Source organism: Magnolia sinica, chromosome 2, assembly GCF_029962835.1.
Source record: "Magnolia sinica isolate HGM2019 chromosome 2, MsV1, whole genome shotgun sequence".
Lineage (NCBI taxonomy): Eukaryota > Viridiplantae > Streptophyta > Magnoliopsida > Magnoliales > Magnoliaceae > Magnolia > Magnolia sinica.
In genome coordinates this window covers 55,402,299-55,546,477 of record NC_080574.1, presented here as the reverse complement: position 1 = coordinate 55,546,477, position 144,179 = coordinate 55,402,299, and the positions used below count along the sequence as shown (strand labels likewise).

Genomic DNA, 144,179 nt, shown 5'->3' with positions numbered 1-144,179 from the left:
TGTAAAAATCGCACAATAGAGTTCAGTTGCGTGATCGCGCAGCAACATACCCTTGTCGCACGGTCACATAACAAAATCCTCAACTGTAATTGGCAAGTTTCTCCCAAAACCGTATCCTGACAGTGTTCTTTGTTGATAGATCTACGTTATTCACACTTCATCATTTTCCATAATTTTATGCTCCAACATATGGTAGTCCAGTGACGTGTACCAATCAAATGTGTCACTTTTCAAGGATTTCTGAAACAAATGAATCAGTGCTCTATCATTGCCTTCCACGACATTAAGCTCTCCATAGAATGCTCTCAGGTGGTCATAGGATGCTCCATACCATCATATCTTTTAATTTTTGGTATCTCAAATCATGGAGGTACCTTTGCGTCAGGAAATAGATAGAGGTCCCTGAACTTGGTGGATGGAAGATCCACCCCCTGTTACTTCTGCAACTTGCCTTTCATCTATTGCATTTTCTCTTGAATTTGTTCAATTTCAGATGGACCAAATGGGAGGGATTTTGCCCCTTGCCAGGCTAGAATTAACCCCCTCTCATAATAATTGACATTGTGGATGCTCCTATGACTCTTGCTTGGAGGAGGTTGGACTCGATATTTACTCCCATTGTAGGAAGTTTATTAGACTGAAACTGTGAAGGAAGACTATGACTGGAAAGAAATTTTGGTCGCATGATAATGTTGACATTGACTGGGATGCTTGAAATGTGAAGGGAAGGGAGGTATTTATAGCCCCTAGCCTAATTTTCTGATAATTCTAGCAAAGCTTGAGGTTAAAAAGAGCTTAAATGGTTAGGATTTGAGATTGCCATGTGACAAAATCTCATGTGTTGGTTTGGATGGCATAAGGCATAATTTAGGCTCAAGATTAGGGGTATCAGCGTAATTTCAGAGTTTTGCACATGCATGGAATAGGCAGGGAGGACAACTGGACATGAGTAAATCCAAACCCTAAACCCTGATCCAGACATTAATCCACATCCAACCCTATGAACCAACCAAACCAAATTAACCCCTGTCACATTAACCCAACAAAACATAAACATGTTCCCGAACCCAAACTTTAACAAAAATCTAACTTATAGAGTTAACCCTTGAGTCAACCCACTTAATCAACTCACCCAGTCAACTCACCTTGTTAAGCCAATTTCATAAACCCATTTTCGCCCAAGCCCATTCCAGAGTCCAAATTAGAGAGAAGGGAAGACAGTAAAGCAGCTTCAGATGATCAAGGTTGTCTACGTGCATGGGAGAAGCCTCCCTCCGAAGTGTTGAGTGTCAAATATTGTATATTTTTCCTTGTTTATACATTGGTTTTATGATCATGATAACACTTAATCGATATATTTATGCATGTTTGTCTTGTAAGGTAATTTTGAGAGCTTAAAGTGGACAAGGATGTTAAAAGTATGAATTTGATACTCAAGAATTGCCAAAGCAAGGATTGGATATTTGGAGGGCAAGATTGAAGATTTCAAGTGTCCAAGATCCAAGAAAACCAAGTGAAGAAAGAAGAAAATTGAATTTGCAAAGTGCAGAATCCAGTGTTGTTGAACTTGACTTGTCGATGACATCGAACACACTTCAATTCCATCGAAGTAACTATTCGATGCCATCGAGATTTTAGTGAAAAATCATGTTTGTTGTTGGACAATTAGGTGTAAAGTTTGATTCCATTGAAGACTCTTCGATTCCATCAAAAGCAAGGCTCTCAATTGACTCGGAAGATTCACATATATTTAGTCCCTATGGTACGACCTCGGTCTCACTAAGATATTTACTACATCGCAACCCTGCACTTGGGTTACAAGCGAACATGTTTTTAGCGCCATTGTCCAGATTGCAATGTGTTGCATTTTTATGAATAAATTAAGTTTTAGAAGTACTTAGGTTTATGATTAGCTTTTTGTCTGTTTTTCTTAGATTTGTTGATTTTTCTTTTTGTACTAACTCAATTTTTCTATTTTGTAGCATCTAACTTAGCGGTTCTTCTTTAGTAATATCCTTCTAACTTTTTTCTCCTTTTAGAATTTCTAGTTTTTAAATTTCTGTTGGTAGTAGTTTTAAAACCTTGAGGTTGTGAGGGTTTCATGCCAATGTGGGTTCGTGACAACACTAAACATCTCTTGAGCGAAGGAGGATTAGTTGAAGGGTTTCCTATCCATTATTAGATTAAACACCACTTAAGATCCTCTGAGTTAATTAAAGTGATGTGTAACGCCCCGTGTTTTTAGGACCCGAGTATATAACCCGTTTTCCAAAAACCCAAGTGTTAGCTTATAAAATCCAATGAAATTTTGAACCGTTTATCATTAATCAGAGTTAACAGCAACGAAGCTAGATTTAACCATGCATTGTATAAAAACACTCTGATCATTACAAAATTCCAAATGTAATGCCCATATAGGACTTATACAATTCCAAATACAAAGTTCATTAGACAAGAACAAAAATGTATCATTTAATGATGGAGGTCTCTATATGGGCCGCATGGACCCCGCCTAGCTCCCTAACTACTCGATCTGCTCTAGCAACCTAGTGAACAGCATCGGCTCACCCTATACATGCATCAACTATTATGGTTTGATAGCGTCAATGGCTATCGCAGTGAGGAGCACCCTCTAAGATTTGCACACTCATCATTCAAAATCAATATAGAACGCCAGGCATAAATTTAGTTATATTAAACAGGGCAATTTATAATCATGAGCATGCCTACAAAAATTTAGTCAATCAACACAATCTCATCATAAGCGAGATATAATAGCAGTCGCAATGCAAGGAAACTTGTCCAGATACCCAACTAATCCACCATACGACTTTCTATTGCACTAGAAAGTTACATTGTACGTGAACTCCGTAAGATGACTAGAAAATCAATCAGCGAACTTCAGCTCCACCCGAAAATCATGGTACAAGTGAAATCCATGAGGTGAATAGAAAATCAACCTTCAAAACTCTTCTTCATCCATAAATCATGTCGTACGTGAACTCCGCAAGATGGCCAGAAAATCGATAAGCGAACTTCAGCTCCACTCAGAAATCATGGTACGGCTGACACTACAAGATGAAGAAGACATACAAACCCTAGACCACCCAGAAATCATGTCGTACGTGAGAACGTACGATGGCTAGAAAATCGATAAGCGAACTTCAGCTCCACCCAGAAATCATGGTATGACTATACACCGCAAGATGGCTAGGAAAACAACATACAAACATCTACTTCACCCGAAAATCATATCATACATGAACACCGCAAGATGGCTAGGAAATCGCTAAGCGAACACCCACTCTACCAGGAAATCAAGGTACGAATGAACACCGCAAGATGAAGAGACAAACAACGCATAAACTCTAGACCACTCGGAAATCATATCGTACGTGAATACCACAAGATGGCTAGGAAATCGCTAAGCGAACACCCGCTCCACCCGGAAATCAAGGTACGACTAAACACCACAAGATGGCTAGGAAACCAACAAGATATGCGGATATAACCATCAAGCCACAAAAGGGCACCAACGACCCATCAAAGCCACGAAGGGTAAATAACAATCCAAGCCACGTAGGGTGAGTATGCGGTCCAAGCCATGTAAGTCAAAGTGTGATATATGGACCACAAGTTGGTGAGTTCGGGATAAGTTCATTCATTACATCACTCAATCGCAACCGACCAACATATAGTTAATTAACAATGTACAACTAAAGATAGCATATTATCATAAAATTGTTTATGCATGTTATAATTAGAGAGATATGTTCATTATCTACCATAGGAAGCAAGTGCGCATCACATTATCATATTAACATGATAAGTTAAGTAGCAAAATCAAGTAACCTAGGAGATACCGAATGGAAAGGATTAAGACATCATGTATTGGTTAATGAATTTAACTGGGAAGCTCAAAGGGTGAATCCTCACCTTATGTTTGAACCGCCTACACCATCGCTAAGAAATGCGTGCTTCCTTAGAATCAATTCCTACCATTAATTGCAAGATTGTACAATTAGACCCAAGCTTACACACTATTTAAGGTTAGAGTCTTAACCTAGGGTTTGGATTACCTAGGTATAGGATTTTGAACCCTAGTTGGTGTGCCATTAATTATGATGTAATTTAATAATTACGAAGTAACTATTAGTATTATTGTTATTATTTATATTGGCTAACGTAGTAATAATAATCATTATAATGATAACTAATGTCATGACCTACTATTAATAATAACATTTGAGAGTGACAAAACAAGGCACTAAGATTTAATAATGACATCATTATTATTATTATTATTATTATTATTATTATTATATGTCCATAATAACTATTATTAGTATAGATAATTGCTAATGGCCATGCACTTTATTATGAATGCTTGAGATTATAAGAGCCCGTAGACATGGAAATCGGGCCCACATCAAGGTGGTCAGGCCCATCAATTGTGGCCCAACAGGGTGGCCTGGATCAGGCATGAAATTGACCATTACTTAGGCCTGAACTGGGCCTGGTTCGGCCCAGCCTGGTGGTCACAAGGGTGGCCCAAAGTTCGACCAGGCCCACCAGATTTATGGTGAGGCCCATAACACTTTTAAATGAGGTGTGGCCCACATGTTTTGAGTGTGGTGCGGCCCACCCATTTTTGGACGTGCGGCCAACCAGATTTACATACGTTGTGGCCCATTTTTGGGGCTGATTCCCAGCCCAAAACACCATCCAATGCAGGGCTTGTTTGAGGCCTGACCCTAGCCAACATCAAGGCCCATTATTGGCTGATTCAGGGCCCATTCCAGAGGCCATTTTTCTGGGCCGTTTTCGGCCCTGTTTCAGCCTGTTGCAGGGGACGGCCGAAGGATATTTTCAGCTGAGAACATGGCCCGTTTTCCACCTCGTTTCAAGGCCTGTTTCAGGGCTGATTTCAGCTTGGATTTATGGGCGTTTTCAGCTTGATATTGACCCAACCAGAGGCCTGGTTTCAGCCTAGTTTGGAGGCCCAGCTGAAGGCCATTTTCAGCTTAAATCACGACTCTTTTTGGAGGCCATTTTCTGTCCAAACAAAGGCCTTGCTGAGGGATGGTTTCAGCTTTGTTTGGGACCCAAGGAGATGGAGGCAAGGGATTGCCTGACTCGGCCGGGCCTGACTCAAGCTCGGTCGAGCGGAGTCGCGCTGGTGCGGCAACAACTCGACCCCATCCACTCGTCATCTCTTCTTCTCTTTTTCTTTTCTCTCTTTCTATCCTTTTTCCTTCCTTCTTCCTTTGCCAGAGACATCCGGAAGCGAGCCGAGTGCAACCAAGGTCGAAACACGTCGACCCGGTGCAGCAGAACAATGGGGAAGATGACACCCATTAATGGCATTTTTGAAAACACCACTTCTTCCGTCAATCTGCTTCCTTCAGACAGACCATATCGGTCCTAGAAAGCTTATGGATGGGCTATTTTGAAGCTCTAAGAGGGCTTGGGTGGTGGGTTCGGATGGAGGGAGAAAATGGCGGTTTTCGAGCGTGGCCGCCAAAGATGGTGGGTGAGCCTTTGTTGCTCGATTTCGTCACGCTCCTTATACTTACCCTAACTCCCCAGAGCCATTGGATCAAGATTGAATGGGCTAGATTCAATCCGTAGCAGGGAGGAAAGTGAAAACGGCGGGCGCAGCAAAACCGCCCACTGTTTGGCATTTGGCAGGGCTGAAATCCTAAAACGAAAGGTTGAGATGGATTGGAACGGAGGGCTGGGATACTGCAGAGGCAACCCACGCGAATTGCCAGCAAGGAAAGAGTGAAGAACGGATTTTTCCAATTTTGGAAAGTGCCGCTGCACGCAGCTGTTTTGTACTTGATATTGTGTGCACATCTGTGCGATCCAATAGGTAAAATAGGGCATATGGGACGTATTTGGGTCCTGTATAAGATGGACGGTTTGGATCATGCTTCTAGCCATGATGGTGGGCCACAGACGCCATGAACGAGGACGGTCCGTTTGAAACTGCGTCGGGCGGGAGTAGGGAGAGTACTCTCCTCTTTTGGCGGAACACGAGTCAGCTCGCGCTGACCGTGTTGACAAGTCTAGTGCACTTCGAGTGCACGACCTCTGTGCACACGCGCTGCCTTAAATTGGGGCCCACGAGACTGTTTTGATGATATCCATACCGACCATTCAATCCATTGACCTATGTAAGACCATCTGACTATGGGTGGCGCAAGATCAAAACTCAAGTGGTCCATGCTAATGGGGTACACCCTAAATCTAAAATACAGATCGTTACACAGGGTTTTCACGGCCATTGCTATAGTGTGTGAGAGAGTATGGAGTGGTGAGATCTGTTGATGCTAATTCTAGTTGGGACGTGCTTGTTTTAGGAGGAAGAAATGGAGGTAGTTCCTTTTGGATTTGAATACAGACTTATTACGGAAGGGTTGCTAGCTTGGAAAGTCGTGACTTACTGTAGCATTATGTGGGGTCCACTTGTGATGAGATATTGGGAAATCCATTCCCTCCATTAGTTTTGTAGAGTCACGTTAGGGCATAGTTGTGAATATGGAGATGATCGAAAGCTCATCTTGAAAGTTCTCCTAACGGACACCGATATGGACTTGATCTTAATTGATGGTCCATGTTCAATGATCAAGGCCCAATTTTGAGAAAAATGTGTAGTCAAGATAGGGGAATGGTTGGATGAAACTTGGTAGTTGATCGATGGTGGGAAAAGGCTAGATCTGAAATATCACATTTTGCATCAAAAGGAAGGAACTGGCTTCAGCGTTCAATGGTATGGGATCATAGATCGGGGTCCAATGTTTGTATGATGTAGTAGTCATGTGAGGCGAAGGTGTGGTCAAATTTTGAGGTTCGATGGATGGCAGGAAATGGCTAGATCTGAAGATTTAGATTTATAGGGAGTTGATAAGCTCGAAAGGATAACTTCTCACCTAAGAAAAGGCCTACCAAGGTGGAGTCCTCATACTTCACCATTGGTCCATGTGATGGGCAATCCAAGTCATTCTTACGAATGGAAATATCCAACTACAACTGCCCATGAGGTTCCGTCACTCAATGGACACCAAAATCAACGGTTAAGGGGTTGATCTGTCGATTAGGTCACTTTTACAATGATGTAAAGGTTGAAATTCGACGTGTATGGTTAATTTATGATATATAAGCATGGTACAAATTTTCACATTAAATGGATAATGGGAACCATCTGATATAGGATTCATAGGTCTAGGTTAGTGGCATTTTCGTAATTATTGCTGATCTAAGAGTTTCATGAAATCTAATGGTTCTACATGGTCTTATGCTCATTTATAAACAATTCTTACAAAATGACTTACATCTAACTCATTATGGATAAGTACGTATGCCAGACAACATGATCAACGGTCGGATGACTTGATATATGGATGGAGATCATTCTTAATTGGTCTAATTCATATTGGAGGATGGATTTAGGGTTAGGTTGGCTACACAGGTACCGTATATGTGTACATAATAGGTTAAATTCATGGTAACACTCGAGTAATAAAGTGTGGGGTGTTACATGATGGCTACAAATCAATCTCAACACCCAGTTGAGGAGGTTCAAGATAAGAATAAGGTGCGGCATACTCCCCTGCCTAGAACTTTACAAGAGTAGTTATAACCGATGAGGGCGAATACACCTTCCTACATAGTGTTTCCACTTAATGCAGGAAACGTGGATTTCAGACCGAGAGTGATACAACTCCTTCGCAAATTTTATGGGCGAGACTCTAAAAGTCCATACTTTCACTTAAAAGAATTTGATGAGATAGTCACCACATTGTATTTTCTAAACGTAATGGATGACACTATAAGACTGAAATTATTTCCTTTATCATTGAAGGAGAAGGTTAAGTCATGGCTGCACTCCTTAAAGTCATGACATATTAGTACATGGGTAGAGATGACTCGGGAGTTCCTTAAAAAGTTGTTCCTGGTTCATAAAACAAACACTTTAAGGAGGGCGATCTTGAATTTCACCCAAAAAGAGGAAGAGACCTTCTTCCAAAGCTGGAAGAGATTCAAGGATCTCATAAATTTATGTCCACACCATGGCTACAAAATGTAGCAGGTTATAAGCTTTTTCTATAACGAATTGACTTCGCCCATGCACCAGTTTATAGAGATGAAGTGTAATGGTGAATTCATGAACAAGGAGGCCGATGAAGCATGGGATTATTTTAACCAACTCGCAGAAAACACACAATCATGGGACACCTCCCTAAGACCCACCACCTCTAAGTCTACTCAGTCAAGAGAAAATGGAGGAATTTATGTCTTAAAGGAAGAAGACAATATGAGTACAAGGGTGGCTAATCTCATGAGGAAAGTCAGGTCATGGAACTTAAGAAGGTGGAAACAGTCAAACCCAATGAGGATGTGGAAGTTGTCTACGGTATTTATGCTAGTAACATATACTTAACACAGGATTGTCCTACAATTCATGTCTTATAAGAGTTGTTAAATGAGCAATCAAATGCCATAAACAACTACCAACACTCATTCAGCGGACCCACCTCAAATACATACAATTCTAGCTGGAGGAACCATCCGAATCTCAGTTGGAGGAACGAACAAACGGCTACCCCTCTAGAGGCCCTTACCCAACTTCTTTATCAAAGGAAACCTCGAGAGGATCCGGTTTAAAAATTTATGTAAAACTAAGATCTATTCAACCAAAATACGGCACAAGCATTCTAAGATTTCAAAACTACTATGATAATGTTTGCATCTATTCAAAGGATTGAGTCCCACTTAGAGATTAGGGAGAAAGGAGCCTTTCCAGCTTAACCTCTATCCAATCCAAAATCACAATGTGAAATAAGTGACCCAAGCTCTTCAAATCAAATGGATCAAGCCAAGTCTATCACCACTCTTAAAAGTGGAAAGACAATTGACAAAACTATTCCAATGAGAGCTGAAAAGCCTAAGGACTCAGAAGAAGTTAAGGGTGATAGAACTAGTATTGCTCTAAAAGACCAAGTACCGAAAAAAGCGTACAAGTTGGTTGCGTCATTTCCCCAGTGTTGATTGCTCCAAAACCTTTATCTAATTCTCAAGACATTCTAGAGGTGATAAAACAAGTGCAGATCAGCATTCCTCTCTTGGATGTCATTAAATAAATAACATCGTATGCCAAGTTCCTGAAAGATCTATGCACTACCAAAAGATGGCAAGGCATACAAAAGAAAATTTTGTTAACAAAAAACATGAGTGCCATCCTAAAACAAGAAGTACCACAAAAGCACAAAGATCCGGGTAGCCCAACTGTCTTTTGTGTAATCGAGAACCACCGAATTGAGCATGCACTTCTTGATTTAGGAACGAGCGTAAACCTGATTCCCTACTCGGTCTACGAACAGCTTAGACTTGGTGAATTAAAACCTACCAAGACCACACTTCAATTAGTTAATCGATTGGTTCATATACCGAGATGAATGATAGAGGATGTGCTTGTCCAAGTCCACAAATTCTACTACCCAGTAGATTTTATTGTTTTGGATACAACCTATTATAAATGCGAGCACTCAGATTCCAGTCATCTTAGGCCACCCATTCCTCGCCACATCAAATGCAATCATCAATTGCCGAAATGGGGTGATGAAATTAACCACCGAGAACATGACATTAGAGTTGAATATCTTCAATATGTGCAAACAACCTAAGGAAATTGATGATGTCCACGAAATCAACCTAAATGACTCATTCGTGGAAGATAGAGCTATCCTAACTCTATACTCTGATGCTTTAGAGACATGCTTGGCCCACTCCCCCGATTTAGATGATGACATGATTAGGGAGATGAATGCCCTACTTGATGCGACGTTGATACTTGAGATTGATTGGTAGAGACCACAATTTGAGAAAATGCCCCTTAATGAGACAAAGCCTCTACCGTCAAGCATCAAGGCACCGAAGCTTGACCTAAAACCTTTGCTAGTTTATCTTAAATATGCTTACTTAGGTCAAGATGAGACATATCCGATAATGATTTTTTCCCATTTGGATGAAGAACAAAAGAGTATGCTCATGTCTACTCTAAGAGAATACAAAGGAGCCCTTGGATGGACCATCGCGAACCTTAAGGGAATAAATCCTTTGATTTACACTCACCACATTCACCTTGAGAATGATGTGAAAACGTCTAGACAACCACAATGAAGATTAAATCCAAACATGAGAGAGGTGGTTAAAGCCAATGTACTTAAGCTATTCGATGTGGGTATCATATACCCAATGGGTGAGTCACAACTGGTTAGAGAATGTGCATTGACTACCGAAAACTGAATACCATTACTAGAAAAGACCACTTTCCTTTACCTTTCGTTGACCAAATTCTAGCAAGGGTAGCTGGTCATCCCTACTATTGTTTTCTGGATGGTCATTCAGGCTACAACCAAATAGAGATAGCCCCTGAAGACTAAGAGAAGACTATGTTTATATGTCCCTTTGGCACTTTCATATACCAAAGGATGCCATTTGGACTATGTAACGCCCCCACCACATTCCAGCGATGCATGTTAAGTATCTTCTCAGACATGATGAGGTAATATTTAGAGGTCTTCATGGATGACTTCTCTGTATTTGGTTCATCTTTTAGCGATTGCATTGAAAATCTGCAACAAGTGCTGAAAAGATGCGAGGAAAAGAACCTTGTGCTTAACTAGGAGAAATGTCACTTCATGGTTCGCAAGGGAATTGTGCTTAGACATATTATATCATCTAATGGAATCAAGGTGGATGAAGCAAAAATCGATCTTATCTCTAACCTACCTCCTCCCAAAAGCATTCACGACGTACATTCCTTTTTAAGACATGCTGCCTTCTATGGAAGATTCATAAGGGACTTCAGCCACATATGTTGTCCCTTATGCAATCTACTTTAAAAGGAGACCCCATTTGAGTGGTCTGAAGAATGCCAAAAAGCTTCTCCAAGCTAAAGGACATATTGACTAGCACTCCAATCATGCAGCCACCCGACTGGAGCCCTCCTTTTGAGATCATGTGCGACAAGAGCGATTATAGAATTGGGGCGGTTTTAGGCCAGAGAAAAGATAAAAATCCTTATGTGATCTACTATGTAAGTAGAACTCTAAACTCTGCCGAGGTGAATTACTCTACTATGGAGAAAGAACTCTTAGTTGTAGTCTTTGCACTAGAGAAGTTTAGGTCCTACTTGATCGGATCCATGATCATAGTATTCACGGACCACTCAGAGCTTAAGTACCTTCTTTTCAAGAAGGTTGTTAAGCCCCGATTGTTGAGATGGATCCTCCTACTCTAGGAATTTGACTTAGAAATCAGAGATAAGAAGGGAGTAGAAAACATAGTGGTCATCACCTGTTTAGGCTAGTTATCTCTGATTACATTGAGATGACGCATATTAATGACATGTTTCCTGATGAACAACTTTTTGTCATCTCTTAATTACCCTGGTTCTCTGATATTGCCAATTATCTTGGTATAGCTATCACGTCGACATATTGAATATAAATGACATATTTTTCTCTAAAGTGTGTAAGTATATCTGGGATGATTTGTACTTGTTTAAATATTTCCCATATCAATTCATTAGGAGATGTGTTCCTGACAATGAACATCAAAGTGTCATCTCCTTCTGTCACTCTTATGCCTGTGGTGACCACTTTTTAGCTAAGAAAATCATACCAAAAATTCCTTAGTGTGGCTTTTATTGGCCCACTTTGTTCAAGGACACCAATGAATTTTGCAAATCTTGCAAGCACTGTAAAAAATTGGGAGGATTGTCTCGTTGAAGCATGATGCCATTGAACCCCATTCTAACTACTGAGGCATTTGATTGCTCGGGCATCAATTTCATGGGACCGTTCCCCTAATATTTTGAAAATCTTTATATTGAAGCAATACCGTGCCGAAATAATAATCATCAAATGGTCATTAAATTTCTAAAAGAAAACATCATTTCTTGGTTTAGTACGCCTCGAGTCATTGTCGGTGATGGCGGATCACATGTTTGTAATAGGCCGTTCAGAAGCTTAATGAAGAAATACGGCATTACATATAAGGAAAGCAGCCCCTATTACCCACAAACAAGCGGCCAAGTTGAGATCTCTAACAGGGACATTAAACATATTTTAGAGAAAGCAGTTAACCCTAACTGTAAAGATTAGTCAATTCAATTGACCGATGCTTTATGTGCATACCGTACTGCTTATAAGACACTTATTGGAAAGTCTCCCTTTAGAATCGTCTATGGGAAGGCTTGTCACTTGCCTGTGGAGATAGAACATAAAGCCTACTGGGTGATCAAAAATACGAACTTTAATCTGGATAGCATTGGCTTGATGCGTAAACTGCATATCAATGAACTCGAAGAGATCTGGAATGATGCTTACGAGAATTCTATAATTTATAAGGACAAGATGAAGAAGTTCCATGACCAGAACATTCTTTAAAAAACATTCACGATAAACCAAAAAGTTTTATTATATAATTCTAGGCACTATTAATTTCTGGGGAAATTGAGATCTCGTTAGATAGGCTCCTTCATTATTAAAATGGTTTATCCTCACGGGGCTGTAGAGATTGAGAATCCAATAAATGGTCATGCTTTTAAGGTAAATGGTTATCGATTAAAACCATTCATTAAGAAATTTGATTCAAAGGATACATCCATCCCTTTAATTTATCTTGTGTACGAGGACTGACCTTCTAGTTTGATGAAGGTATAGTTAGATTTATTACTTTCCTACGATTTTGTATTAGGATGGTTTGTTTTTATTTGTTTAGTTTTCGTGCTAACTCCTTTTACATGATGAGAACTTTGGAAAGGCTTCAATGTCTTCTTCTTCAGGTATTATCTTCCCATTACCTCCTTTTATTTTTGTTGTCTCATGTGCATTAATTGTTTATTTCTTTTACATTGAGGACAATGTAGAATTTAGGTTGGGGGTGAGATTAGGTAGACTAATCTGTGTTGTCCCAGCTTTTGAGCAAAAATTCTTTCAAAATTTCCAAAATTCTCAATTTTAAAATTTGTTTGGAAAGTAAAAAATCTGTGTAATTATTCATGTTTGAGTATTATAATAAGATAGAGAGTTGAATTTTTGAAAATTTTGGAGTTTGATTAAGTGAGTAAACTATTGGGTAAGTTCTCCCAATTAAATGATTAAAAGAAAGTTAAATATCAATTGAATCTGATTCACAATTCACACTTGACTCGTTTTCTGTTAATAATACTAGAATTCTTTATTTTAGCATGTTTATCATTGAAAATTGTTTAGGAACCAAGTCTGGAGATCTTCATCCACCTTAAAAGATGAAAAGAATTAGCTAGAAAACAGTTAAATCGACGAAAAGGCCATGTGCTTCAATGAAATTTCAATTAAAAAGAAGAAAAAGAGTGAAAGTAATGTAAAAAAGGGTCATCAATATGAAATCTGAAGTTGGAGAAAGAAGAGAGAAGGAGATAGGTTTGGAATCAGTGCTTGAGTTAATCTATTCACTTGGAAGTGATGAGCATAGCTAACATTATAAAACAATAGTTATCTTTTATGGAAAGAAAGTTAAGATTCACTGACCATATTGAAAACTTGATATTTGAACACATTTTATTAGTTCATTGATATAGGAAGACTTAATTCAATTGTTTACCCATGAGATTCAGCTCTACATTACAATTTATCACTATTTCATCTTAGAATCTTACTCATTCATAATCGACTGCACAAAATGATGTTTTCTAAAAAGAGGTTTAAATTTTTAGAATTTGAAAGATTGTTTCACGCATGTTTTGCTTGGGACTAAAAAAATGCTGGTTGGGGGGTGTGTTGAGTGCCAAATATTGCATATTTTCCCCTATTTATACCTTGTTTTTATGAACATGATAACGCTTAATCGATATATTTATGTGTGTTTATGTTGCGAGGTGATTTTGAAAGCTTAAAGTAGAAAATGGTGTTAAAAGTATGGATTTGATGCTCAAGAATTGCCAAAGCAAGGATTGGATATTTGGAGGCTAAGATTGAAGATTTTAAGAGTCCAAGCTCCAACAAAACCAAGTGAAGAAAGAAGAAAATCGAATTTGCAAAGTGTAAAATTTAGAGTTGCTGAACTTGACCTGTTGATGACATCGAACAAAAAAAAAGTGTTCGATGTCATCGAAGGAAGATCAATCACATCGAGATTTTAGTGAAAAATCAAGTTTGTCGCTCGGCAATTGGGTGCAAAATTTGATTCCATCAATGGCAAGGTTCGATGTCATCGAAGCCAGTTCGATGACATGGAGAATTCCTGAATTTCAAGCTCAACTCGTTGGACAATTCTGAACCATTTTTTATTGCATCGAAAGTTGTTCGATGACAATGAAGACTGTTCCATGACATCGAAGGTCGAGCGATGACATTGACAACTTACATAGTGCGAGAAAGTGAGAGTTTTCGAATTTGAATCCAATTGGTTCCTAGACCTTCGATGACATCGAAGGTACATACATGCGTAAAATTGAGGCAATTTTCAAAGTCGGCTGAATAAAGCCTATATATTTAGATTCTCCAAAGGATTCTAAACACAAATTATACTATAAGAAATCCCACTTTTAGCGACGAAAATTTTCGTCGCTAAAAGGTTTTAGTGATGAAAATTTTCATCGCAAAATTCATAGCTAAAAGACCGACGCAAAAGGTTTTCATCAACAAAAAATTTTAATCGTTGGCAAAGGTAAGTTTTTTAGCAATGAATTTTTTCGTCGCTGAAAAAACTTTTAGTGACGATTTATTTCGTCACTAAAAAACTTATACAAAACTTTTAGCGACGAATATTTTCGTCGCCAAAAAATAAATGTTAAAATTTTAGTGACGATAGTTTTCGCCACTAAAAATAATACAAAACTTTTAGCAACGAATATTTTCGTCACTAAAAAATAAATGTTAAACTTTTAGCGATGATAGTTTTCGTAGCTAAAAGTAAACCTTTTGATTTTTTTTGAAAATTTGTTTACATCCTTTAGCGACGAAAAGTTTCGTAACTAAAAGTCTCATCTACGTTTTTTAGCTACGAAAATGTTCATAGCTAAAAGCAAACCTTTTGATTTATATGAAAAATTGTTTACAGCCTTTAGCGACGAAAATGTTCGTAGCTAAAAGTTTCATCTACGTTTTTTAGCTACGAAATTTTCGTAGCTAAAAGTAAACCTTTCGATTTTTACAGCCTTTAGCGACGAAAATTTTTGTAGCTAAAAGTAAACCTTTCGATTTTATTGAAAAAAAAATTTATAGCCTTTAGCGACGAAAATGTTCGTAGCTAAAAGTCTCATCCACATTTTTTTTGTTACGAAAATTTTCGTAGCTAAAAGTAAACCTTTCAATTTTTTGAAAAAATTGCTTACAGCCTTTAGCGATGAAAAGTTTCATAGCTAAAAGTCTCATCTACGTTTTTTAGCTATGAAAATTGTCGTAGCTAAAAGTAAACCTTTCGATTTTTTTTTTTAAAAAAAAGTTGTCTACGGCCTTTAGCGACGAAAATTTTCGTAGCTAAAAGTCTCATCCACGTTTTTAGCAAAGAAAATTTTTGTAGCTAAAAGTAACTTTTCGTAAAAATTGAAAACAACCTTTACTGACGAAAATTTTTGTTGGTAAAAGCTACTTTTAGCTACGAATTTACAATTTCGTCGCTAAAAGTGACTTTTAGCGATGAAAAAAAGTTTCATCACTAAAAACCCTCTTTCTTGTAGTGTTAGGGTTAGAGGAAGGGGGTGTAGCAGCTTCTAAGGAGTTCTTTCTTCTTCCTTAGTTTTTTCATTTTTTTCTTTAAGAGTTTTAGTTCAATCATGTCTGAGATTGGCTAATCTCTTAGTTAGAGCTAAGAGGTGAAGCTTGTAGTTTTTTTTAATGCTTTTCTTACTTTGATTCACGTTCATAAAGTTTATATTAAATATTTCATAGTTATGGATTGAATTCAAGAAGTGTTTTTTATTATTACTTTGATTTATCGTCGATTCCGGGCACAGTGGATGCTTAGGAACTTCACAAATGTTTTCTTTTCTATTTATGGTTGCTTGATTTGTAGGATTCTTTGATCTACCATTGACTATGAACATGGTAGACACTTAGAACTCTCTATAATCAATTCAACAATATTGTTGTACATGGATCATTATAATGAATGTTCAGAATCTGTTTTGGAACAGTTTATGATGATTTAACCACTCTATCACCCAACTGGATAGATTAGCACTTCGATTCTAGTAGAAGTATTGATTAAATCAAGTAAGGAAGCATTAAAATATCTACGAGTGGATCCTTGGTGCTCTAGTTTCCCATAATCTGATAGTTTTAAATTCACAATAATCTCTTTGAATTACAATTTTCATTCTAGTTTCTAGTTCTAATTCTGAATTGATTCAGAAGATTCACATATATTCAGTCCCTATGGGTACAACCTCGGTCTCACCGAGATTATTATTACATCGCAACCCTATACTTGGAGTACAAGTGAACACGAAGCTAGAGAAAAACTAAAGGATGAGCAGCACCCAGGGTGTCTCTCACCATGTCGCACTGTTTGTACCTTAGCCAGAGTTTGGCTTAAGGTTAAGGCCTAAGGGTATGGATTAGGGTTTAGGTTTTAGGGTTTGGATTCTGGGTTAAGGGTATAGATTAAAGTTTTTGTTCAATCTTCATCAAGCTTATCAGCCTGAGGTGGGGTATTTACACTAGTCAATCGAAGCTTTTAATGGGTATGATCTAAAATACTGGCAAGCCACAAAGCATACACTCTGACAAACTATTGTGGTGGGTGCTAGATATGTATGGAATAGAAGGGTGATGTAATCATAACATCTTGTTCCCATCCAATCCAAGCTTTTAATGGGAAAGATCCATAATTCCTACAAGCCACATAGCATATAGCTTGGTAAACTAGGGGAGCAGGGAGGTTGGAGATGAAATGATAGTGCACAATACTAGATGAATGAAGTTGATTTGAGCTGGCATGTGAGTGAATGGGTTGTCGCAAGGATTGACTGGAGTGGTCTAGATTGACCTTTTAAATGACTCTGGTGTAGACTTGGCTAGGCTAACTTAAAGCTTAAATGGCTTACTCTCTTTTTACTCTTTCTCTCCTTGGTGGATGGATGGGTTAGACCCTCTCTCTCTCTCTCTCTCTCTCTCTCTCTCTCTCTCTCTCTCTCTTCTTCTTCTTCTTCTTCTTCTTCTTCTTCTCTCTCCTAAGCAACAGTGATAGTGAGTGATGGAAGATGAGAGATGGTTTTAAAATGAGGAGAAGAGGGATATTTATCATGTGAAGGATGACATTTTTATGATTTTGAGGAAGTTTAGGGGTTAAAGAAGGCTTGGGAGGTGGTGATTGGCCATGGATGTGTCATGTTGCAACACTTTATTGGCTAAGGGGATTGGTATTGGGAGTAATTCGATGGGAAATCAGTGACAAAATGGTCATTTCATCCCAAACTAGACTTCTGAGGTAGAGTTTCATTTCTCTTGCGTGTACCGATCGTATAATAAAATATCGCAATAATCCACGTGGCCAGTGCCCAACATGTGGATCGAGCCCGGCTTTCATCAGGGCTCCTAGTAAGGTCTGGGCATCCCATTTCTCTAGTTCCGTTTGCTTTTATGGTGGTCATTATCACGCCCCAAATCTGGTAACTAAGCTCACAGAATTCCTAAGCTCCAAATCCTATGCCAATAGCCTCTGTAATACCCCGACTTCGGTACCCAATGCCCATACACCAAGGTCCGAAAGCGACATCTTACAAAGAGGATTTTAGGGTGAATTTTTGAAACTGAGCATAACAATAAGAACTCCACAAGCAACATCATATCTCCACTAAACAATGATTTAATACAATGTTGCTAATAAAGGGAAATACATATGATAGTAAAAGAACAAAAGCAATGAGCGTGCTCCAACATCACCTACAGTTGCGCTTTATCATAACCTAAAACATAAACAAGCATGTATAAACTTCATACGAAGCTCAGTAGAGTGCGTGTGTGAGGGCATAATGCTAATACATATGATAAATATATCAACATTAATATCTGAGTAAGCAGTAAAGGATGGAGGGCCAGGATGCCAAGTCCATGTATGTAACCAACCATACCGAGGCTATTTATATATGCTATGCAAAGGCTTACAATGTCAAATGTCATATACAGCAATGTGATGCAAGCATTTCAATCCTAATGTCTAATACACATCTCAGAACAGTTCCCATCCGGAATCATCTGAGCCAATATCCCCAATAGAGCTTGAAGCTCATGGAATAAGGGCCTTGCATACCCGCATCGATAGTAGTATGCCAAAGCCCACTCGTCACGCCAATAACGAACCCATTTCCAAGCTGGTCAGACTTAACCTCAATCGCCAACAACTCTTCAGATAGGTGAGGTCGAACCCCCTTCCAACCGACTCAAACACAGTGGGAGACATATCCTGCTATTATTCGGCACTTGGGTGCTCATGTATCAACTTAGTCTACTCATCGGACCATCCTGTGATTCCACATGGTTTAGGGACTTTCAACCATGGACATTCTACGTGATTTATAAATTAAATCTAATTTCCAGTGTCCAAACCCGCCAGCTACGACAAAACGGTAGTGGCTACAACCCTGATGTCACTAGAGTGTCCATCCATAATGTAGGAATGCATGAGTCATATCATCCAAGTCATGCATCATATCATCCAATCCGTGCATATATGCAAGGCAACCTTATCTCATATGAGTCCCCTAAAATACCTTAAAGTCGTAGGGTTATCAATGCAAGTTTGTCGGGCATTAGGCAAAATAATATCATGTCATATGTACTAACCATGGTCTTAGAGCCTGTCACACCCTAACTCGAAAATCGGGCTCACAAAATTCTCGATTACTGAATCTGTTGCCAACAGCCTCCGTAGTACCCCATTCTCGGCTTCCAGTGCCTATACGCCATATTCCGATCCTGGGATCCTACAAGGATGATTTTTCCAACGTACATTTGTCTCATAAGAAGTATAACCACAAGTTTACCTAAATCACAAAGGCAACATCATCATCACATATCCACTAATATAAACATTTGAATACAATGTTAGAAAGGAAATACATATGTAGAAAAATCAAAGTTCCAAAAGATGGCTGCACATCCAAGCTCAACACTGTTGCAACCTAACACCACCTGCATGCATCTATCGTGCATAAGCTTATAAAAAGCTTAGAGGGTGGTGAAAGTGTGTGTAAGGTAAGTGCCAAGAATGCAATACAATGCCATAAATCATCCAACATAGGTAATATTGGCAAGATCATGAATCATACGATATCAGAATAATCAGAGTAAGCGAAAATACTGAGAAGCCCATAAATGCCATCAGCCTTATCCAGGCTATGCGATGCAAAAATATAATAAACCAATATCATATACTAAGGAAGCAATGCAATATGTGTGCGAATGAAATCACCAAGTTAGAGTGTGAAGTTGGGATGATAGTACGTAGTATCATAGGCTATGGGGTCCTTCACAAGAGGCTTCTATCCAAACCAGTCTCATACCTAAATTTGGATAGTCAGACTCAACGTGGTAAACTCCTGATCTCAGGTAAGTCGTGCACCCCAACTGAAATTTTAACCATTGTGAAGGTACACATAACAAATAGTTGCACACCACCAGCCCGAGTGGATAGAGAATGAATGAATGAATGAGTATGCAACTCCTGCTCAATAAGTCCATATATCAGTACGGTTCCTCTTTGAGAAATCACTGGGGTCTATTACACTTTAAACCAGATTGCTACCCTATCGCACGTAACAAGGTGAGTAGAAGAGACCTCACTATCCACCTGGGTCCGGCTCGTCGATAACGAACCCATTCCACGAGCTAGTCAAACTCAGCCTAACTTTGATCCCTCCTCTCGGGTAGGTAAGGTTGCACCCCCTTCCAACCAACCACGATACAGTGGGAGACGCGGCCTAACGGTATACGGCCCTCATGCACTCATGCATCCACTCGATCTAGACGTTGGAGCAACCTCTGGAACTAAACGGGTTTAGGAAATTTCACCTAGGGATATCTATGGCACTCCATGTAAAATATATTTCTAGTGTCCTATCGGGCCATCCACAATATGCATATAGAGGCTACGGCCCTGATGTCACTAGGGTGTACGGTGGTCATATCTCACAAATGCGAGATGTATGAGTCATACCATCCAGTCATGTGTTAAACTTACACGTACCGCGCGCTCATGTGGGGCAACTCCACCTATCAGGGAGTCCCATAAATACCTTAGCCCTATGGCATATGCAATGATCAACCATATCTCATAACAAAGATACAGATGATGCGTATGGGCATGTATTATGATGTTATACTGTCACATACTCATAAACGGCATCAATAATCGACCTCAACAGTTGCCCTCGATATTCAGAATCGGCCTTGACAATCGAAATTAGCTTCAACAATCGGAATCGGCCTCGACAATCGGAATCAGCCTCGACAATCGGAATCAACCTCGACAATCAGAATCGGCCTCGATAATCAGAATCGGTGAGAATTTGCCTAACAAGGCCTAATGGAAGGTCACAATGTGGACATTCAACCATCATTACCCATCAACGTGGACATTTAACTAACATTGCTCTCAAGGAGTGGCCCACATAAATATTATTACATACATCATGAAAAAATCATACATCACATCGGGCCTTAAATACATAACAGGTGGGCCTGCACCTGGGCCTCAAATACATCACATGGGCCTCATCACACGGGCTTCAAATACACAATAGGTGGGCCCTGCACTTGGGCCTCAAATACATCATATGGGCCTCTCATATATATCACGTCGAGCCTCGCCAAAGGTCACGAACACATCACAATGGGCCTCCTCACGTGGGCCATATATACATCAATGTGGGCCTCGCCAAATGGGCCACAAATACATCATAATGGGCCTCATATCTGTGTCGCATATACATCACTATGGGCCTCATAACTAGGCCTCAAATACATCACGATGGGCCACAACTCATGGGCCTCAGATATATCACAATGGGCCTACTCATGGGCTTCATGTACATCAAAGTGGGCCGCATGACATGGATAGCTTGGATCAAACACGTACATCACGTGGGGGCCACATGAATGGACGGTGTGAATATATAACATATATATCACAGTCGGTCCTACGTCCTGATGGACGGTGGGAGCTTGGATTACATTTAAAATCATTTCAATGGTGGCAGGTGTAACATGTGTATCACTGTACACTATCATAGGGGTACATGGCTCACTAATGTGATCAACATTGTCCATGTACATCAGCACTATCCAAACATTGTCCAGCACCATCCAACACATCTGGATGGTGTGGATGAAATAAATACATCACGGTGTGGCCCACATGGCAAAACATGTGGATGGCTTGGGTCTAAAACGCATCAAAGGTGGGTCCACGATGGATGGATGGTTTGGATCTAACACATACATCGTGATGGGCCCACAGAACTGCTGACGTCAGTACACAGCTATATAGCTAGTGTGCAGTACCTCGACCAATCCAACCAGCAAGTAGGTCCCACATGGGGCCCACCACATACATACATACATGCATGCATATATATATATATATATATAGGGAAAAGGTACTATGCGCTTAACCTCACGAGTCCGTCCCGTGAGGTCGAGCTGTGTGGGCCCCACCGTGATGCGTTTCAAAAATCTACCCCATCATTCAGATGCAACATTCCATCGTGGGCCTCAAAAATCAAGTCAATCTGTGACTTGTGTGGGCCACACTACATACAGAAGTGGGGAGGGGCCGTGCACCATTAAAACATTCATAATCAGTTTTTTGGGCCCACCGAGATGTGGTTTGCAAATCCAACCCATCCATTATGTGTGTCCCACTTGGATGAGGGTTCAGACCAAGTTTCAGCAGCATTAAAAACTCAGGTGGGCCCCACCAAGTGCTTTTATATGTTTTAATGGTGTCTTTACATGATTTTAGATGGTATGGCCCACCTGAGTTCCGTATATGGTTGATTTTTGGGATATCCCATAATTTAGAGGGGACCCATCAAATGCACAGTGTTGATGGTTGACACGCATCACGGTGGGGTCCACACAGCTCGACCTCATGGGAGCTTATCGTGAGATCGAGCGCATTATATATATACACATAACATATATTATATATAATATAATATTATATATATATATATATATATATATATATATAATATTATATTATATATATATATATATATATATTTTTTTTATTGAAAGAGGTACAGCGTCTAGGTCTGGATGCTGGACGGTGTGTATAAAACACATACCCCTTGTGTGTCCCACATTCTGGACCATCTAACCATCCAGACTATGGACGGTATGAATACAACATATACAACATGGGTGGGTCCACGCACGTGGCCCACCAGAGATTTAAATTTGCTTCATTCCCTGGCCCATGGTGAGGGAATTAGATGGATGGCGTTGATGAAAAACATACATCAGGGCCCCACGGTTTGGATAACACACATGCGTCAGGTGGGGCAACATCTAGACAGCTGTACTGTCTGGATACATAATAAACAGGGGCCCCATGTCCATGCAATGGACAACATGGATTTCAACATATACATCACGGGCCCCACTATCCAAACAGACACTGTGAAATACAACACATATATCACGGTGGATCCCACCATCCAGCAGCTGGACGGTGGAGATACAATGCATGCATCAAAGGGGGGAACGGTATGTATGAAAGAAGTACACCAAGTGGGGTCCACACGTGTGGCCCACCATCTACAAAGAATCAAGCAGATATATGTGTTTCCCTTCCATCCAGCATCCAGCGTCTGGACAACATGGATGGAACAAGCAGATTAAGTGGGTGGGTCCCACCGTCCCAGCTGGACGGTGAGGATACAACATATACATCATGTGTGGGGTCCACGGTACCGTCCATCACGGTGGACCATCACACAAGGAAAATAAAATAAAATAAATAAATAAATAAAGAGAGAGAGAGAGAGAGATGTGAGAAGGGGAGGGACCCCGCCACTATGGGCCCTCCCTATATAATGAATACATTAAAATGGGTCCCACCATGTAACGCCCTGAAATTCGAGGGTCGAGCATAACTCAGCTCCCGAGTTTCAAAACATCACTTATGCAACATATTGAATGATGGATGTATGTTGTCTGTATGAGTGCATAAAACATGGAATAGATTAAGCCAAATTGTAAATATAATTTAGGGAATAGTGAAGAAAGCAAGCGGAAGACTTAAAGAAATATATGTGTACATGTGCAAATCCCTGAAATACATATACATACCAGGTCGTATTACAAGTGTTGCTATCAAAATTACAAGTATCAAATTAAACCATTTAAACCCAAAAGTAATCCCAGAATCCTGCGCATCAGAACAAGGCTCACTAGAACCCGCCTGAAAACTGCATGAAAGAAAATGCAGCCTCATCATCCTCGATCTCCTGCTCTGCCTCAGAGGTCTCATCAACATCTGCAACTAAGCCAGAGTCTGGTGGGTGTTTAATACCGCCCTAGAACGTGGGAGTGAGTGATCAACTCAGTGGAACAATATAGCAAAGGTTAACATGTTATCAGTTCAATCAAGCAGTAATGATAAAGCAGAACAATCGAACATGTCCTAAGTACTCTTGTTAATGCAAGGATGTATGAAGAATGATATGTGCCCTCGCACGTACACCCTCAGCGTCTTCATCTTACGTTACGCATGACATCGCCTCAAAGTGCTCCATCTCTTCTAGGCACATGCAAATGCGGTGCATGAACATGATTACCAAGTTGTTATTAGTCCTTTTCATACAGCAAGATTGGGAAGCTAAGGTACCTTCCTCATATCACCATCCAAACAGTGATCCATTCTAGGGTCGTCAGTCCTAGACATCTCATACGATCATATGGTCTTAGGTCGTTGTAAAGGGCTCGTCACCAATCAATGCATGCCTATCATACCTTCGTTACCACAATAAGGCTTGTCACCTCAATGCGGTATCCAGGCATGCTCGAGGTCACTACAAAGGGCTCGTCACCAATCAATGTAGGCCGACAGCACGAATATAGTGTCCCATATCACCATAATCGGCTCACAAGTTTGGTTACTCACTGGTCACTACGGGGAGGCTCGTCACCCCAGCGTAGGCTGACAGCTCGACCACGGTGTCCCATACCACCATGTCCGGCTCATGAGTCTTAGCGGATCAAGGTACAATGGTTAATAAGATTTCATCGGTAAGTTTGGTACCCTAGATTCAAACAATAACGTCCATACATGGTGAACATACATCGGACAATCGGGTTACTTGACGAACTCGACTAGCATGAGCGCACGTTGGGTTGAACGACATAGAGTGCGCAAACACTCTGTGTGGCCAAACCACTGCCGACAACTCTAATACGACTCGGGTTCGTCTAATCACTTCCTTCGTGGCGAAAGCAACCTCAGCCACGATCTCAAGGCTGATTACCGATTTTCTAGACTATTTATAGTCCCAAACACATTCCACTACAACAGGTATGCATATACAATTTAGAATAGTAATGGAACAACAACTCAATTCATATAGTATGTAAGCATTTGAATAATATCAACTTAACATAGATTTTCACATAAGTAATACTTGAACTTAAACAACAAGGAATATGACTAGCATGTGGTAAAACATACACATCAATTAGGAGTGTTGAGAATCGTTTCTCAATGCCCGCAATTAGGTTAATATATCACCCTATAGATCATTCAGACATTTCTATAAACACTTAGAATACATAATACAACATACATGACGTATGTTGAAATACACGCATTTGGACAATTCCTTTTGCCAAGGAGTTAACACACATACATCTAGCATAAATACACGACAAATAATCATGGCAATCACATGTTCATATTTTATACGCATACGGTACTTTATACATACACATAGAATATACAAATCTCAATGTAACACATGCATATCAGGAACGCAAAATAAACATAACATTTGGCATGTGAAATCTCATCCATAGGAAGAATAAACTATTCACTGGCATTGAAAGTCTTAAAAACCATAACCTATACGATTAAAGTCTGCACCTTAAACTAGAAATAGAACACCGAATTGATTCAGATGATATGTCTTCGTCAACGGCGACTAGATAACCTAAGACAAGAATAGAAATGAGCTACAACAACACAAAAACTATTCTAAGCTCTAAAACAGATTAGGGTTAGGTTAGCTTACCCAAAGAAGGAACTTAGAATCGCCGGAATAACGATTCAAAAGTGAAGGTTTAAGGATGAAGAAGAACAGGAAAGAATCTAAGATGATTCACCAACTTCTCTCTCACTTTCTCCCTCTTTTCCCCTCTCTTTCTTAGCTAAGGTTAGGAAATTCGTATGGAAAAGAGAGTTAGGGTTTTAAGGTCTATATATAGGCCTAACATTGATGAAAATAATCCCAGGGCTAAGGTATACTTAGGTTATAACCAAAACAGGCTTCTCTCGATCCAACGGAGCACTTCCGGTGGGCCTTTTTCCACAAGAGGTCGGACTTAAGCTCACTGACCATGGATCTAGGTTAAGCTGAGTTTTCGTACCGATCGGATCTTCAGATTAGCCGTGGCGGACCATACTCAATTCAACGGTCACTGAAACTCGATCAGGTCCACAAGCATAAGGACATGCTTAGGCCATCTTTCCTGATCAGGGGTGAAATTGGGTCAGATTGCTTAAAATCGTCGCGCAAGCGACACGACTCAGATTTCATAAAATCTTATTTAATATCTCACCGTTCTCACATTCTTCACTCCGGACTCAATCAAATCGACCTAGAACATCATCCGGACTTGATTTTTAAGGTGATGGCCAAGTCAAACATGGTGACCAATACAGCCTAAGATCATCTCTATCAGACTTACGACGCGCGGTCCAGGTCCGATCCAAAGTTTCTAAAAATTTCCAAGAGCAACTGGATTTAGCGATGAATCCCAGATTTCAGAGTAACCTAGCGCTAACTATTCTACAGATTTTGAGTCATGTAGATCCAATTTAAAGTGATTGATGCAAATTTCACAAGCAATCGAGTTTTAGTGCTAATTACCCCAATAAGCTTCTAAGGAAAAATAGAGGTAGTACTCGGGTCTTGGCACAAAATTTTTTTGGGTCATTACACACCATGTGGGCCTTAAATAAAAAAAATTGAGATCGAATGGTATGAACACCCACCATTCGATCTTCTTGGTCCGATGGAATCCCTAGCTCCTCAGCTTCGACTTTGATAGAGGATGATGAAGTTTGGAGGGTTCAGATGAAAGATGTGGGGGTAGGAAGATGGGCCACACCAAACTCTTCTCATGGAGAGCTTGGATGGTTGGGTTGTTTGGAGAATGAGAGAGAGAGAGAGGGAGAGATGAGAGAGAGAGGCTGTAAGATAGAGAGAGATGGGTGAGTGATGGGGTGTGATATGTACTTGACATGTAAGGGATGGGTTGCTTTGACTTTGGGGTTGCTTTGGTAAGAGAGTGATGGGATATGTACTTGACCTTTGATGTGTACTTGATTGATGTGATTGATTGATTGATTTGACATGTTCTCTTGGGTTTTGCAAAGTGCGACGTTTTCCTCGAACTGAACGCAGGCCCACATCTCTTGGCCTGGGTATCGTCTCGGCGCACGGGATGCGGCGTCGGAACTACGACGACGGCGCAGTCGCTAGGGTACAAGTCTCAAGTCGAGCTGACTCTGGAATACGGGATACGACCTAGGGTGCACACAAATGCTATCTACGCATCACGAGTCACCAAAATTCGACCAGGAGGACCACGGAAGCCTATGGAATAGTACGGGCTAGGATACAGGCCTCACAGAGCCAGGTGTACTCTATCATTATCAATGTTACATCCACAAGTCAAGCACTCATTATGTGGATGATATATGAATGATGTACAACATCCAATCAACTAAACATGTGGTATAAGTGCAGTGCCACATCGAGTCATCAAATGGAAGTTAAGTAAACTACTTTACATAGAGGTTGATTTATAAGCAAAGCACAAGTCCGAATCATAAAAGAAGGGCTCAAGCCCAATAAAGAGGGGGTGAGGCCCACTTGGCGTGGGTGGACTTTTAAGTCAATGCATGCACACCAAATCAAGCTATGTAGACGCATAGTGTCGTTTGTAAGAATATCATCTAGACGAACACATGAGTGGTCCTAATCATGCCGCTAATGGCATCCAAAAGATGGAAAATAGTGGGGTCCACAAGCAACCACAGTACCCAAGAAGGACAAGGTGGACCCTACAATTGTGTCAAGCAAGGCCTAAACGGAATGGCCACAACCATATAAGGATGGGCCTAGGTGGCCTCAAACACAAGCGGCGTGGGACACGAATGGTGGACCCCACTCACTGCCCAATGATGGATCGCAAATGGCCCCTTACCCTGGACGGTAATAAACATGACAATGGGCCTTAGGAGTTCAAATGGTGGGCGTCACTATCCCCACTGCTTACTGCAAGGTGGTCCACTTACACTTTAGACCTGCTCTTCTTTAGGGTCATGCTTTAAAATGAGTTGTTGAAATAGATGGATGGCATAGATATACAATACATCATTAAGGTGGTCCTCACGGATGGTTTTAACAATGAGCATCATCACAGCAGTGGGGCCCACTAGGTTGGGCAGTGCAAATATAACACATACATCATGAAGGGCTTGGGGGGGGTTCAATGGTGAGTCCCACCCCTGGATGGACGACAACAACATATCATAGTGGAGTTCACAGTGGGCCCCATGTGGTGGTCATATGGCCAATAATTAATACAGTGAGCCTTAGGAAGTTTCCATGGTGATCGTTCAATCTCACTATTTTTTTTTTTAGCATGGCCTACCTGAGATTTGAATTTGCCTCACATTTAGGCCCATCTCTTAACATAGTCCAGTGAAAATGGATGGACGGCTAGGATATAAAGCACATGTATCAGAGTGGGGTCCACAACCTCCAGGGGCCCACTAGTCCAAGGGCATTCAAGGTCCACCACTTGGACAATCCAGTGCTGGATTGTGCTGGGGCCTGCACGGCTGGATAAAACATACATCCCAATGTGGGCAGCTCCACCAGCGGTGGGCCTCATGCCATTGGGAAAAGCAAACTTGGCCCGAATGGCAATAATCGGATGAAAGGAATAGACATATTGGCTTGACCCCAAAGACTGAAATGTTGGAAGTCAAGAAATTCTTCGAATAACTATAAAGTCCTATTTTTTTAGTCAGACCTTCGCTAGTGGCTAACGAACTCCAATGAAGTCACCATTTTGTGAGCGTCCTCCCATGCGCGAAGACACAAAATTATGACATCACTTTCTTGACTTTCTCTTCGTTTGTCAATTTTGGTTATGGTTTGATTTGAATGCATGGTTAACTCAAATATAAAAATTCATTTAACTTAGAGTTGCCACTAACCTGGATATAACTTCATAATCTATGGTTGGCTAGAACTTTTAGAATTACTTAGAGATAAGAAATCGCTACATTCTTGACTCGACTGACTCCCATGTTGGTATACTTTATGAGATTGTACGGTTTTTAGAATAATTCGGGAGAACTTTCAACATCATTGAATTAAGCCATACTACTCTAGGCTTTAGGGATCCAGATAGACGGAATAAAAAGCAATAACAAAATAGAGAGCTAAGCCATGCTGCACTAGGTTCTAGGGCCATGGGTAGGCAAAAATAAAGAAAAGTAAAAGCAACAACAAATTAGAGAGCTAAGCCATACTACTTGGGTTCCAGGTCCCTACGTAGGTGGAACAAAGAAAAGTAAAGAAAAGTAGTACGGATATGTGTAGAAGTTGTTGATCTTTAAGGTATGTGCAGAGCAAAATACGGCTTGATTCAAGATGTGAGAAGGAAAATGCGAAATAAGACACCATTTTCGGTCAAAAGTGATGATCAGATGTCCTAAATTCTGACCATACTTGTTGACTTTAGTATTATTCTAGCTTTGACTTTGAGTGGACAGAATGGCCTGGTAAGAAGAATGCTTCATAGATGGCAGAGGATTAGACAAACTTAAACACATGCAACTTTAAGATAGGGGAGTGTTGTAATAGATGTCTTAAATAGAGTTTGTTACTGGGTCTGTTGATGCAATAAAAAATTTGTTTGTTGTTACCTTCGATGACATCGAATAGTGCTTGATCTCATCGAGATTTTTCGAATTTTTTTTCCAGTTGGTCACTAACCTATTTGGGTATTTTTTTCGATGCTGTCGAAGGGTGTTCGATTTCACCTTCGATGAAATCGAACATGGCTCCATGCAATCGAGATATTTCGAAAAATCGGGTTTTGTCTCTGGACAGTTTGGGTGTTAGTTCGATGCCATCAACCCAGCTTTGATGCCATCGAAGGATAAGTTTCGATGACATCGAAGGGCGTTCGATGCCATTGAACTAATCGGCACAGAGTTGCGTATTTGCAGGATTTTATTTCCTATTTCGATTGTACTTCCTCCAAAGGCCATATATTGGAGTGCAATTGGATTGGGATGACATTGAAGTATTCTAAGGATTTCTAAATCGTCTTAGGGTTTCAAAGGGTGTAGCAATGGTGAAATTCGAGGTTGTTTGAATCGGGTAAGTTCTTTTCTCTTTATAATTTCTACTTTCATAGTGATCATCTGTCACTTTGTGCCATGATTTTTTCCTGAAAGGGTTTTTTTCACGTTAAACTGCTGCATTTTCTTTGTGTTTGCTTGGTGCTATTGGATTGCTATCCTTGATCCATCTCTGTGTGCTTCCGTAGTCCCCCCAACAGGGAGATAATGCCATGATTGGAATTGGCTTCAAGGTTTGGCCAGGCTGTTCTTTCATGACACTTCCTCTGTCTCCCGTCTCTGTCTTCAAAAGGTGTTCCTTAAATAGACGCCAAGAACCCTGCTAGCCGCGGATCTCAGCAAATCAAAACACATCGTACAGAAAGATGGAGCCCTGCCAGTCACGAATCTCAGCAAATCAAAATAGAGAGTACATAAAGACAGAGTCTCTGATTGGATTAACCTAACCTATACTCAAAAATGGTCGTTCAAGGACTGGTTTTGCATAGAACTAGTCATTCCTAAGCCAGTTCCACGTAAAACCAAAGGTCCCATCTCTGTCTTCAAAAGGTGTTCCTTAAATAGACGCCAAGAGCCCTGCTAGCCGCGGATCTCAGCAAATCAAAACACATCGTACAGAAAGATGGAGCCCTGCCAGTCACGAATCTCAGCAAATCAAAATAGAGAGTACATAAAGACGGAGTCTCTGATTGGATTAACCTAACCTATACTCAAAAATGGTCGTTCAAGGACTGGTTTTGCATAGAACCAGTCATTCCTAAGCCAGTTCCACGTAAAACCAAAGGTCTTGTTACAAGTATGTCACCTTTTTGAAATAGGGTTGGCACTCTGTAGGTGATCCGAAGATCATGCTCCCTTGTTTAGTCCGTCACTTGTTTGCTTTGGCAACCATCGATCTAAACTGATGGTTATCTTTAAGGCATGTCTTATGCTATATATGTGCTTTGATTAGGGCCGACTAAAGTCAATGAGCAAAATTTAATGTCACTCAATGTAAAGTGTCTACAGATAAACATAGAAAATGGACATCATTAAATAAGTACATACATCCTATCCAAATGTGTCACGTAACAGCAAGGAGTAGGATTCTTGTTGGAGAGCATTATTGTAATGGGCATTCTTCCATGGATCCTCCATCCGTTTTAAAAATTGGTTTTACAACATGATCCAAAAAAGAAGCAGATCCAAATCTCACGTGGACCAGGATATAGAAAATAATGGTAATTAGCCATTAAAAACATATCATGGGCCATAAAAATTTTATATCAAATTGATTTGTGTGGTTTTTTTTATCCTAGTCTTTGTGACCTTATCAACAAGTGAGATGGCAAATAAATCTTCCAGTAGCTTCCGTGAAGATTTTAATGGCGGAGATTCAATCACGACTATTTTATGTGGTATGGTCCACCTAAGATTTGGATCTGCTTCATTTTTGGTATGTCCTATAATGAAGTAGGCATGATCCTTAAGTATGGGGCCCATTGTGATATATGTATTGTTGTAAATTATACATAATAAAATATTTCTGTAAAATATGGAAACCGAAAAATCACGATGATCAAAACTAAGGATAGGCTGAAGCACGTCTGAAACGTTGTCCTTAAAGCATTATTTACCCCTACTCAAGTGAATTGAGTATGCTGATAGGTTACAGGCAAACCGCTTCTAGGATACGATGAGCCTGGTGTGGATCTGCGTTCAGCAAACACGAAGGCCCACCTATTGGAACTCTGTAACACTCAGTCTGGCAGAAATACAATAAAAGAAAAAATCTCAAAAGAAAGAAAGAGAAGAAAATATGTGATTTAGACCACTGCACTGGTCAAGTATTCAGCCACTGGTTCAGTTAAACCGTTCTAGACCACACCGTTGGTCTGCTTTTCAAGCAAAGGTTCAACCCTTGCTGTCTTGCTAGAATTATTGGAGTATAGGAGAGGAGTGGAGGACTGTCTCAGTTCGTATGAGTCTGTTGGAGTGGGTTGAGAGATGGTTTGGAAACCCATTCAGACCCTCCTTTTATAGGCTATGGTGGCTGGGGGTTATGGTCCAGGGAATTAAATCCCATGACCGTTTTCTAGCTGTTGGAGAAAACTAGCCGTTTTATGGCCATTTTCTGACTATTGTGCATGGGCCATTTAGCTGCTGCATGCTGACTGTTGTAAGACAGCAGCTAGCCGTTTTCTAGCTATTAGACTAGTCATGCAATAGTTACTGCTGGACCCTGCACTAATGGCACAGCTGTTACAGATCTGCTGCAATAGCTCTTTTTTTAACTCTCTATATATACTGGAGGACTCTCATTCAATCCTCTAGTCTCTCCTTCATCTAGCCATTCGCCTTAGTCACTTAGTCACACCGCGCCTCGCACATGTCTCGCTCCGGTTCGCTCAAGGTTGTGAAGGAGCGACCCTTTACGATACGATGCGAACATGCAAAGTGCGCCACTAGTGCCTTTATAGCCACATTCCCTCACATGCCCACGCCCTCACACCGAGCCCATGCTCGTGACTAAAACCGAGACCGAGACCGAGCCCGTGCCCATGCCCATGCCTGAGCCAAGCTCGAGCACGCGCGCGGGTGTTTTAGTGCTACGCACTGGAACACGTAAGGTCCATAGTCCTTTGACTAGGTAAACAAATATTATAATACTCCACTGTTTTCATTTAAACCACAAAATATTCTCGTCCCTTTCCCATGTGGGACTATTCTTAAAAACCCCCAAAAAAGCATTTTACAAAACTTTTAATATATTCTATTATATTTTATTTTAAAATATATTTTATAAAATCAATATTTTGCAACAATCCCCAACTTGATTTTTAAAAATACATTTTCTCGGTTAAACATTTCTGCCAGAATAATTAGTTTATATGCATAAAGAAAGATATCTTTTAATTTTAATCTTTCCTTAGTATAAGTATCTCAAAACTCTGTCGAATTGACTAGTAGCCGTAGCATTAAACCAGTTATTCCTAGATGACAGAGTCGGAGAAACCACACACATATTCGCTATGTGTTTGTTAAAGTTCCCAGAATCTTGCTCAGCACAATTAATGGTCATATGCTTATCCTAATTCGTGAACTAGATAACAGAGTCAGAGAAACTACACACATATTCGCTATATGTTTGTTAAAGTTCCCACAATCTTACTCAGCATAATTAATAGCCATGTGCTTGTCCTATAGACTGGATTTTATTAAGAATTTTAAGACTCAACCCTCTTTCATAACGCTCAGTACTTATCTATTATGGATGAGGTTATAAAATTTAGTGCCGAAAACTTTTCACATATCAGTGACTTGTTCTTACCCATTAAACCCAAAATTAGAGATTTTCTGACTTTAGGTTAGGTAACCATCACTAGTGGAACTTTGGTTGAAGAGTTTCAACCCCATCCCCCTAGATGTAGCCTTTACTACCTCTCTCGGTAGAGGTTTAGTGAAAGGATCTGTCAGGTTATTGCTTGATTTCATATAGAAAATAACAATGATTCTATCTCGAATCAATTGTCTGACATAATCATGTCGAAGACTGATATGTCTAGACTTACTATTATAAGTGCTACTATGGCTCTAGCTAATGTGGCTTCACTATCACTATGTAGTGACACAGCTGATATAGGCTTGATTTCTAATAGAAGATCCCTTAGCCACTCAGCCTCTTTACCTATTGCAGCCAGGGCTTTGAATTCAGACTCCATAGTCGGGCGTGTTATGTAAGTTTATTTCTTAGATCCTCAAGATACAGCTGCACCTCCTAGGGAATACCCACCCTGTAGTAGACTTGTTGTCCCCTACACTTGATATCCAGCTCGCATCGATATATCCTTCCAATACGGCAGGAAACTCTGAATAAAATAGTCCTAAGTTTTTGGTTGCTTTTAAGTAACCAATGACTCTACTGATTGCATGCCAGTGTTCAGTACTGAGGTTACTAGTAAACCTTCTAAGTTTACTCACAGCATATGCGATATCAGGTCTAGTGTATTGCATAACATACATAAGACTCCCTATAACACTCGCATATTCTAATTGTGCAACTGTTCTTATGGTATTTTCTTTTAGCTTGATACTTGGATCAAATGGGGTCTTTGCTTCTTTCATATTTACATGGTTAAACTTGTTTAGTATCTTCTCAATATAATAAGATTAACACAAAGCATAACCCCCATAATGTTTTTTAACTTTGATACCTAAAATGGTATCAACTTATCCAAGATCTTTTATTTTGAATACAGAAGATAGAAATCTCTTTGTTTCAGTCAGACCTTCTATTTTAATTACTTATTATTAACATTTCATCAACATACAGACAAATAATAAGGATATAATTACCATCTACTTTATAATATATGCATTTGTCAACTATATTATGCATGAAACTATGAGATAGTATTTTGGAATCAAACTTCTCATGCTATTGTTTTAGTGCTTGTTTTAATCTATACAAAGATTTGACTAATTTACATACTTTGTTTTCATTTTCTAGTAGAACGAAACCTTCAGGTTGTTCCATGTATACCTCCTCATTGAGGTCACCATTCAGGAATACGGTCTTTATATCCATTTGGTAGATGTGAAGATGATGTATGGAAGCTAGCGCAAATAATATCCTAATAGATGTTATCCTAGCTACAGGTGAGTATGTGTCAAAATAATTTATCCTTTCTTTTTGTTTAAAACCCTTAGTTACTAGTCGAGCTTTAAAGGTTTGAATAGTCCCATCAGTGTGATATTTCTTCCTAAATACCCACTTATAACCTATGGGTTTAGAACCTAGAGGTAAGTTTACTAGTTCCCATGTTTGATTTGACAGTATGGATTCCATTTCATCGTTTATAGCTTCTTTCCAGAAAGTTGAGTCTCTAGAGGATACAACCTCTTTATATGTTTTAAGATCATCTTCTATAGTCATCACTATAGGTATTTTTCTTATAACATTTTATCTATCTCCTTCTACAAGATGAAAAATGATGTATTGTGAGTCTATATAGTCATCTCCTAGACTCTTGTCTATTCTTGTCCTTTGACTCCTACGAGGTTCAACAGGAGCTTTCACTATTTGTGGAGCTGTGCTATCTGGTTTTCTATTTGGAGTTTGGATTTCATTATCCTTTGACTCTAAGGATAGTGAGTTCTCAAAGAACTCAACGTCTCTTGATTCTATTATTATATTAGACTCTATGGTTAGAAGTTTATAAGCTTTACTATTTTGTGCATACCCTACGAAGGCGCACTTAATAGCTCTTGGTCCTAACTTAGTTCCTTTTGGATCAGGAGTTCTGCAATATGCAAGACACCCCTACACTTTTAGATATCCTAGGTTAGGATTTTCACCTCTCCATGTTTCATATGAAGATATTTTATATTTTTTAGATGGAATTCTATTTAGTATATGGCACGCTGCAAGCAGTGCCTCACCCCATATATTTAGTGGCAACTTTACTCTTATCAGCATTGAGTTGACCATTTCTACTAATGTTCTATTCTTCCTTTCAGCTATTCCTTTTTGTTGAGGTGTGTATGGCACTGTACATTGATGTATCAGTCTATGTTCTTCACAGAAGTTATCGAATTCATTGGAGAAGTATTCTCCTCCTCTATCGTTACAGAAAATTTTTATCTTCTTATTTAGTTGATTCTCTACTTCTGCTTTATATATTTTAAACATGTTTAATGCTTCATCTTTGCTCTTTAACAGATAAACATATACATATCTAGAGCAATCATCTATAAAGATTATGAAGTACCATTTACCTCCACGAGTAAGAATGCTGTTTAACTCACAGATGTCACTGTGCATAAGATCCAATACTTGAGACGATCTTTCAACACTTGGAAAATGTTTCTTCGTCATTTTGGATCATATGTACACTTCACATTTATCGGTTTCATTATCTGTGTATAAGATTAAACTATTCTTAGCCATGAACTTTAAGGTACTATACCTTATATGGGCTAGTCTATCATGCCACAGTCCAGCGGATTCAACCATATATGTAGAAGTGTTACTTTCATTCAGAGAAAACTTAACCATCCCGTTACAAGCATATCCCTTTTCGACAAAATTCTCATTCTTTTACAAAATCAGTTTACCTGACTCGTACACCACCCTTATACCTGGTTTTTCCAGAAGATCCCCATAAACTAAGTTTCGCCTCATGTCTGGGACGTGCAGTACATTAGTCAAAATCACTTTCTTCTCAGAGGTGAATATCAGTTCAACAGTTCCTTTGCCGACGACCTTTAATTGGACTTCATTATCCATTTGGACTTCTTGACCATCGGTCAATTCCTCATAAGTTTTGAAGACTGATTTGTCGTAGCACACATGTACTGTAGCGGCAGTATCATACCACCAACCTGGAACTTTGCCTTGGATGGTATTCACCTCAGTGATCATAGCCACAATATCACCTTCTTCTACAGCACTTGCCTCTTTTTTAGATTTGCGATATTGGCATACTTGAGCATACTACCTGGTTTTCCCACAGACATGGCATGGGCATTTAAACTTTCCGTTCTTCTTTTGAGCGTTTTTCTTGAATTTCCCTTTATTAGGTTTCAGGGAATCATCCTTCTTGGGATTCTTATTACTTGTATTCTCTACTGCATACACCTTGGACGAGGCATTCCTCTTATCATTCTTTTTGTCGTGGTTAGGAGATTCTTCCTCAATTCTGATGTGTTTCTGGATTTGTTCCAGTGTGTAGTCCTCAGTTTTATGCAGCAACTTCTTTCTATAATCTTTCTACATTGGTGGTAATTTGATGATTATAGCTCCGACTTAGAATGATTCAGGAAGATCGATTTTAATTGCTTTGATTTTGTTTATTATTAGCTACAGTTCTTGGATTTGGGGCAGCAACGATTTATTATCTACCATGTTGAAGTCAAAATACCTGGCAATGATAAATTTGTTGGTTCCTTCTTCTTCAGCCTTGTATTTAAACTCCAAAGCGGCCTAGATCTCCTTTGTTGATGACGTCTGTTGGCACAGATCGTACAGGCGATCGGATATAGCGTTCAGAATGTGTCCTTGACACAAGAGTTCGTCTTCAGCTCGTTTGATGCGGGCAGCCACCTGTTCAGGTGTGTCTGTGTAGGATGCTTCAGGTAATGCTTGTAGATTTAAATCTAATATGTAGTATATCTTTACCGCCGTCAGAAGAAATTTCAGCTTGTCTTGCCATCTTGTAAATTTGGTTCCATCGAACCGATCAAGACGTATCAAGTCCTGATTCATCAACTTGATGGATGAAACACTATCGGCTTCCATCATAAATAACGCTTTAAGATTGTTTTAAATTATATAGAATAAAATATTTCTATAAAATATGGAAACCAAAAAATCACGATGATCAGAACTAAGGACAGGCTGAAGCACGTCTAAAACGCTGTCCTTAAAGCGTTATTTGCCCCTACTCAAGTGAATTGAGTATGCTGATAAGTTACAGGCAAACTGCTTATAGGATACGACGAGCCTGGTGTGGGTCTGCGTTTAACAAACATGAAAGCCCACCTATTGGAACTCTTTTACACTCAGTCTGGCAGAAATATAATAGAAGAAAAAATCCCAGAAGAAAGAAAAAGAAGAAAATATGTGATTTAGACCACTGCACTGGTCAAGTATTCAGCCACTGGTTTAGTTGAACCGTTCTAGACCACACCGTTGGTCTGTTAATCAAGCAAAGGTTCAACCTTTACTGTCTACCTGAAATTACTGGAGTATAGGAGAGGAGTGAAGGACTGTCTCAGTTCGTATTGGTCTACTAGAGTGGGTTGAGAGATGGTTTGGAAACCTATCCAGGCCCTCCTTTTATAGGCTATGGTGGCTGGGGGTTATGGTCCAGGGAATTAAATCCCATGACCGTTTTCTAGCTGTTGGAGAAAACTAGCTGTTTGATGATCGTTTTCTTATTGTTGTGAATGGGCCATTAAGCTGCTGCATGCTGACTGTTGTGAGACACACGTCTCGCTCCGGTTCGCTTAATGTCGCGAAGGAGCGACCCTCCGTGATACAATACGGACATGCGAAGTGCAAAGTGCGCCACTAGCGCTTCTATAGCCACACTGCCTCACATGCCCATGCCCTCGCACCATGATCGAGACGGAGACCGAGCCCGAGCTCGCGCGCGTAAGGTCCATAGTCCTTGGACTAAGTAAGCAAATATTATAATACTCCACTGTTTTCATTTAAACCACAAAATATTCTCTTCCCTTTCCCATGTAGGACTATTCTTAAAAACCCCCAAAAAAGCTTTTTACAAAACTTTTAATATATTCTATTATATTTTAATTTTAAATATATTTTATAAAATCAATATTTTGCAACATGTATCACAGTGTGATATATGTTTCTCTGGGGCGCAGCTTCAATGGATCCCCGATCCACCAAGGTGAGTGGGATCCCTTACTGTGGGGCCCGGGGGCCAACCATGACGTATGTTCTTTACATCCATGCCATCCAACCATACTCATTTTAGGGCATGATCCCAAAACTGAAGCAGATCCAAATCTCAGTTGAACCAAACAATGGTGATTGACCATTAAAAACTTCATGTGGGCCCCCAAAGTTATGGATCAAGAAGATAATTGAGTGGCCCCTTCATCTATGCCATTTTAATCTTACCAAAAGTTTGGATGGCAAATAAACATTTTGGTAGCCTCTAAGAAGTTTTTAATAGTGGGGATTCAATCACCACTGTTTCCTTGTGGTGTAGTCCACTTAAGATTTGAATTTGCTTCTTTTTTTTTTTTTAGTAATGCCCTAATACGAGCTTTAAAAAAGACGGACAGCGTGGGTGTAAGCTACATAAATCACGGTGGGTCCCGGATTCACCCACCTCGGGGGATCCCCCGAAGCCGCCCCGGTTCCTCTGCCAACGGCTAAATGTTTACTCGCGCTGACGGAGGCAGACGGAAGGGGTCGTTTATATTAATTTTCACTGAGTGCTTTTTGTAAGGAAAACGAAGATGGGGTCTTTTCATCCCAACTCTTACAAGCAGAAGCGTTTGGTCATTCGAAATCGAAAAAAAAAAAAGAAAAAAGAAAAAGAAAATAACACCAGGGACTCCCCTGGAGGTTGATCGGACTCGGATTCGATGGTGACCACTGCAGAAATCGGGATGCGTCATGAGTTACTCAGTTTGCTTTTATCCCACCGAGTAAATTCTATTTGGCCCACCCTAAATGTACGTGATTTATACACCCTATTCATCCATTATTCCAGCTCATTCTAAGGGTTGAAATTAAAATTGAAGCATAATGTACGTGATTTACCCACCCTATTTATCCGTTTTTGCAGCTCATTTTAGGGGTTGAAATTAAACTTGAAGCATATCCGAATCTCAGGTGGACCAACAATGGGAATAATTTTCACCGTCGAAACATTTCCAGGGCCCACAGTGATGTTTATTTGTCATCCAAACTAGGGAAAACACAAATATCAGCTTGATCTAAAACTTCCATGCCCCTAGGAATTTTTCACCAGTAAATGTTTAATTCACATTCTTTCCTACGGTGTTTCACCTGAGGTTTAAACATGATTCATTTTTAGGTTTAGAATTAAAATTATCGAATAAAATAGATGAACAAAGCGGATAAAATACATAAATCAGGTAGATCCACTATACTATAATACATGTATTTTGATACATTTTTCCGGCTCATTTTAGGAGATTAGCAATCTTAAGTGGAGCAGTGGTGATTGAAAGCTCACTAATAAAAACTTCCTGGGGCCGAAAAGTTTTGTATCAAGCCCATGTTTGTATTTTCCGTTGTTAAGTCAAACCATCGACTGTCCGTTGATTCCAACAGTGTGGCCCATTTGATAAGTGGTCCGGTCTGATTTTTGTGCCAGGTGATCTTCTCGGTGGGGCCGACGGCCTTAATGGTGCCGATCTCCTACACAGGTGGCGTGTTGCCGGAAAAGATGGTACGGTACCACGAGTTGAGCTACCTTGCCTCAAGTGATCAGTTCTCTATCCGAAGAAGAAAAAACCCCTAAACGACTTCATTCATACTTCTCTCATTTCATCATCATCATCATCATCATCATCGTTCAAACGGCATGGAATCCTCCAACTCCTCCAAGGTCGAGAATTCAATTGGTTACAGCAGCAGCAGCAGCAGCAGCAGCAGCAATGCGTTGAAGAAGGCTAGGTTGCAGTCCATGCTCTCCGCCCTTCTCGAGGATCCCGTGCTCTCCGACATACCGAAGAAACCATCTCTCTCTGATGTCGAAACCTTAATAAACTTGGAAATGGGCAGCGCCATGAAAATCTCCGTCCTCAAGATGGACGACACCTCCTTCGGTGCGTCCTCTTCCTTCCTCCTTTTATGAATTTTCCGTTTCACCGTCTTGTATTTCTCCGTAGATGAGCACGTCGCATGTCGGCCACACCATGTGTTCTTCATTGCCTGGGAATTACGTGGGCCCATTAATGTTAACTAGGATCAAAGAAAGAAAACTAGTTGTGGACGAAAATTCACCAAGGATGAAAATAACACCGACACGCAGGAACGTTATAGCTTGACATTGTCAGTCATCTGCCACCACTTAAAAATAAATTGTAGCTTGATTAGTGCTGATTGTAGAGGGCTTTCGATCAAGGTTGCTGGCATTATCTTCAGCTTCTACCTTTATGTGCTATGTCATGTCTTTTGCGTGAGGAAGTTGAATATAATCGAGATAATAATGATGAAGGGCCATGGGCGCCCTTGGTCCTTGTTGTGTAGTGTTGAGGCTACTGATACCCTTGGTAGGTCTTGTACTCGTATTCATAACTGGCATTTTCTTTAGGATAATCATGAAGAGGGGCCATGTGTGATCTTGGTCCTTGCCATATGTTGTTGAGGTTGCTGATAGGTCTCATACTACCCATTATTGGCATCATCTTGAAGGATTGCTGAAACCCTTGGATCTCATTCTTGTACCCATAATTGGAATCGTCTTTGCATAATTAGGATAATCATGATGAGGAGCCATGGGTGATTTTGGTCCTTGTTGTGGGTGTCAAAGCTGTTGATGCCCTTAGTAGGTCTTGCACTCGTGTCCATAAAATTGGCATTGTCTATGCATAATTAGGATAATCATGAGATGAGGCCATGGGTGACCTTGTATACATAATCCACGTTGTTTCTACATGATTAGGGTAATCATGATGAGGGGCCATGGGCAACCTTGGTCTTTGCTGTGTGTTGAGGCTGTTGATACCCTAAGTAGGTCTCATACACATATCCTTAACTGGGATGATCTCCACCTGGCGTTTGAAGCCTGGAGGTGCCTAGGGCAGCAATTTCCTGACTCCATATATCCCTCTTGCCTTGGTTTGTTCCATGGTTGGAATTAGTTTTCTTATTGTTCTCCTCTGCGGCAAACAATCTAATACTCAATCTCATATTTTACCTTTGAGATCACTTTTTGTCTCCCACATCTATTTCGTTAACTACAATATGGCCATCATAACATCAATTTGATTATGATTGGCCATCCAGAACCATACGAAAATCCACTCCTGGTGGGCATAAACTTGTGGGAGGTGGGTAATAATCGGGTAGATTCAGGTTGGAATTTGGCTATGATGGGGGTTGAGATGAATGACTGGATCAGGGGTTGTAGGTACACAAATTTGGATTGACATAAGGGATTGGTTAAGGGTTGCTACACTAAAACCAGGGCTAAAAGAAGGCTCAAATTTCAAAATAGGCAGTTTTTAAGGTCTTCATCGCTCTCTCTTAGGGCTTGTGCTGCCTTCATCTACATTGTTGTGATGCATGTCTTGGTAACTGTCATTGCTAACGAGAGGGCGGATGGAATAGGGGATATGTGGTATGACAGCTGTTGAAGACGTTTTGCTCAAGGTGACGGGTGTCTAGGTTAGTGCCTTAAGCCTCAATCACGTAGGCGACGGTGTTCGTGTGACGCTGAAGGAATTCTCGTTGCACTTGGATTGGTTATTAATCGAAGACACGTGCAAATCCTCTCCTCTATTTGATAAGGGATTCGTGTTAGGCCTCTTCTTTATCTCCTTGGGCTGGTTCTAGATAGTGGCGTGTAAGAGTCGAGATCTGTTTGGTAGAGGCCATCTTCATTTGTGGCTTTGGGCGACAGTGATGAGGATGTCGCTTTGGCGCTAGTAGAGGCAGAGATCAATCCTTGTGAGGACTGAGGATAGGGCTTTGGTAGTTCTGTAGGTGTTTGGAGTTATGGAAGCTCGGAATTGATGTAGAGTCCGAGGGATATAGGTCGTGCCTGCAACATTTAGTGCTTGGTGTTCAATGCTTCTTTAAGGGGAGGCTGGTTCTAGATAGTGGCGTGTAAGTCATGTGGTTGTTCAATGCTTCTTTAAGGGGATGGAAGTCCAGTTTCAATGGTCAGGGGAATGCAATGGATAAGGGATGCTTTAGGGCACGTTATGAGATTGATCGGAGTCACTTTCGAGGATAGTGAGGATGACTACATTACCCTTTTTCAATTTGTGGAGGGAAGGAAAAATTTAAAAGCCCAAGTATTGGGCTAGGATAAAGGGGGCAGAGTCATCAAAGGAAGGAGAGAGCTGAAGAACTTGGTGTCCACTGTTAATTATAGGGATGGAGATTTGTCTAGGGGGCGGATAGGGGCAGAGGGGTTAGGAAATGTGCTTAATGAAGATCATTAGCTGGAATGTGAGGGGCCTGGGTTGTCATGGAAAAGACTCCAGATCAGGGTTATCTGCAAGAAATTCAAGGTTCAGATTGTTGCCCTTTAGGAAACGAAAATGCAGTCTTTGCGCCAGACAATGGTTAACACGGTTTAGGGAGGTCAGCCTAAAAACTGGTTGGCGTTGGACGCAATAGCGATAGTGAGCAATATTGCTATGATTTGGGATGTTGGCCTCTGGTGTCGCGAGGACTAGTGACTTGGTCAATTCTTGGCTTCTGTTCTATTGAAGGATTCGACTTCAAGATTCTATTGGGTCTTCATAGCAATGTATGGCCCAAATTCTCCCTGTTAGTAGGCTTAGTTTTGGGTAGACTTAAACTCCATTTGCTAGAGGTGAGAACTGCCATGGTGTGTGGGGGGTAATTTGAATATAGTAAGATTTTCTTTTGAGAAGTTGGGAGGGGGTTGCATTAATTGAAGCATGAGCATGAGGGAGTTCTCCATCAGGTTAATTTGAAATGCCATGGTGGATTTGCCTATGGGTGATGTAAAATTCACGTGGTCCAATCCAAGGATCAAGAAAGGGTGATGAAGTTGAAGCTGAATCGGTTCGAGATTTTCCCTAGTTTCTCGAAAGGAGTTTTCATGTCCCATTTGAGATCACTTCCCTATTATGTGTGACGTTAAGGAAGATGATTGGGGGCCAAAGCTGTTTAGATTTGATCTTATTTGGCTTGAGGTGGAGGGGTTCGTTGAGAAAGTGAAAGAGTGGTCATCATCTTTCAAGGTGAAGGGGTGTGTCGGCTTTTCTCTATTTTAGAAACTTAAATTGCTGATAGTAAAAATCATTGTGTAGAGGAAGGTGGTGCTCGGGAGTTGGAAAGCGGGGATGGAAAGAATCCTTTATGATATCCAAGCTCTTGACAATAAGGAAGAGGCACTGGAATTATCGAAAGAGAAGTTACTGAATAGTGAGAGATTCTCTGGCGCTTGATTAGAAAATCAATTGAAGGAGACAAATAAAATAAAATTAATGGAAGCAGTGGTAGAGAGCCACATGCCTAAAAGAGGGCAATACGAACACATTTTTTTATATTATTTTTATTTATTTTTTAATGTTGTAGCAAGTGCAAGGGTGAGGAACAACAAAATCCTTAACATTGTGGTGGATGGGGCAAGATTGGAAGAAAGTCTAGGGTGTGCGAGGTAGTAGCTTTGTTTTACAAGTAACTTGTCACTAGTGAGGAGTTGGTAAGGCTGAAGATAGATGACCTTGCTTTTAAGGTGATCCCAGGAGAGGAGGCTGCTAGTCTTGAAGCTCCATTTTATGAGGAAGAAATTAAGACAAAATTGGATGATTTGGGAAGGGACAGGGCGCTGGGGCCAGATGGTTTTCCAATGGCTTTTTTTTTTGGGGGGGGGGGGGTTCCGAAGTTTGGGGGCAGAGTTATGTGAGTGGTCAACTTGTGTCTGAGTTGGGGGCTTCCTTCATTGTGCTTATTCATAAGAAAGGGCAGAAAGTTTGATGGATTTTAGACCCATCAGTTTGATGGCAGGGCCTTGTAAAATCTTAGCTAAAGTCATGGGTTTTGCTCGGTGTTGGCATTTGTTATTTTGGATGCTTAAAGTGCCTTTGTAGCTGGCAGGCATATTTTTGACAAAGCCTTAGTAGCTTGAATTCATTGATTTGTGTAACTAGAAAGGCAAGAAAGTTATCATATGCAAGCTTGATACTGAAAAAGCTTATGCTCACATGGATTTATATGCTAGGAAGGTTAGGGTGTGGTCAACATTGGAGAGCATGCCAGGCTTGCATTTGGTCAGCTACATTTTTGGTCATGGTGAATGGATCTCCTTAAGGATTCTTCAAAGCTTCTAGAGGGTTGTGGCAAGGTGACCTGTTGTCCCCATTCTCGCTTGTAGTGGTGATGGAGGCTTTGAGCAAGATGCTGGATAGGGGCATGGCAGTGGGTCTCTAATGCAGGGGGAATTTTCACACCGGGCTCGAGTGGGGTAGCCTGTGCAATGCATGGATACACTCGGGGTGGGAGACTCATGTGAAGTAGAACCCATGCGAAGTGGGGCCCATGAGGAGGGTTTGGCCGAGGTCCTAACCCATGGGATGTGGGGCCTGGGCTATGAGATAAAGGGATTGATTCGCCACTCTCTACCAATTCAAGCTTTTAGAGCAAGTGGTTAATTTTCCTGCATCAAATTGATATCTATTGGAGTGCATCTATGCGACTTATCCTTCCCAGGCATCCTCAGACAACATTATATGGAAGCTAGATAAATCCAGTAGATTCTTTGTTAGGTCTCTATACAATCGTCTCCACAACAATCTCACTGAGTCAGACCCTCTTCAGTTCTCCAAATTTTGGAAATATGCTATTCCTCCTAAGATCCTGGTTTTCGGTTGGTTAGCAGGCAAAAGGAAAATTCTGACAGTGGATAACTTACGGAGAAAAGGATGATCCTCCCAAATATTTGTTTATGTTGTATGCTGGAAGAAGAATATGTCGACCACCTTTTGCTACATTGCTCATTCATATCCTCTATTTGGTCAGATTTCTATTGTCGATTCAACATCAACTGGTGCGCCTCGGCTGCGGCTAACCTCTTCTTGCAAGTGTGGCACGGTGTTCATATCGGTAAAGCTAGAACAAAGATCTGGAGAATGACGATTTTCATTGTATGGTGGTTAGTTCGGGAAGAAAGAAACAATAGATGTTTTAGGGACATTTCTAATTCAGCAGGGGCAGTCTCGTCTAGGGCTAAGCAGCGATTGATTGAGTGGGCCATTCATGTAGAATCCCTGAAGGGTTGCGATATGCTGTTTTTAGGCTTGTAGTTTTGTCTACTATCTCAACGGACTTTTCTTCCTTTTTGTCTCCTTTTTTATAATTAATACAATCGTCATCTTTAAAAAATAAAAAAAATGATATCATAGAGGGAGGTCTTGTGTTCGAGACTCCTCACCGGGGGTGATTAATGTAGGGACATTTTCACACCAGCCTTGAGTGGGGTAGCCTGTGGGATGTGGGGACACACTCGGGGTGGGTGACTCTTGTGAAGTGGAACCTATGTAAAGTGGGGCCCCCAAGGAGGGTTCGGCTGAGTACGTTGACAATATTTTGCTCTTTTGTGACATGGAAGAAGCCAAAATTGACAATTTAAGGAAAATCATTTGATATTTCGAAGCTGTATCGGGTCTAAAAGTGAACAACCTCAAAAGCGAAATGCTGGGTGTAGGTTCCTCTAGGGAGGAGGTGATAAAGTTGGTGGAGACATTCAGATGCAGGGATGGGTCTTTCCCTTCGATGTACCTAGGTCTTCCATTATGCATCAACAAGTTGACAAAGCATTTATGGCGTAGGGTATTAGAGAGAGTTGAAAGGAAGATATTAAGGTGGAAGAGCCGACGTCTTTCAACATGAGGAAGGCTAACCTTAATCAAGGCAGCTTTATCAAACTTACTGATATGCCTCATGTCCCTATTCAAGTGCCCAAAGATGGTGCTGGATAGGGAGCTGAAGACAAGCACAAATTTCATTGTCTTAAATGGGAATAGGCGTGCAAGCCAACTAGGAAAGGAGGTGCAGGGATAAAGAAGCTGGAAACCTTGAATGGAGCATTGCTTGGGAAATGGTTATGGAGCTCTAAAGCTGAAGAGGGAAGCTTATGGAAGGAGGTAGCTATGGGCAAGTACAGGGTGATGGAGGAGGGGGGAAGGTGAGGGAGTCTTCGCTTTACTATGCATCATCAGCTATATGGAAATTAATAGTTAGAACAAGTAACAAATTCAAGGAGTTAGATTCTCATCAGGAGATGGGTCTAGAACTTGGTTTTGGAATGATATTTGGTCGGGAGAGAGCTCTCTGTGAAGATTTTCCAAGGCTTGCTAGTTTATCCCCAATTGCAAATATCTCAATTGTTCAGTGTTCCTCCATCTTAAGTCATGAGGTAGTGTGGTCTCTCTCATATAGGAGGAATTTGTCAGATGAGGAAGTTGGTGAGTTCATTGGCTTGATGAACCAGCTTCAAGGAATTGGCCCTGTGCTGGAGAAAAGACAGGATGGTATGGAATAAATACAAATCAGTTACCAGTTATTTCTTCTATTTTTATTTTTATTTACAGTTGTGAGACTTTGCCTCTTCTTTAATGAGATTATAATTACCTTTCGGGGGGGGGGGGGGGGGTAGTTGGGGGTGGTTTGTGTGTGTTTAAGTGCAAGGTTCAATTAGGGTAGGTTTCAGTGCTGCTTACAGATTTTCCAGGGTGTTCACAGGCCTGCGGCTGGAAAGTTTGAGGCTCTGAGGGATATGGTTTAGCTTATTGCAGCAGAGGGGTTTGGGTTCAGCAGTTGTTGGGAGTTTTTGGAATCTGCACCGGAAAAGCCAGATCTTTACAGCAAGAAACCTGCAGGACATCCTGCAAAAACGGAAAAAAATCAGATTTGTAGGTCTGGCAAAGAGTTCACTGGCCACTATGCAAAGGTAACAGTCATCAAATGATCATATCATTATGAAAGGTGTCCATTTTTGAAGCCACGAATGGGTTCATTCGGATAATTTTTTAGTGAAAGCAAGGGAACATGGGGGCTTTCAAATGGATGCTCAAATTGATTACCAGACCATTTTCTATAAACATCCACATCCCCCCCGGCGCGTGCGTGCACATTTTGTAGATAGCTGATCAAATGGTTAGATAATTCGATTGGCGTGATCTTTGTGCTATGGCCTACAAAGTGTGGTTCAAATCAATTGATTGGACTATCCATATCTAAATGCAACTCATACCACCAAAAATTACAAATATGGTGAGCGTAGTGTGCTGTAACAGCCGTTACCAAAAAAAAGGGACCTGTAAGAGCCCTATAATATCCGTTATTGAGCCAATACAGGTTTTCTTCAAAAAAGAAAAGAAAAAAGAAAGAAATAAATAAAAAAGGTCATAACAGCTGTTATGGAAAGGAGTATCGTGACAGTAATGGTGGTGGCTGTTATGGCCACTGTTACCATTACGGAATACCTTGATGGTGAGTTGAAAACAAGCATGGGCCTGCACATGTACATGCCCTTGTGGTGTGGTTCACCATTAACATAGATCAACAGTGGATAACCTAAGGCATTGCCACTCATTCATGGAACTACAGGAAAAACTGTCTAAAAATAGAAAAAAAAAGAAACAAAAACTAAAAATAGTAGTCTATTTTTGCCTAAATACGTTTGGCTTATGCCTCATTTGAGGTGTATGCCTGAAGGTTGAGGCTTAGGCCACGTTCATATGTAAGACTTAGGAACAGCCTTGAGGTTTCTTTTTTTTTTTTTTTTCCTCGTTGCCTTGAGGGGAAACCCTTGAGGCATGAGGTTCCCACTTCTATAAACTAGACACAATTAATCCAATTTCAATAGAGATGATCTTTGTTGGCTTCTTTGGTGGAATTGGTTCTGATTTGTTTAAGGTGCATTGGGCTGGACTCCTAGTTACTAGCAAAAACATCAATTCTGCCAAGCATTTTTATAGCGGTATCAATTCTGCCATGCATTGACAGTGGAGGAACTGGAGCCAGAACACACATGATTTGGTTTTGTTCTCCTCTGATCCAAATCGCATTTGATGAGTTTCAGTTGAAATGAATTGGATGCAAAATTTGGTGGAGAAGCATCTTGCTCGTTCAACTTTCTCATGACTTCCAAATGCACCCATATGAATTATGTAATTTCACTTTGACATGATCCTGGTTGGTATCATCAATAGAATTGGTTTGCATTTGTTTTCATGTATAGTTTTACACAACTGCCAAATGCACCCTTAAAGTTAGAAATCATGTGATTTCCAACATGATTCTTTGAAGGATCCAGAGGTATTCTTCAGGGCAACCATCTCCCCATTATTGTTCATGGTAATGGCAGAAGCACTTAGCAGAATAGTTGATAAGGCTATTATAGAAGGTTTGCTTAGATCATTCCATCACTGCCGGGACAAAAGCTGACTTTTGTTGTTAGTTTTTAGTTGAATTTTGTTGCTTGTATTGGATGACATTGGAATGATATGAACTCATTATATATCTAATTTTTTTGAATTCCAAGTGAGTAATCATGAAAAACTATTAATCAGTTGTCGTGGTTGTTAGATATCTTCACCTATTATTCATTTCCAGATTGAATGAGATCATTTCACCTATTCTTTCCTTATGGCTGGTTACTTGGTGATGTCTACGTTGAAGGTTTCTGTTTCTCGTTTTCTCAGGACTGATGCAACCTGGCATTAGCCAATATTTGTGTCAAAGATGATATAAAGTGGGGTCCCACAGACTACACCTGTGAGGGGAGTCATGAGAAAGCTAATCAGTTGGATAGACAATGACTAAAGTGCCCCTGCATGTGGGTGCCCTTTATTATATCAACTGGTTGCTTGAAAAAGCCTAGAAATGCCCATATGCAATGCTGAAAATGACCAAACTGCCCCCACACATGAGCTGGATGCATAATAGTCCACAAGCATGGATAATTTGGTAACTTCTCATTTGTTCTAGAGTCTTTATTAGCTGTTTTTCCCTTTCTAAATTTGCAGCTTAGGTGTCAACTGCTGATAATGTTTAGAAGAAAAAAAGAAAAAAAAAGCAAGAACCCATATCTAGGAGGATTCTCTGAATAGAGGTGCAATTGATTATAGTCAAAGATAGCAAGAGACGAGAATCCAAATCCAAGAGGATTAAAGCTATATTTTAGTCTTGAACCATTTGTGGAATGGGTATATGGGATTCTTTCTTTTGGTGGAATGCAATTAGAACTTCTGGACTACGCAGTGGACTGGGTGGTGTGACATTGTCTGGTTATCCATTATCTGTTGATTTCTGCTTCTTCAAGTGGTTTATTGTCAATCAAGACCCAGATCTGAAGCGTTACAGATTTCAGATCGGCATTGTCTGTGCATCAGATTGGTTTGGAGTTCCAGATCTCATGTATACAGTCAGATCCAGACTTGCTGTGTGTGTTACCAAGGATTGCAATATCTGGTTGTGTCAAAGAGGCTATCTCGCTGATACCCTTGCTAAAGGAGTGATGTATATGTCACTGACTGATCTTTGATTCCTTTTCTCGAGTCCTGTATTTCTTTCCCATTTAATACCATTTTTTTTTTCATTACTAAAAAAAAGAAAAACTTTTAGAGCTGGTGTGATGAAACTACGGGCAGATACATCTATTCTTTTACTTGTATCCAAACTCCATTCTTCGTTTGCTGCAGGAAGTTACAGTTGACTGTATGAACTTTTTGACTGTCTTGATATGTTAGGTAGTTGATGTCTAAGCTAACTTATTCACCACTTCTCACCTGAGGGATCTTATAGCTTTATATCTCTAGCTTAGTTACTTATTACTTACAAGACCCAAAGAACCCATCTTATATATGATCTTGTTATAGGTTTCGTTAGAAAGAGTTATCTGATGCATTTATTTGGTTTTTCCCAACTGATCAGTTTACTTCGTTTGTGAAGATGTTGCAGTGTCGAACTCTGCCACAGTCAAGGATTTGAAATTGGCTATAAAAAAGAAAACGGATGAAATGGAGCAATCACAGATGGGTCACCGCCACATTTCATGGTATGGCTACCAACCTGCCAATCATTTGGTATGAAACCTGCCAATCATTTGGTATGAGGTTCACTGAACCCATGCACTTGTAGGTAGCCCACCCCACACAGGCTTCCATGTGGCAACATGGCAATGTGCAAGATTCAATGTGTGCATTAGGTGGGCTGCGAAGTTTTGATACCCTGCGAAGTTTTGATACCCTAGCACATGAAGCTGGCCCACTCATCAGGTGCAGCACTTGTGTACATTGCATGCAGTCGGTTCAGCAACTCTTTTCAACCATCCATTTGTCTTGTACATTGTACCTCACCTTCTGAGCAGATTGGCCTGATTCAGGTGTGGAAGCATATACAGGGGCTGTTCTACTTATGCTTGTGGGATTAACAAATTTCAATTGTTTGTGTAAAATTATTCTTCAAATTTCAAAAATTTCATGCCAATGATACAAGCACATATGTAATTAACACTGGAACTGGAGAAAGTCTGATCTACCTTCTTTTTTTCGCTAGTGTTTGGCATCTATATGTTACATATATATTTTAAAAATACTTCCAGCATTCTTGATATATTGTTTGAGTTACATTATTATTATTATTATTATTATTATTATTGAAGATTATATTTAGCCGAAGCAACCCAATGACAAAAACAAACTATACAAAAAAAAAAAAAAACCAGCTATACAACTCGAGACAAAATGAAAAACCACAAAAGATACAAGGGGGAAGCAGTTGCACTAGCCCAGGAGTGAAGGGATGAGAGGGCTGTCTAAAAGGTTTAAGGCCAAGAGACTAGTCCCTCAAATCCCAGAAGATATGATCTGGCACCTTGGAGGAGAGATGTCCCGAAAGCAGCGATTGTTCCTCTCTCCATAATGCCTAGAGAGAAGCCATCACCACCAATTGCCAAATAGCTATGAAGTCTCTTCCAGTGCCTCCTCCATGCCAAGTGAATAGCAAGGCAGGAACTGAGCTAGGCATAACCCAAGGGAAATGAAATCTAATCAGAATTGTCGATCAAACCTCACACGCAAAGCGGCAGTGCAGGAAGAGATGGTTGATGGATTTTGCACTGTCAAGGTAGAAGAGGCAAATGTTGGGGAGAATCATCAGTGATGCTACAAGTTATCCACCATGAGGATTCTTCCTCTTGTGAGGAGCCAGACAAAGGCAACAACCTTTGGGCTGCGTCGTACAATCAAAAGAAGGAAAAACCATTTCTTGAGTTGGAGGGGAGCTACAAATGAGATGAAGGATTTAGAGGAGAAATTGCTCGAAAGAGAGAGCGACAAGGAGAAAGAATCATCCACCCTTGAAGTGGGTCGGATCCATTGAGAAGCTTCAAAAACTTAAGGAATGCCTCGATCTTGATCTCCAATAGGGATCTCCTATATGGCGGATACCAAGCCCCTAAACTGATATCATAAATAAAATAAAATAATTTAAAAAAAAAAAAAAAAAAAAACAATTGGCCATTGTCAAGGAGAGGTTAGAGAACACTATCCAATTTGAGGAAAACAAAAGCAAGATATCTGTCTGAAATCCTCTAGTCTAGCTAGAATCTTATTTGAGTCCCATCACCAAGGCCAAAAGAGATTCCTTCCCAAAAGAGGGACTCAAGGCCAATGATGGCTTTCTAAACCGAAGTGGCTCTGTAAAGGGGATAAGATATAGTAACCATCCTCCCTCTAAACCATATTTACATGCAATAATTTCTCTCCACCATTTTCCTGCCTCTATTCCAAAGGGCCAAAGCCATTTCCTAAGGAGAGCTGAGTTAACATTCGAGGGACTGAAGGCCATCGATGGCTTTCTAAACCGAAGAGGCTCTGTAAAGGGAAGAAGATTTAGTAACCATCCTCCCTCCCCTAAACCATATTTACATGCAATAATTTCTCTCCACCATTTTCCCGCCTTTGTTCCAAAGCGCTAAAGCCATTTCCCTAGGAGAGCCTAGTTCATCTGCCAGGACTGTGATACTTGCAACCCCTTCCGAATAGGGTTTGTAGACCTTGAATCAATTGAGAAGGTGCAACTTATGGCTGTCTGAGTTGCCATTCTAAAGAAAATCTCTCCTAAGTTTATCAATCTTATTTAAAATAGACATAGGGCAACGGAACAAAGAGAATAGGACGGGAGATTAGACAGAGCCACTTTTATCAAGGTAAGACAACCCCCAACAACCAAATAATGGCTTTGCCACGGTGATAATTTCCGCTCCATTCTCTCGATGTCAACAGCCTAGAGATGATTGGCAGGCTTGCCAATGCAGAGGGAAAGCCCTAGGTACGAGCAATGTTTTAAATATCGACGATATCAGCCGATATATACCACGATATATCTTGTATCCCACATGTGCGATACGAAACGCACAGGTAGTGCCGATATATCCCACCTATTCGATCCAGTGAGCATTTTCAATTTTCGATCCATATTTTTATTGTAAATCGTGTTAAACCAGTGTTAAATGGTTACAAATTTATGATTCTTCATGTTTTCTATAAAAAATAATGAATTCAGAACTTTGATTTCAAGATTTGGCGGATATGGGTCAACTTGTGAAAAATTAAGAAAAATCAAAATTTCTCAATTTCTCACAAATCAGTTACAATCTTTGTATCCAAACACAAAATTAAACATGTATGTAACTTGATGTAGTGATTCTTCTTTTACTTTTGAATGTATTTCTTGTGTTTCCATACATGTCTTCGTACGTTTATAAATTATATGAGTAGACTTTGAATATACTTGCATCAGTTCAGTTGGAAAGTGCATATATTAGGACCCCAAACAAAGTAAACCTCTATTATGTGCACTCTTCTTCTTCTTCTTTTTTTTTTGTAAGGTTTTGATTTCTAAGTGTGTATTGATGTCTTTTTCAACAATTCCTGAAGTTTCATTGAAAAATTCGACCAATTTCCCAATGTTCCCACGTTTCCCAACAACATGAATACATTACGCGATACAACCGATATATCCCATGAGATAACCGATATGTATCCATATCCCAAGGGTGCAATACATTACACGATAACGATATTTAAAACATTGGGTACGAGGATGGAACTGAACCAATTTTACACTCAAACACCTCTGCAAGATTGGAAAGGTAAGAATTAGAGATGTTAATACCCAACATTTTGCTTTTGAAAAGATTAATCTTGGAGACTCGAGATGGCCTCAAAATAATGTATAACTTTTTGTAGGTTAATCTTAGCATTTTTAGAAGCTTTGCGGAAAATAAGCATATCATTTGCGAATTGGATGTGGGTGACAGAGGGATTGGAAGGAGCCACTGAAAAGATTGATCGATTCGCCTTTCCTTAATATGCGACTAAGGCCATCAAAAACGATCACAAAGAGGAAGAGAGAGAGTGGGTCTCCCTGCTTAAGCCCCTTGGAAGAGGCTAAAAAGCCTTTGGGGGATCCGTTAACAAGCACAGAGAAAGAAGCTAAGGAGAGGCAGGTTCCAATCCAACTACACCTTAGACCAAAACCTCGCCAACCCGCCATGTAACCTAGATAGCCCTAGTTGTCATGGTCAAAGGCTTTTTCTATGTCCAACTTGCAAACTAAGTCACCCAATCCTTCTTTGTGGTGGTAATTAGTGCATTCATGAGCTAATAGCATGTAGTCCAGGATTTGCCTATTAGCCAAAAAGGCCCATTGAGCTTCCAAAATAACATTAGGAGCACTATCCCAAGTCTAGAAGCCAAAAATTTCATCAAGATTTTATAGAGGCCACCTAAGAGGCTGATATGACAAAAATCCTCGAGGTTTGATGCTTTGTCAGCCTTAGGAATAAGGGGAATGAAAGAGGCCCCCATGGCTTGCGAAAGCTTACTGGAGGAGAAAAAAATTTGAAAGGAAGTCCAGGACATCTTTTTTAAAACATCCCCGAATAGCTGAAAGAAAGCTAAAGGGATCCGGTCAGGACTAGGGGACTTGTCTCTGCTAGGGGAGAAGAATGCTGTTTTAATTTCCTCCTCAGAAAAAGAAGCTTTGAGAGCTATAGCTTCCTCAGCAAAGATCTGGGGGATGTCCAGATTGTCCAGCCTAGGCCGTAGCTAGTTTTTAGCAAAAGAGTAAGGTAGAATAAAAAGGAGACTCAAGTTAGATACGTGTTGTTGATCCTCAAATTTTGATCCATTAATTGAGACTCTACTTATCTTGTTAGTCGAGATCTCGTGCTGGCCATTGCATGAAAATAGGTTTTTTTTTTTTTTTTTTCTTTCTAACTTTCAACCAAAGGGCCCTCGACCTCTGTTTCCATTAGATCTCTTGTTGCCTAGCTGATCTAGAGTAATTAGCCCTAAGGGAGTCCCTGAGGAGTTGTTTGATATCTCTACTAATAAGAGCTTATTTGCTTATTCTAAAAAAATAAGCTCTTATTTTCAAAATAGACTGTTTGGTAAAGCTCTAATTTTAAAAGCTTATTCTTTTAGAAATTAGCAAAAAAGCTCTTAAAAAATAAGTGACAGGGAGGTTAGTTTTTCTTTTAGAGCAAATTTGGCTTAAGTAATTCCCATCTTACCCTCTCCTCTTTACAATCTTTCTAAGGTGGACCCACATGATGAGCAACTGATATTGAAGGTGGGGCTCCACATGACAAACTGTTTGCATCAAGGTGGGCTTACATAATGCACTGTCACATCAAAGGTGGTCCCTGTCACATCAAAGGTGGCCCCCACATGATGGATGCCCCACATCAAAGTGTGGCCCCACATGATAAACGACCTACATCAAAGGTGGGACCCACATGATGGATGGTGGATATTGAAGGTGGGACCACATGATAGAAGGTTGACATCAAAGATAGACCCACATGATGAACAACCCATATTGAAGGGTGGGTCCCACATGATGAATGGTCCACAATAAAGGTGGGACTGACATGTGGATGGTGAACATCAAAATGTGGATGACCCACATCAAAATGTGGCCCCACATGATAAACTATCTACATCAAGTGGGCCCCACATTATGGACAACACATAGCAAAGGTGGGACCCACATGATGGATGGTGGACATCAAAGGTGGGTCCGCATGATGAACCCATATTGAAGGTGCCCCCACTTGATGAGTGGTCCACATCAAGGTGGGCCCGCATAATGCACGGTTCACATCAAAGGTGGGCTCCACATGATGGATGACCCACATCAAAGTGTGGCCCAACATGATGGACCATCCACGTTAAGTGGGGACGGTCATCAAAGGTGGGACCCACATAATGGATGGTGGACATTAAAGGTGGGCCCATGTGATGGACGGTTGACATCGAAGGTGGGCCCACATAATGAATAATCCATATTGGAGGGGGGCACATAATGAATGGTCAACATTAAGGTGGTCCACATGATGGACGAAGTGGGCCACACATGAATGATGACCCACATCAAAGTATGGCACCTCGTGATGGACAGTCCACATTAAGTGTCATGCCCCAAAATTTGGGTGCCCGAATAGGGTATCTAGGACCCGAATTCTAGACCCGTGACCTGTGAAAAAGGTAAAGTATGACAGGTAAATATGTATTCCATTTCCTCCCACCATATCCCACAAATTTTAAAATCCAAACCACATGCTAAGATAAAGAATTCCATATTATGTTACTATATTGATGCATAATTATTTAACTTGAATAAAGAAAATTTTAAATCAAGTTCAAAGCTTTATTACATTCATAATTCTAAAATAAAATTAAACTGATTCTATGCAGAATGACGTATCACGTGCATCCAATCACATCCAATGCTCCCATTACTAATAGTAGTATCTTGCATTTTCAAAATATTCATAACCTGAAATGGTTAAAACATAATGAGTTGACAACTCAATAGAATCACATCAATTCCGAGTTGAAAGCTTTACAAATGTTACCAAATGTAAGCCTGACATATTAATCAAAATAAGGTGAATATTGGATTTAAAATCATAATTAATTATTTGTCATTCGTGAATAAATTTTAACATAACTTTCCTAAAATATTAAGATTAGGAGTGGGCAAAATACCCATGTGTACTAAGCCTTTTAGGGGATGACCCACGGCAGAGCACCGGTGTTGATCCTTTCAGGGTATGACCTTTGGCAGAGCACCGATATAACCTTTTGGGACAAAAGCCCAGGGCAGTGCACCCATGTATGCATTTCTTTTAGGGAATCACCCAGAGCAGAACACTCGTGCCAATCCTTTTGGGAATGACCCCAGGCAGAGCACTTGTATCATGCCGATCCTTTCGGGAAAGACCCTAGGAAGAGCACCCATGAGAATCATTAAATCTTTCCATTAAATTAAAATAGCTCACATATGACATATTTTATAAGTTTACAACTTACATGTCTATTCACCATTTAAGATTTCTAGACAATGATGTTTACCATACACAACATATCAAATTAGCAACATCAAATAGACATACAATTTTAATTTAGATCATGCATCTATATCTAAAAGTAATAGTGTCTATACTCATTAAGATTTAAACTATGATAGAAATGCATCTAACTCAAACCTACATTTTCGCATACAGTAACAAAAAAATACGACAGATGTAGTGTCCATGTTTACACAAATAAAATTCATTATCAACACTGGATAGTTTAAAATATTAAATGGAAAAACAATATTTGTATCGTCTCAATCCAATCAAGAATATCTTAATGTTTAACTCATATAAGATAATTATTTATGAAGTTTCCAATAGGGAATGATCACCTACCTAGTTTAGGTGTTAGAGGCTATGCAGCTTGACTTGAACTAGCACGAATATAATTTGTTCGAATCAGTCGGTCAGAATGAAGAACTAAACACCTCAGTTGGGTGATGACTTTGGAGAAGATTTGTCCAAGCTCACGATCGGTCTACATACAACAAGCTAAGGATAGGATCTACTGGAGCCTCTAATGGCGATTTCTAAATTGATGCTTCTCCAGAGGTTCTGGCTTATCTAAATGATGAAGATTGATATACAAGAGCTTGGTGTAACAAGAGATGAAGCTTTAATGGTGACTTCCTAATGGGTTCGGTAGTTCGTGGTTTCATGGTGGTTAATGCACTTTTTTTTTTTTTCCTGTTTTTAACGAAATCTGGTAGATGGACGGTTTAGATAAGATCGAAGTGAAGCAGTTCCATTGTGGAGCAACGAAAAAGGAGAGTGGGAGACGAAGTCGATTCTACCGATTTTATATAAATGTGCGTTGCACATCGAGTGCGTGGGTGTGTGTGTGTATGTGTGTGTGTGTGTGTGATGGGTCAAAATGGCAGGACCCACCTATTGAACGGTTTGGATCGGGCCATAGGCCCTTGTTCCTGATGGTTTGGAGGGGATAGATGGGTCCCAGAACCCTTTTGTAGACGCGGAGCAGGAGATGGGAGAGAATCAGGAGAGTGGAAATCGGTTTCACAGTGACGTGCGTCATCATGTCACTCACCAATTTATTTTTTATTTTATTTTATTTTTTTTTGCAATGCGCCCCATAGTAGTGTTGCATCAAATCCATTCCGTTCATCTGTTTTGCTTGCCCATATTAGGGCATGAGCCAAAAAATGGGCCGACCCGATGCTAAAGTGGGCCACACCAAGTGAAGCAGTGGGAGAGATTCCCACCGTTGAATTTGAAAAAAAGAGGTTGTTACCTTCTACCCCCTTAACAAAATTTTGTCCTTGAAATTAACCTATGGTAATTTTTGTAATTTCCTCCAATATCTTTGTTATTTCAAATTATGATGAACAAGTAAGGAATACGAGTAAAAGTTACTACAAGAAAAATAAAATAAAATAATGATTCAACAAATTTTATTTTAAATAAAAATTTAATAATATATTTAAAACAAATACAAATGCATAAATTTAAACTAGATAAAAATATTGAAAAATAATCATTACTAAACTCATATACTTCATGATAATCATTTAATTTCTAATTTGTAATAACTACCTTAAGTTAGAAAATTTTGTAAACACCTTTTAAACTTCAATAACTTATAAGTTTTAGTTGAATTTGTTTCAATCACGCAATTCAGAAGTCATGAAAAATGAGCCTTTTTTTTTTGTTCTTTTAAAGCAATGCTACATGCATGATGAACACTTGTAGGTAGGGTTGTAAATAAGCCTGAACAGTTGCAAGTAGGGTTGTAAATGAGTCGAGATACGGTCAAGTTGAGGCTTGTCCAAGCCCAATCTGCAAAGTAGAACTTAGACCCAAGCCCATCCAAGACCTATGATGAGCTAAAACCACTAAGCCCAAGCTTGTCCTGAGATGTTTATTCCAGAACTAAACCCAAGCCCATCCCTATCTACGGTAGGATAGGTCATGTAAGGGACATGTTTATGCATGGTTGGACCCATCAAAGTAACGGCTCAAATCACAAGTCTAGGAGCTGCTTGCAAGATATATAAAAGAAGAAAAACTATGTTATGTACTAGAGCATAAAGAGAAAAAAAACAGATACCATGAAGGAGGGTTGTGATTTAGTTAGAGCAGTGAGCATTTCAAAGTATGTGGGGTTATGCGTGATTTGGTCTTCAAATCCTTAGTTGTAGCAGGCATTTCATAGTAGGGCAAGGATGATGTGGATGTTGGTTTGGTCAAACATTGTGTCTAATTCAAAGTTTTTTTTAACAAGCAAAACAGATGAACATAATGGATTTGATGCAACACTGCTATGGGGCCCATTGCAAAAAAGAAAAAAAGAAAAAATAAAGTGGTGAGTGACGTGCTGACCCACGTCACCGTGAAACCGATTCCCACTCTCCCAATTCTCTCTCCCATCTTCTCCTGCTCCACGTCTACAAAAGGGTTTTGGGACCCATCTATCCCCTCCAAACCATCAGGAACATGGGCCTATGGCCCGATCAAAACCGTTTAGTAGGTATCACTGTGAAACCGATTTCCACTCTCTCGATTCTCTCTCCCATCTTCTCCTGCTCCATGTCTACAAAAGGGTTCTGGGACCCATCTGTCCCCTCCAAACCATCAGGAACATGGGCCTATGGTTTCGTAGGTGGGTCCCTCCATTTTGACCCATCATACAAAATAAATAAATAAAATAAAAAATAAAATAAAATAAAATACACACCCACGCATTCGATGTGTAATGCACATTTCTATAAAATCGGTAGAATCGACTTCCTCTCCCACTCTACTTTTTCATCGCTCCACAATGGAACTACTTCACTTCAAGCTTATCCAAACCATCCATATGCCGGATTTCGTTAAAAACAAGGACAATAAAAAAACAACGTGCATTAACCACTACAGAGCCACGAACTATCGAACCCATTAGGAAATCACCATTAAAGCTTCGTCTCTCGTTACACCAAGCTCCTATCTATCAATCTTCATTATTTAGATAAGTCAGAACCTCTGGAGAAACATCAATTCAGAAATCACCATTAAAAGCTTCAGTAGATCCTAGCCTTAGCTTGTCGTGTGTAGACCGATCGTGAGCTTGGACAAATCTTCTCCAAAGTCATCACCTAAATGAGGTGTTTAGTTCTTCATTCTAACTGGCTAATTCGAACAAATTATATTCATGCTAGTTCAAGTCAAGTCGCTTAGCCTCTAACGCCTGAATTAGGTTGGCGATCATTCCCTATTGGAAACTTCATAAATAATTACCTTATATGAGTTAGACATTGAGATATTCTTGATTGGATTGAGACGATACAAATATTGTTTTCTCATTTAATATTTTAAACTATCCAGTGTTGATAATGAATTTTATTTTTGTAAACATAGACACTACATCTGTTGTATTTTTTTTTGTTACCGTATATGAAAATGTAAGTCTGAGTTAGATGCATTTCTATCATAGTTTAAATCTTAATGAGTATAGACATTATTACTTTTAGATATTGATGCATGATCTAAATTAAAATTGTATGTTTATTTGATGTTGCTGATTTGATATGTTGTGTATGGTAAACATTATTGTCTAGAAATCTTAAATGGTGAATCGACATGGAAGTTGTAAACTTATAAAATGTGTCATATGTGAGCTATTTTAATTTAATGGAAAGATTTAATGATTCTCACGGTTGCTCTGCCCAGGGTCTTTTCCGAAAGGATCGGCACGATACGAGTGCTCTGCCCAGGGTCATTCCCAAAAGGATTAGCACGGGTGCTCTGCCTTGGGTGATTCTCTAAAAGATGTGCACACACGGGTGCACTGCCCTAGGCTTTTGTCCCTAAAAGGTTATACCAGTGCTCTGCTGAGGTTCATACCCCGAAAGAATCAACACCGGTGCTTTGCTATGGGTCATCCCTTAAAAGGATCAGCACACATGGGTGTTTTGCCCACTCCTAATCTTAATATTTTAGGAAAGCTATGTTAAAATTTATTCATGAATGATGAAGATTAATTATGATTTTAAATCCAATATTCGCCTTATTTTGATTGATATGTCGGGCTTACATTTGGTAATATTTGTGAAGCTTTCAACTCGGGATTGATGCGATCCTATTGAGTTGTTAACTCATTATGTTTTAACCATTTCAAGTTATGAATATTTTGAAGATGCAGGATACTACTATTAGTAGTAGGAGCATTGGATGTGATTGGATGCACGTGATACGTTATTCTGCATAGAATCAATTTAATTTTATTTTAGAATTATGAATGTAATAAAGCTTTGAACTTGATTCAAATTTTTTTTTTTTTTTAATTCAAGTTGAGTTAAATAATTATGCATCGATATAGTAACATATTATGGAATTTTTTATCTTAGTATGTGGTTTGAATTTTAAAATTTGTGGGATATGGTGGGAGAAATGGAATGCATATTTACTTGTCATACTTTACCTTTTTCACAGGTCATGAGTCTGGAATTCGGGTCTTGGATACCCTATTCGGGTACCCGAATTTTGGGGCATGACATTAAGTGGGCCCCACCTAATGGATGGCCCACATCCAAGTTCTTGCATGATGGATGACCCATATCCAAAGTGGCCTAACATGATGGATGATCCACATAGAATGTGTGCCCACACGATGGATGGGGCATATCTAAAGTGGTGCCCACATGGTGGACAACCCACTTCAAAGGTGGCGCCCACATGATGGACACATCAAATGTTGATTCCATGTGATGGGTGGTGGACATTAATGTAATGGAGTTGTTGTGATTTTTAAAAATGACATCAACTACCCGTACAAAAAGCTCTTATTTGAATGTTTTACCAAACATGTTTATTTCATATATTAGCTTTTTTTAGTTTTGAAAACTTAATTTTACCAAACGAGCTTTTTCAAAACAAGAGGTAGAATAAAAAGAGCTTATTAGAGTAGCTCTTATTAGATTAGAGTAGAGATGCCAAACGAGCCCTAAGAGTTTTGTCCTCATCCTAAAGAGAACTTGATTCTTCTTGCACATTGAAGAGCTAAATAGCCATAAGGTAGTTAGATGCTACTGTGCTGCCTCGAGTTCGACTTGAATTTCCTTCCTCCAATTGATCAGATTAAGTTTAAAGAGTTTAAGCTTACAACTCAGGACAAAGCTTGGGCTACATGAAATTGATTTTTATTTTTTTTTGAAAGATGTACATGAAACTGAGAATGACAACCACCAACTTGAAACCAGGGAAGGAAAGCCTTCCACTTCAAGCCATAAGAACTCAAACCTAAAGGGCTTGGGACCCCAACTCTTGATGTAGAGCGTGTCGTGGACACTTTCATGGCCAAGATGGATTAGAAAAGGCCTGGTCGATGACAGAAGTGATCCGGACCGCCAAAACTTAAAACGGACGTATCTCGCAAACTGGAATGAGCTATCGGACGTACCAGATATGATTTTGGGGTAGGACGAGCTACTTTAGCCACCTAACCCCGCTACACCGGGTTACGCACACAAAATTTGCGAAATACCATCAGATCGACGGTTGAATTCCTATTTTAATTTCGTTTTTACTATTTATAGTAAGTTTTAGTTTGAGTATAACTGTTCATCCGTTAGGCTTTAGGAGTTGCGCCCAACATGAAAAGTGCTTAGAATAATTAGGAGAATGGCATGGTTGAGCCAAATAGGACACTTACTATTTTTGGCCGAAAAACCATGAGGTCTAGTGGAAATCACGACCGTCTACAAATAGTAAGTTTACCATTTGTAGTAAGTCACGAGTTTTAGGAGTTTTAATTATAGTATGATTCTGAAACTTCTCCCTAGAGTTCTTAGCCTTATTTAAAGAGTTGTAAACTCATTTTTCATCATCAATAATATTATTTCGAATATTTTAGAATTATTTCTATTTTCTTTTCCTCGTGGATTCGAGGTTTCTTTGTGAGGAGTCCAAAAATGTTCTGTGGATGATTCGGAACAATTATCCCCCTGAGGAAGATGGTGCTCGACCTCATGTCCTTGCCTGCATCAATTTGGTATCAGAGCCAGGCTTTCTCCTCGGATCGATGGCTTTTAACGATGGGTCGGGCAACAATCCTATGGACGGTGCTCCATGGGATCATCTTTTAAGAACTTTCGAAGCAGCACATCGAGAGAATCGGCAAGCCATGCAAGGGTTGTAGGCTTTCATTGATCGCATGACGGAGACCATAGGGCAATTCCGTGTTCCTGGCGGTAATCCGCCACCAGCAATTGCTGCAACTTGTAATCCCCCTGATCGTAGGATGGTGCTAGCAGTGCACTAAAGGATCATTCCTGAGGAAGGAGGATCTAGCGACGAGGAGGTCGACGATATGGTCCTACAATATCCCTAACAAGGCGACGATCGAGTTGATCGGACAAATTGAGAGTTTAAGATGAGGGTTGATATTCCTAGCTTTAATGGCCAACTGCACATTAAGGATTTCCTTGATTGGCTTTTTGAAGTTAAGCGATTCTTCAATTATATAGACATCCCTGAAGCAAAAAAGGTCAAGCTTGTGGCCTACAAGTTGAAGGGCGGAGCTTCAGCTTGGTGGGAGCAACTGTAGCTTGCACGGACTAGGCAGACGAAAGCACCGATCCACACATGGTAGCGAATGAAACAATTACTACGCGACTGATTCCTCCCTAGCGACTACGATTGGGTATTATTCCAACAATACCAGAATTGTTGGCAGGATAGTCGGTTGGTGAGAGATTATACAGAAGAATTCTACTGTTTGGTGGCGCGTAACGATTTGGTCGAGACTGAATCGCAGCAAGTTGCCTGATTCAACGGCGGATTGTGTATGGCAATCTAGGATAGGGTCCAGATGTAGTCCGTTTGGACGATGAATGATGCAATCAAGTTGGCTACCCGAGTGGAAGCACAACTTGAATGTCCCAACACATATACCTATCCTACCGCTAGGGTCGCCACAACAGGTCCGCCCCAGGGAGTTCCACAACCTAGAGGGAAGGAGCCCGTAGGAGCATGCACTCAGCCTCCTACACCTATGAACCAAGATCAGGCAAGTGGGCAAGCTAGGCCCTAAAGGGGCATATCGACTGCTCGGCCAAGACCTGACAATTTCTTTAGTTATGACCAACCGAGTCACCTATCAAATACTTGTCCCCAGCGACATGTGGCGAACCTCGCCATCAATGATGGTAGTGCTGAAACGCTGATGAAGATTTAGATGTTGAGGAGCCAGAGCACGCTACAGAAGACAAGGCGGATGAGATAGGTTGGGTTCAACAGGATAATGGTGAGTCGTTCGTCGTGAGGCGACTATTGTATACGCCAAGGAAAGAAGTACACCCACAACAACATAACATCTTTCGAACTAGGTGTACGGTGAATTAAAAAGTCTGAGATGTGATCATCAACAGTGGGAGTAGTGAGAACATCTCCAGGGCAATGGTAAAAAAATTGCAATTGAAAACGGAGCGTCATCCCTCCCCATATACAATCGGTTGGATCAAGAAGGTCAGCGAAACAATGGTAACTGAACAGTGCACCATATCCTTTTCAATTGGCAGACATTATAAAAACGAAGTAGTATGCGATGTAGTTGACATGGAGGCATGTCACATATTACTTGGTCGACCCTGGTAATCCGATTGTGACACCACTCATAAGGGCGAGATAATATGTATATTTTTGTCAAAGACGGCCGGAAAACCATATTGCCCCCTATAGATCCAGAGTGACCACTTGAAACTTTTAAAGTGGATGATCGTTTTCTCTTAATCATACGGGATTTCGTGGAAGAATCCAAAGAAACAGGACAAGCTTATGCATTAATTGTAAAAGGGAAAGAACTCGATCCCACAAATATCCCTGAAGAACTAAAACCCTTACTTTATGAGTTAAAAGAAATTCGGCCTGATGACCTTCCCGATGGATTACCTCCCATGCGAGATATCCAACACCAAATTGACCTTGTCCCTGAGTCTAGCTTACCTAATCGTCCTCACTATCGGATGAGTCCGAAGGAGTGTGAAATTTTGCAGGGGCAAGTGGAGGAACTGATTTGCAAGAGTATTATCTGAGAAAGCATGAATCCCATGTGTTGTACCTGCTCTATTATTAACTCCTAAGAAATATGGGAGTTGACACATGTGTCGATAGCCGAGCCATAAACAAAATCACCATAAAATACAAGTTTCTCATACCACAGCTGGACGATATGTTGGACATGCTTGAGGGTGCAAAATTATTCTCTAAATTGGATCTAAGGAGCGGCTACCATCAGATTCGAATACGGTTGGGTGATGAGTGGAAGACGACTTTTAAGACCAATGAAGGGTTGTATGAATGGATGGTCATGCCTTTCGGTTTGTCGAATGCACCTAACACATTCATGAGGTTGATGAACCAAATTCTGAAACCATTCATTGGGCAGTTTGTTGTGGTTTATTTCGATGATATTTTGATATATAGTCAGGACTAAACAAGCCATATGGAACACCTTAAGAAGGTCTTTCAAGTGCTCACTGAAAATAAACTGTATCTCAATTTAAAAAAGTGTAGCTTCATGATCGATAACCTGTTGTTTTTGGGCTTTTTCATGACATCCATGGGCATTTGGCTGGATGAGGAAAAGGTGAAGGCAATAAGGGAATGGCAGGTTCCCACAAACATTCATGAGGTATGGAGTTGTCACGGACTGACGACATTCTCTTGGTTCATGAAGAATTTTAGTACCATTATATTTCCAATCACAAATTGCATGAAGAGGGGGTAGTTTCAGTGGATTGACGAAGCCGATAGGAGTGTTGCTGAAATTAAGCACAAGTTATCCACAACCCTAGTTCTTGTACTTCCTAACTTCAACAAATTGTTTGAAGTCGAATGTGATGCCTCATATGTCGGAATTGGGGGATTTTTATTTCAAGAAGGTAGGCTGGTAGCCTTCTATAGTGAAAAGTTTAGCGATGCATGCAAGAAGTGGTCGACCTATGAGCTCAAATTGTACGCAGTGGTCCAGGCATCGCGACATTGACTACATTACTTAAATCAAAGGGAGTTCATTCTTTACACAGACCATCAAGCTTTCAAATTCATTAATAGCCAAGCTAATGTAAATCGTGTGCATGCTAAATGGATTTTGTTTTTTTAGGAATTCATGTTTGTCTTGAAACATAAATTTGGACAACAAAACAAGGTGGTTGATGCATTGAGCCGCTGTACAACTTTGTTAGTCACTATGAGCGATGAGGTTGTCGGGTTCGAGCGCCTCAAGGATATATATGCCGACGACGACGGCTTCAAGGATGCATGGGTTAAATGCCGAGAAGGTCACCCCAGTGACCTACATATGCAAGACGGGTTCCTTTTCAAAGGGAATCGACTATGCATTCCCAAAAGCTCGCTGAGGGAGCAGATCATCTAAGAGTTACAAGGAGGTGGCCTTAGTGGACACCTTAGATGGGCCAAGACATGGGCTTTTGTTGAAGAACGGTACTACTGGCCATAGTTAGTACATGACGTGGGTAGAGCAGTGCAATGCTGTCATGTTTGTTAAGTCTCCAAGGGGCATTCTCATAATACGGGTCTCTACACCCCGTTACATATACCTGACGGCCCTTGGGAGGACTTATCAATGAACTTCATGTTGGGTCTCCCACGAATATAGCGTGGCATGGATTCAGCGTTCATGGTGGTAGATCGTTTTTCGAAGATGGCACACTTCATCCCATGAAAGAAGACCCTCGACGTGACGTACGTTGTAAATTTATTCTTCAGAGAGGTCGTGCGGCTACACAGGGTCCCCAAGACTCACTTCTGACCGCAACACAAAGTTCATTAGCCACTTTTGGCGGATTTTGTGGAACCGGTTCAGTACACGACTTTAATTCAGCAATGCCTACCACTCACAGACCAACGAGCAAACTGAAGTTGTGAATCGCACGTTGGGAAACCTCCTTCGATGTATTTCAGGAGAAAATCCGAAGCAGTTGGATTTAGCCTTGTCTCAAGTGGAGTTGCATTCAACAACATAGTGAACTGCTCGACAGGGAAGTTCCAGATTATTTACGGCTGAGTGCCTCGCCACACACTTGACTTAGTACCTTTGCCCAAGCTCCCAAGTATGAGCGTTGCAGCAGAACATATGGCAAACAGGATCATGGGCATTCATGCCGAGGTGCAAGACAAGTTACATGCCTTGAACGACAAGTACAAGGAGCAAGCCGACAAGCATCGATGATAAAAGGTGTTCGAACTAGGCAACCAAGTTATGTTCCATCTACGCAAGGAGAGATTTCTGACTAGGACATACAACAAGCTGAAGAGCAAGAAGATTGGACCGGTGCTGATCCTCCGAAAGATCAATGACAACGCTTATGTTGTTGATCTTCTAGAGGACATGGAGATCTCGCGGACTTTCAACGTCGCGGACCTCACCGAGTATCACGAAACAAAGCAGGGCATAAACTCGAGGACGAGTTCTTTTGAAGTGGAGGGGACCGATGTAGAGTGGGTCGCGGACACTTTTATGGCCAAGATGGATCAGAAAAGGCCCAGTCGACGACAGAAGTGATCCGGACCGTTAGGACTTAAAAAGGACGTATCTCTCAAACTGGAATGAGCTATCGACATACCATATATGATTTTGGGATAGGATGAGCTACTTTAGCCACCTAACCCTGCTACGCTAGGTTGCGCATGCTGAATTTGCAAAATACCATCAGATTGACAGTTGAATTCCTGTTTTAATTTCGTTTTTACTATTTATAGTAAGTTTTAGTTTGAGTATAACTCTTCATCTGTTGGGCTTTAGGAGTTGCGCCCAGCATGAAAAGTGCTTAGAATAGTTAGGAGAATAGCATGGTTGAGCCAAATAGGACACTCACTATTTTTGGCCGAAAAACCCTGAGGTTTAGTGGAAATCAAGCCTGTTTATAAATAGTAAGTTTACCATTTGTAGCAAGTCGCGATTTCTAGGAGTTTTAGTTATAGTATGATTCCAAAACTTCTCCCTAAGGTTCGTAGCCTTATTTAAAGATTTGTAAACTCGTTTTTCATCATCAATAATATTATTTCTAATATTTTAGAATTATTTCTATTTTCTTTTCCTTGTGGATTCGAGGTTTCTCTGTGAGGAGTCCAGAGAAGTTCCGTGGATTTAGAATAGTTATCCCCCTGAGGAAGACGGTGCTCGACCTCACGTCCTTCCCTGCGTCAACTCTCATCCACCGAGTCTAGTAAAATAGGACTATGGTCCGAGACAAGGAGAGGAAGACTGTGCCAGGAGACCACAAGGAAAGCTTTCCGCCAATCCAGAGATACAATGAACCTATCAAGCTGAGAGAGAATGGGAGGGAAAGCTTCCATTATATTATTACTAGTGCTACTATTTATATTATAAATTAAAATTCTAATTTATTTTTAAGTTTTGTGCAATTCCCTGCATGCTAGTAAACCATAAGGGTAGGTTTTATAAGAAGTTATTTGACCAACTATGCTATATGGGGCTGAAAATTTGAAAATTAGGAGGCAACAACATAGAGGACAAGCATTGCAGTGATGAGGATGTTGAAATGGACTTGTTGAAAGACTGGGATGGATAGAATCATGAAAACACCCAAAGCAACTGAGTAATCTCCCAATAAGAGATGAAGTGATGCACAGCTGATTGAGATAGTTCGACCATATGCTACAAAAGCTGGAGATAATCCACGTACCTCAAGGAACTTTGATTATGTTTCAAGGTCCTAAAAAAGGAAGATAGGATCAAGACCAAAAAAGACTTGGCTCAAGGTGGAAGGAAGGGATATGAGATCTTGTAAACTTTATGGATGATAGGAATGCTGTCAAAAAGGATTTGTAAAGCTGACCCCAAATAGCTGGGACAAGGCTATGATGATTATGATGATGATGATGATGGTGATGGATAATGTTTTAGTATTTTAATATACCTGGTGGACATTTTAGAATCAAGTTTTATAGGGGTGTCCTGTTAGAAACCTTGTGTCTTGCTCATTGAAGTTGCATGTTTCATTGACCAAGTTATGTAATATAGAATTAGCGCAGCAACTGGTAGGCCACCTCAGCATGCAGCTATGTTTAAATGTAGTTAATTCATATCAACCATGTTATCAACATCTAGGAAGAAATCCCTACATGTACGTGGATGCTCATCGAACCAATATTTGGTCTAACATAAATATCATTTTTACAACATAAGACTTCTTGGGTGTTTCCTATTTTGTTTTCATTGTATTCTTTGCCGCCAGTTTGGCACTTTGTGAATAAATTTTTTGGTTTCTCTAAAGAAAAAAACGAACGTGTTAGTTCGTACATATATATTCAGAAATATCACCAGCAAACTCTGTATATCTTGTGGTTGTCATTGTGTACTGAAGCTAGGTTGCCTTTTAATTGGCGGTTCTTTGTAAGTTTGTAACTTACATTTTCTTTTTAATAAGATTCTGTTAATTATGAGAAAAAAATGAGTGCTGAATTTTTCTATTTATTCAAGAACTAGCCATGGTCGTCTAACTGAAGTTATGGCCCTTGATAGAGTAGGTTGGTGGAACAGGATTCATGTTGCCGGCCCAGTTAGTTGGGATAAGGCTTGGTTGATGATGATGATTCAAGAACTAGCCTACTCCAGCTAGCTGGGACAAGGCTACAATGATGATGATTAGGAATACAAGAACTATAATTTCTGTCACTTATTGTTAGTTATGGTTGGTGTTAGCCATGTTTGAAAAACTGGACTAGCTGTGAAACTATCAACTGGCTGGTCTTAACCCTGAATACAATGGGTTCAAGGAAATGCTTGGAACAAAAGTGAAAATAGTTAATGAAAAAGCTAATATTTTCCAAATAAAAGATCACAAACATAGCTTAGAATATAAAATCCAACCCAGTGGCAAACAAAAGACAAAATGAAGACTGTTTATCCTTTTAGCTTGATAATCCTTCACTACTTCTATTGCACTATTGTAATTTGATTTTGAATTTTGTCCATAATGTTCAAATTTGAAAATTTCTACTCAGCTACATACTTTTGGAAAGCTTAAAAGCTCTTTCATTGATAATGCTGTGGAGATATTTTGCATCTTATGTCAGGGCAGGTTACTTCTATTACCATTTTCATTGCTTTAAGAAGTTCGTTCTTCAGGCTAATTTGGAGAACCAAAAGGCATGCACACATCAAGTTAGTGTAAAACCTTTTTTGGGTGATGGGTACATGTTAGTTCAGGTGGGACCAAACCAGGTTGTGGGGCCTTCACCCCACAATGTTGAATGTTATCAAATTTGTTCTTTCAACTTTTTATTAAACCTTTGCGCAGTATGTAGCTTCTCTCTCGCACAAGTGATTTCCTTTTAAATTTATTAGTCTCTATATTTTGCTACCTATCATGTTCCAACTTATAATTCAGTCCAAAGATGCATTACTTCTAATGCTTTGCAGGAGGCATGTCTGGGCAAATTTTTGTCTCTCTCACCACAATGAGAAGCTCATTGATGACAACGCCATTCTTCAGGATTTTGGCATACGCAATAGCTCTCAGGTAATTTTCATTTTTGATGCACAAGAAGTAGAATGTTTTGCATTTGTGCGTGTCCTCTCTGCTCATTTATTAGTTACTACCTAATGACATGACAAGAGTAAATCAGCATTGAAATTTTCATTAGGCTGAACACCTTCTAGAGCTATCAACATTTGAACTCCAAATTTGGCCATCAAATTTTCATTGGCAAGAGTAGCCCAATTGCCAGATGATGCTTCAAATGAAAGGTGTCTGCGAAGCTAAACCTGGGTTGTAAACCCTGGCTTTTCAGTATCTTGTCATCCACATATCATCCATGATGGTAATATTCTTACTTCATATGTTCCAATGGTACACCGCAATCATAGGTGGACTCGCATGGGCTCCACCTAATGACATAAATTCATGATCGTGATAAGGTATCGAGAATTCCTAGTGGATCATAGCAAATAGTTTGTTATAGCTTGTATGGAGGTTTGTTAACTCTGTACTCGTGTTGTGTACAGCTTAATACATGCATGCAGTGAGGCCCACTTGATTATAACCATGCATGAAGGGTGGACTAATGATTACCCCATCCTATGCATTGTCTGTAGGCTAACAATCATCATAACTCATTCATGGTGGGTGGATTTATGAAAATGTGTGTTATAAATCATGTAGAAAACTGTAAAAAGAGGGAATGATAGAGACAAATGGAAGAAAATGCTTATTATTTTCATCGTGTATGCTCTTGTATCATGGATATAAATACAAATGAGAAAATGTGGACATTGTCCAACTATAATGTACAACTAATGTGGACATTGTCCAAGTACAATGTACAATGAATGTGGACATTGTCCCAGACTCCCAGTACAATGTACAACGAATGTGGACATTGTCCAAATACAATGCACAATCATTGATTCAAACCCTAGAAGAACTATCAACAACACCCCCCCTCAAGCTAGAGCATATACATCATGTATACTCAGCTCGACAAAGAATCGATTTAGATGCACACAACTTAAGGCCTTCGTAAACATGTTCGCCTCTTGGTCTTGTGACTTGACGAACGACATACATATTTCCTTGCCAATGAACTTTTCTTTGATGAACTGATAGTCTACTTCAATGTGCTTGGTCCTTTTATGATAGATTGGATTGTTTAAAATGTGAGTCCCAACCAGTGTTTTAAGTATCAGCGATATCAGCCAATATATCTCATGATATAATCTCGTATCCCACCTATACGATACAAAACGCACAAGTAGTGGGATACACCGTACATGTTCAATCTGGTGAGCATTTTCAATTTGCAATCCTTTTTTTTTTTTTCCTTTAAATCATGTTAAATCCATGTCAAATTGTTACATATCCATGAATTTTCGAGCTTCGATTTTGAGATTTGGAGGAGATGGGCTGAGTTGCGGAAAATTGAAAAAAAAATAAAAAATTCTCAATTTCTTGCAAATCGATTGCAATCTGTGTCCAAACATAAAATCAAATATGTATGTAACTTGATCTAGTGATTCTTATTTTGCTTTTGAATGTATTGCTTGTGTTTCCACACGTCTTCTTACATTTATAAATTATATGAATAGACTTTGAATATACTTGCATCAATTCAGTTAGGTAATGCATAGATTAGGACCCCATACAAAGAAAACCTATTATGTGCACTTGTTTTTCACAATGTTTTGATTTATAAGTGTGTATTGATGTCTTTTGTAACAATCATTGAAGTTTCATTGAAAAATTCGACCAATTTCGCAATGTTTTCCCATGTTTCCAACAACAACGATACATTATGCGATATAACCGATATATCCCATGCGATAACCGATACGTATCCGTATCCCAAGGGTGCAATATGTAACATGATATTGATATTTCGAACACTGGTCACAACTTGATTATCGTAGTAGAGTTTCATAGGTGTATACAATGTTCGAAGTATTGGTTTTGCTACAAATTTCACTGGCTGGGGATATAAAAACAATATCGATATCACCATAATAATGTCAATTTTCAGAAATGTAGGGAAACATCAGGGAAACATGGGGAAAATGATGGATTTATTTATTTATTTTTGTGAAACTCACGAAAAAAGTTTGAATCAAAATTCTTCAATTTTGTCTTCAATTTTGTAGTTGTAGTCTTGTAGAATGTAGATTCTTGATTCTTCAACTCTTGATTCTTGAAAGTTAAATCTTGTTTTGTAACTTGTAAGAGTTGAAGTTGTAAAAATGTCTTGAATGTAGAGAAAGAGAGAAAAAAATGTCTATAATGAATAAATGTAGACTAGAGAATGCATAAACTAGAAAGAGATATGGAAATGTATTCAATAGAATGAATGTATAGATTAGATTAGAGAATGTATAGAATACTAGAATTCAGAGAAAGAGAAATGTAGAATAAAATGAGAATGAATGAGTGTAGATTGTAAAGATTAAAGAATGTAGAATGTAGAGAGAGAGAGAGAGAGAGAGAGAGAGAGAGAGAGAGAGAGAGTTGACACTTGAAACTTGAATGAGATTATGAGAGAGAAATGTAGTTGTATTGTACGAATCTTCAATGTATTCTTCCTTCTTGAATCTTAATTCTTGATTGAAACTTGCAAGTAGGAAGACTATAAGAAGTTGGAACTTTGAGAGTTGAAAAATGAAGAATGTAGGAGAATGAGAGATTTAAAAGTATGAGAGTATAGGAGAGCATTAGAGTGAATGTAAGTTGCAAATGGAGGGGACTTGAACGCCATTTTATAGGCAAAAAGCCAATCTTTTGCAACATAAAATAAAATAAATAAATTTCCAATGGTCAGATTTTAAACCATTGGCACATATGCTTGCATATACGATCACATTTGATAATTGGACGATGCTTTGTGGGCCCCACCATGATGTATGCATTTTATCCACACCATCCATCCATTGCCATATCATTTTATGGCATGAGCCCAAAAATGAGGCAGATCCAAATCTTAGGTGGACCACACCACATGAAACAATGGTGATTGAACTTCCACCATTAAATCTTCTTTGGGGCCATAGAAGTTTTGGATCAAGCTGATATTTGTGTTTTCTCGTCATCCAGGTGTGTGTGATGTAATCAACAAGTTGGATGACAAATTATGCAATGGACCTTACAAAGTTTTTAATGGCGGACATTCAATCTCTACTATTTTGTGTCGTGTGGTACACCTAGGAATTGAATTTGGCTCATTTTTGGGCTCATGCCATAAAATGAGCTGGCAAAATAGATGGATGTCATGGATAAAATGTATACAGCATGGTGGGGCCCACAAAGCATCATTCAGTTGTTAATTGCTACTGGTAGTGTCAGTATGCAAGTCACGTCCCTCACCCACTAAGCTGTTACCCCTACCTCACCTAGTCTGCGCCCTAAAAATTATACATGTGGCATATATTAACTCTAAATTAACCAATTAAATTATGGAACCCGTTGTTGCCTGGTCACGATCCCAAATCCTAATTGTTTGAATGATTTTAACCATTGATCTATAGACACTTAATTTTTGAAATAGGACCATTGAATATTTTTCATCCATCACTATCCAATAAATGTCCATTGATCTGGGGCCAATTACATTAATGGGATGAGTGTTAGTAGATTGCATAATTTTGAGGTTGATTTATGACATTGAGTGATCCCCCAAATTAGAGACACTATTCATCCAAATTTAGTTTTTTTTTTTTTTTTTTTTTAAATTTTAATTTTATTTATTGGGTGTAAATGATGTCAAATGGTTAGGGATGTGCATTAGTGGAATGGGTGCTATAGCTTGCATGAATTTAGGGCTGATTTGGGGGCATTCAAGTGGCCCCCTAAATCAACAACATTATTCATCCAAATTTAATATTATTTTTTTTTATAATTACTTTGGGAGAAGTAATGTCAAATGCTTAGGGATATGCATTAGTGGGATAATGCCATATGTTATATGAATTTTTGATGGTCTCTTAAATTGACAACATTATTCATCCGAATTTAATTTCATTTTTTTCTTAAAAAATTTCTATGTAAAATATTTTAGTATTACATTTATTCTAATATATTTAACATTTATATTAGATAGTTAGAAAATTAAATAAATGAGTTTTGCAATCAATTCCAAGTTCTCAAGTTCATAAATTCATTAGACAACTCGATACAACATTCTTACCAAAGAGTGGACCATTACACTACTAGAAACATGTTCAAAACATAAAATCAATGCATATTTGGAATATTTACATTTTTTTCATAATTTTTCGAGTAAAAATAAAAAATAAAAAATCCACCGATATGGAGGTGTGAAAGCCGTTACACTCCCCATATCGGTTGTTATGCTAATACGCCGTATCGGTAACTGTGGTGACCATTACGACCACCATTACCGATACAGAACACCTTAGTCACAGTGGTAGAAAACAAAAGTGGATCTTACAGACCTTCATAAAAACATGATTATATGACCCACAAAAAGGTGGTACAATGAGAGATTGGATTTAACTTAAGTCCCAGATGCGTTAGGATTTCACCACAAGGCAGAGAGAGAGAGAGAGAGAGAGAGAGAGAGAGAGAGAGAGAGGCAAGGTGCTGGATCAATCATGCTTTGATACCATGTCATAAATCATGTAGAAAAGTGAAAAAAAAAAAAAGGGACGAGAGAGGTGGAAGAAAATGCTTGTTATTTTTTACTGCGTGCATGCTCTTGTATTAATGGAATATAAATCTAAATGAGAAATGTGGACATTGTCTAAATACAATGTACAGAGAATGTGGACATTGTACTCTTTTAAAAAAATGTGGACATTGTCCAAGTACAATGTACAATCATTATTCTTGGACCCTGGAAAGACTATCAACAAAAACATAAATGAGCCATGTTGATCAACAGTGGTCCTTCATATCCAATAGTGGTTATGGGCCATGTTGATGCACAATGATCCTTCCTATCCAATGGTACACGGTGATTGTTGGTGGACTCACATGGGCTCCACCTAATGATATAAATTCATGGTCATGATGAGGTATAAAGAATTCCTAGTGAATCATAGTGTTGACACCGAGAAAATCACTTTCCCAGATAATGGCAAACAAGCATTTCAAGATATCAACTTTGGACCAACGGATGACAAGCTAATCGATCTCCAAATGAGGAAAGCTATGGCTTGTTGGAAAGCTTATTGAATTTCCTTTCTAATCGACCCAACGGTGTTCAAATTCGAGTCATAATGAGGCAGATGCTAGCAGTTCCCCGAGACTGTACAATCTTGGTGATGAACCCACCCACCGAACCTTCTATCCAAAGAAAAGGCCTGGACCTTTGGTTATAGAGAAGTGTTAGGGGGTGCGGGTGGTTTGTTGGAAAGCTTGGTCAATTACCTTTCAAACCAAAATCAACTCCATTTAAGATGGATCGAAGGAGATCCGGCCTCATCTTTGAAGATGTGCGGACTTGATCATGGAACAGGGATGACCTGCAGCACTCAAGACTTTGGGACCACGTTTGGCAAGCCGAATGGACCCCAATGGATTTGATTTACAGCTTGTTGGAAATCTTATCTAATTATCTTTCCAATAGGTCCAAAATCACCTCAATCGGACTAATAATGAAGAAGATATGGGCATTATCTCGGAATTGCGCAGTGTAGATTGCGAATGACGTTGTTAAGGAGCGTGGGGACCGCTCTGAAGCGGGCCCTCTAACTTTGGCCAACGATAAGGCAACATGTGTCCATTACATTAAGTGCAATACAATTGTCACATCGACCCCTTTAAGTGGGGTATAACTATCCATTGCTTCCCTTAGGCCAACCAAAGCACACCACATGACGCCGAGACCTCCCAAACTTTACTTATAAATACCCCATTCCAAGCAACGAGCAACATGACTTTTGATTTTCATTTTCTTAGAGCTTACTTAAGGTGAGCTTCTACCTACAACTAAGGAGATTTGGTAAAGTTGGGGTGCCAATCTAGCTGGTGCCCCTAGGTCCCTCTAGAATAAAGGGGGTGCCCCGGGGTTGGTGTCCTTTTCATTCTTCTTGCTTGGAACTAGCCGGCGTCCCCTGCCAGAATGGCTACAAGACTATGCAGTTAGGGTTATCTCTCTCTCTCTCTCTCTCTCTCTCTCTCTCTGTGCACCTGCTTAGCAGGGATCGACGACTCTTCTCCATGCCCTGACCCAAATCAGGGTTGGTGCCCCCTACCTTCACCTCGACCAACTAGGGTTGGTGCCCCCTCTTTGTGCCCATCCTGCATGGGTCAAAACCATGGTTTCGAAAATCAGTATTGTATTGTATCTGTATAGGCTCGATATGATATGTCGTATTGGAATCGGTTGGATCGTATCGGTCTGTATAAGCCCGTATCGGCCAATACAACCCGTATCGGTGCCAATACAGGGCCAATACGCCCATAAAATCCCATATTTGATTTTTTTTTTTTTTTGAAAATTCACTCATGTCTCCTCTTCTTTTCTTTTAAACCATGGAAGAATCTTAAAAACTCATTTTAGGCTAGATTTATATCTATATTGGGATCAAAAAATGATTTGAATGAGATTTGAAAAATCGAAGCAAAGTGGACCATTATGAGAAAAATTGAAAAGAAAGGTAAACCTTCACTTTCTTTTTTATATTTTCATCTTCTTCTTTTTTGTTGTATTTCCAATGTAATGGGCTAGTGTTCACCAAATCATGTTTAATTTATGTTCAATTAGGGCCCATTTAGTTGACTTTTAACAAGTCAAATTGACAGACAACATTCTCATCAAAGAATGATCCACTACACCATTGAATACATTGTCAAAAAAAATTTCAAGCCGATACAAGACTATACAGGCCAATACGGCCCCGATTCCAATATGTGACACCATATAGTATCATTTTTCGGCTGGGCCGATACACTGACCGATACTGACATTTAGAACCATGGTCAGAACCCCCCTCTCTATGCCTGTTCAGCATGAGCCAACACCCCTTCTCTAAACCTGACCAGATGGAGGTCGACATCCCCCTCTATCCACCTTGACTAAATGGGGTCGGCTCCCAATGCCTACATGCTATTTAAGCATGGGTTGGTGTCCCGTGCTTGTATGTTGCTCAAGCAAGGGTTGGTGCCCCATGTTGGTTCAACTCGGATGACAAAGAGGCCAGTGCCCCACCTTTCCTTGGCCTATAATTTTGTAGGCTAGGGACAATGTCCCGTTGTCCAAGCCACATGACAAACAAGAATCGGCACCTTGTGATGTTCTAGTCACCTCTTGATCGGAGTGGCACCTGAATCATTTAATCAAGACTGACACTTAATGGACTCTCGTGCCATCATTATGGCGTGCATCATTCCTCGTTCAGAAATTGAATAGAGATATGATCCACGTATGCCTCTCATGCTAAATGAGAGGCTCACATGGTCCTAGCTGATGCAGGACAAATAATCACTTGCTCCAAAAGTTCAAACTGATAAAATATGGCTAATCAATCCCTTTATCTCATAGCCTAGGCCCCACATCCCATGGGTTAGGACCTTGGCTCGCCTCACATGGGCCGGAGGGGGGGGGGGGGGTCCGCTTGCTTCCCTTTATCTCATAGCCTTGTTCAAATTGCTTCACACGAGCCACCCTACTCATATGGGTGGGGCTCGCCTCACACGGGCCGCCCACCCCATGTGCCCCTACATCCCCCAAGCCACCCAACCCTCGGAAGTCGGTGTTGACTCATAAAACGACCGTTTTATCTTTATAAACTCATCTCTATGTCTCCTTGTATATAACATGATGTGGGGTCCAACACCGTAAAAGCTACAAACTTGAACAGATATATGCCTTGACTCCCTGTCATACGGCCTTGTGCCTATGCTGGCTGAATAAAGGCAAGTGCTCCCTGTCATTTGTGCTGACAAAGCTACGTTACCTTGTGATGCACTACGTTGCCAACATCACACAAGCTAATTTTATGCTATGCTACCTCACACTAGTCAATAACGAGGAAAGTCATATATGACTCATGAACACCTCATTGAGTGATCCTTGTGAGCATTGCTCAATGCTAGTTGCCTAAGCGGCGAGCCTATTGTAGCCGGTTAAGGACATTAAGCTAAGGCTAATTGATCCTTCAATAGCTTAGGCTCATGTGTATCATGCATATTACAACTCTCTTGAGCTTTGCCTTAGAATCAAAGGTATTTTCCTTTAAATGTAATTAAAGGGCATGTGCCAGACCATAGGTTGGAATGTACTAAGAATCCAGATTAATAAAAGCCTTTTAACTATGCGCACACTCTCTTTTATGTGTATTTTGGCAATATTTATGAATGTTATGTACTTATGTGAATATTCATGGGAAATCAATACCAATGAAATCGATGTAAAAACATAGCCAAGGGTTTGTTTGAGCTGTTATGGAGGCTTGTTATATCTATACTCGTGTCGTGTACAGCTCAACGTGTAGTCGTGCCGTGTACATGCATAATCATGGTTATACACCATGTTGATCCACAATGCGTCTTCCCATCCAATGTGCACAACGATCGCGGGCGGGCTCACATGGGCTCCACCAAATGACATAAATTCATTATCCGAATAAGGTATAGAGAATTCATAGTGGATCATAGCTAGAAGTTTTTCCTAGCTGTTATGGGGTTTGTTAAATCTTTACTCATGTCATGTACAGCTCAACACATGCATGCTGTGAGGCCCACTTGATTATAAACATGCATGAATGGTGCACTAATGATTACCCTAGTCAGTAAGTACAACCCATTCATGATGGGTGGACTAATGAAAATACATGTGGGCCACCTGTTCATAACCATTTCCTATTCAGGTGAAGAGGTCCACTTGATTATAACCATCCAAATATTCAATATATATGTGTGGGCCTTATTTTGGATGTCATTTAATTTATACCATCCTTCTGGTGAGGTATTAGTTGATTCATAACCATCCATAGGGATGCTATGAATTCATAAGCTTCCATCCATTCATGTACCCATGCACCATTTTGAACATGTTGGCAACATATAGTCCAATCATAATTTTGATCAGACAATTTACAGTTTGTAGTTAAAATTGGAGTTTGATCACATGAAATGGTGGGTCACGCTTATTCTTTCACTTCGGATGCTTCTTAAAATAATATACAAAACACCACTTTGATTTCCACTATATAAGCTAGCCAAATGCAAATATTGCAATTCTAGGAATCACATGCTCTACTACAGGCTGTTAGCCAAACAAAGAAGTCATAATTGTCAGCAATTTGAAATACCCCAAGTATTACAATATCTGGTAATTGAAATATCCACATCATTCAGATACCTCCAATCCAAACAACCTCTTGGAGACTCGTGGAGTTGGTGATGTTAGGGAGGTATGTGAGGCTTGCTGCCTTCTATTTTCTGACAACGTGAGGGAGCACCATTGTGGTGGGCTCCTTATCTCAGGTGGGGAGGTATTTAGAGATGCTTTACTGTTTGGGAATTACTGCCTCTTATAATTTTTTTTCTTCGTCTCTGTTCTCCTTAACAAAATTCCAGTTCGCAGATCATACATGTATGCTGTTTTCATCCATGAGAATTGCTGCAACAAAACATAACTCTACACCTACACAGTATAATGGGGGAGAGAAATGGGTTGCATGGCCATTTTTCAACTCAAATTGTTTAGTTGGAGCTTTTTTGTTATTTACCATCTTTCAGCATATATATGTGTCAGTGTTTTTGACAACATAGGTGGAATGCCCTCCATTAAAGAAAAGAATTGCAAATCCCAAACATTATCAGTTGCATATGATATGCTCTAAAAAGTTAACCACTGGGAAGTAACGTCTTGGTTAAATATCCTGATCATAAATTTCTTTTTTATATTTTTATTTGATCAATAGCCCGGACACATAAGTTAGGTGATTACATGGTGTTCAGGTGGGACAATGACACTGAATCAATCTGTCATTACATGTGCTGGTTCTGAGGTTGGCTAGCTATTTCATGGTTAACTGCATGAAATGATGCTAGTTGTTTCCTTAGCAAATGAGAATTATGTGAACTAAGCCCATTGCCCACCCATCTATTGCCAATACTTTTTGCCACTGATGCTTTCAAGTACTGAAGATGACCATGCCATCATGTAGAAAAGCTTTCAGTTAGGTTTGGCAGTACCATGTATTTATTTCATTTTGCTGTTACTTTCATGTCCATTGACACCAATTGGTTCATGCAGGTGCACTTTGTTCCTTGTGTCGTGTCAAGGGTTACTCAGAGGCACTCACGGAGGAAAAAACACCGATTCTTTCACGGCCTGAGCAAGCGCTTATGAGTTGTGGCTGACACATCACTTGGATCAACATGCCATGTGAGTTATATATATATATATATATATATGACATAAAGCTTAGTGTTTTTTTTTGGTATTCAGAAACATGTCCATATTCGTAACCTGATTAGTTTAATGCTTCTCACCCCTAGTAGTAAAATCTCGAAGATTCTCATTTTACCCTGGCTATCTTAGTTTGTAAAGGAAAGGATATGTATAGCATCCTTGGTTCCTTAGTTTATACAAGTGGGGCAACTGGTTGGGTGATGAAGAGTATTGATATAATAGGTCCATCATGAATGGATCATCCTCAAATACCATCTCGATGGAATTATCCTATCCCCTTGATTGGTAGTACCCAAACCGGCAGGTAAGAGAAAAAAACACTACTGTGCTCCACATTCAATGGGATAGTGGTGAATAGGATCTTCCACATTGGGAGTTTTCGGTATGTGGTCCATTCATGACTGGGGCCACCAGATTAACAGTCTAGATCAGCTAACCATGTTACCCACTTTTACAAAATGGGATCGGAGGATGCTATACATATCTTTCGCATTTCATTCCCATTCTTATGTCCATCTCCAGGTAAAAGCATTTGTTTATGAACTGTGCTAGCATACCTTGTGTAGGTGCATGCTGCTAACCTCCCTTAGGTACCTACCACTAACTGAGCACCAAGTGGGTGGAACTTTCATGAGATCCATCCCGTCTATCAGGTACCACACCTCATTTTCACCCTGAAACCCAAAAATCATGATTATCCAAAACTCAGGTAAGCCAGACCACAGGAAACAGTTGGATGGGATGACCAGACCACAAGACACAGTTGGATGGGATGTCCACCATTAGTTTTATGTAGGGTCATCATGCCGTTAAATCATTTCCTCACGTTAGATAACAGTTACCCCACCACATGTAGGTACCTACATGACGTACACAAGGGTTTCCTTTGCTCTTGCCATTCATCCTTGGGTATGGTTCCATATCTTCCTCTGCTGATGCTATTCATGCTTGGTATGGTTGTGTGATATGGTCAAGGCTTCACGGGAAATATACTTGTACCAAAGTTCCAGTGGATTTTGTATTAGGAAACAAAAAGAATGAGCACCCTTCCACTTGAGCCACCATGTGAGAACCCCTTGTATGTCACATTTATGATATTGAGTTCATTAAACAAGTTACCTCCCTTTACTGAAGTATCAGCAGTGTGACAAGTACCGCCGAGATTTTGACACTGGCATGATAATATCACGAAAAAACCTCTATATATTTATTTACAATAAATATTTTTAGATATTTTTTCAGTGAGATTTTCTTGATAATATCCTGAGAAAAACCTCAAAATTGTCCTTGGAAATTTTTGGGCTGAGAAATTGCCAAGAATGAGATTTGTTAGAACGGATATGGGTACTGGGTCTTTGCTTCTCCCCTTACATCTCTCATGATTTGATTTCTACTCCCTAATGTTTTTATGCTAAAATTGGGAAGCAACGACGAAGTTCCTCGTTGAATATGTTCATGATCATCTTCATCATCAGTACCATTGTATCATCAAAGCTTCTCCTGGCTGCTTGGTATCAGATTTGTGAATGATGTTTTGGAGTTAATCTGGATCAGATTTATGAATTGTGTTTGTTTACAAGCTTCTCCTTTCAAATAGTTATTTGGTAAAATATATAAATCAACTGAAAGAAACGAATGTACAACCTACCAGCTTATTTACGTAAGGGCATGAATACAGAACTCTTTGGCATCCTTTTGAATTTATTAAAAACACAGATGGCTGGGCAAGTTATTTGGCTCGATTACCGCGAGTCACAGAGTCAGAAAGCCAACACAACAAACCTTGTTGATTCACAGCAAGGTTCTAACATTCTCAGCTTGAAATTTCATTAGCCAAGTTTTGAGTCCGAGTCACCAGTTTTAGAACTATGAGTGACCAAACCATCTCAGTACATTCTCTGTTTCATCTCCTGTTGGGACAATTAGGTTGCTTTGGATGACCTCATTCTTACCTCTATTTTTTCCAATCTTTTCACACATCCATCTCAACATCATCTATGCAACACTCAAATGAATCTCTTCACATTTGATTGTCACTCTCTGTGAGCATGCTACCCTGGTGCTTGTTGCATTATTATTTAGACCTTAACATTGCTGATGTATCCGTGTATGTTTACATTCTGGGAGGTATTAGTACCTAGCACCAGACATCAAGTCCTGCTCTGCGAGATGTTAGTACCAGACGTCGAGTCCTATTTGCATTTAGAGAGTGCATAGTAGAGTGCTTGGCCTGAGATGTCTTCAGGTTTTCCATTGGTCTGACAGGGTTGTAGTCAGCTTTCCCAGTTGTAAGGTGGCACCAAGGTTCCAATAATCTCAACTGTTTGTATGAAGGTAGCCCCTATAGATTGAAGGACGCTTTTTCCAGCTGAGTGATATCTTGGGATTAGGAAGACTATCCCTTCAAATTCCTTTTAATTCCATGCACCAGACAGCCCCTAAGGGTGGGCAGGAAGGCATGGTCGGAAATTCATGGATTCCTGTGAGAAACTGGAATAGGGTGGGGCAAGAAGGGTAGTATGGATCAGCCCAAGGTGATTGAGTTCCCAATGCTGTTTAATTTGCTGTAGGAATGTTAGAAACAAAAGGATTCCAAGGGCCAAAGGATGGTTTTCTGTTTTTTTTTTTTTTTTTTGGGGGTGCAGGAAGGGCCTGGAACTCTTAAACGGTGATATAAATCATAAACAGTATGATGGAGAAATGGCAAGGGAATGCAAATAGCGAACGGGTATGAGGAAGAGCATGGGATGCTCTAATAGAAGCATCAAATTGACAGGGCATTGGGAGGGAAGATTGGTCCTGATGGAAGATTGTTTAGTGAGCTGGTGAAAGGGAAGCACGTCCTTTCCTGCTTGTGGTGGCTGTAGAGGCCCTGCCTATAATATTGGAGAAAGGAGTTGAGACCCGTGTTTTGAATAGCACCCGTAGGGTAGCTACGAAACTATGTAGCGTTAGCAAATAGCGTAAATTCCCTGTAGCATATGCTACAAGAGTCATAGCACGTGTAGCATTGTAGCATGTGCGTTGCGTTATGTAGCGTATGCTACGCCTTTTTTAAAAAATAAATGTAATTATATTTTGTATTTGTTTTGAAAGGTAATTATATTTTTTATTTTGTACTTAATACCATTGTTTTAAATATGGACGATATCGGCCAATATATCCCACGATATATCTTGTATCCCACTAGTGCGATACAAAATGCATGAGTAGTGCGATATATCCCACATGTTTGATATAATGAGCATTTTCGAACTTCAATACTCTTATTTTCTGTAAATCATGTTAAATTAGTGTCAAATTATTACAAATTCATGATTTTTCATGTTCTGCATGAAAAATCATGGATTGGGAGCTTCGATTTCGAGATTTGGAGGAGACGGGCCGAGTTGCGAAAAATGGAAAAATAAAATAAAAAATTCCCAATTTCTCGCAAATTGTTTGCAATCTTTGTGTTCAAACATCACATCAAACATGTCTATAACCTAATCTAGTGATTCTTCTTTTGCTTTTGAATGTATTGCTTGTGTTTCTACACGTCTTCTTACATGTATAAATTATATGAATAGACATTGAATATACTTGCATCAATTCAGTTAGACAACGCATAGATTAGGAAGGACCTCATACAAAGAAAACATATTATGTGTACTTCTTTTTTGTAATATTTTGAATTATAAGTGTGTATTGATGTCTTTTTTTACCAATGACCGAAGTTTCATTGAAAAATTCAACCAATTTCCCAATGTTTCCCCATGTTTCCAACAATAGCAATATATTACACGATACAACCGATATATCCCCTACGATAACTGATACGTATCCATATCCCAAGAATGCAATACGTAATGCGATACCGATATTTCAAACACTACTCAATACTCTCAATTGTGGGATTTTAATTTCTTTTCATACTTGAGACTTGTGTTTTCAATTAGACATTATTAATTATAGTTTATTTAAAAAGTTGTTGATGTGGTAATAATTTGATTTGGTTTATGCATGTGAATTTGCTTTTGATTAATAATGATATTAACAACTTGTTTAAACATGCTTATACTTAAAATAATATATATATATATATAAATTGAATCATTTTTTAGGCATTTATATATTCTATTTTTTTCTTACTATTTATCATATTTTTCTATTTTTAAATTAAAAAATAGAAGTATCATGTAACTTACGCACTTGCACTACACGGTATAGAGGGCTGAATGCTATGCAACACGCTACTGCTATTTAAAACACTAATTGAGGTAGGTCTCATAAATGGTATTCAAGTTTCAAATCTACACCCACATATAGTTTGTATACGATCAACTTCTAGTACGTGATGCTAATCTCGATAGGTGGACAATTTGAGGAAGATAATCAAGTGTTACAAGGTGACGTTGGGCTGAAGATCATTATCCATAGCAGCAGAATGACAGATGAAGAGGTTGATGTCTTGGTAGGGATCATTGGTTGCTAAGCTAATAGCCTTCCATCAATGTATCTTGGCCTCCCGCTATGCATTGATAAGCCTGCAAAAGCATTATAGAGAAGGGGATATCAAGAGTAAATACATTTTAGAGAAGGGGATATCAAGAGTCTAGATAGGAAGCTTTCGAGAAAGAAGATTCGTTGTTTGTCTCTATGGGGCAGGATAACACTAAGCTAGATATGTCAAATATGCCAGTTTACCACATGTCATTGTTTCTTTGCCTAACTTGGTGCAAACAAGTTGGGAAGGATCAAGCAAAAGGAAAGGATTAGGCATGATTCCTTTGGGAGGGAGCTCTTTTCCTAACTTGGTTCAAACAAGTTGGGAAGGATCAAGCAAAAGGAAAGGACTAGGCATGATTCCTTAGGGAGGGAGCAGAAGATAATCATAACTTTCATTTCTTGCAATGGAAGGAGGTATGCAAGCCAGTTACAAAAGTGGACGTGGAGCTGGGACAAGGGAGCATAACTTTCATTTCTTGCAATGGAAGGAGACGTGCAAGTCAATCGCAGGTGGAGCTAAGACAAGGGAGCTAAGATCAATGAACTAACTCTAGAGAAAATGGTTGGAGAGGTTTGAGATGTAGTGTATGAAAAGAGGTGATTCCTAGTATGGGGCCAAGGGTGGGTGGTACACTAGAGAATCCTCTTTATACAGAGATTTCTCATCTTTTTTGGAAAGCAATTATGAGGTTTTGCTTGGAAGGCATTTATGAGGGGTTCTTATATATTCATGGAATGCATTGGTTTTGCTTGGAAGGTACTTCATGGAAGGCATTGGTTTTGATCTAGGCAATAGATCTTGAATTCGGTTTTGAGAGGATGTTTGGTGTGGCAATATGCAATTGTACAAGGTCTTTCTTAAAATTGCTAAGTTAGCCCCAAATCCAAGTCCCACATCAATAGGTAACTGTACAAGGTCTTTCCTAAAAGTGCTGAGTTAGCCCCAAATCCAAGAGTCCTTGTATCTCATTGTTGATCCAGTAGTACTATCAGTTGGGATATCTTCTTGCGAGCTGAACCATTTAGGGGAGGAATTGGAAGAATTGGAAGACATGATCTGTACGTTCTCGATGCTACAACTTCAGTGTTTGTCCCCTTCCAAAAGGGTACAACTTCAGTGTTTGCCCCCTTGCAAAAGGGTATGTCTTTGTGGAAGCAGGGTTACAACTTCAGTGTTTTTCCCCTTCCAAAAGGGTATGGTTGTGGAAGCAGGAGGGGGGACATCTCAAAAAGTTATGAGTTAGTTCCTTTCAGAGTTTTTGGCTTCTATGGGGGAGGGACTATGGGGGGTTCTTCACCCATATGGGAGGACTATGGGAGTGCCTATAGAGAATATTTGGGGTGCCCCCGAACTCACCCCCCCAAGGTTGCAGCGTTTGATTCGCTTGTAGCAAGGAGTAAAGTCCTTATTGGACAATCTTAGGGAGAACAAAGGATCATCCCCAATTTCTGGGTTTTGTGTTTGCAGTACATGGTTAGGACAAGGATGCTGTTGACCACCTATTATTGAATTGCAACTTCACCAAAGGAATCTAGGATAAGTTCCTCGGTCTATTCCAGGCTCAATGGGTGATACCTGGGTGATGCTCAAACTATTGGTGAGATGTTACTTGCTTGGCACTGAGGTGGCATGGGCCACAAAGGGAGGTAGCTGCGGAAGCCTTCTCTTCTTGAAGGTCTTTGGGCTACTTGGGTGGAAAGGAACTATAGATGTTTCTGGATCAATGCACACTGCCGGAAGCAATTTTCAGTAATGCAAAGATGTATGTTCTGTTATGGGTTGACTGTATATTAAGTCTCCATTGAGACTCATGTTTTGGCTTCCAGGGTGTACGCTCCTCGTCTATGCCTTGCAATAAAATAGTTACCTTTCAATAATAATAATAATAATAATAATTAAGGAAAAGAAAAACCCTTCAATCCATGGTCTATGAATAGACGGTTGACTATGAGAAAAATATAGCACCCCACATTCAACTGAAATGGGCCAAACGTCAAATGGCTTGCCATCTCGCCTGTGAAACTGTCCACGGATACACAATGGATCCCAGCAGATTGACAGTCTAGATCACGTAGTTGCGAGCCTTGCATGTACATTTTCCTGCAATCTAGAACACCTTGCATCCGCAGAGGCTCAGGTGTTTTATGATATCTCTTGTTTCACCAAGCATCAGAGTTTTCATGCAATGCGGTGGAATATTACAGACCTCTGATGAAAGCCCATTTCCACCCACCTCAGTATGTTTCTGATATCATTCTTAAAACGAAACAGGAAAATTCTTACCCTTGAAACACAGTATAGAAAAGAAGCAACTAGCTGGCCTGATGAATCATCCTTATATCTCATTTCGCTGTTTGATTTTTTATACAGTATCTATTTCTTGTTCATAAATTATTTCCAATAGGTGTTTGTGATATGCTCTCACCTTGTGCTAGATTATATTATTTCTGTTATGGCAGTGGAATCAGCTCTCAGCTGTAGACTGCGTCATGTATTGGTGGATTAATAACTATGCAAACTTTGAAACTTCACAGGTCACAGGCACGCTAACGAGCGCACATGTCATGTGTCTGCACGTAAACAGCGATGACTGTTGCTACTCTGTTGGAAGCCCAGTCTGTGTCCATGCTGAAAACCCACCTGCTATGTCAGTGACGCCAGTGAAGCCCTGCAGGAGAAGAAAGTACCCATCAATCTGCTGTAGAAAAGCTATGCTATTGTAAATGCAAAATAGATGCAGAAAGCAGCTCTTTCGATTCAGATGCATATGGAATGCAAAAGAATCGCAAGAAATTCAGGAATGTAAAGAGGCTACACAGGACTTTGAAAGTTGGAACACAAGATGGTCTCTGTATCAAAGAAATGACTAAGGATCAGTTGGCTCAGAAATCCCCCAAAACATGGGATTATCCTGTTAATTCTGATTTCGTCTGGCACCATGCATTCCATGTAAGAATAGCACCCGTGGCCCTCGTTTTATCATCCTGTATTACCATTACTCCGAAATGGTTATTACCGATCAAGAATCATGATAACAAGGGAGATAGTCTAATGGGCGTAACCTAAACCCAATTTTGGGGCATTTCCCTATTTTCAGGTGTTCCTGCTGGGGTTGGTTTCCGACTAATTTTCAAGAATGCAGCTAGGATTTAGATGTGGAAATGTTATCATCATCATGTAACCCTCATCCCAATTAATTGGGTTCAGTTACATGAATCCTGTTATGCTATTCCACTCTTATCAAGGGCCACACCTTCTATTGGACCATAGGTCATCAAGTCTTTTCTTACCACCTCCATTCACATCCTTTTGGGCCTCCCCCTTGCCCTTTAGAGCCTTCAACTTGTATCAAGTCACTCCTAATAGGGGTGATTCTTGGTCTCTGTTGCACATAACCAAATCACCTTAGTCTACTTTCTCTCGTTTCATTACCTATTAGAGCTATTCCTAAGTTCCCTCGAATGCATTCATTGCTAATTCTATTCTTCCTTGTCTTGCCATTCATCCATCTTCAAATCCTCATTTCAGCTGCACTAATCTTATGAACATGTTGTGCCTTAACTGCCCTACATTCCATCCCATAAAGCATAGCTGATCTTATATCTATCCTATAAAATTTTCCTTTCAGTTTGATTGGTACACAACAATCAAAGAAAACTCTAGAGGCTTATCTCCATTTCTTCCACCCACTTGATTTATGTGGGCAACATCCTTCTCAATCTCTCCACTAATGAATTATTAACCCAAGGTATTGAAAGTGGTTATTTTGGGAAACTTCTTGGTTAGCAATCTTAACTAGTTGCTCATTTTTATTCCCATTGCTATTAAAATTGTACTCATATACTCTGTTTTAGTCTGAGTAATTTTTAAATCCTTTATATTCTAAAGCATCTGTCCATAAATCTATTTGAATTTATACCCTCCATCATGTTAATCAAAGCTATGTCATCTACAAACAACATACACCATGGGATCTCTTCCTGAAAATGCCTTGTTCACTCGAACCATAACCATGGGATTTCTTCCATCTGCTTGAATTATTTTGGCAACATCCTTCCCAATCTCTTTCACTCATTGACCCAATATATCTGTAGTCATTTTGGGAAATTTAAGGTGCAACTTACCTTTGGGGTGGTGCATCTTGGCAATAGTATTCTGTTTACCTTGAGAAATGGAACGTTCTTAACAAATGCATGGAAATTATGTGCCATGGAAGATGTGACTGTAATTGTGATTTGATGTGTATTGTGCAGAACTTACAGCAGATAAAAGATCAGTTGCAGCCATGAGTGACCTCTTTCCACTTTGGCATCCCTGTATAAGAGGGATATTAAAATCGCTAGATGAAAAAAAGCTGAGAAATCCAACATACAAGAATTGGGACCAGTGATCAGGCAAGATTCTTGAATGTATACGCACAATAAGTATCTCATCGTGCTTCCTGAAGTGTGATGATACCTCCTCCAGAAATTTCGGATTATTTGTCAAGCCTATATTGACAAACAACAGATAAGAATCCACCAATCAATAAATAAATGAAAAGCGTAAGAGAGATACTAACAAGAAACTATTAGTGTGTGATGTCTGATGATGATAATGATGACCACAACAATGTGGGCTGCTGAAAAAATTGTGATGCATGTATTGTAGACTTGTTTCGATGTTTTTGAGTGGCATGTTTCGATCATTTAAGCAGACCCCAAACAACCAGGACAAGGTGGTGATGATGATGATGATGACAATTCTCGTCTGAATTAATAAACAGTAACTACAGCCAAAGATAGCACCCAGCATGCATCAGACTAGACTAATGCAACTGTGAGATCCTGACTCGAGCCAATGGTAGAATGTTGGATGCATGCTACAGACACCCTTTTATTTGGACGATTTATCTGACTGGCCTTGCTGCGAGGGGGAATAACTTGAAATCTCACAGGTAAGGAAACCCATGTATCTAGACTGTGATCTTCATCTTTCCAAGTGCTAATCATTCCAGATTTTAAAATTCATGGTTTTAATACTCAGATGAGTTGGAAACGATTCATTGGAGTTTGACTCAGGCTCAGTCAGACATGATTTGGTTCAACACCAGGAATCATACCGGCAGAATTACCCCTGACTTTGACATTCAGGCTGATTCATGACTAACTCGGGCAAGGCATGACTCAACTCAAGAGTAGATGAGTCGTCCTGTATCACCGAGTCTTTTAACCCTCTTTAAAATTTTTCTTATTTATCTACTTACAGATGCTGCTACTCGCATTTCTCCTCCCACCTGACTCGCAACAAAATCAAACTTAGAGCATGAAGATCAACAACTGATCCCTTCCACTGAGAACCGAACATCATGTCTATTAAATGACAATAGAACTGCTCCCAGCCAGGGAAGCAGAGAAATGAAGCTGTATTCTGATTTAGCAATAAGTGTGCAAAGCAAACAATATCCATCTGAAAAACAGAAATTTGTCAAAGGTCATGCATTGCATTGTGGATGGACAATGCTGAAAATTCTGCAATGTTTGAAGATCTCAACAACCAATCTTGGAACCTTTTAACCATGTATTTATCGGCCAAATTTTAAAGGTTAAGATTGTTGCAACAATGATATTTTTGGATCCATGAAAGGTGGAATGCAACAGACCAGCATCTGGATTACCAGACCAAGGTCACAATTATCAGAATTGAAAACCGACGTGCACTTCAAAGATGAGGATCAGTTATCATATAGTACCTCAAAGAGATATGGTTCTATCACCTTCAAAGTGAAATTACATTGATGATCTAGTTAGAGCCCAAAGGGTATTGAGAGAGAGAGAGAGAGAGAGAGAGAGAGAGAGAGAGAGAATTTGAATTTCACATCTAATTGAAAGACACCATGTGATCACAACGTATTTGATATCTGATTATCCATATATATGTTGAAAAAAATAATAATCAGAAATGCGCATAAGAACATATGCATAATTCTCATGTAAGGAAGCTTTCAAATTACATGCAGATAAATGACTAGACTATATTTTTCATTCAAACACCAAAAACCTAAACCATAACTGAAAGGCTTCACCAACGGTGGTTATTAAAACATACCATTTCCGAATTTCAACATGTATGGAACGTTTATGGCCCCTATGGCGTGCCCGATACTGAATTCTTCTTCAGTCCTAAAAAACCATGGTTAGAGAACCAAAATCAAATACACCAATGCATGCATCATACACTTAGTTTCAGAACTAAACTACATTCAACATATTCATTTAATTACAATCACCCAAATCATGGTAAATGGAAATTCAATTTTCTTAAAACCTACCTGACATCAAGGTAACGGTGCCCGGCTTGGAGGAGTTCATATGCAACACGGACAGGCACTGAGTTTGGAATGCCCACCACATCTGGATTCCGTCTAACGGCCGCCACCATAGGTCTGTGGCATCAACTAAATTAAATAAGACAGGGAGGGAGAGAGAGAGAGAGAGAGAGAGAGAGAGAGAGAGAGAGAACCATTATTCATCCCTTCAAACAGACTAAGCTGTACCTTATTTTTAGATGTGGATTCTCCACGCCAACAGGCATGTACCGGAGCTGAAGCTGCAGTGATGCTGGAATCGACATTGGCCATGATGGTAAATTCCTGTGAATCAGATGATGAGATGGATAGATGGACACAAAGGCCTCCATGTTGAGATATATACATACATGCATGTACACGTACATACATATATAGGGGTAGAAAGGCTCACAGACACAGATAGATATGTAAATGCATACACCCTGATGCATAGCTCAACTGGTAGACTGAGTGGAGATACCTCGTTTCAACACTTGAGGTCTAGGTATCGATCCCTAGTGAGGGGTGGCTAACAGTGCGTGTACTGATAGTGGGAGTGTACTAACAAGCTAACAAAAAATAAAAAGATATGTAAATGCAGCTATGGCGCATAACATGCACACAGACATGCGTGCATGCATGCCTAGATACATGCACATGCATGAAGAAAGAAAGAATCACGCATTGATGTGTGTGCACCCACATATGTCTGTGTGTGAATGAGATGGTCTGAAGTCCAACCGGTTGGACATAAGTTACCGTCCATCAGCTGATAACTTCCAATCTTTCATGGATTAGCAATATCCAACCCGTTCAATAGGTTGGTCTTATCATGAAGATCACCTTGGAAAAAATTCGGTGATACCCATTCATGGAGTGGTCACTAGCATTCTGATATTTATCAATAGCTAGACATTAATTTCCATGGTGTGGCCCTCCTGATGCGTGGATAGGGATGATTTTTGCATTAGGTGATCCTCGTGGTGGGGCCAACCTATTGGAAGGATTGAATGTCACATGCACTTAGCAGGTTGGAAGTGATCGACCCAAACTTGTTGTCCAGAGAGAGAGAGAGAGAGAGAGAGAGAGAGAGACCTGTTGAGGGGTGGAGAGGAGAGAAGAGAAGGGGAGAAGGAAAGGGAGGAAGAAGAAGAAGAAGAGAGGGAGAGAGTAGCCATTTTCTTCTTTGATGTGGAAAGAGAAGCTGATCTTTCTTCCTATTTCTCTCAGCTATCTTTGGCTTTTATCAAAGCAGGGGATATGGGTTTGCGGTTGCATCTGTCTCTATCAATGGAATGCAATTGAAATCTGACGGTTTTTGCTGACGTAAATATAGATAAGAGTTCCGCCTGGGAGAGCGAAATGGCTAAGATTTGTCAGGCCCTTCTGACACTTTTTTCTTAGAGATATCAACGGATTGCACCTCGCGCGGATTAGGTACTACCCCTGCTTCTTCCGAGCTCGGGACAGGCTGGGCTTCGACGGGCCACCGTGATGTATTGATATCATCCACACCGTTCATTCATTTTTTTTCATATTATTTTAGTTACCATTTTATAGCATAAGTAAGATCCAAGTCTCAAGTGGAACACAAAGTGGGAATTAAATTACTACCGTTGAAATTTTTGTAAGGACCACAGAAGTTTTGGATCAAGATGACATTGGTTTTTTCACTTCATCTATTAAGTGTATACGACTATATCAACATGCTGGATGGAAAATAAGCAACGCTGTGGGCCCTAAGATAGTTTCAATGGTGGACGTCCTAAAACGGCTGCTTCCTATTTTGTGTATACTTGACCCTTGAATCAGTCTCATGTTTGATTTAATATTGTAAATTAGTATGAAAAAAAAATGAATGGACGGTGTGGATGAAATCCATTCATAACGGTGGCCCCTCAGAGCCTCCGCCTGTCCCGAGCTCGGAATAGGCGGGTGTAGTACCTAATCCGCGCCCGATAGGAACAGTCGAGGTGGATGACACCTGCACGTCAGCATGTGAGTAGCACCACGTGGCACAGTAACGTACATGCACTTTATTGTCTTGCATATGAGAAATGGTCACCTACAGCGGTTGTATTTGAAAATACACATACGGCCATTTCTTTCATCCAATTCCTGAAAAGGTGGGGCCCACCGTTATTATTACCTGCAATGAAAATCAGGCAGGTACGGTGACAGGTTTAGATACTAAGTCAAAATCAACGGACAGCCGATGGTATGGCTCAGGATAGGGCTGTTTTCCGATGAATAAGTTGATCTGCTCCATTTTCATACCAGGTGACTATCAGCTGATATTCCATGGCGAGACGTCTGCACAAAAGGAATTGCTGTATGTGAAAGCTCACGTATAGCCTTCCCATATGTTTAACCTTCCGCACGCACGTGCGTAAGAGCGGATTCGGTGAGACTCCGGCCTCCCCCAAGATGTGCGACCCTTAACATGGGTTACTGTGGGGCCCACTTTGATGTATGTATTATATATCCATGCCGTCCATACGTTTTTAAAGATCATTTCATGAAATTATCCAAAAAATGAAGCAGATCCAATTAGTAGGTGGACTATACCGTAAGAAACAGTGGTGATTGAACATTCTACCGTTAAAAACTTCTTAAGGTGTACCTTAATGTCGTTGTAGCGTTTGTTTACCATCCCCATCTGTTCTAGATTAAGGGAAAAATGAATAAATATCAGATCGATCCAAAACTTTTGTGGGCCATTAATAATCAATCAACACTGTTTTGCCTATTGTGTGGTTCAATTGATAATTGGATTTTTTTAATTTTTAAATAATATCATAAAATGATCTGAAAAAAACGGATGAACGACGTGGATACGTAAGATACACATCAAGGTGGGCCCCACGGTAACCGCGGCGTCTCACCTAATCGGAAGCGGATTTACCACACACCAGCTATATCGCTGCTGTGGGTACGTGTAGTCCGAAGACGAGCACTGACGCTCCTCGAGCAACGAGTTGTACGAACGGTTCAAAGGAGATCAAAGTTACATGGCTCAGCTATATAGCTGTCGTGGGCACGTGTAGTCCGAAGACGAGCACAGACGCTCCTCGAGCAACGGGTTGCACGAACGGTTCAAAGGAGGTCAAAGTTACATGGCTCTACAGTGATGTATTTATTATATCTACACCGCTCATTTATTTTTAGAGATCATTTTAGAGCATTATCAAAAAAATAAATCATATCCAAGGATTATATAGACCACACCGCAAATAGCAGCGGAGAAAATGATTTCCACTGTTAAACAATTTGTAAGGCTCACCGTAACGTCTATTTTTCATCCAATCTGTTCATAAGGTTACAAAGAGCTGAATTAAGAGGAAAAATAAATTTTATATGAACCCAAAACTCCCAAAAAAGGTTTCAATGGTATACGTTCAATCCCACTGTTTTTTGCAGTGTGGTCCAGTTAATAGTTAGATCTATTTTATTTTCATCCCAAGCTTTAAGACGAGCTCGCCAAATGGATGGACGGTTTGGATGTATCAGGCAACTCATGATCAGACCCACAGAAGCAGCTACCTATATAGCTGGTGCGAGGTACACCAGCCGATCCCCTCCCCACCTAATCTTGCCTCCACGCCTGAGGATAGGAACCCCACGTGCGGGCAGGAAGCGAATTGCGTACAGAGTACGCTATAACTGCGTACTGACTAAACACTGTGGGGCCACCGTGATGTGGGTGTCTTATCTACGGAGACGGATTGGCTACTCCCCCTGACATCATCCCCGTGGCTGGTGATCGGTATTCTACAAGCCCAACAGGATGTATTTATTTCACCCATTCCATTCATCCATTTTTACATATGATACAAAAAAATGATAGAAAGCGATTGGCTGGTGTACCACACACCAACAACCTAACTAGCATGGGTACGTATTGTGCGAAGACGAGCGCTGGCGCTCCTCGAGCTCTGAGCTGTACGAACGGTTCAAAGGAGATCAAAGTTATATGGGCCTTATGATAATGTATTTATCGTATCTACACTATTCATCCATTCGGTGAGATCATTTTAGATATTGATTTAAAAACTAATTAATTTACAAGGTTTGAGTGAACCATACCACAAATACCAGTGGGAAAATGATTCTCACCATTAAAACATTCTTAAGGCCCACTGTAACGTTTACTTTCCATCTAATCTGTTCATAAGGTCATACAGACTTGAATGAAGAAAAAAAAAAATAAATATCATATTAATCCAAAATTTCTGTAACCCCAAAAGGTTTTTAATGGCAGGCTTATAATCCTCCACTACTTTTTACAGTCTGATCCACTTGATTTTTGAATATGTTTTATTTTTCGTATCAAACTATAGGACTAGTTTACTAAGTGGATCGGACGGTTTGGATATAACTCACACTTCATAATGGACCCACAGAACTTGGTAACACATCAGCTAGGTTGCTGGTGTGGTACACCAGCCAATCCGCTTCCCGTTTTTATCAGATTATCTTTGGACATGAACCTAAACGTAAGCATATCCAAAGCTCAAACCACGGCAGCACAAGAAACAGGGGCGATGATGACGACTGCCGTTCAAATCTTCTGAAGGGCTCCCAGTGATGTTTTCAATTCACACCTTTTCTTGTATTATAGTCCACTTGAGTTTTAGATATACTTCAATTTTAGGGTCACGCCCTAAAATAAGCTGACAAAATGGATGGACGGCGTGGATAAGACTAATATACATCAGTTGGCCCACAGAGTTTACTCAGTGAGTAGGCAGTGCAATCCGCCTCCGTGCTGACCCTTCACGCGTGTAGAACATCAAGCGGGATCTTCAAGAATCAGGTAAGCCGTACTTGTCCGAAAACGATCGACGGCCTAGAAAACTTGGAGAAGGGTCCATTTGTTCTACCATATGTGCCTAACCGATAATGTGGGCGTTAGCACGCAAGCAAGCGTCTGGAGGTTTGCGTGAGATTAGCAGACCTGATGATGAACGCACATATATACAACGATCGGGATGGCCACATTGTGGGGACCATCATCGGTCTATCTAGCATAGCTGATTAGTCGCTTCTGATCGTACGATCCCAACCATCCAACTGATGAGTAGCAACTGGCAAATGGGTAGCCAAAAAGCAACAATGGTTTGGTCCGAATTTAGGACATATGATTATTATGATTTTCGTTGGCAACTCTGGGGCATTTTTTATTTTTTATTTTTAACTCTCTGGATCTGTTCGTTTGTTTGTTTGTTTGTTTGTTTGTTTGTTTGTTTTTTTTTTTTTTCATACTTTGTGGCCAGATTTACTTTAAAAATAGATCATGATCGATCACATTTGTATTGGAAAAGCTCTATGCAAAAATCAAGGTCCACTCATCGACGGTATTTCCACGATAAAACAATAAAAAAAGAAAAGATAATAAATCAAACGGTAAAAATAATTTTATTGATGATTATAATAATTGCATTTATAATCAGCTATTAAGAAATATTATCCTTTCATTGCTTGGTAGAGAGGATGGTCATCTTAGTGGACAGTGGGGATCGTCTAGCGTAAAATGGCGTGTCAGCATGCCGATTCAACTTAGTGGCACAACAACACAACAACATAACAACATAGCAACATAGTCACGTAGAAATTGACAGAGGGACATAGTCATGTCAAATTTGGCATAGTAGCGTAGTGGCGTAGCCACGGGCTTCCTAGCAACCTTGCGAACATGCAGTGTTACGCTGGCCCACATTAATTCTAACATCTTCTTCTTGAGAACTCTTCTATATCTTTATTTATAAATGATGTGAGATGGTTATGTAACTTCTCCCCTACCTTCTCACTTATGGTTGGTCATACAATTGCTCTACCACTAATTATGAGCAGTTACGTAACCGTTCCACTACCTTCTTAGCTATGGGTGTGCCATTAAGCGGTAATGTTCTCTCATGTCTTGTCATGTGTACATGGCGGTTATTGTTGATCGGCTTTGGCCATGTGACACATGGCCCATGACAATGACATTCGGCCATTGTCGATCATTATCGAGAACAATTAATTGTTATGGATGTTGTCAGCCGAAAATTGGATGTTTCAGCCATTATTTTTCCATTGACTATTTTAAGTATAGATTTTGTTGTTTTAACGGCTGTATAGATTCTCATTGAGATATTGTTGCCATGTGTTATCTTCTTAGTCATCTAATGTCACGCCCCAAACTCGAAAATCGGGCTCATAAAATTCCAGATCACTGAATCTGGTGTCGACAGCCTCTGTGGCACCCTATTCTCGGCTCCTAGCGCGCATACGCCAGATTCTGATCTTGGGATCCTATAAGGAGGATTTTCCAACGTACATTTGTCTCGTAATAAGCATAACTACGAGTTTACTCAAATCACAAAGGCACATTATCATCACATATCCACTAATATAAACATTTGAATACAGTACTAAAAGGGAAATACATATGTATCAAAATCAAAGCTCCAGAAGTCCGCTGCATGCTCCAGGTTCAACGCTGCTACGACCTAATGCCACTTGCACGCATCTATCATGCATAAGCTTATAGAAAGCTTAGATGGTGGTGAAAGTGTGTACGCAAGATAAGTATCAAGCACACAAATACAACGCCGTAATCATACAATATCAGAAATACTGGTAAAATCGTGAATCATACGATATCAGAGTAAGCGGAAATACTGACAAGATCATGAATCATACAATAACAGAGTAAGTGGAAATATACAGGTAAGTCCATGAGTCATATAATATCAGAATACGCAATGCAGATCATAATGAACCAAATATTATATCTTGTGGATGTCAATGCAATATGCAGATCTTGCTAAGTCCGTCTAAGCCCTATAAGTGCAAAAACGTAGCAATTCAAAATGTCATATGCTGTGGGTGAAATGCAATATGCGATGCGAATGAAATGACTAAGCTGGAGTGAAGTCGGGATGATAGTACATAATATCGCAAGTTATGGGGTCCATCACAAGGGAATTCCTATCTAAACCAGTCCCATACCTAAATTTAGATAGTCAAACATAATGTGGTAAACTCTTGATCTCAGGTTAGTCGCGCGCCCTAACCGAAATCCTGGCCATTGTAGTTACGCACCACCAGCCCGAGTGGATAGTGAATGGATGAATGAATGAGCATGCAACTCCTGCTCAGTAGCCTGCCAGCACAGTAGCCTACCAACCACTGGTAACTCACCCAGGCCTCAGCTCTGCCCATATTAACGTCCACCTACGTGCGCCGGCCCACATATGCAACAGTGACGGGGTGTCATAATATCATGTCAGTCCTCATATCAAGTCCACATATCAGTAATGTTCCTCTCAGGGGAGTCACCGGGGTCTATTACACTCCACACTGAATACCGCCTCCCTAGTCGCACAGCCCGGCAAGTGGAATAAACCACACTATTCGCCTTATCAGTAGTCTACCAATACCTAACCAGCTCGTTAATAGCGGACCCATTTGTGAGATGGTCAAACTCAGCCTAGCTTAAGGCCCCCTCACTTGGGCGGATAAGGCCACACCCCCTCCCAACTGACCATGACACAGTAGGAGACGAGACCTACTGTTACTTGGCACTCGGGCGCTCATGTTCTACTCGTTTTAGATGTTGGGGCGTCTCTTAGCCTCGGAGGTTCTGGGACTTTCACTCAAGAACATCCTAAGTGCCCACAGTGCTAGAACCAAGTATTTCCGGTGTCCCATCTGACCATTCATAATGTGCCTGTTGAGGTCACGACTCTGATGTCGCTAGGGCGTACAATGATCATGTCACACATATGCGAGATACGTGAGTCACACCGTATAGTCATGCAGCAATCCCGCACGTACCACGCACTTACGTGGGTAGCTCCTATCAATGAGTCCCATAAATAATCTGCCCAACGGCATATGTAATGATCAATCACTACTCATATCAAGCATACATATGATGCGTATGAGCATGAGTTATGGAGTTACACTAAGCATGTTATAAGGTGATGAACTATCCTCATAACGCAGATGGGCCTAGATGGCCTACTCACAACAAGTATAGGCCTATCAATGGGCCTTAGGGAGAGTTATAATGTAGACATTGAACCAACATTGTACTTACAATGTGGGCGTCAAACCATCATTGCTCCCAAGGCATAACCCGCCATAAACATCATGAGATAAATCACGGTAGAATTACACATCGTAATGGACCTTATATACATCCCACTGGGCCTCAATCCATGGGCTTAAATATATCAAATGAGTCGCATCACATGGGCCTCATATATGTTAAGGTGGGCCTTAACAGACGGGCCACAAATACATCAATATGGGCCTCATCACATAGGCCTTATATATATATCAAGGTGACCCTCAATAATGGGCCTTGTACACATCAAGGTGGGCCTTAACAATGGGCCTTATACACATCAAGGTCAGCCTTAACGATGGGCCTCATATATATATCAAGGTGGGTCTCAACGGACGTCCACAAGTACATCAATATGTATGTATTTATGTATGTATGTATATATATATGTATGTATGTATATATATATATATATATATATATATATATATATATATGAATCATATCAAAAGATCAATTGGATCGCACTCCAAATAATAGTGGTAATAATGATTTTCACCATTAAAATCCTCAAGGCTCACCATAACATTTATTTTCTATCCAATCTGATCACAAGTTCACACGGACCTAAATTAAAAGGAAAATAATTTCCCTATTGGTCCAAGACTTCTGGAATCCAAGGGTTTCAATGGTGGATGTTCAATCCCACTGTTTCCATAGTGTGGTCCACGCGGTACTAGATCTGTCTTATTTTTCATCTCAAGCCTTAAAATTATCTTTCAAAATGGTTGGACGGTTTAAATGCAACACATGCATCATGGTGGGTCCTATAGGGAAGGATGGCATAGATATAGCACATACCTCGTGCGTGGGGCCCACATGGCCTGGGACATCAATACAACAGCTATTATGTTGCTGTATGCTGCACTAGCCAACCCTCTTGCATGTGGGTCCCACGTGGGGCCCACCATAACGTTTACCTCCCATCCAATCTGTTAATAAGGTCACACGGAACTAAATAAAGAGGAAAAACAAATTTCATATCGATCCAAAATTTCTGTGACAACCCAAAAGGGTTTCAATGGCAGGCGTTAAATCCCACTGTTTCCTGCCGTGTGGGCCACTTGAGTCCCACATACGGCTGATTTTTAGGGTGGCCCACTGGTCAGAGGGGACCCAACAAATGCACGGTGTTGATGATCAACACACATCATGGTGGGGCCCATGGCTGGGACCCCTGCCCACCGCCCAGCATCATACGCAGTAGGATACTACTGTAGCGGCAACGCCTGTTGCTTATTTAAAAAAAAAATTTTTTTTTTTGTCCTTCGGTGGTTTTTCCTATGTGGGGCCCGCATCAGGTGGACCCACTCCACCCATTGGATTCCATGGCCCAAGATGGACCAAACAAGCCCAATATTCGATATATTTTGGCATATTGAAACATCAGGATGGATTTCAATGGTAAAACAACTGTTTTCTATAAAATGGCCCACCAGATAATCGGATTGGCCTCTTTTTTGGCTCAACGCCTAAAATGAGCTAGGGAATGGGATAGATGGCGTGGATTGGATCAATGCATCAAGGTGGGGCTTGTAGGAGTGGCCCACCCAAAAGCCTAGAAATATTTTTGTTTTGCCTTTCACGTGGGTACACCCACTGTCTGTTCACACTCCAACAACCACATCCAGGCGTGAATCATTTCATCAAGGTGGGTCCCACGTGGACGTGGCCTACTTGATCTGGATCACTCTAATATTTGTGTTTTCCTAACATCCATAAGGTAGGGCCCACATGGTTTGGACGACCATGGGGTCTATTTGATGGATGGTTTGGACATCACATATACTCATTGGATGGGCCACAAAAATAAATGAAGGAGAGAGAGAGAGAGAGAGAGAGAGAGAGAGAGAGAGAGAGAGAGAGAGAGAGACGTGATAATGGAGGGACCCCGACATTATGGGTCCTCCCTTCCATGCATTCAATCATACATCAAGTGGGTCCCAATACATGTGGGCCCACCGATCAAAATCAACGGTGGAGATCCTTTCTCCACCGAAATGTAAGGTCTAGATGACCCTATCCATGCAAGGAAAATAAACATCATGATGGGGTCCATGGAGAATGGTCTCATCATAGAATGATCATGAGAATCAAAGTGGGCCATCGACCACATCAAGGGTTCAAAATGAGATCCATACAATCAATCGGTAGGCCTCACTTGGCCCATCATAAAAATATGAAATCTAGGCCTATAGAAGCACCTACTATTTGATCTTCTTGGTTCGATGGAACGTCGATCTTCTTGTGTCTCACTTTGATGGAGGGTGATGAGAAAGGAATGGCTAGGATGATGGATCTTGGGGTGGGAAGTGGGCCACACACATGCACTTTTTTCTCTTGGAAAGCTTGGACGTCCACCACATTGGTTGCTTGGAAAATGTGTTGAGAAAGAGAGAGAAGAATGGTGGTTGTGAGGGAGAGGTGATGGATGTGAGTGATGGATATGAGGTGATAGGTGTACTTGACATATAAATGTGTTAGAGAGAGGGTGAGAGAGAGTTGACTTTGGGGTTGCTCTTGTACTTGACATGAGGTGATTGATTGATTGATTGAGTGATTGATTGATGGGACATGTTGTAGAGATTCTCTTGGGATTGCAAACGCGTATTGTTTTCCTCAAAATAAACGTGAGCCCACATCTCCTGGCCAAGGTATCGCCTCGGCACATAATACGCGGCGTCGAAACCGCGGCGACGGTGCAGTCGCAATGGTACAAGTCTCGAATTGAACCAACTCAGATCTACGGGATATGACTTAGAATCGCGCACAACTGCTGGTTACAGATTGTGGGTCACCGAAATTCGACCTGGAGGACCGCAGAAGCCTACAGAATAGTACAGGCTAGGATACGGGTCTTACAGCTCTTCCCTTTGAATAAAAATTTCATCCTCGAAATTTAAAACAGAACATGACCAATACAAAGCTCACCAAGGGAGGAAAATCCTATTAGAACAAAATATCCCAACATAATCAAACACCTAAGAGATCCAGACAACGCCCACGAATCTCAGCCTCTTACTCCCAAGACGCCTCATCAACACTACAATGACCTCATTGAACATCGGATCCTGGATTAGAAACAATCGAAACAGGAATACTATGCAGCCTCACAATCTCAACGGAAGGGAGCTATATCAGAAAATCTCTAAGTTATTCAAACTCGGGGATCTAATCATTCTAAGTTCTTAATAATCATGGAGTGCAGGATAGTTATTAGCGGATATGTAATGTCATCTTCAGGTATTCCCAAGTTATGCTCTGATACCAACTTCTGTCACGCCCTAACGCCGAAAATCGGGTTTACAAAATTTTCGATCACCGAATTCGGTGCTGACAGCCTCCGTAGTACCCCATTCTCAGCTCCTAGCACACATACGCCAGATTTTGATCCTGCGATCCTACAAGGAGGATTTTTCAACATAAATTTGTCTTGTAATAAGCATAACCACAAGTTTACCCAAATCACAAAGGCACATCATCATCACTTATCCACTAATATAAACATTTGAATACAGTACTGAAAGGAAAATACATATATATCAAAATCAAAGCTCCAGAAGTCCGCTGCACGCTCCAAGTTCAATGCTGCTGCAACCTAACGCTACCTGCACAGATCTATCGTGCATAAGCTTATAGAAAGCTTAGATGTTGGTGAAAGTGTGTGCGCAAGATAAGTGTCAAGCACATAAATACAACGCCGTAATCATACAATATCGGAAATACTGGCAAGATCATGAATCATACGATATCAGAGTAAGCGGAAATACTGACAAGATCATGAATCATACAATATCAGAGTAAGGCGAAATATACAGGTAAGTCTATGAGTCATATAATATCAGAGTACGCAATGCAGATCATAATGAGCTAAATATTATATCTTGTGGATGTCAATGCAATATGCAGATCTTGCTAAGTTCGTCTAAGCCCTATAAGTGCAAAAACATAGCAATTCAAATGTCATATGCCGTGGGTGAAATGCAATATGCGATGCGAATGAAATGACCAAGATGGAGTGAAGTCGGGATGATAGTACATAGTATCGCAAGTTATGGGGTCCATCACAAGGGAATTCGATCTAAACCAGTCCCATACCTAAATTTAGATAGTCAAACATAATGTGGTAAACTCTTGATCTCAGGTTAGTCGCGCACCCTAACCGAAATCTTGGCCATTGCGAAGGTACATGTAACAAATAGTTACGCACCACCAGCCCAAGTGGATAGTGAATGGATGAATGAATGAGTATACAACTCCTGCTTAGTAGCTTGCCAGCATAGTAGCCTGCCAACCACTGGTAGCTCGCCCAGGCCTCAGCCCCGCCCACATCAACATCCGCACACGTGCAACCACCCACATGTGCAACAGTGACAGGGTGTCATAATATCATGTCAGTCCTCATATCAAGTCCACATATCAGTAATGTTCCTCTCTGGGGGTCTATTACACTCTCTACTGACTGCTGCCTTCCTAGCCGAACAGCCCGGCGAGCGGAATAGATCACTCTATCCTCCTGATCAGTAGTCTATCAATACCTACTAGGCTTGTCAATAGCGGACCCATTTGCAAGCTAGTCAAACTCAGCCTAGCTTACAACCCCCTCACTCGGGCGAATAAGGTCACACCCTCTCCCAACCGACCACGACACAGTGGGAGATGCGGCTTACTGGTATTCGGCACTCGGGCGCTCATGTTCTACTTGGTCTAGACGTTGGGGTATCTCATGGCCTCAGATGTTCTAGGACTTTCACCCAAGGATATCCTAAGTACCCACAGTATTAGAACCAAGTATTTTCGGTGTCCCATCTGGCCATCCATAATGTACTTGTGGAGGCCACGACCCTGATGTCGCTAGGCGTACAATGATCATGTCACACATATACGAGATGCATGAGTCACACCGTACAATCATGCAGCAATCTCGTGCGTACCACACGCTCATGTGGGTAACTCCTATCAATGAGTCTCATAAATAATCTGCCCAACGGCATATGCAATGATCAGTCACTGCTCATATCAAGCTACATATGATGTGTATGAGCATGAGTCATGGAGTTACACTAAGCTTGTTATAAGGTGATGAACTATCCTCACAACGAAGATGGGCCTAGATGGCCTACTCACAACAAGTATGGGCCTATCAATGGGCCCTAGGGAGAGTTACAATGCGGACATTTAACCAACATTGTACTTACAATGTGGGCGTCAAACCATCATTGCTCCCAAGGCATAGCCCGCCATAAACATCATTACATAAACTATGGTGGAATTACACATCGCAATGGACCTTATATACATCCCACTGGGCCTCAACCCATGGGCTTAAATATATCAAATGAGCCGCATCAAATGGGCCTCATATATGTCAAGGTGGGCCTCAACGGACGGGTCATAAATACATCAATATGGGCCTCATCACATAGGCCTTATATATATCAAGGTGGCCCTTGACAATGGGCCTTGTACACATCAAGGTGGGCCTCAACAATGGGCCTTATACACATCAAGGTGGGCCTCAATGACGTGCCTCATATATATATATATCAAGGTGGGTCTCAATAGACGGCCACAAGTACATCAATATGTATATAATATGTGTATATATATATATATATATATATATATATATATATATATATATATATATATATACATATATATATATATATATATATAAATGAATAATATCAAAAGATCAACTGGACCGCACTCCAAATAACAGTAGTAACAATGATTTCCACCATTAAAATCCTCAAGGCCCACCATAACAATTATTTTCTATCCAATCTAATCATAAGGTCACATAGACCTGAATTACAAGGAAAACAATTTCCCTATTGGTCCAAGACTTCTGGAACCAAGGGTTTCAATGTGGATGTTCAATCCCACTGTTTCTATAGTGTGGTCCACGTGGTATTAGATCTGTCTTATTTTTCATCTCAAGCCTTAAAATGAGCTTTCAAAATGGTTGGACGGCTTGGATGCAACACATGCATCATGGTGGGTCCCATAGATGGATGGCATAGATATATCACATACCTCATGCGTGGGGCCCACATGGCTTAGGGACGTCAATACAATGGCTATTATGCTGCTATATTCGTGCACCAACCAACCCTCCTGCAGGTGGGTACCACATGGGGCCCACCATAACGTTTACCTCCTATCCAATTTGTTTATAAGGTCACATGGACCTGGATGAAAAGGAAAACAAATTTCATAATGATCCAAAACTTCTATGACATCCAAAAGGGTTTCAATGGCAGGCGTTCAATCCCACTGTTTCTTGCCATGTAGGCCACCTGAGTCCCACATACGGCTGATTTTTGGGGTGGCCCACTAGTCAGAGGGGACCTAATAAATGCATGGTGTTGATGATCAACACAGATCATGGTGGGGCCCACGGCTGGGACCCCTGCCCACCACCCAGCGTCATATGCAGCAGGACGTTGCTGCAGCGGCAACGCCTGCTGCTTATTTTTTATTTTTTATTTATTTTTGTCCTCGGGCGGTTTTTCTTATGTCGGGCCCGCATCAGGTGGACCCACTCCACCCATTGGATTCCATTGCCCGAGATGAACCAAACAAGCCCAATATTCGATATATTTTGGCATATCGAAACATCAGGGTGGATTTCAACGGTAAAAACAACTGTTTTCTATAAAATGGCCCACTAGATAATCAGATTCGCCTCATTTTTCGGCTCAATGCCTAAAATGAGCTGGGGAACGGGATAGATGGCATGGATTGGATCAATGCATCAAGGTGGGGCTTGTAAGAGTGGCCCACCCAAAAGCCTATAAATATTTTTGTTTTGCCTTTCACGTGGGTACACCCACTGTCTGTTCACGCTCCAGCAACCACGTCCAGGCGTGAATCATTTCATCAAGGTGGGTCCCACGTGGACGTGGCCTACTTGATCTGGATCACTCTAATATTTGTGTTTTCCTAACATCCATAAGGTACGACCCACATGGTTTGGACGGCCATGGGGTTTATTTGATGAACGGTTTGGACATCACATACACTCATTAGGTGGGCCATAAAAATAAATGATGGAGAGAGAGAGAGAGAGAGAGAGAGAGAGAGAGAGAGAGAGAGAGAGAGAGAGAGAGAGACACGTGATGATGGAGGGACCCCGACACTATAGGCCCTCCCTTCCATGCATTTAATCATACATCAAGTGAGTCCTAATACATGTGGGCCCACCGATCAAAATCAACGGTGGAGATCCTTACTCCACCGAAATGTAAGGTCTAGATGACCCTATCCATGCAAGGAAAATAAACATCATGATGTGGTCCATGGAGAATGGTCCCATCATGAATGATCATGAAAATCAAAGTGGGCCATTGACCACATTAAGGGTCCAAAGTGAGATCCATACCATCAATCGTTAGGCCTCACTTGGCCCATCATAAAAACATGAAATCTAGGCCTATAGAAGCACCCACCATTGATCTTCTTGGTCCGATGGAACGCCGATCTCCTTGTGCATTACTTTGATGGAGGGTGATGAGAAAGGAATGGCTAGGATGATGGATCTTGGGGTAGGAAGTGAGTCACACACTTGCACTTTTCTCTCTTGGGATGCTTGGACGTCTACCACATTGGTTGCTTAGAAAATGTGTTGAGAAAGAGAGAGGGGAATGCTGGTTGTAAGGGAGAGGTGATGGATGTGAGTGATAGATGTGAGGTGATAGGTGTACTTGACATGTATGGGTGTGTAAGAGAGAAAGTGAGAGAGAGTTGACTTTGGGGTTGCTCTTGTACTTGACATGAGGTGAGTGATTGATTGATTGAGTGATTAATTGATGGGACATGTTGTAGAGATTCTCTTGGGATTGCAAACGCGTAATTTTTTCTCAAAATAAACGTGAGCTCACATCTCCTGGTCAGGGTATCGCCTCGGCATGTAATATGCGGTGTTGGAACCTTGGCGACAGTGCGGTCACAATGGTACAAGTCTCAGATTGAGCCGATTCAAATATACGGGATACGACTTAGGATCACGCGTAATTGCTGGTTACAGATCGCGAGTCGCTGAAATTCGACCGCGGAAGACTATTGAACAGTACAGGCTAGGATATGGGTCTTACATCTATTCTGACTTGATCAATTAGGCATCAACAATGTCCCCTCACGTCTCTTTACATTCAAAGAATATGAAGAGATGTTTCTTTTGATAGGAAATTGTGATGGTAGCTCCACGTGACAGCTCCCCTTGACCATTCGACTTGTAATCCTTGAGCCATCGGGCTGACTGATGGAAGAACCAAAAGAGCTAGAGGTTTCCTCCCAAGCTGCTCAGATCACGAAACAGATTGCCCCCAAGGGCTACATAATTTGGTTCATCTTGGTCGTGTTGGTTGTAGGATTAACATTTCAACCGTTTAAACTTATACTAACATGAAGTGGAAAAATTCAACCATTTTAAATTTCCCAACCATATTGTTACGTCATTGAACTAAAAGTCGCACACGCATCCCACTAGGCAATCCAAAATGGTGTTTGACTCAACATTCAATCATTGATGTGCGACCGTGCTAGAGTCGAATACAACTTGATTGAACCGAACACTAATAACCCTAAGCACCAAGATAGATAGACAGACCGTGGGTGTTCAACTATAACGAGAACTTAGCGGTTTGGTCATCTATTCAACCACCTACGAGAGAGACTAGGAGACTTGCAAAGAGAAGGGTCCACCCTTTTAATGGGTTCTTTTTTCCTTTCAACTGAAAGTTCTTCAATATTCACGTGATTGCGATCATAATTCACGATGAAAAAATAGAAAGAAAATATAATAGGCTGAAAGCTTAAAGTAATTTTATTTATGATTTATAGTAATTGCACTTATAATTAACTATTAGAATGATAATCTTTTTATTGCTTGTTAGAGACTAAGCTTCATGGTAGAACGGTCATCGAGCAAATGATGATGATTATCTTATTGGATAGTGGTTATCATCTAACCTAAGATGGAGATCTAGCATAGTATGTCACACCCTAGACTCGGTGACCGGGCTCACAAGAATCCCGATTACTGATTCTGGTGCCGACACCTCCTTAGTATCCCATTCTCGGCTCTTGGCACCAATACACCAGGTTCCGATCCTAGGATCCTACAAAGAGGATTTCTATAACATAAGTCTGGTTCATAAAGAGCATATCCCAGATCATAACATCAAAACCACAGGTAATAACTGCAGAACACTATTACAAGATCCACTAAGAATTTAAACTTTTATAAGATACACAGCTCAAAAGGGAAATACAAGAAGTATATAAGGGCAATCTCCAAATGGTCCACGGCACGTTCCACGCTCCTGCCTTGCTACTGCTACTGCCTAGAATCACCTACACGCATCAATCGTGCATAAGCTTTTAAAAAGCTTAGAGGGTGGTGTAAGTGTATGTAATACCAGTGCCGGGAATGCAATATTAGAGTATGTAGAAATGCGGCAAGAACCATGAATACCATCAATGTTGTCAGCCATACCAAGGCTATACAACAAGAGGCCTACATAGTCAATGCTATATGCAAGGTGCAATGCAATCATGCCAATCCTAATCACAAATATAAATTAATATAGTTCCACTATAGGGAATCCACCGGGGTCAAATACACTACCTGCCGACTGCCGCTCTCCTAACCGCACAGCCTAGCGAGCGTAAGAGACCTCACTACCTGCCTGTGGATAGCCAATCACCAACAAGGCTCACCGGTAGCGGAGCCATTCACGAGCTGGTCAAACTCAACCTAGCTATTGCCCCCTCTCTCAAGTGGGTAAGGTCATACCCATCTCAACCGACCACGCTATAGTGGGAGTCACGGCCTAATGGTATAAGGCACTTGGGCGCTTATGTTTTTCACTCGGTCTTAGCATTGAGGCGTCTTCTGATACCATGAAGGTTTAGGGGCTTTCACCTAAGGACATTCTAAGTGCCCTAAATGCTCAAGTAACATTTTCGGTATCAAAATCTAGCCATCCACGATATATCTATGGAAGATACAGCCCTGATGAAGCAAGGGCGAATATCCATATGCTATGCAATGCTAGATGCATGAATCACACAATCAGCTATGTATAAATTCCGAGCATCCAATGTGCTCAAGAGGGGCAACTCCATCCCTCAGGGAATACCATAATATCCTGCCCAATGGCATAACCATGATCAATCATAATCTCAACCAAGCACACATATGATGCATGTGGGAATGGGTCATAAAGATAAGCAAGTATGTCATGCAGTTATGTTGTACTCTCCTCCTAAGTAGGGTCTAGGTACTTAGACAAATTCCATAAAGAACATAACCTCTAGTGAGGGCCTAATAGCCTGGAGTAGCCCACAAGACTAAGATAGACAATGACATGGGCCTAAATGATAAGAATGGGCCTAACAAGGGTCCATGGTGAACATTTAATCACCCATATATGTAAGTGAGCCTAGCCAGGCCTAGAAGGGTACACAAATGTGGACATTCAACCACCATTTATCCCAAAAAGGTAACCTAATAACAATATACTGAGAATCAAGACCCATGGCCCGAGCATAATCATAAACAAGAAATGGGCAGTTATATATATATATATATACACACACACTACTTACATCACATGTTGGGCCTCAATAAAGTGGCCCAAAGCCTACATACATTACATTGGTTCAAAAGGGGCAATACATGATCCAATCCACATACAATAACATGGGCCCATAGGGAAGGTTATGGCCCAAGAATAAGGTCATCAAATCCATACATTATAGTGGGCCTAGTGGGCAGCCTATTATCCCAAACACATGGGCAAGAATCACATCCAAGTTAAGCCAATTAGGCCTTACAACCTTAGCCAAAAATCTAATTGATTTGGTGGGCAACCAAGGGCCCAACCACACATACATACTTCAAACCCAACCAGCCTAACATAATGATGGACATAGCCCATAAATCCACAAGCCTAGCTAGGACGTCCCAGCCCATTTGGGCCTACAAGGAATTCTAAAAATCTGGTTGTTTAAGGGTCTTTATAACCCAATTAAAGCGGGCCCCCAAGATGCATCAATTAAGTCCAAAATTAAGAAAACAAAAGCATGAAACATTTTCACAAATCCTCACAATATGGTGGGCCCCACACCCTTAAAACTCTAGCCATAAACAATGTATATTTATAAGGTACTATGCTGGATTTTCAACCCACCAGCTATCTAGGCCTGGTGAAGCCTAGAAACTGGTAAATATGAAGTGGATTTAAATCCCAGGGCACCCAGCAACATGCACAGGGGGCCCCACCACATAGGGAGTGCACATACAACACATAAAACAAGTGGGCCTTACTATTAGACTGAAAGTCCAGCAGCAGCCCAATGTAATGGGCGTCCAACAAAGGGGTGGGTGGTCCAATAGGCTGGACGGTCTGGCCCACATCAAAGGTTAAAGTGGGCCCCCCACGTCCAAGTGGGCCACACAAATGGATGGACGCATGGATAAAACATTTCATCAAGGTGTGCCACATGGAGGTGGGACGGTCACCCTTGCTGGACGTCAACCAGCTGGGACGTCCAGCCACTTCCACCCCAAAATCTGATGGCCCTGATGGCTTATGTTCACATAGAATGGGTCCCAGCAATTTGGGCCACCATAGAGATAAATTTTGGGGTCAAACACTAACCCAAACAATCACAAATACACACACACACACACACACACACACACACACACACACACAGAGCAAGGTATTAACCAGAAAAATTCTGCTGCTGAAATTGTTGCTGTCCACATGTTTGGCACCCCATGGGGTGGGCCTAGGCCTCCCAAATTACTGGGAAAATAGGTGGGTTTGGTGCTCCCATGTATGGATAGTAAGTGGGGTCCACTGGAGTGGCTCACTTTCTCCAAATTCAAGGTATACTAGGTCCATTTCCAACATGCAACATTGCTGGACTGTCCAAAATTTTTAGGTGTTCAGCCTTCTTTGGCTCATCCCATAAGTCTTAATCATGGGATAATTGATGTGGGCCCCTCCTACATCAACGTGGGGTCCATACCCCAGAAAACCCCCAAAGAAATCGGGGATAAAAAGCTCCACAAATGGGCCTAAAACAATGCCAAAAAACAATACAGCTAGCAAATGTGCCTGAAGTTTGGATAGCAACATGCACTGTCCATATTTCAATCTATAGAAAATATCCAGAGGGATTTATACCTAAATACATCAAGTGGGGCCCACCTTAAGGGACCATAAAAATTTCAGATCTATGTCCTTGCAAAATCCCCCTAAAAAAATCCAGGTATGGGGACCACATGGGGGAAACATGCCCATGGCCTAGGTGGGTCCCACATGCATGATGAATGGTAAAAAATGGTGCTATCAATATCTCAAGATGTACATGTCGGATTCATGCATGAGACGTGGAGTTGGAACCGCAGTGTCGATGTGGTCACAATGGCATAGGTTTCCAATCGATCTGGGTCAGGTTAGCATGATGGGATTTAAGGATGACCACAAACGAAATCTACAGGTTGCGAGTCACCAGGATTTGACAGGTAGGACCGCGGGACCTAACAGAATAAAATAGATACTCAGGCTAGGGTCTTACATAGTAGCATGCCGATTCAGCGTAGCAGCACAACGACAAATCGAGTAAGGTGAATTTTTCAAGTTTTTTTAAATTATGGTGGGTCCAGCTTAACTTAAGAGGCAAAAAGAACTTTTGAATGGATGAGACTAAAACAACTTCATAAATGGTGGTAACTAATCCATGGCACCAATAATATACAAGCATATCTATCTAGGCCATCCCAATCACAGGGCTCATTGTGGATTGGTTAGAACCCAAAAATCACACTGAAAGAATGATCTTAACCTTTCAATTAATCGATATCCAAGATGGTAAAAGAATAATCTACCCAAAAACAATACTGATCAAATGATTCTAGCTGTCCAATTGGAGGATAACAAGGACGATAAAAAGATAATTTGTTATGAAGTCCACATAATCATTTTCCTAAATAAAGAAGAGAAAATTTCCTTCTCTCTTATTAGAGTACATGTACATATTCAAAGAAAGGAACCGTCAATTATACATGTTCAAAGTAGGGAATGGCCAATTGTACACAAGTATGTAAGTAATTCAAAATAAGGAACTCATTGAAGACAGAAATTGAATCTGGTATTTGATTTTGTTAGTAGGACTTGGCATGCATCGTGCTAAATCCAAAAAAAAATAAAAATGAAAACAAATCCAAAATTGGAATTATCCCAAAAGCAATTGGTAACATGTTTCATAATTGTCAATTAAGGAAAGATCGTAGCTTTTAATATTAGAAATGCTCAATTATAGAAACATACGCATGAAAGTAAATATATTCGGGCACAAATATTACTTAGACAGTGCTACACTACTAACCTTGTGAAATTCAAGTTTTCATGTTTTGCAATAGAACATTTGCAAAACTAGTTGCATTTGGTTCGGATTTGTCATACATTTGCATGGAATATCAAAGATTTAAGAAGTATTTAACCAACAGAGTTAGGCTGTGTTTGATAATAATAAAAATAATTTTTTTTAAAAAATGAACCAAAAGCAAATGATAAAATTGCAACTACCTTAGTATTTAGGATGAGCATGAACACCTAAAGTAACAATATTGTAATTTGGCCATCCTACCTCAATATGAATAATAAGGTAATTGCAATGTCATTCAGAGTAATATCGTGGTGTGTGTGATGAGACTTCATTATCATATGCAGTGTTTTAAATAGCAGTAGCATGTTGTATAACATTCAACCTTCTATAGCGTGTAGTGTAAGTAAAGTAGTGTGTTGCATAAGCTACACGATACTTCTACTTTTTAGTTTAAAAATAGAAACACATGATAAATAGGAAGAAGAAAAAGTAAAAAATATAAAACTACATAAAAGATAATTCAATTTTCAAGTATAAGTATGTTCAAAAAAATTATTAATTATCACTTATCAAAAGCCAATCCAAATATATAAAGTTATAAGCCAAATCAAATAATTATCACATCAACAACTTTCTAAGCAAACCACTTTAATTAATAGTCTAATTGAAATGTCACAACTCACAAGTATGAAAAAGAAATAAAAATTCTACAGATTGAGAGTATTAAGTACAATACACATGTCATCAATACAAAGGGGGGTTTTTAAAAATTATCTTTCAAACACTCTTCTAAGTTTACTTTTAAATGTTTTTTAATTTGTAAAATTTATACCAACTTTAACAAATGATCACCACCATTTTAAGTGAAAGTAAACAAAGAAAGGTTTGATTTTAACTTTACACTTTAAGTTTTTTCATGATGTGAGTTTTAAACCATTTTTAACAAACACGGCTAAAAAAAACATTGTAGCATACACTACAAATGCTACACGCTACATAGCTGTAGTGACACTACAACCCCCGTAGCATATACTATAAGGGATTTAGGCTATGTAGCATTCGCTACAAGCACTATTTGAAACATTAGTCATCTGTTTCTTGCACGAGAGATGAGGATGCAGTAGAATCACTCCCATGTATAGAGTTGGGCATCGAGTCGAGTCGGACCGAGTTAGGGCTAACTCGACTCGATCCAGTTTTGAAATAGGCCTGACCCAAACTCGATCCGACTCGATACTGAGTCCAACATACCTGACTCGATCCAAGTCTGGTTTGGCCTGAAATGATCCGAACCGAGTCTGATTTGGTCAGAAGTACCGAGTTGGGTCAAGTTGGCACCGAGTTAGGTTGAGAGATGAAGGGAGAGACCGAGAGAGTAGAGAAGAGAGAGAGGAGGAGGAGGAGGAGGAGAGTGATGGTGGTGGGTGGTTGCTGGGCTTGAAAGATGAGGAGGATGAGGGAGGGAGAGAGAGAGAGAGAGAGAGAGAGAGAGGCCGTGCTTGGAAGATGAGGAGGATGAGGGAGGGAGAGAGAGATTTTGGGATCGGGTCGGGGTAGGGTGCGACGGGTAGGGTTAGAGAGTCGGGTTTCGGATCGAGTCGGGACTAACCGGATCAAGTTTCGGAACGAGTAGGGTCGAGTTACTAGGTAACTCAAACTCGACTCAGTTTGAGTTCGGATTGGGCGAAACCTACTTGGTTCGGACCAACTCACCCATTCGGTTCAGGTCAAGTCGGATATGAATGAGTCGAACGAATCGATTTAGCCAGATTGAGTCATCTGGTGCCCATTTCTACCCATGTATGAGGGAATTTTCAGATTGGGCTGACAGTCAAGAGGTCATTGATCTTCTTAAGGGTGGATGCCAATATACATGTCCAATAACCAATAGTTTCCTTCCATGTCTAGGTTGGGCAAATTTTTTATATATGGGGAATGTGAGGAACAATGTTGGGGGGTCTTAGAGTATGAGATTCTACCACCAATGTCTGATCATCCTAGATTTGAATGAAGAATCCTAAGGCCTTATACTAATCAAATTAACTAGCATGGCTAAAAGAAGAGGGATTTACCATTAAAGTTCATGATGGTGAAATACTACTACAATGCAAGGGTGGGCTAATTTCAGACTTACAATGAAACTTAAGAACCCAAAAGAGTCCATTAAAGTTTGGGGTCACAATCACTTTTGGGTGTGTGAAAAAGGAAATTTTGATATATTATAGGAGGTTAATGCTCTAAATTCCAAAGAAGAGTCTTAGGGCGTGTTTGGCACATGGTATTAGATGGGCTTAGGTGGGATGGAATTGCATCTGGTCCTGTGCCAATTCCACTTCATGTTTGGGAAGAATGGAAAAGCTTGGAATTAGATCCAATGGAATTACATTGGGTTTTGTGCCAATTTCACTCAATATTAGCAAGTTGTGTAGGTCCCACTATGATGTGTGGGTTATATCCACACCTTCCACCCATTTTTCGAGATCATTTTAGAGCATGGGCCAAAAAATCAGGCAGATCTAAAGCTCAAGTGGACCCCATCATAGAAAGCAACAAGGATCGAATACTTACCGTTGAAAACTTCTTTGGGGCCACATAAGTTTTGGATCTGCCTCATTTTTAAGCCCATGCAATAAAATGAGGTTACAAAACAAATGAACGGTTTAGATATAACACATGTGTGTTATTCTCAATAGTTTCAAATGATGGTGGGTATATCCATTCAATGTACCACTGTATTATAAACAAGGCACAGAATTAAGCTTATCCCATGGTAATAAGGGACAATCCCTGCCATGGGTAATAATTATATTTTTTAAATCCCATCCCACCTAATCCTTCCCATTGCCATGCCCTAAACACGACCTTAAATTATTGGGGGGAGGAAAAGGCTAAAAAGGGTGTGTTAGAAACTAAATATACGATGAAATTTCTACATGAGAAAATTATGTGGAAGCAACACTTGCGGACTACCTGGCTTAAGGAAGGAGATAAGAAAACCAAATACTTCATCGCTAAATGTTAGGAAGAGACAATAAAATTCATAGCCTAGATTAGAGCTAGACACTAAGTCGAACTAAGTCAAGCTCGGCACAGCTGATCAGCTCGATTCGGTCGACAGCCAACCCTAGCTCGAGTTTGTCTCAACTCTATCCTCAAGCATGATTGGCCAACTTGAGCAAAGTTCGAGCTCGAGCTTTCAAGTTAAGTTCGAATTCAAGTTCAAGGTTATAAATAAAATTCAATGCATAAAATCCAAAACATTCTACAGTTGAAGTGAAAATTGAAGATGATGCACAAACGGAAAAGTAAAAATATTATAAACTTAGTGTTCATAACATTAGATGCGTTTCTGTCGTTATTTACTATAAGAGAGGAGAAACGTTTGCCGAGCTCGAGCTATTATCTAATTCTTCATATAGGTACCCATTTTCTCTCCTAAATTAAAAGATGGAGAGAGTTTTCTAGCATGCTTTTGTATAGTTTGAATTAGATTGTTAAAGCTTTATTTGTGAGCATATTTATACATATTACCCAATGCCCTGCAAAATACACTGTGACTGGAGAGAAACTTGGATGGTTTATTACTCTTCTTCTTTTTATTTATGCTTGATCCTGTTCGGCATCATGTTGTCTTGGAGGACATCGTTGATGTCTAAAAGCATCTTTCATACTACGTTTCAAAGTGAGTTGTAATTGTTATTTTTCCAATGCTAATAATCTAGCTTCATTGTTTTCCTCTTCCTTAATAGTTTTCTTTACTCCTTGCACAAATTTGAATATAAAAAACCCTAAAAAAGAAGTCGGACATACTTTTAGGCTTTAGGATATGATTTTGCATCTCCACCCTGACATGATAAGTGTAACCCAAGCCGATTAGTTTTATTAACAAACTTTATCCCCACACAAATAACAAAAAATCTTTAATTTTTCAGACTTCGGGGAGTGAACTAAGGAACTGTAGTCCCAAATGTCGGTTGATGGGTTAGTTAATGACATATCTACACTCGATGTATTGAAAAAATTAGTATTTTAAAAATAATGAACTATGATAAACAAAAGCAGTAATGAAAATTGAATTATATGATAAAAAAACATAATATAAAAATGAAATAAAAGTTATTGGTGCATTACATATATAACCTCATTCAACATTACATTCAAGTACACATTACAACACTTTTAAATTTTAATAAATTAACAATAATTTATAACCTCCTTCACATTGATGTTGTTACAGGTGCAGTCTCGTCTTGAGACTCGATCTCCTCCTCAATATCAAAACTATTACTTTTCAAACCGAACACAACCAATATTTTGTACAAATTAATGTTTCAACTATTTTTTTTTTGTGAAAGAGAGCTTTAATACTTGCTTATGACCTTATTCCCCATGCTAAAAGTGGATTCTGATGCTACTAAAGAAATTAGAATCAATAATGTCTCATGCCATTACTGATAATGTAGGGTGTTTTGCTTCACTGACACTTATCTTCCACCATCCCAAAAAAATCAAAGTTTGAGTCTGGACGCTATATGATTGAATTTTTGAGATACAAGTCTAGTTTTGATTCATTTGTCTAATTATTTGTTTTTTCTTGTGCTAAAAAAGACGTATTCATTGAGCATGTTTTCATTGCTTGTAAAAATACATAAAGCTCTAACTTTTTTTTATTACACGTTGTGGTTGTAGGTAAAGTAGAAACATACGAAGTATACAATTCTTCGATTGTGTCATGAACCTTGAAAGTTTCAGTTAACGCCATTTCATCAAAATAAATCTTTATAAAAATGAACTTAATAAAGCTCATCTTACATCGAGTATCAAGAACAACTGTTAAGGCCATTAACAAATGACATTCATCCCAATACTTATCGAACTTCATTTACATACCAAGTGCTATTAGTTGTAGAAAATTTGGATCCTCGCTGGCACTTTTTTAAGGTTTTCATAATATTCTAAATAGTTGGAAGAAACAAATTTGCAGTGGGATTCTTCTTTTTTTAAAAAAATCTCCATGTAGTCATAAAAAAACTTTAACAAACTTATTTTGCTTTGCTCTAATCATCTTTAGTAGACAACTAAATATACATTTTATCACATGCTGCATATTCAGGAAATGCAAGCTTCAATTCCATGACCGAATCTAATATTTTAAAATTCGAATTCCAACATATTCATATATCTAACTTCAACATTTTTTAAAATTTTACATTCAAACATTGGATTATATCATTCTATATATTCAATCTTGAAGGTGACCCTCTTATGCATTTTACATTTTCTCTTATATTCTTTATAATAGGGTCAATTATTTTCAATCGTTTTTGTACAATCAAGTTTAGTATATAGGCATAACGCCTAACCTAGAATATTTTTTTCTCAAAAAATAAATTTCTAGCTACCTTGAATTAGTTACGTAAGAATGAAATTATATTGTCATTTATTGAAGCATTATTTAAAGTTATTAAAGAGATTTTATTTTCAATTGTATGACCCGACCCGAGTGTATGTGTGTGCGTGTGTGTGTGCATTTCGTTTCTCTTGGTCCCGCGGTCCTACCAGTCAAATTTTGGTGACCCGCTACCCCCAAATAGTGTTTGTAATCATCCTTAAGTCCAGTCATGTGACCCAACTCGGATCAAGCCTAAACCTATGCCATTTCGTTTGCATCGTCGTTGCGGTTCTGATGACACGTCTTAGGCGACCATCTGATATGTAGATCATAAGTTGTATGCATCTCATTTTCTAGCCATTGATTATGATCATGTGGCCCACCTAGGAGTGGTGTACATATTTTTCTATGATGGCCCATCCCTTGGTGCAATTTCCAACACACACTACCCAACACCACCCAAAATTTCATAACCTACATTACCCATCACCCAAACACTACCCATCCCTACTCCTAGTTTAGCAATATAGTTTATATCACCGTAGGCTATGATGACTTTTCTCTTATCTAGGAGAGAGAGTGATGATTACACTCCTACAACCTCTCTCTCTCTCTCTCCCCCTCATTTCTCCCTTCTCACTTCACTCTCCTAAGTTAGAGAGAGAGCTTAGACATCCCACCATTTCCACACCATTCTAGCCCCTTTCTTCTCCAATCTCTCTTAATCCATCCATCTTAGTCTCATCTCATTCATCAATCTTGATTCCTTTGAGCATTTGGAGCTTGGTGATCTAAGTTTGGAGGAAGATCTTAAAGGTGGGTGATGTACATAGATTTTCTTCCTTCTTTTCTTCTTGCATTTCTTTTATAGAACATTAGGTAGTATGTAGGACCCACCAATCAATGGTGGAGGTCCTACATCACTCCATGATGAGAGGCCAAAGGCCTATTTCATGCATTCACGTTTCCATGGTGGGCCATTCTCCATGGACCCACCATTATGGATTTCTTTAATATAGGATCTTGTTTGGTCATCTAGACCATAGCATGCATGTTAGGGATAGCATCAGCAACCTCTTTGGATTGTAAGATCACATGCATGCATGTTCTATGAAGGATGTATGTGTGATTGTAATGGTGGATGATTCATAGTACCAGAATCCTCCCCTATGGCCGTTGATCTCTTTCCCTCTCCCTCTGTTTCTCTCTATTTCTTTCCTCTATTTTCTCCTGATGATTGTGGCCCACTGATGTACCATAAATGTCCTAGACCCATAAGAATTTTGGGATGTCCAAGCCCACTAGGTTGGACGTCCCTATGCATGTTGCATGCATGGGTTGGATGGCCCCAAGTGCTTGATTTTCTGGGAGATCTTTGATTGGGAATGGGTTTGAAATTTTTATGGTCCATCTAGGTGGACCCCACTGGTATTATTTGAGTAATTATCCCTTTTAATTAACTTATACATTTATTTTAATCCAAGTGTATGTTGCTGTCCAGAATTTTCTGGATAGTTTTCTAGTTGATTTTGGACTAGATTTTGGGACTGTTTGGGGGAATTTAACTACTCATTAAATATACTTTTCTAAAATGTGGGGATCCCATCTTGATGTCCCCCAAATTTCAGTCCCATCTGACCTTGATTGAGGTCCCAAAGGTGTGGCCTAAGGGAGGTAGATAGTCTGGACTTTTTCAGCAACATGATAGTTTGAAAATCCTTAATTATAAAATAATTTTACATTAGTGGGCCACTTGTGTAGACCCCACCCTATGGTATACATATGAGGGGACATAAAAACTATTTTTCACCAATTTTTTGTGGCCTTTAGTCCACCCCATTAGGAGCTCAGATCAGGGCCAGCCAAAAATCTAAACAGATTTTTGGGCAGGCAGTTTTCTTAAATTTTAAATAAATACTTTCCTATTTCAAAAAAATCTGAAACTTTTCCAGGGGGTGTCCCACCTATGATAGGACCTACCTACCAAATTTCAGGGCCAACGGACCCCTGAGTAATTGTTGGCGAGGGATGGACCGGCCCACCAGGTTGGGCGACCAAGGCTGGGACGTCCAACATGGGTTGGCTATCCACCCTCTGTTAGGCCCACCTTGATGTGTTTTATATCCATGCCGTTCATCCTGATTATGGACCACATGGGATGTGGCTCACTCCCCTTTGAGATGTCCACATATGGGACCCACTTTGATGTCCATTGGGGCAGCTATCCATGGCCCCATGGACCACCTAGGTCCATTGGGCTACTGCTGGACATCCAGTCCAGCAGCATGGCCCACCTGATTTAGGTTTTTTGTACACTCCATTAATTTGGTGAGGCCCACAGGGATGTGTGTGGGTCACTAGTAAACTATGATTTTATAAATTAATTTTATTGCTGGACCCCAGCAATCCCAGAATACAGGTGGGCTGGAATTCTAGCAATAGGCCCAAACTGGTTCCCCTTAATAGCATGTTTTAAGGCAGCATGGCCCACCAGATTTAAGGGTGTTATATGCACATATCTTGCCATTTTCCTTGATGAGCCTTTAGGCATAATTAGTGCACATTTGAGGCCCACCCCAGTTGGGTTTCTATTGGATTAATGTTCATAGTTAATTGTTGGATTTTCTAGGCCCATTTTTCATGGAACTTTCTAAATAGGCCCCTGGACCTTTAGGCCTATATGTTTCCACTTATTGTGATGGGTTTGTGGGCCATAACATGCTACTAGTTGGGCCCTTAGTTGCCCACCAAAAATAAGCTAGTACTTAGGCCAAGTTATGAGGCCCAACTTACTTGAATTAAGTATAAGAAATTGCCCTTTTGGTTGGATTACCGGGCTGCCCTTTATGCCCATCACAATATGTGGGTTTATGACCTTTATGGTTGGGCCCAAACCTTGCTTGAGGGCCAACCATATTGCCCATGTGTTGGGCTTGGTGTATAGCCCACTAAGCCATGAATTGCCTAGGCCTTGAGCCTTGTTTCATATTCGAGTAGTGACGGGCTACCTTTTGGGATGTCCTCCTTGGTGGCTTTAAGGTAGGTCCATGAGTTGCTATGGGTGCTTTAAGGCCCACCATAGGCCCTTATTAGGACTGCTCATTCCTTTAGGCTTAGATTGCCCTCCTTAGCTTTGTAGGCTACCCCAAAGTATTAGGCCCTCACTGGAGGATTGTTCCTTAGATTAATTGTCTAAGTACCTATATTTGATTCTCTCCTTGGAAAGGAGGAGTATGTCCTAAGTCATCATTGTCACATGACGCACCCTCATGACCCATATGCATCATGGTGTGTTTGGATTTCATTTGTGCGTGGTTTTCCCCTCTTATGCACATTGAGTGCTTAGAGTTGGTGCATGATTGGTATATGTGATTCATGCATTTGACATTACATCTTATGAATATTATTGCCCTTGCTTCATCAGGGCCTTGCCTTCATAGGGGTATTCATGGATGGCCGTATGTGGACACCGAAAATATAGTATTTGAGCATTTGGGGTACATAGGATATCCCTAGGTGAAAGCCCCTAAACCTTCAAGGTACCTAGAGGACGCCTCAACATCGTGACCAAGTGAAAATTATGAGCGCCGAGAGCTTTACACCGTTAGGTCATGTCTCCCACTATCATGTAGTCAGTTGAGATGGGATGTGGCCTTATCCGCCTGAGTGAGTGAGCATTATTAGGCTAAGTCTGACCAGCTCGTAAGTGGGTCTGCTACTGTCGAGTCTTGCTGGTGATTGGCTGTCCACAGGTGGGTAGTGTGGTCTCTTACGCTCGTTCGACTGTGCGGTCTTGAGAGCGACAATCATCGTGTAGTGCATTAGACCCCGGTGATATTCCTTATGATGGAACTATACTTGATATGTGGACTGGTCATGAGTATTGACATTACTTCGTATTGCATTAGTACCTGCTGTATAAGCCTTATTACGTTACATAGCCTTGGTACGGCTTCCTGCATTTATGGCTTAACCTTGGTAAGGCTAGTGATATTGGTATTGATCATGTTTCCCTTTTGCCTCCCATATTATTCTTCTGCGCACTATTGTCACACACCTTCACCACCCTCTAGGCTTTCCATAAGCTTATACACGATTGATGCGTGAATGAGATCTTAGGTCGGCGTCGTAGCAACAGAGCTTGGATAGGAGTTGAACCGAGGACCTCCAATGTTGCAGATCTTTCCTTCTTTCTTTTGTTACCTTATATATTTCCTTCCAGCCTTGTACTTGGAAAGTTCAAATTCATAGTGGATTTTGCTGTGTGTTCCTTTATTATTTCTAAGATTTACTTGTTGTGATCTTGGGTATGCTCGCATCGGAATGGATATATGATTATGAAAATCCTCCTTGTAAGATCCCAGGATTAGAACCTGCTTCAGGAGTCGAGAATGGGGTACTACGGAGGCTGTTGTGGCAAGAACCGGCTATTGGGTTCCTTGTGGGTCCAGTTATCGAGTCTGGGGCTTGACATCAATGCCTCAGTCTTGTAGAGAGTTGTAGTGCAATTTGAAATAACCAAACTAGTATGAAGAAGTGGAAGGTGGCGGAAGTTTAAAAATTCTCTTGCAGAGTTTTTTATCTTCATCAATGTATTATGTGATTAATGATATGTATCACATTCTTTGATTGGACACCATCCACAAATCAGAAGTAAACTTATTCTCAAGACTGATATTAAAACTGCTTTCAGTTTTATCCTCATTTGCATACATCTTCATGCACTCCCTCTTCAATAGTGATGCAGGAAGCCTTCTCAGCTTTAGGGTTAAAGAATTTACAGAAAGACATGACAAATTTTCTCTATATCATTATAAATAGTTTTTTCAACGATCACTAGTCTTACATAACACTCTTTTAGCTTCTCTTTATCAAACATATGAGTGAAAAGTTTATCTTGAGAATCATCCCATTTAGACATGGTAAATGAAAGCAACTTTAAATGAGTAGTTGACCCTTCGAAATTCTTAATGTATAATAACTTGTAACACATACATCTAATCTTCACCATACCATTAACTACGACTTTTTCAACATCATCCCACACTGTTGATCTTTTCTTTTGTTTGGATGAACCCAAAACACTTCTTCCTCAATAATAAGAGGGGATGTGGCTGATGCACTGATGCTAGAAATAGTTGGGACTTCCACCTTAACCATTTATAAATATAAAGATAGAAAATCAACTTTTAAGCATATATCAACACAAAGTAGTGTCAACTTAAATAACCCTCTAAAATTTATAGACTTGCCTAACTATGTACATTAGTCACCCATTCGAGGTTGAATAGATTGTAATGCTTTCATTTTTTAAATTTAAATGTCATGCCAGCATTCTCATTATCTCTCCAAAAATATTAATCATGCATTTGATTCCCATGTCAAGTATCTACACAAAGTGTGGATATTTGACAACAGAAATGAATATAAGAAATATATCTAGAGAGAAAATGAGAGATGAACCGGAACAGGCGTATACATTTAAATTAGAATAAATGAAAATATTCCAATCTATCTAACCTTAAACTGTAAAAAAAAAAAAATTAAAAATTAAAAAAAGAAGACAATTTGATGATTTCTATATCTCCCAAAGCACACTGTATATATGCCTGTCAACATAGAAATTCTTAAATGAGTAACTGATTATCTTATACTGCAATAATAAAATAGAAAAACCAAGCTAACTAATTGAACAAATGATGAAAATTTAATCATTGACAATCTAACTAATTATTTAAAATTCTAACAATTTAACGAAAAACATTATTCACATTAATTTTAACAATTTAATAATAAACATCAAACATGATTCACATTAATTTTAATTCAAATTATTCATATTAATTCTACTTCACATGATTAACAATGCAACATTTATTTTAATTCACATTAATTCTAACAAATTAAAATAAATATCAAACATGATTCACAATAATTTACAATTTAACAATTTAATAATAAATAAACATGTATGTATTAATGTAATTTATTATCATATATAATACAATATAGAATATATATTAAAATTAATTGATATCAAGCCAGGCTGCCATGGACAACGGCTGACTGGTTGCCCAAATACAAATAAAAAATAATATAGAATATATGTATGTGTGTGTGTAATATTTTAAAATTAATTGACATCGAGCCGGGTTGTCATTGACAGTGGCCGACCGGGTGCCCCAAATACACAGAGAGAGAGAGAGAGGGAGAGAGAGAGAGAGAGAGAGAGAGAGTTACCGGACAGAGAGAGGAAGGGACAGGCCCAGAGGTAAGATAAGCGCGTATGGGCTCGGGGCTCAGAATTAAATTTAGAGTCAATCCTACCTTCGAATTAACTAGAATCAACAAAATAACTCGAATTGATCAAGTATGGCCGACCTAAGCTTTGGATCCACCCCACCTTTGACTAGATGCCCTAATAGGACCCACAGAACTAGATGAATGGAGTGGATTGGACTACACACCACTGTGCACTCCACTTTTGGAGTTGTAAGTGCATAAGGGGACGCGCACTCGCTATGCACTAAGCCAGGTAGCTCAGTCAAGCTTGGTTGACCCGAGCTAAAGAAGGAAAGCTCCTTTTTTATTTTTCTCCCGCCCGTAACAAATGAGCAGACAACGTCCGTCTTCGCTCGACTATGACCCACCATTAGAGGTCACCTTGATGATCTAATCCATCCATCTTATAGGGAACCCAAAGCCTACCAAACCCTGCCCAATTTCACTCATTATCACACAAGCATGCACACAATCTCAACCACAAACTGATATGCGTGTGGCTGACCTTTTCGAAAATTAAAAAAACTCTATTCCTTCCTTCTCCCACACTAGCAATCTACGTGCGTTGCTTCCATAAGAATCACAGTCATCCGTTCAAGAACATCTCAGCCCTTAGTGTTAGGGTTTTTTAACCACCATTTGCTTTTTTAGTCGCCGCCACATGATAAACTCAAACCCATTAAGTAAATGACAAAAATCATCCATTGAGTGGGCCCCAGAATGTCCAGTGATCAAATCCAAGCCATCCAGATGCTTTGGATCAAAAGATTAACCACCCAGCAATGATTCGCCATTATCAGTGAGGTTATCTTCCTCATGCGGCTGAAAGACCCACCATCCTTTTGTGGGCCCCATTTTCTAATCAGAAGCATCCATTTGGTGGCCCCTAGCACCAGATAGCTATCCGTAAGAATGGGTGTCCACCATGCAACCAAAACGGGGGATGGTTAGTCGATCTTTTCTATTTGAGCTCACTCAGGGTAGAAGTTCAAAGCCACTAAACCCTAGCTTTCCTTTGATTAGACATATCTAGACTGTCCATAATAAGTGTAGGGGGGCTTATAAAAGTTGGCCTTTTAGGGAAGCACTTGTCCCAAAGAAAGAAATTGAGAGAGAGCTTGTTTGAGGCACCACCGCATTGCACCACGCTTACTTGGACCAAGTTCGGTCTAAGTTTGGTCGCAAGCTCTATCGGACCAGCAGAGGAAGAGGAGAAAATCAAAGAAGAGAGGAAACAAAAGAAGGAGAAGAAGGAGAAATAAGAGAGAGAGAGAAGATGCTACCCTCCTTACTGTCCGTTGCCGCATCAGACCATGATGGAGTGGGTTCTCCATCTGGTAGAAAGTAAGAGGAAGAAAGAGTGAGGGGAGATAAAGAGAGAAGAGAGAAGGCGAGGTGAGGGAGAAAGAGAGAGACAGAGAGGTGCGACAATGTTGCCGCACCAAGCCGGGTCGAGATGTGGTTGTTGGGTCTGGATTGAGTTCGAACCGAGTTGGGTGTGGTCTGGTCAAGCCCAGACACTGTCTGGTCCAGCTAGAATCCCAATAGATAGAGAGAGAGAGAGAACAGAGGGTATAAAGAGAGTGGGTTTGAGTGGTGACTTTGACTCACTGCCGAGTTGAGTTGAGCTCAGACCTGGTTCGAGTTATAGGCCTGATAAACATTCCAGTAGGAAATAAAAGGAAAGAGAAGCAGAAGAAAAAGAGCAAGAGAAGGAGAAGAAAAAAGGGAAAATAAGAAAGAGAAGGAGAGGAAGAGAAAGGAAGAAAAGAAAACGGAGAAGAGAGAGATTTGGGTGGTTGTCGCACCTCCCAAGTTAACTCGGTTGAGTCGTTGGGCTGAGTTCAAGTTGCATCAAATAGACCACACCTCAAGGCGAGTTAAAAACCTTGTGTATTAGCCTTTCAGAAGAATTTTACTTATTAAATTCTTATTTGTGATGATTATCTATTTCCCTCATTGTCCTCATCTAGTTTTTCAACCATGTTAGATTCATATTCATGGAGGTGATCTGAGTTGAACCCATTTCAATCAAAATTTGAGGTGAGGACTCACCCTTTGAGTTTCCCACTTAAATTCATCAATCTAGATATAAATGATACTTTGATTTTTCTCATTTAATATCTCCTAAGTTACCTGATTGAGTTACTTATCTTACTATGCGAATATGCTAATCTATTGCGAAATTGATTCTTGTGTTAGATATTGGTCATGTCTCTTTAATTTTAGCAAGCATAAATGATTTGATATTCACATGCTATTTTCAGTTGTACCATCTATTAATTAATTAGATGTTTGCTACTTAAGATTATTTGATGGATTGAATGGAACTCGTTGTGGGTTTACCATCTTGCGGTTCATATTTAACCTACGTGGCTTCGATCACATGTTTTCCTTACATGGCTTGGGCCACATATTTGCCTACATGGCTTAGATCGTATATTTATCCTTCGCGGCTTTGATAGAATATTGACACCCTTTTGTGGCTTTGTTGGTTATATTTGTATAAACTTGTTGATTTTCGGGTAGAGCTGAAGTTCGTTTATTGATTTTCTAGCTATCTTGTGGAGTTCATATGATTTTTGAATGACACCAGAGTTCTTATATTGATTCTCTCTTCAATTTACGGTGTTCAGTCATATTGTGATTTTCGGGTGGAGCTAAAGTTCGCTTATCGATTTTCTAGCCATCTTGCGGTGTTTACATACGATATGATTTTTGGGTGAAGTAGAGATTTGAATTTTAATTTTCATTATACGGAGTTCGATATGATTTCTGGGTAAAGCTGAAGTTTGTTTATTGATTTTCTAGCTATCTTGTGAAGTTCATATGATTTTCGAATGAAGCCAGAGTTCTTATGTTGATTCTCTCTTCATCTTACGATGTTCAGTCATATGATGATTTTTTGGTGGAGCTGAAGTTCGATTATCAATTTTCTAGCCATCTTGTGGAGTTCACATACGATACAATTTCTAGGTGAAGCAGAGGTTTAAATGTTGATTTCCATTATGCGGAGTTAGTTATGATTTTCGGGTGGATCTAAAGTTTACTTTTCGATTTTCTAGCCATTTTACAAAGTTTATACGATTGTCGAATAATGTTGGAGTGCCCATATTGATTCTCTCTTCATTTTGCGGAGTTCAGTCGTACTATGATTTCCGGGTGGAGTTGAAGTTCGCTTATCGAATTTCTAGATATCTTGTAGAGTTCATGTGCGATATGATTTCTAGGTGAAGTGGTGGTTTAAAGGTTGATTTTCTATTCACCTTGCGGAGTTCACTTGTATTGTGATTTTCGGGTGGAGTGAGAGTTCGCTTATCAATTTTTTAGTCATCTTATAGAGTTCACATACAATGTGATTTCCATATGCAATAGACAGTTGTATGATTGATTATTTGACTATCTAGACACGTTCACTTGCATTGCGATTGCTATTACATTTTTGTAATGATGAAATTATGTTGACTGGCTTATTCCTGAATATATGATCATGATTTTAAATTATGTCGTTTAATATGCCTCTCTCATATCTCACAATCTATACTAATTTATGAATGATGAGTGTGAAATCTTAGAGGGTACTCCTAACTACAATATTCATTGACGCTATCGAACCATATCAATTGATGCATGTGTATAGTGAGCCAATGTTGTTCACTGGATTGTTAAAGCAGATCGAGTAACTGAGGAGTTATATGGGGTCCCTGCGACCCATATTGAGCTCCATCATTAGATGGTAGATTTCTATTTTTGTTTAATGAACTTTGTTATTTGAGATTGTACAAGTCTTGTATGAGCACTACATTTGGATTTTTATGGTGTTTAGAATATTTTTATACAATGCATGGTTTACTCTGCATACGTCTGCTACTAATTCTGATTAATGATAAAATGGTTCAAATTTAGACTGAAATTTTAAAGGCTAACACTTGAGTTTTTGGAAAATGAGTATTAAACTCGGGTTTCAAAAATCAGGGCGTCACAAGATTGTAATTTTTTTTAAAAAAAATTTAAATGACATGCCAAAATTCCGGTAGCATCTCCCATTATCTCTTTAGAAATATTAATCATGCATTTGATTCTCATGGGAAGTATCTACACAAAGATTGGATATTTGATGACGAAAAAAATGTAAGAAATATATCTAGAGAAAAAAATAAGAGACGAACCGGAACAGGCGTATGCATTTAAATTAGAATAAATGAAAACATTCCAATCTATCTAACTTTAAACTGTAAAAAAAAAAGAAAAAAAAAAGAAAGACAATTTGATGATTTCTATATCTCCAAAAGCACACTGTATTTATGCCTAGCAACATAGACAACATAGAAATTCTTAAACGGGCAACTAATTATCTTATGCTGCAATAATAAAATAGAAAAACTAATCTAACTAATTGAACAAATGATGAAAATTTAATCATTAACAATCTAACTAATTGAACAAATGATGAAAATTTAATCATTGACAATCTAACTAATTATTTAAAATTCTTTTAATTTAATGAAAAACATGATTTGCGTTAATTTTAACAATTTAACAATAAACATCAAACATGATTTACATTAATTCTAATTCAAACTATTCATATTAATTCTAATTTACATGATTAATGATGCAACATTTATTCTAATAAGTTAAAATAAACATCAAACCAGATTCACAATAATTTACAATTTAACATTTTAATAATAAATATATAATATATGTATCAATGTAATATATATATATATATATATATATATATATATATATATATACAATTAATTGCTATGATGTGGAATTTATAGGAAGTACCACTAGTCGCCTAAATACAAATAATATATATATATATATATATATATATATATATATATATATATATATATATATATATATTAATTTACAAAATAAAGAAAAGGAAAAAGGAAAAGGGAAGAAAAGTGAGAGAGGAGGAGAGAGAGAGAGAGAGAGAGAGAGAGAGAGAGAGAGAGAGAGAGAGAAGGGGGGGTGGGGAGGGGGTTTATTTTATACACTTGGGCTAAGTTGAGTTTGAGTTGTGGACTGATCCAAGTTGATTTGATCTTAGACCATCTCAGACTTAGCTCAAATTTTTTTCAAGATAAAAAAACTATCTTAATTCAAACCGAACTCAGATTCGAGCCGAATAAAGTCGAGCTTTTCTGTGACAAGTTAAGCGAGTTAACCGAGCTAGATGTTAATAATAGAAAGGTGGAACATGAGCAGGAAATATGTAATGTAATTGTTGACTACTACTCGAATCTTCTTTTAGCACAAGGGTGACTAGAGGGCCCCAAGGGAATCAATAAGAAAGAAATGGCTTAGTTGAAATGTCCAATTGGTGAAGGAGAGGTTATAGAGGTTATGAATAGCCTAACTATGTAAATTAGTCACTCATTCAAGGTTGAATATATTATAATGCTTTCATTTTTTTAAATTTAAATGCTATGCCAAAATTCCGGCTGCATCTCCCATTATCTCTTCAGAAATATTAATCATGCAATTGATTCCCATGTTAAATATCTACACAAAGAAATAGATCTAAAGATAAAATAAGAGATGCATCGGAACAAGCGTATGCATTTAAATTATAATAAATGAAAACATTCTAATCTATCTAACTTTGAATTGTAAAACAAATAAGACAATTTAATGATTTCTATACCTCCAAAAGCACACTGTATCTATTCCTGGCAACATAGAAATTCTTAAATGGTTAACTGATTGTCTTATACTATAATAATAAAATAGAAAACCCAATCTAACTAATTGAAAAAATGATGAAAATTTAATCATTAACAACTAACTAATTATTTAAAATTCTAATGATTTAACGAAAAAATGATTCACATTAATTCTAATTTAAATTATTCATATTAATTCTAATTCACATGATTAACAATGCAACATTTATTTTAATTCACATTAATTCTAACAAATTAAAATAAACATCAAACATGATTAATAATAATTTACAATTTAACAATTTAATAATAAATAGATAATGTATATACCAATGTAATTTATTATTATTATTATTATATATTTAAATTAATTGACATTAAGTCAGGCTACCATGGATAGCGTCCGATCGGGCGCCAAAAAATAAATTTTATATATATATATATATATTCAAATGCTCAGTTGCAAACTAGTTCTCACAAATTATTGTGTATATATATATATATATCCAAATGCTCAGTCGTGCACTAGTTCTCACAAATTCTTGTAAGAACTTTTTGAGAACTCATCATACGTGATGTGAGTCCAAAATGTAAACAGTCCATGTGATGCAACACCCCTTGAAACTCCCAGGGCCCAACTTTTACTTTGATCTAAAACTTTGGTGGGCCATGGAAAAATAAAATTGTTTTCTCTCTTGATTTGCATCTCTCTTCACTATGGCCCACTAGAGTTTTAGATCGGGGTGATAATTGGTCTCTTGGGGTTTCATGGGATGCCGCATCACATGGATCATTTGGATTAGAGGCCCATGACATGTGTGCAAAGGTGTGAACATGCGCAGGTGAGCATGCTTCTATGTATGTATGTATGTGTGTGTGTGTGTCTGCTCTCTCTCTCTCTCTCTATATATATAATATTTTAAAATTAATTGACACTGATCTAGTCTACCATTGGGCTGAAAGACAGGTGGGTTCAACCCAATCGACCTGTGACCGACCCAACATTGGGTTGGGATTGAGTAGGATGTATCGGGTTCGATCTTAGGCTTAGGCTATTCAAACACCAACCCGATAAAACTTGGGATGGGCTCAGGTTGCCCAACCCAACCCGAACCCGATTGATATATAAGTTACTTATAAATTATAATTGAGTGTGGATCATCTGTGTTGAAGGCATAGGAAATTCCATTGCTGTTGGGTCTCATTGGTCCATGTCATTTCCAATGACTCAAGATAACAAGATATGTCGGATTTCTCTGTCACAAATAGATTGCGTGCTACACAACACGACTTTTAAAGGAGTAGTTGTCCTATATTTTAGCTTGTTTGTTTAGAAAAAATAAAGTTCTTTATGATAAATAATTACATATATAATTGATAAAATCATAAAGATAAAAAATAAGACATGTATTAAAATATAATATACTAATGTAATAACAAAAATATTAGCATGTATCAACTCGACCGAGCCCGCTTGAGTTGGGCTTGGGTTGAGAATTTCCAACCCGAGGTTGGGTTAGGGTTGAGGTATAGGAACCTTGGGTTGGGCTATGGTTGAGCACCAACCTGACCCAACCCGCCTGACTTTCAGCCCTAGCTGCCATTGACAGTGGCTGACCAGGTGCCCAAACATAGAGAGAGAGAGTTACCAAACAAAGAGAGGAAGGGACAGGCTCAGAGGTAGGATGAGCGCGTATGGGCTCGGGTGTAAGACCCGTATCCTAGTCCGTACAGTTTTGTAGGCTTCCGCGGTTCTTTTGGTCAAATTCTGGCAATCCTCGACCTGTATCTGACGTTTGCGCGAGATCTTAAGCCGAGTCCGGCATAACAAAGTCAGATCGACTCGAAACTTGTACCCTAACGACTGCGCCGTAGTCGCGGTTCTAACGCCGCAACTCGCATACCAAACCGATACCGGGCTAGGAGATGTGGGCCCACGCTCATTCCGAAGAAACACCGCGCATTGCGAATTTCGAGAAAATATCTACATGTCCCATCAATCAATCAATCAATCAAGTCAAGTACATTCCATACCTCAAGTACAAGCAATCCATCCCTTCCCATTCCTAAAGTCAACTCTCTCTCTCTCTCTCCACCCATCCCTTTCTTACAACCCCATCACCCCACCCATCACCCATCACCCATCATCCCATCCCTTTTCACCCATCACTTCTCTCTCTCTCTCTCTCTCTCTCTCTCTCTCTCTCTCTCATTCCCTCTCTTCACTCCCAAGCAACAAAAACATCCCACGTCCAAGCCTCCCCAAGCTCTCCCAAAATAGCAATTGTGGCCCACCCTCTCACCTTCCATCTTAGCCATTCATTCATCATCTACCTCCATCAAAATTGAAGGCGATGAGCTAATGAGGCTAAGGGACCAAGAAGAAGGCCGATAGGTGGGTGATTTAACTGTCAATTTTGTTAATTGAGGGCTCACATATGGTGGGACCCATCTTGATGTATGCTTTGTATTTAGGGAGGGCCCATAGTGGCGGGGTCCCTCCCCTTCTCACCGATCTCTTTTTCTCTCGCTCTTTCTCTTTCTCTCTCTTTCTCTCTATCTCTCTTGTATGGATGATATTGTGGTTGTGCGTGTGGCCCACCACGAAGTGTATATTTTATCCATGCCATTCACCTTCATGGGACCCACCTGACGGATGTGTTGGATCTACACCATCCAGCCCGTTACCGGGCCTGGACGGGAGGAAAACACAAATATCAGATCGATCCAAACAGGTGGGCCACGTCCATGTGGGACCCACCTTGATGAGGTATATGCCACACCATCCGTCAGTGGAGGTGGCTAATAGTGCAGTGTAAATCGACGGTGGGGTGTAGCTAATAGTGAAGTGAGAACTGACGGTGGACTATACCACCCAGCCACCCCCTTTTCCTTTCTTTTAAATATAATATAATAAATATATTATTTATATATTATGTCATCAAGTGGGCCATGTCTATGTGGGACCCACCATGATGCCTGTGTTGTTTCCACACCGTCCAGCGTCCAGGGACGCTGGACATGGCCAACAGTGAGGTGTGAACTGACGTGGGTGGGTGGCTAACAGTGAAGTGTGGACTGCTCATGCAGGCCCCACTTTGAGGTATGAATATAATCCACACCGTCCATCCTATTTCTCAGCCCATTTTAGGTGTCGAGCCAAAAAATGAAGCTAATCCGATTTTTCTGGCGGGCCATAGCATAGAAACAGGGATTTCTACCATTCAAATCACCTTGATGTTTCTACCTGCCAAAACATACTGCATATTGGGCTAGTTTGGTCCGTCATGAGCCATAGAACCCAACTAGTGGGTTAGATCTTTTAGATGTGGGCCCCACCTATGAAAAACCCCATAAAAAAAGCAACAACGCTGCTGCTGCTGGCGTCCAGAGGACGCTGCAGCAGCGTCTTGCTGCGTTTAGAGGTGGGCTGGGACCCACAGCCGTGGCCCCCACCATGATGTACATTGAACATCAACGCCGTGCATTTGATGGGCCCCTTAGGGCAGTGGGCCCCCCTCCCAAAAATTAGCCATGTAGGAACTCAGGTGGTCCACGTCACAAGAAACAGTGGTGAATTGAACGTCTTCCATTGAAACCCTTTTGGGTCAAAGAAGTTTTAAATCATTATGAAATTTATTTTTTTCCTCTGCATCCGGGTCTATGTAACCTTATTAAACATATTAGATGGGAGATAAAAATTATGGTGGGCCCCACGTGGGACCCACTGATGTATGTATGTATATCGACACCAACCACACCTTTGGACGGTGGGACCCACTAATGATGTCTGCGTTCTATCCACACCGGCCACATCACTGGATGGTGGGACCCACCATAATGCATGTGTTGCATCCAAATCGTCCACTCCTTTTTTCAACCTTGTCTTAGGCTTGTGTTGGAAGAAAAATGAGACAAATCTAGGATTAGGTGGATCACATTACAGAAAACAGTGGGTTTGAACGTCCACCATTTGAACCCTTGGGCTACAAGGTTTGGACCAAAATGATATTTGTTTTTCCTCTAGATCCAAGCCTTGGTGACCTTATGAATAGGCTGGATGGGAAATAGGGCCCATTGGAATTATAGCTGTGGAAATCATTATCACCGCTGCCATTTGTGGTATGGTCTAGATGATCCTTGGATATGATTCATTCTTTTGAAATAATGCTCTAAAATGATCTCTAGTAGTGGTTGAATGGTGTATTAGACTCGGCCTATTCAACTCGGCCATTTAACTCGGCCCATTCGACTCAGACTATTTGACTCAGCCATCCGAATCGGCCCATTCGACTCGGCATATTTGACTCGGCTCATTCGACTCGGCCTAATCAACTCGGCCTATTCGACTCGGCCCATTCGACTCGACCTATTCGACTCGGCCATCCAACTCGGCCCATTCGACTCGGCCTATTCGACTCAGCCATTTGACTCGACCTATTCGACTCGGCCATTTGACTCGGCCTATTCGACTTGGCCCATTGATTTGGCTCATTGATTCGGTCCTTTGATTTAGCCCAATGATTCGACCCATTGATTCAGCCTATTTGATTCGGCCCATTTGATATATATATGAGGCTCAATGAGACGTATGTGAGGTCTTTGTGTGGGCCGACTGTGATGTATATGAGGCCCATTCTACGTGAGATTCCACCACGATATATATAATGATGTTTTGGTGGCCATGCCTTGGGAGTAATGATGGTTTGACATCCACATTGTAAGAGCAATAATGGTTAAAAATTCGCATTGTAACTCTCCCTAGGGGCCCATTGATAGGCCCATACTTGTAGTGTGTATGCCGTCTAGGCCCTTCTTCGTTATGAACAGAACTCATCACCACATAACATGTTTAATATAGTTCCATGATTCCTGCTCATACGCATCATATGTATGCTTGAGATGAGGAGTGACTAATCATAGCATATGCTTTCAGGCAAATTGTTTATGGGCTCCCTGATAGGCGGAATTGCCTTTCATGAGCGCGCGGTATGCGCAAGATTATTGCATGACTGGTAGTGTGATTCATGCACTTTGCATTTGTATGACATGATTTCTATATGCCCTAACGACATCAGGGCTATGACCTCCACAGACACATCGTGGATGGCAGGATCGGATACTGAAAATATTGTTACTAAGCACCAGGGCACCATAGATGTCCCTGGGTGAAAATCTCTAAACCCGATGGTACTAGAGGATGACTCCAACGTCGAGACCGAGTGGATATATGAGCGCACGAGGGCCGAATACCAGGAGGTCGCATCTCATACTATGTCATGGTCGGTTGAAAAGGGGTGTGGCCCTACTCGCTCGAGGGTAGGGGGCATTACTAGGCTGAGTTTGACCAGCTCGTGAATGGGTCCACTATTGACGTGTTAGATAGGTATTGGCAAACTATTGGCTATGCGGATAGTGAGATTTCTTACGCTCACTTTGACTGCGCGTGGGAAAGGGGTAGTGCCATTTAGAGTGTATTAAACCCCGGTGATTATCCAGAATGAGAACTGTACTGATATTTGATGAGCTATATGAGGATTTAGATGAGGATTGGCATGCTTGAGTTGCATCTCCCATCACATGGTCTTGATATGGCCGATAGCATTCATATCTTACACCGCATAGTCTTGGTACGGCTGATTACATTCATGTACTCATTAGCATGACTCCGTATTACTATGGCATTGCATTCTGAGCACGTTCATACTACGCACACACTTACATCACCCTCTAAGCTTTCTATAAGCTTATGTACAATTGATGGATGCAGGTGACGCCAGGATGTAGCCATAGCCTCGCCGCAGTTGGAGTGTACAGTCGAGATTCTGGAGTTTCTGTTATTTTCATTATCTTGTATTTCCCTTTCATACGTATTATACTCAAAGTTTTTTATCATAATGGATTTTGTGATGGTGTTCTTATGGTTATTGTTCGTGGGTTATGCTTATGGTTATGCTCATTACGAATCAAATCATGTTTGAAATCCTCCTTGTAGGATCCCAAGATTGGAACCTGGTGTATGGGTGCCGGGAGCCGAGAATTGTGGACATCAAACTGTAATGACCCGAAAAATTTTGTGCCAAGACCCGAGTACTACCTCTATTTTCCTTAGAAGCTTATTGGGGTAATTAGCGCTAAACTCGATTGCTTGTGAAATTTGCATCAATCACTTTAAATTGGATCTGCATGACTCAAAATCTGTAGAATAGTTAGCGCTAGGTTACTCTGAAATCTGGGATTCATCGCTAAATCCAGTTGCTCTTGAAAATTTTTAGAAACTTTGGATCGGACCTGGACCCTACGTCGTAAGTCCGATAGCGATGATCTTAAACTGTATTGGTCACCATGTTGGACTTGGCCATCACCTTAAAAATCAAGTCCAGATGATGTTCTGGGTCGATTTGATTGAGTTCGGAGTGAAGAGTGTGAGAACGGTGAGAAATTAAATAAGATTTTATGAAATCTGAGTCATGTCGCTTGCACGACGATTTTAAGCAATCTGATCGTTGGATTCTGATCCAATTTCACCCTCTAATCAGGATAGATGGCCCAGGCATGTCCTTATGCTTGTGGTCCTGATCGAGTTTCGGTGACCGTTGAATTGAGTGTGGTCCGCCATGGCTGATCTGAAGATCCGATCGGTACGAAAACTCAGCTTAACCTACATCCATGGTCAGTGAGCTTAAGTCCGACCTCTCGTGGAAAAAGGCTCACCGGAAGTGCTCCGTTAGATTGAGAGAAGCCTATTTTGGTTATAACCTAAGTATACCTTGGCCCTGGGGTTATTTTCATCATTGTTAGCCCTATATATAGACCTTAAAATCCCAACTCTCTTTTCCATACGAATTTCCTAACCCTAGATAAGAAAGAGAGAGGAAAAGAGAGAGAAAGTGAGAGAGAAGTTGGTGAATCATCTTAGATTCATTCCCGTTCTTCTTCATCCTTAAACCTTCACTTTTGAATTGTTATTCCGGCGATTCTAAGTTCCTTCTTTGGGTAAGTTAACCTAACCCTAATTTGTTTTAGAGCTTAGAATAGTTTATGTGTTGTTGTACCTCATTTCTATTCTTGTCTTAGGTTATCTAGTCGCCGTTGACGAAGACATATCGTCTGAATCAGTTTGGTGTTCTATTTCTGGTTTAAGGTGCGGACTTTAATTGTATAGGTTATGGTTTTCAAGGCTTTCAATGCCAGTGAATGGTTTATTCTTGCTATGGATGAGATTTCACATGCCAAAGTTATATTTATTTTGCGTTCCTGATATGCATGTGTTACATTGACATTTGTGTATTCTATGTGTATGTATAAAGTACCGTATACGTATAAAATATGAACATGTGATTGCCATGATTAACTGTCGTGTATTTATGCTAGATGTATGTGTGTCAACTCCTTGGCAAAAGGAATTGTCCAAATGCGTGTATTTCAACATACGTCATGTATGTTGTATTATGTATTCTAAGTGTTTGTAGAAATGTCTGAATGGCTTAAAGTGTGATATATTAACCTAATTGCGGGTGTTGAGAAGCGATTCTCAACACTCCTATTCATGTGTATAATTTCCTACATGCAAGTCATATTCCTTGTTGTTTAACTTCCAGTATTACATGTGTGTAAATCCATGTTAAGTTGATATTCTTCAAATACTCATATGCTACATGGTTGAAATTGTTGTTCCATTACTGTTCTAAATTCAATATGAATATCTATTGTAGTGGAATGCCCAGGAAATCAGTAATCAGCCTTGAGATTGTGGCTGAGGCTGCTTTCACCACATAGGATGTGATTTGACGAACCCGAGTCGTATTAGAGTTGTCGGCAGTGGTTTGGCCACACGGAGTGTTTGCGCACTCTATGTCGTTCAACCCAACGTGCGCTCGTGCTAGTCGAGTTCGTCAAGTAACCCGATTGTCCGATGTATGTTCACCATGTATGGACGCTATTGTTTGAATCTAGGGTACCAAACTTACCGATGAAATCCTATTAACCATTGTACCTTGATCCGCTAAGACTCATGAGCTGGACATGGTGGTATGGGACACCGTGGTCGAGCTGTCGGCCTACGCTGGGGTGACGAGCCTCCCCGTAGTGACCAGTGAGCAACCAAACTCGTGAGCCGATTATGGTGGTATGGGACACTATATTCGTGTTGTCGGCCTACATTGATTGGTGATGAGCCCTTTGTAGTGACCTCGAGCATGCCTGGATACCGCATTGAGGTGACGAGCCTTATTGTGGTAACGAAGGTATGATAGGCGTGCATTGATTGGTGACGAGCCCTTTGCAACGACCTAAAACCATATGATCGTATGAGATGTCTAGGACTGACGACCCTAGAATGGATCACTGTTTGGATGGTGATATGAGGAAGGTACCTTAGCTTCCCAATCCTGCTGTATGAAAAGGACTAATAACAACTTGGTAATCATGTTCATGCACCGCATTTGCATGTGCCTGGAAGAGGTGGCGCACTTTGAGGCGATGTCATGCGTAACGTAAGATGAAGACGCTGAGGGTGTACGCGTGAGGGCACGCATCATTCTTCATACATCCTTGCATTAACAAGAGTACTTCGGACATGTTTGATTGTTCTACTTTATCATTACTGCTTGATTGAATTGATAACATGTTAACATTTGCTTTATTATTCCACTGAGTTGATCACTCACTCCCACGTTCTGGGGTGGTGTTAAACACCCACCAGACTCTGTCTTAGTTGCAGATGTTGATGAGACCCCTGAGGCAGAGCAGGAGATCGAGGATGATGAGGCTGCAGTTTCTTTCATGTAGTTTTCAGACGGGTTCTAGTGAGCCTTGTTCTGATGCGTGGGATTCTGGGATTTGTTTTGGGATTAATTGATGTAATTTGATACTTGTAATTTTGATAGCAACACTTGAAATACGACCTGGTATGTATATGTATTTCAGGGATTTGCACATGTACACATATATTTATTTAAGTCTTCCGCTTGCGTTCTTCACTTATCCTTGAATTATATTTGTAATTTGGCTTAATCTATTCCATGTTTTATGCACTCATACAGACAACATACATCCATCATTCAATATGTTGCATAAGTGATGTTTTGAAACTCGGGAGCTGAGTTATGCTCGACCCCTGAATTTCAGGGCATTACAAGTTGGTATCAAAGCATAAATTGGATTAAATTGGACTTGGGTTATGGTCACACACCGCACGCTGTCACCACTTTAGTGTATTTGGGTGTGAGTTTATCGTAGATTGTGTGTTTGTGTTCCGTTGCTTCTATCGGTGAAAGTTTACTGAAAACGATCACCGAGATCGAGTCTGTGCTCTCTCCTAATCACACACAGCGACCCAAAATCCCTTCTAGACCATCTATTAATGAATCTAGATGGTTTATCTTTCCATATCAACCCTTCAATTGTCAGTAAATCTGTGTTTGTATCAGATTTCTGCCCGAATGGCCCAATAGGTGTTGAATCAAGCAAAGGGGCCGATCGGGGCATTTCCAGGGGGACCCAGGGGGGACCCACCTCATTTAGAGCTTAGGGGCCATGAGGACCTCGCCCAAATGGCGAGCCATCGCCGGACGGTCCAGAGACCGGCGATGTCCTCGCCGGTTCGGCGAGCCCTCGCCGATCAGCGGGCCAGGCCGGGCGGGCCGGCTCGGGCCGACGAGTTTGTGGCCTAGTGTGGCCCACCCTTCCATGGTTTACTGATTAAAACCTTCCCTAAACCCTATCTCCTTCACAATCCACCCTCTCAAGCTCTCCTTTCCTTTAAGTTTCTCTCAAAACTCCACCAAATCTCTTCCAAATCTTCTTCTTCTTCCATTTTTTTGCACACCCAACTAACCCATCTCAAAACCTCACCCCCCATTGCTGTTTACATTTTCTTTTCTTCTCATTTGGGCTCTCAAATCCTCCTTTGGGATCTCAAGTGTGTGGAAGCTTCACCATTCTTCCTATTTCTCTCTTTCTCTCATTTCTCATGGCCCTCTTTGAGTTTATCACGGCCATCTTTTCCATCTCCACCCTTCTTTCTTTGATGGAGAAGAAGAGAGCGCCCGTGGATGAAGCCGGGCCTAGCCGCCCAACCCGTGCAAGGAGGTTGAGAGGTGCCGCCGCGAACACGACCGCCGCCCGTGAGTTTCAGACCAAGCGGGACCTTGATCCTCAAGCTCCCATTGGAAGAACCTTGTTGGCGGAGCTATCGCATGGAGTCTATGAAGGCCGTAGGGTCCTTTTTGAGGCTCATGTTGATCCGCAGCTATTTGGCGAGTTTCTGTTGTTGGAGCGTCTGGAAGGGGCTGGTTGGTGTCCCTTGTTTGAGGGCGAGTATCGCGCGAATGCAAGTACTGTTCGAGCTTTTTATGTCAACATTCGTGATCCTTCGCTGGAGCCTTTGCAGTTCAAAATTCCTTGTGGTAGCGGTCGGGAGGCCACGGTCAACGTCGCTTTGATATCCCGACTCCTGAATGTGCCACTTAGTGAGGTGCATGCCAGTGAGAAGAATTTGAACAGTATGCGCGAGAGGGATCGTCGCACCCGGTTCTTATGTGGTCATCTGGTCGAGTGGCAGTCAAATCGAAGTCTTCTAGCTACCTACATGACGAACCATTTTCGTTTGCTTCACCACATGTGTACGTTCAATGTATATCCAAGGTGGAGCAATCGCAACGAGTGTACGCGCCTGATGGTAGATTTTCTATATCAGATGGGGCAATGAGCGAAGTTATGTGTGCTGATGTACATCTTACGTCAGATTATCCTTATCGCTCGTTCGACTAGGAGGACCGAATCGCTCCCATTTGGCCGACTTATCTGTAAGCTTGCACATGAGTTTGGCTATAGGCTTGGAGCAGAGAAGCCGGTTCCTGTTCGTCACATTAATCTGACGACCCTTAAGCAGATGGAGATTGGTCCTCGTCGACAGGCCTCAGAGAGTGAGGATGAGTTAGAGAGTGATGAGGATGAGAGTTATGCTGAGGCTAGAGCTGAGATTGAAGAAGAAACAGAGTAAGACGAGGAAGAGGTTGAGGCACAGGATACGAGTGAGAGCTCTCCTCCTGTGGCACCAGAGCAGAGCGCAGATCAGGCTGCCAGGGATGCCCGTATTGCTCGGCTTGAGGAAGGGCAGGCTGTTCTACGCCAGGATATCATGGATCTTCGAGGCCTTGTGAAGCATAAGTTCAAGAAGGTGACTCGAACTCTGAAGTCTATCCTGTGTTGCTTGCAGGATAAGGGTGCCCCGCCTCCATCTCCTGATTCCGACGAGTAGTTGTCGTTGTAGTCGTCCTTTGCTTTGTTTGTTGTTTCTTTCTGTGTGTAGCCGTTGTTGGCTTTGTAGTTGGAAGTTGTTTGTTGTTGTTTGAAGTTTTAGATGTTGTAGTTCACATGCTTTTCCTGTCGTGATTCATGTAATGCTGCACTACTTGTATTACGATAAATTTTGTTAAATGGAATGCATGTTGTTTATCTTTGAAGTTGTGCTGTGAATGCTGTGTGGATTGATTCGTGTTGATTTCTTTGTCGCACCTCTTTTTTATTACGATGTTATTATGGGTATGGATTGACTCACGAGCATGCGAGCAGAGATTGATTGTGAAGCAAGGTCAGTGACAATCCATGGACCTGAGGGCGAGACAGTTACTTTCCCAGTTAAGGTTAGTTACCCTTTTCGTCTTGATTATTATACTTATCTGTTGGAGAGTATGGCTGAATTGGTGTTTGAAAGCACGCTTGTAGTTCGGGAGTTTGAAGATGTGTTTGAGTCGATTCCTGGATTACCTCCTCAGTGCGAGATTGATTTTACAATCGATCTCATGCCTGGTGCGGCGCCCATTTCTTTGCCCACCTATCGTATGCCTCCGAGTGAAATTGAGGAATTGAGAAAGCAGATAGATGTTTTGTTGAATTTGGGCTTTATTCGGCCTAGTGTGTCTCCTTGGGGAGCACCTGTCTTGTTTGTGAAGAAGAAAGATGGTTCCTTGCGATTATGTATTGATTATCTCAGGTTGAATCTGGTAACTATGAAGAATAAGTATCCTTTGCCCAGGATTGATGATTTGTTTGATCAGTTGAAGGGGGCATGATACTTTTCAAAGGTTGATCTGCAGTCAGGGTATCACCAGTTGCGCGTCAAGAATGAGGATGTGCAGAAGACCGCTTTTAAGACTAGCTTCGGTCACTATGAGTTCCTTGTGATGTCGTTTGGTCTTACGAACGCACCGGCCGTGTTCATGGATCTGATGAATAGGGTGTTTCGGCCATTCTTATTCCGATTCGTCATTATCTTTATCGATGACATCTTGATATATTCTGCGAGTCGGGAAGAGCACGAGGAGCACTTAAGAGCGGTTTTGGATACTCTTAGGAAGAATAAGCTTTTTGTGCAGTTCAAGAAATGTGATTTCTGGAAAGAGGAAGTCAAGTTCCTGGGACATGTGGTGTCCAAGGAAGGGATAGCGGTCGATCTTGCTAAGGTAGCTGCAGTGCAGGATTGGAGGCAGCGTGGTTCAGTTACTGAGGTAAGGAGCTTTCTGGGTCTAGTAGGCTATTATCGACGCTTCATACGAAACTTCTTGAAGATTGCCAGACCGTTGTCTCAGTTGACACGGAAAGATTTGAAGTTTGCTTGGAATGAGAGGGCGGAGGAAGCTTTTCAAGAGCTGAAGGACAAGTTGATGTCTGCCCCTGTGCTAGTATTACCAGAGCAAGGGGTTAAGTATATTATATATACCGATGCCTCTCACGTTGGTCTGGGTTGTGTCCTTATGCAGAAGGACAGGGTGATTGCTTATGATTCGAGACAGTTGAGGAAACACGAAGAAAACTACCCCACACATGACCTGGAATTGGTAGCAGTCATCTTCGCATTAAATCTCTAGAGACATTACCTCTATGGAGAGGAGTTCGAGCTCTTCTGCGACCACAAGAGCCTTAAGTATATTTTCACGCAGCGTGACTTGAATATGAGGCAGCGCTGATGGATGGAAATATTCAAAGACTTTAAGTTCGATGTTTCTTACCATCCGAGCAAGGCGGACCTTGTGGCAGACGCGTTGAGTTGCAAGAAAGCTATAGAGTTTGTGGCTCCGCTAATGATAGCGGAATGGCATATGTTGGAGTTTGTGCGAGACTTTGAGCAGAAACTTATGGTGGAAGAGCCGTATGAGGTTATCTCACACATTCATGTACAGCCCCTCATTGATGAGATCGTTGCAGCTCAGGCAGGTGATGAGCTTTTGGGGAAGATGAGAAAGCGGGTTAGTACAGATGATAACTCCGACTGGAGTGTTAGTTCTGATGGGGGCCTATGATTTCATGGCCAGTTATGTGTCCCAGACATTCCTGACTTGAGACGGGAGGTTCTCGAGTTAACCCATAGTTCTAAGCTTGCGATACATCAAGGTAGCACGAAGATGTATCAGGATATGAGAAGATCTTATTGGTGGGACAACATGAAGGTCCATATTGCTGAGTTTGTCTCTCGTTGTCTCACGTGCCAACAGGTCAAGGCAGAGCATCGCCGACCTCCTGGGTTGCTTCAGCCCATGCCCATAGCAGAATGGAAGTGAGACTTCATCTCTATGGACTTTATTTCTAGGTTGCCGAGAACGAGGAAGGGATATGACTCTATTTGGGTGATCGTCGACCGATTGACGAAGTCGGCTCACTTCTTACCTATCAGAGTCACAAACTCTGCAGACGAGTTGGCTAGGCTTATATCAAGGAGATTGTACGTCTGCATGGAGTTCCCTTGGAGATTGTGTCTGACAGAGACACGCGTTTCACATTTATCTTTTGGACTCGTATTCAGGAAGCGATGGGCGTGAAATTGAAGTTCAGCACCGCGTTTCATCCACAGACAGATGAGCAGACGGAACGTGTGAATCAGATCTTGGAAGACATGTTGCGAGCTTGTGTTTTGAATTTCAAGGACAGTTGGGATGATTGTCTCCAGTATGCATAGGCTGGATGGGAAATAGGGCCCATTGGAATTATAGCTGGATGGTGGGACCCACCGTAATGCATGTGTTGCATCCAAACCGTCCACTCCTTTTTTCAACCTTGTCTTAGGCTTGTGTTGGAAGAAAAATGAGACAAATCTAGGATCAGGTGGATCACATTATAGAAAACAGTGGGTTTGAACGTCCACCATTTGAACCCTTGGGCTACAAGGTTTGGACCAAAATGATATTTGTTTTTCCTCTAGATCCAAGCCTTTGTGACCTTATGAATAGGCTGGATGGGAAATAGGGCCCACTGGAATTATAGCTGTGGAAATCATTATCACCACTGCCATTTGTGGTATGGTCTAGATGATCCTTGGATATGATTCAT

At 40.3% G+C, this 144,179-nt stretch overlaps 2 protein-coding genes across 5 annotated transcripts; one reads left to right on the top strand and one right to left on the bottom strand.

Moving 5' to 3' along the window:
* The first annotated feature begins 39,372 nt into the window (after nt 1-39,372).
* On the top strand, nt 39,373-87,723 carry LOC131237126 (U11/U12 small nuclear ribonucleoprotein 25 kDa protein). Of its 3 annotated transcripts, XR_009167052.1 has the most exons (6): nt 39,384-39,978; nt 49,811-49,916; nt 69,697-69,796; nt 79,986-80,117; nt 81,001-81,053; nt 87,168-87,723. XR_009167052.1 is itself a non-coding variant. In XM_058234785.1 (5 exons), exons 1-4 carry the CDS (start codon nt 39,735-39,737, stop codon nt 80,079-80,081), a joined length of 546 nt encoding a protein of 181 aa, XP_058090768.1. In that variant the 5' UTR covers nt 39,387-39,734; the 3' UTR covers nt 80,082-80,117; nt 87,168-87,723. The 3 variants fall into 3 exon arrangements, 2 of the variants coding, with proteins under 2 accessions (XP_058090769.1, XP_058090768.1); XM_058234785.1 differs by lacking the exon at nt 81,001-81,053 and having other exon boundaries at nt 39,387-39,978; XM_058234786.1 differs by lacking the exons at nt 69,697-69,796; nt 79,986-80,117; nt 81,001-81,053; nt 87,168-87,723 and adding an exon at nt 59,961-60,310 and having other exon boundaries at nt 39,373-39,978.
* On the bottom strand, nt 86,934-92,236 carry LOC131237125 (thiosulfate sulfurtransferase 16, chloroplastic-like). 2 transcript variants are annotated; one of them, XM_058234783.1, is made up of 8 exons: nt 92,057-92,236; nt 91,169-91,264; nt 90,944-91,057; nt 90,721-90,794; nt 89,879-89,908; nt 89,053-89,123; nt 88,894-88,947; nt 86,934-87,301 (listed from the first exon to the last, which is right to left on the bottom strand). In XM_058234783.1, the coding sequence occupies exons 1-8, from the start codon at nt 92,137-92,139 to the stop codon at nt 87,230-87,232; spliced, it is 594 nt and encodes a 197-aa protein (XP_058090766.1). In that variant the 5' UTR covers nt 92,140-92,236; the 3' UTR covers nt 86,934-87,229. The 2 variants fall into 2 exon arrangements, with proteins under 2 accessions (XP_058090766.1, XP_058090767.1); XM_058234784.1 differs by lacking the exon at nt 89,879-89,908 and having other exon boundaries at nt 92,057-92,224.
* Nucleotides 92,237-144,179: the final 51,943 nt, after the last annotated feature.

Excerpts from the sequence above, each read along its gene's own strand:
- LOC131237126 (XM_058234785.1), top strand. The coding sequence starts at position 39,735 with ATGGAATCCTCCAACTCCTCCAAGGTCGAGAATTCAATTGGTTACAGC. Across the intron at positions 39,979-49,810 it reads GATGGACGACACCTCCTTCG|ATGTTGCAGTGTCGAACTCT; the intron begins GTGCGTCCTCTT and ends TCGTTTGTGAAG. Across the intron at positions 49,917-69,696 it reads GGTCACCGCCACATTTCATG|GAGGCATGTCTGGGCAAATT; the intron begins GTATGGCTACCA and ends AATGCTTTGCAG.
- LOC131237125 (XM_058234783.1), bottom strand. The coding sequence starts at position 92,139 with ATGGCTACTCTCTCCCTCTCTTCTTCTTCTTCTTCCTCCCTTTCCTTC. Across the intron at positions 91,058-91,168 it reads AATCCACATCTAAAAATAAG|ACCTATGGTGGCGGCCGTTA; the intron begins GTACAGCTTAGT and ends TTGATGCCACAG. Across the intron at positions 89,909-90,720 it reads CATGTTGAAATTCGGAAATG|GTGGGAGGAGAAATGCGAGT; the intron begins GTATGTTTTAAT and ends GTTGCGAGTCAG.